This window comes from Silurus meridionalis, chromosome 1, assembly GCF_014805685.1.
Source record: "Silurus meridionalis isolate SWU-2019-XX chromosome 1, ASM1480568v1, whole genome shotgun sequence".
NCBI lineage: Eukaryota > Metazoa > Chordata > Actinopteri > Siluriformes > Siluridae > Silurus > Silurus meridionalis.
The window spans coordinates 9,319,729-9,426,387 of NC_060884.1; the positions used below are offsets into that span (position 1 = coordinate 9,319,729).

At 38.3% G+C, this 106,659-nt stretch overlaps 3 protein-coding genes across 3 annotated transcripts in view; 1 reads left to right on the plus strand and 2 right to left on the minus strand.

The window, feature by feature from the left end:
- dtd1 (D-aminoacyl-tRNA deacylase 1) overlaps window positions 1–3,038 on the minus strand; it is a 5,429-nt gene extending 2,391 nt beyond the window's left edge. Inside the window, exons 1-4 of the mRNA XM_046852858.1 lie at window positions 2,922–3,038; window positions 2,661–2,774; window positions 2,391–2,481; window positions 2,033–2,268 (exon numbers count right to left, since the gene is read on the minus strand). Coding sequence (XP_046708814.1) covers window positions 2,033–2,268; window positions 2,391–2,481; window positions 2,661–2,703 — 370 coding nt within the window. The 5' untranslated portion in view covers window positions 2,704–2,774; window positions 2,922–3,038. The remainder of the gene's footprint in view (window positions 1–2,032; window positions 2,269–2,390; window positions 2,482–2,660; window positions 2,775–2,921) is intronic.
- Window positions 3,039–26,247: 23,209 nt separating this feature from the next.
- Window positions 26,248–45,327, minus strand: ahcy (adenosylhomocysteinase). The gene is made up of 10 exons (XM_046860470.1): window positions 45,170–45,327; window positions 43,001–43,191; window positions 38,170–38,245; window positions 36,964–37,116; window positions 36,511–36,623; window positions 35,353–35,560; window positions 33,519–33,606; window positions 32,638–32,755; window positions 29,226–29,420; window positions 26,248–26,708 (listed from the first exon to the last, which is right to left on the minus strand). The coding sequence occupies exons 1-10, from the start codon at window positions 45,195–45,197 to the stop codon at window positions 26,577–26,579; spliced, it is 1,302 nt and encodes a 433-aa protein (XP_046716426.1). The 5' UTR covers window positions 45,198–45,327; the 3' UTR covers window positions 26,248–26,576.
- Window positions 45,328–47,541: 2,214 nt separating this feature from the next.
- LOC124393121 (charged multivesicular body protein 4b) lies at window positions 47,542–91,509 on the plus strand. The gene is made up of 5 exons (XM_046860486.1): window positions 47,542–47,901; window positions 79,423–79,600; window positions 85,077–85,191; window positions 85,298–85,424; window positions 90,029–91,509. The coding sequence occupies exons 1-5, from the start codon at window positions 47,718–47,720 to the stop codon at window positions 90,094–90,096; spliced, it is 672 nt and encodes a 223-aa protein (XP_046716442.1). The 5' UTR covers window positions 47,542–47,717; the 3' UTR covers window positions 90,097–91,509.
- Window positions 91,510–106,659: the final 15,150 nt, after the last annotated feature.

Sequence of the window (106,659 nt, forward strand, 5' to 3'; positions counted from 1 at the left end):
CCCCTGCTTAAAACAGCACATGTCCAGGCACGTCTTAAGTTTGCCAATGACCATTTGGATGATCCAGAGGAGTCATGGGAGAAAGTCATGTGGTCAGATGAGAGCAAAATAGAACTTTTGGGTCATAATTCCACTAAACGTGTTTGGAGGAAGAAGAATGATGAGTACCATCCCAAGAACACCATCCCTACTGTGAAGCATGGGGGTGGTAGCATCATGCTTTGGGGGTGTTTTTCTGCACATGGGACAGGGCGACTGCACTGTATTAAGGAGAGGATGACCAGGGCCATGTATTGTGAGATTTTGGGGAACAACCTCCTTCCCTCAGTTAGAGCATTGAAGATGGGTCGAGGCTAGGTCTTCCAACATGACAATGACCTGAAGCACACAGCCAGGATAACCAGGGAGTGGCTCTGTAAGAAGCATATCAAGGTTCTGGCGTGGCCTAGCCAGTCTCCAGACCTAAACCCAATAGAGAATCTTTGGAGGGAGCTCAAACTCCGTGTTTCTCACGACAGGCCAGAAACCTGACTGATCTAGAGAAGATCTGTGTGGAGGAGTGGGCCAAAATCCCTCCTGCATTGTGTGCAAACCTGGTGAAAAACTACAGGAAACGTTTGACCTCTGTAATTGCAAACAAAGGCTACTGTACCAAATATTAACATTGACTTTCTCAGGTGTTCCAATACTTATTTGCAGCTGTATCATACAAATAAATAGTTAAAAAATCATACATTGTGATTTCTGGATTTTTTTTTTTAGATTATGTCTCTCACAGTGGACATGCACCTACGATGACAATTTTAGACCCCTCCATGATTTCTAAGTGGGAGAACTTGCAAAATAGCAGGGTGTTCAAATACTTATTTTTCTCACTGTAAGTGTACTTAAAAAAAAATTCAAAAGCCACATATTGAGTTTAAATATCTTTCATTTTATAAGCTTATAGTGGCTGCTTGTTTAGGATTGCATGGTGGATTTCTTTCCATTCAAAAATATTCACTCATGCTGGGTTGTTTCTTTCTGTAAAAATAGCATTTGAGCATGCAAGGTAAAGCAATTTGTGTAAAATCAACATTTGTATCGCAAGTTCACAACCATGCTTAAAAAAAATCTACATAAAATATAATACAAGATTGTTTTGACATTTTTTGTAAAAAAAATTAAAAATTAAAAAAATTGATTAAAAAAATTAAATACACAAGTTCAGTTCAGTTGTGAAGTTATAAGCATCTAGAATATATAATTAATTTAAATTTCAAGTCAAGAGGCTTTTATTGTCATTCCTACTATACACAGTGGTACACAGTAAAAATGAGACAACATTCCTCCAGAACCCTGGTGCTACATTAAACAACATAGAGCTACAACACAACACAAAGCTACATAATTGTGCATCGATTGCAACCTAATTTTGTATAATAATTTAATGTATGCATAAAAATACAAACATTGAAAACAAGCATTTGAACCTAGTAAAGCCGCAGTAAGTCACATTTAAAAACCGATAAGTTAACTTTCGTAGTCGACAAATGCTATAAAAAGAGAATGGAATAGAGAAACGCAGCAAACTAACAGGCTTGATTTATAATAAAGGAAAAATATGCATTAGTTGCATAAGCATTCGCTGATAACCACAACAGTGACTAAAAATGTAATGCTGCTTTTAGATTTAGTGTTTTACTCTGTTTGCACCGTTTTAATTGAATCACTATGTTTAATTGAACCACACAAGCTTAGCTTTGCATAACTTGCAGATTACATTGTTGTTTGTTGAGTTTAATATAAAATGCTCCCATGCCTTGGATGACTTAGGACGCACACTTTTTCCTGCTGCCAGTTGACCTGTACTCTCTGCCAATTCACAAGCGACTATGTTATCTTGCCGTCACACTCACCCGTTACTTCAGCAGCCCAACTAATCGACAACAAATTTCATAATTGATTATTTCGATTAGTTATTGCAGCCCTTATTTGTTTATTTGCTTACTTACTTACAGCCATTGCAAGGGTTGATGTATTTATTTGTTACCTTTGATAAGCTCTGGTTTGTGTTTGATCCTCAACTGTTCCAGAACGCTGTTGTAGAAGGGTTGAGCAAAATCAGCATTCATTGCTAAATGGAAGTCTGGCTTGTTTCCTTTGAGTGTACACTGCAGTGTGAACTGACTCACACACAGCACCTCCAACCCCTTGTCCATGACACTGTGACACCATGCTCGGCCATTCTCATCCTCAAATAAACGCAGATTCAGGATCTTATGAACTCTGCAAATATATAGATAAACCATTTCTTTATCAATTACTGTGATATTTAAAATAGCTTGTAAAATATTTACAACTAGCTGCAAGTGGAAGACAAAAATAGTTAAATATATAATAACACTTACACATAATCTACATCCTTGTCTCTGTCATCGTTTGAAATCCCAAGCAAAACACAAATGCCTCGTCCGATAGAACTGATTTCCTTCTCCCCAGCTGTTTCACATATAAAATTCAAAAAGAAAAATGACCAATGACCTGTAGTTCAGAATACTACACACGGACTGTGTTGTCATCATTTTCTTATTATATTGTGACTCTATTTAGAGCAATTTAAATATATATATTTATATCTATCATTACTGCACACACGTTATAACAGTATTTTTTCTTACCCATTACGCTTGCTTTAGTGACTCTTTGAATGACCGCTTTCATTGTTTTGATCAAATTTCTGTCGAATGAACAGCTTAACAGTGACAACACGCTTCTTAAGGCGGAAGTAGTTTCTAATTTAAAAGTCAAACCAAAACAAATAAATTCAACATCGCATGCATCTTATTTAATTGTTAAAAGAAAACTAAAATAGGAAAAAAGTTAGAGTACATATGTGCATTTTAGTGTAATTGTATTTTACAAGGAAACAAACAAAATACCTTTCTCATAGTTCAGTGGCTCGTGGTGTTTGTGATTCCAGATCTGTGGCGCTCATTTCTTACCGGATCTGTACGCGGCATGTGGCTGATCGACCCGTACCGGAAACACGACTTGTTCTGCGCATGCGGGAAATTGCTGTCACTTCCTGTCATCTTCAATGTTAAAAGGACAGTCTAGTAAAAAGGATTATTTTGCGTTTTATGTAGAATATATCTTTAAAAACCTTAAGTTTAGAAACCCAAATGGGGTATTACAAATGTAATCTATTTAATAAAACTTTTCCATTTATTAAATTTAATCAATTTAATTCGTACAAATCCTGTTTCTGGTGTGTATCGAGTAGCCACAGGGTATTTGTGTACATTATAAATTAGTGTACATTTTGTGCCATTTTAAAACAAACAAACATATATTTTAAAAGTGAGAGCATGTTAAAAAGATGACAACAATAGATAGTTTTAAAAAAAAATAATTATAAGAGTATTATTTAACACTGTTTGAAGGAAACAAATTAGGATCATGTATGACCCTGGTCCACAGGTCCCTGGTGGTCTAGTGGTCCACAAATTCCTTTAAACACATTTAACTAAGAAACAAACAATTTAATAATAAAATACAGTAGTTATACAATAGTATAACTCTTGTTATACAATAGGTTACCTTGAAAATGACATTGTATCCAAAATAATGTCTTTTTTTATTTTTTTATCTTATTATCTTATTTTATCTTTATTTTTTTAATTTCAACACTTTACTAATTTGGCCTAGTCCCTAGCCAGGATTGCCACATTTCTCTGTTAATATATACCAGAATATATATATAATATATTGATTACCATATATTTCCAAATATCATTATCAAATTACTCAATTCAATATTTTATCAAAACAGATATACATTTTGCTTAACTTTGATGTATTTAAAGTGCATCATATGTTAGCCACAAAGCAGTGTTAGCAAAGATTATTAGCTAACATCTTTTCCCTCACAAAATAATGTTAAGAACACAAGTTAGATACATATTATTGTAAAATATAAATTTCTTATTTGATGTACTCTTTTTTTTTTTTTAATAAATAAATAAACTTTACTTCTAACTGGTTGAAAGAAAATATTCCACTACTCATTCAATAACTTCTTCAGTCTCCAAACTCTCCAGGTCTTCTTCTAACCATTAAATGATCAGGTATTTTTTCCAACTTTGCATGACTTCAGCCCTGCCTCCAGGAGCTTGTTTTAAACAATCCTCACTGTGCAATTCACACCAGCTGCCATTTCTCATTTTTTTAGGTCACTTGATTTCATTCTAAGATTGTTGAGTGATATTTGTATGAGTTGGCGTCCATCCCGGTTGGCGGAGAGTCATTTTTGCCTTCTGCTGGTCTGTAGCTTTGTTGTTGCTAATGTCTGCAGCTTGACCGTGTTCTTATGAGCAGCTTGCATAATACAGCTAGATTTTGGTGTGTGTGTGTGTGTGTATGTACAGGAGCATCTCAGGAGCATCTCATTTTTAGTAATTTAATACAAAAAGTGAAACATGTATATTATATACATTCATCACACACAGACTGATACATTTCAAGTGTTCATTTCTTTTAATTTTAATTATTTTGGCTCACATTTAACAAAAACCCACCAATCAAAAATCTTATCTCAAAATTCAAAACATTTATTGTGAATTGTTGGCCTTCTGGAAAGTATCTTCATTTACTGTATATGAACTAAATACTTGGTAGGGGCTCCTTTTGCTTTAATTTCTGCCTCAATTTGGTGTGGCATGGAGGTGATCAGTCTGTGGCACTGTTGAGGTGGTATGGAAGCCCAGGTTTCTTCAACAGTGGCCTTCAGCTCATTTGCATGTTTTGTTCTCTTGTTCCTCATTTTCCTCTTGACAATAGGAATAGAAAATCTATGGGGTTCAGGTCTGGTGAGTTTGCTGGCCAGTCAAGCAGACCAACACCATGGTCATTTAACCAACTTTTGGTGCTTTTGGCAGTGTGGGCAGGTGCCAAATCCTGCTGGAAAATGAAATCAGCATCTCCATAAAGCTGGTCAGCAGAGGGAGGTATGAAGTGCTCTTAACCTTCCTGGTAGATGGCTGTGCGGAGTAAGAACAGGAGCTTTGAGGATGGATTTGGACTGTAGTTAATGTCAACAGTCTGTTACACTGACTCAGGACAACAGTTTGCTCTGATCACCATCACTGCACATTGTTTATCTGTAATAATGGACATTTGGTGCAACCCAGATGAGGATGGGTTCCCTCTTGAGTCTGGTTCCTCTTAAGGTTTCTTCCTTATGCCATCTCGGGGAGTTTTTCCTTGCCACAGTCGGCACCGGCTTGCTCATCAGGCACAAACTTACTTATAAAGAACATATTCATTTTGTATCATCACATTATCTGTGTAAATCTGTTCATTGTTAAAAGCCCTATACTAATAAAAATGAATTGAATTGTGCTGACCTTGGACTTGATAAAACACAGTGGACCAACTGCAGCAGATGACATGACTCCCCAAACCACCACTAACTGTGCAAACTTTACAATGGACCTCAAGCTACTTTGATTCTGTGCCTCTCCTCTTCTTCCAGACTCTGGGACCTTGATTTCCAAATGAAATGCAACATTTTCTTTCCTTTCATCTGAAAAGACGACTTTGGCCCACTGAGCAACAGTCCAGTCCTTTTGTCCTTTGCCCAGGTAAGACAGCTCCGATGTTGTCTCTAGTTCAGGAGTGGCTTGGACAGAAGAAATGAGTCAGTTGTAGCCCATAGATATGTCTGTGTGTGGTGGCTCTTGAAGCACTGACTCCAGCTGCAAGTCCACTCTTTGTGAACCTCCCCAGATTCTTGAATGGGTTTCGTTTCAGCTTTTTCTACCACATTTTTCTTTCCATTTAACTTTCTATTAATGTGCTTGGATACAGTACTCTGTGAACAGCAGCTTCTTTAGCGATGTGTCTTACCCTCTATGTACAGGGTGTCAATGATCGTCTTCTAGACAAATTTCAATTCAATAAAGTAATTTGATATATTTACCTTCCTAATATACGGGAGCTCCTTATACGGTCAGTTGAGGTTGTGGAGGTTGTGGAACAAGGAGCTGCTGAGCAACTCATAAAATAGCTCACCATCTAAAATCAGAGGTTTATCCTTAAAGTCTAATGTCCAAACACTACATGAAGTGGAATCCAAATGGCACTGGTACATTTCTAGGTGTTCGGGATGTTTGTGGGCTCGGCATTTACTTCTTTAAAGGTCCACAATCTTCACGAGGAAACAACTGGAGCTGGCGCAAACTCAGGATGCCCAAGATGTGTACAGAAAGAGAAGCAGTGGAATTAGTGTAGCTGCTGTTCATAATATTAACAAGCACAAGTTGATAATGTGCATTTGATCAGATGTTTGTTTATTAATGATACAGGACATCCACCTAGTAATGCATTACAATAATCCAGTCAGTTTTTCTTTTGTCAGATGTTAATATGGTATACTGAATTATAATCAGAAGAATTTTATATATAGCTTTTTTATCGACAATTACATTAAGTTTATGCAAAGAGTTAATATTTACATTGTTTACCCCTCTATTTCAAGACCTCTGCAATTTACCCTGGCATGCTATCACTTCTGGTCCACATCCTGACTGGTGATTATGATCAATGCTTGAGGTTTGTCAGAAGTTGTGGGGTTTTGTTTGCCCACCCACCTCTTGAGGATTTTCCACAAGTTCTCAGTAGTATTAAGGTCTGGGGAGTTTCCTGTCCATGGACCCAAAATTTCGATGATTGATAACCTAATTATTACTTCTGCCTTGTGGCAAACAAAAAGCATTGTTCAACACTGTTCTTGGATGGTTGGGAGAAGTTGCTGTCGGGGGATGTTATTGTATCATTTTTTTTAATTCATGACTGTGTTCTTAGGCAAAATTGTAATAGAGCCCACTCCCTTGGCTGACAGGCAACCAGACACCTATGTTTTACCTATGGCATGACACAGGACTGATAGCGCTTACCTTTTCCTCTCCAGATGCTCCAAGTTTTTTTTCAGATGGCCCAAAAAATCTGAAAGGGGAATCCTCAGAGAAAATTACTTTACATTAATTGCTGTACCTTTTGCAGAATATCAGTCTGTCCCTGATGTTTTTCCTGGAGAGAAGTGTCTTCTATGCTGCCTTTCTTGACACCAGGCCATCCTCAGAAAGTTTTTACCTCACTATGCATGCAGATGCACTCTGCTGCCATTCCTGAGCAACCTCTGCACCCTTCTTGGGTGCCTTTTTCAGAGCAATTAAACCTCTCTTCTTGAAGATATTGATCTGATGATCCAATAAATAGTTGATTATGTGCAATCGTACTAGCAGCAATATCCTTGCCTGTGAATCCTTTTTTTTTTTTTTTTATACAAAGCAATGTTAACCTGCAAGGAAGCACGTGCAGTCATCATTTTAACAGAGGAAGTACAATGATTTCAAGCACCACTCTCCTTTTAAAGCTTTCAGTCTGTTATTCTATCTTAGGCCATGTCCACACTGATACATTTTGTTTTCATTTTGGCCTTCCATGCACACATGGTTTAGTTTAGTTTTAGTCAACGAAAATGTAGCTTTTTAAAAATGCTCTCCAAAGCGAATAAATTTAAAAACTCTGTTTTTGCGTCGCAGTGTGGACTATGAAAACGGAGGCCTGAGATTGAGACAGCAGACTTTATGATAATAATATCACAAAATAATATTTGTGTCATTTTGGCCACAGCTGTATACATCAAAAGTTCCCATTTTTTAAATGCTGAGTTTTGAGGGACTGACTTTTATTGGCATTGCCTTGGTGGTGTGGTGCAGTTTCTATTTCATGATTATTGATACTTGGTAGGATTTCCAACTATTTGGAAATGATTTTGTACCCTTTTCCTTATACAGTGAGGAAAATAAGTATTTGAACACCCTGCTATTTTGCAAGTTCTTCCACTTAGAAATCATGGAGGGGTCTGAAATTGTCATCGTAGGTGCAAGTCCACTGTGAGAGACATAATCTAAAAAAAAAAAAATCCAGAAATTACAATATATGATTTTTAAACTATTTATTTGTATGATACAGCTGCAAATAAGTATTTGAACACCTGTCTATCAGCTAGAATTCTGACCCTCAAAGACCTGTTAGTCTGCCTTTAAAATGTCCACCTCCACTACATTGATTATCCTAAATTAGATGCACCTGTTTGAGGTCGTTAGCTGCATAAAGACACCTGTCCACCCCATACAATCAGTAAGAATCCAACTACTAACATGGCCAGGACCAAAGAGCTGTCCAAAGACACTAGAGACAAAATTGTACACCTCCACAAGGCTGGAAAGGGCTACGGGGAAATTGCCAAGCAGCTTGGTGAAAAAAGGTCCACTGTTGGAGCAATCATTAGAAAATGGAAGAAGCTAAACATGACTGTCAATCTCCCTCGGATTGGGGCTCCAAACAAGATCTCACCTCGTGGGGTTTTAATGATCTTAAGAAAGGTGAGAAATCAGCCCAAAACTACACGGGAGGAGCTGGTCAATGACCTGAAAAGAGCTGGGACCACCGTTTCCAAGGTTACTGTTGGTAATACACTAAGACGTCATGGTTTGAAATCATGCATGGCACGGAAGGTTCCCCTGCTTAAAACAGCACATGTCCAGGCACGTCTTAAGTTTGCCAATGACCATTTGGATGATCCAGAGGAGTCATGGGAGAAAGTCATGTGGTCAGATGAGACCAGAATACAACTTTTGGGTCATATTTCCACTAAACGTGTTTGGAGGAAGAAGAATGATGAGTACCATCCCAAGAACACCATCCCTACTGTGAAGCATGGGGGTGGTAGCATCATGCTTTGGGGGTGTTTTTCTGCACATGGGACAGGAGAGGATGACCAGGGCCATGTTTTGCGAGATTTTGGGGAACAACCTCCTTCCCTCAGTTAGAGCATTGAAGATGGGTCGAGGCTGGGTCTTCCAACATGACAATGACCCGAATGCACACAGCCAGGATAACCAAGGAGTGGCTCTGTAAGAAGCATATCAAGGTTCTGGCGTGGCCTAGCCAGTCTCCAGACCTAAACCCAATAGAGAATCTTTGGAGGGAGCTCAAACTCTGTGTTTCTCAGCGACAGGCCAGAAACCTGACTGATCTAGAGAAGATCTGTGTGGAGGAGGCCAAAATCCTCCTGCAGTGTGTGCAAACCTGGTGAAAAACTACAGGAAACGTTTGACCTCTGTAATTGCAAACAAAGGCTACTGTACCAAATATTAACATTGACTTTCTCAGGTGTTCAAATACTTATTTGCAGCTGTATCATACAAATAAATAGTTAAAAAATAATACATTGTGATTTCTGGATTTTTTTTTTTAGATTATGTCTCTCACAGTGGACATGCACCTACGATAACAATTTCAGACCCCTCCATGATTTCTAAGTGGGAGAACTTGCAAAATAGCAGGGTGTTCAAATACTTATTTTCCTCACTGTATATGCATATTCTTATTCTAAAGATTTTATGCACAGGCATGAATAATATTTTTTTATCTACAGTTACCTTGAATAAAACAATTAAGTAAAATGAGATATATGGTAAATATAACACTTTGTGGCACAGAATAGTGCTATAGGTTTGTAGAAATTAAGATCCGTGTTCGAAATGTGCCTTTTGTTATTGTTATTAAAAAATATATATTTGTGAGGACAACACAAGTATGTAGGCCCTTTTTTGCATGATTGCGGAATGTAAATTTTATTAATTTTAAACAATTATATTAAATTCAATATTTATAGCATTTATAATAATCACATTTCAATGATATATATTTACACACACACACACACACACACACACACACACACACACACACACACACACTGCAATCAGAAATATTCAACTCCCTCACCTCAATAGACAATACAATGTTGATGAAAGATAATGAAAATAAATGAAAAAAAAAAAACTTGTGAAATAACAAACAATATTTATTGATACATATTTGAGTTATTTTGACAACAGAAGTTGACTTAACTTTGAAGTGCAAATGAAAATTGTAAGTCTTGTAAAACATGAGCATTTGCAGTAATATTCAACCCCCAGCTTCAGTACCTTGTGGAGCGCACTTTAGTTTTTATAACTTCTAACAAGCTTCTTACACCTCTCGATTGGAAACTTTACCCATTCTTCACGTGCAAAAGCCTCAACTGCAACTGCACGTGCTGCAACTGCCTTCTTCAAATCCCACCAAAGATTTTCAATTGGATTTAAATATGGTGACTGAGAAGGCCACTCCAGGACACTCCAGCATCTTTTCCCCAACCAAGCTTTGGTTGATTTGGAGGTGTGCTTGGGATCATTGTTTGTTGGAAGATCCAATGATTACCAAGGTTTAATTTGTCAACAGAAGGCATCACGTTCCTCTTTAAAATGACCTGGTATTTCTGGGAATCCATGATGCCATGTACACAAGTTATATATGCATCACAGCTGAAGCAAATGAAGGATCGTTATAGAGTTCTCAAAGGCTTAATGATGTTTCAGCTCTACTTCAGGCCATAAAAACTGTCAGAAAGCTTTAAAATCAACAATATTATATAGGGGTTAAATAATTGTGACATGGCAATCTTAACAAACTATACTGTTACACACAAATACTACATCATACATTTTCTGTGGTTATTTTATGTATCACTAAACTCATTAAGAAGCCATCCAAAGCAGAATCCTGCACTTTAAAAAGATTTTTTATTTATAAATCCTTAAATCTCTTTAGGGGTTGAATATTTCTGATTGCAAGTGTGTGTGTGTATATTATATATATATATATATAGAGCACCTTTTCCACAAATTAACTAAGGCATTTAAAAAAAAGCAAACATTATTTTGCAGAAAACACACTGATCAAAATTAGAGAACAACAGTGACTGTAGCATGGAAAAAGATTACAACAAAATTTTCTGAAGGTTACAACAGTCAGCAATTAGTAAGAAGTGTACAGGCCACTGCTCAGAATGACTTCAGCACATCACATTACTTCACATCACATCACATCACATCACATCACTTCCGCACATCACACCACAGGACAGCTCTAGTCTCTCACACTGCTCTGGTGTGATTTTGGTCCACTCTTCTTCCAGTCTCCTCCACAGTTCGATGACTGTAGTGGGTTTCATGGCCATAACTTTGTCGCCAAGGATTTTCCAGAGGTTCTTTATTGGGTTGAGATCAGGACTCTGGTCAGGCCATGTCATTATTTTAATGTTTACAGTTTCAAGGAACTGCTTTACCTGTTTTGCTGTGTGACATGGAGCGTTGTTCTGCATGAACACTGCGGACTGATTGGGTGATGAACGCAGGGAAGGAACCATATGTTGTTGAAGAAGGTTCTGATAAACATGCATTCACTCTGCCATGTAGCTGTATAAGAGGCCCAACTTCTGCTGCAGAAAAGTCTAGCCTTTTGATTCTTTCTGCTAATGAGAGGTTTGGTCACTGCAGAGTGGGCTTTCAGTCCAAATACTCTTATACGTCGAGACACTGTATGACGAGACAGATCCTTACCCTGTTCAGCGCTGAACTGGTGAGCAATTCCAGCTGCAGTGTGGAAACGATTGCCCATTGAGATCCTCTGCAGTATCCTGTCCTCTCTTGTATTTGTCTTCCGTGGACGACCAGCCTTCTTGGCGGACTTGAATGAGTTTGTGATGTTGTAAAGATTCAATATTCTTGAAATCACAGATTTGAAACGACCTAACTTGTCTTGCTATGGCTGATAGGGTCATCCCTTTGGCCTTCACCTGGACAGGCTTTCAGTCACTTTAGAACGGCCCACCATCTTGCAGAGTCAGAGAAACTGGAAGTTAGGCTGCCACTTAAATAGGGGTTGACAGATAATCAAGGAAATTAGCATCAGGTACCAGATTAACACCAATAACTGGGAGGTATCTAAAAATTTTCTCTAATTTTGATCAGAGTGTTTTCTGGAAAATAATGTTTTTTTTTTGGAAATGCCTTAGTTATTTTGTGGAAAAGGTGTTCTGGTAGCATGGTATAGACAGGACAAAAATTATTTTTTGTTCTCTAATTTTGATCTCCAGTGTGTGTATATATATATATATATATATATATATATATATATATATATATATATATATAAAATGCTGTACACTTAATGGCCATTGATTTGTGGACACCTGACCATCACATCAAAATGTCGGCCTTCCCACATTTTTTATGGCAGACACTAGCTATTATGAACAATTAGAAATTGTAGATTATTTTTTAATAAACTTTATAATAAATTTGATTGATGAATTTACTAAATTGTTGGCTTAGTATTAGATAACCTTAGTTTTCCCCCAAACAAGAGAACCCCAATTTTCACATTTGATATTAATATTTATAATGGAACAAAAAAAATATACAAAATATTACTTAATCACTCAAACATCTTTATTTGTTCCAGTCATTGGAGTTTAGTTGGTAATTTTTTACAATTAAGCTGTCTACCAATCATAATTAGACCATTGTCAGATCTTTATGCTTGCCCATTTTTCCTACTTCCAACACAAGTTTTATTAGCTGAAGTCACTTGCTAGTGGTTTTAATGTTATGACTGATTGGTGTATGTTAATTTTTATAAACGAATGGTTTGCTGGTTTTGTTCCCAGAGGTGGCAAAAGTACACACATCCTTTACTTAAGTAGAAGTACAGATACTCATGTTTTGAAATAGTACTGATTAAACTTTTTTACTAAAGTGAAAGTAAAGAAGTCTTGGCTCTGACATGTACTTAAGTAAAAAGTAGTTTGTGTCGCCATTATGAGGGAAAAACCCACAAAACGCCACCTAGAGGGTTAATTGTGTAAAACATGGCGGATTTTGTGTTTGATTTGAGACTTGGCGCATAAATAAAACAAAAGTTTACTGATTAAAAATATTTTTATCTGGAGTTTATTTTATATCTAAGTAAAGAAAGGAAGTCGTGGATAAATGTATTTTTTCCGAAGGTTTTAATCTCCCGTCTTTTATATTTAGATATTTATTTATGTATTTACATTTTTTATAAAAAATGGTAAAAACAGAAATGCGCGCTGAATTGATAGCGTGTTAATAAAATTTAGTGCCGTTTAAAATAATTTTAATTTTGACAGCCAAATATATATATATATATATATATATATATATATATATATATATATATATATATATATATTTTAATACAAAACGAATTAAAAATGTTGTTACCGAATGAATGTGTCCAGGCGGAACATCCACATATAGAACACAAGCAGAGAAAAGATGATGATGATCATGAATGTGTCTGTTCTCAGTCATGTTTCCATCACTGAGTCCCTCTGTCTCATCCACATTAACCCCAAACTTCTTACTGCCTTCTGCCCTGCTGATTCTTAGCTTCGTAAAGTAGTCTACATCTGTGGTGAGTGAGAGTCAGGACTTTATACACCAGCGGATTGAAAAAGACGCGCAGTAACAGGAAATCGGTTGTTCGGCTGAAATCAGCGTGCAGTGAAAATAAAAAAAATAAAAAAATTTCACCAAATCAATGGATTAAAACTAAAGTAACCAGCCGGTTTTGAAAATGTAAGAAGTAAAAAGTACAGATATTTGTGTAAAAATGTAATGAGTAAAAGTAAAAAGTTGTCTAAAAAATAAATAGTGGAGTAAAGTACTGATACCAGAAAAATCTTCTTAAGTACAGTAACAAAGTATTTGTACTCCGTTACTTCCCACCTCTGTTTGTTCCCCAAAAGAAAAGCCTGTTGAAATACAAATAGTTTAATAGTTAACATTTACATTTAAGGCAATTGACAAACAGTTTTGGGCAACGTTACTTTTTAAAGTAATGCATTACAATATTGAGTTAATCGCCAAAAAAGTAACTAATTACGTTACTTTTTATGGAAAGTAATGCGTTATATTACTTTTGCGTTACTTTTGCGTTACTTGTATCTCTTTCACGCCTTACAGGTGTAACAGGTGTAATATAGATAATTGCCATTAAGAAATAAGTTATATTAGGGCAAAAGACATTTCTTAAACATTTAAAATGCTTAATAACTTCTTAGAGAACAATAAGATGATCGACTAAATTTTGACCACAAGGCTGAACACTTTCCAGTCGCACTTCTGTACACTGCTTTGCAATCTGAATTCGCCGTCAGAAATGTAACTATCGTTCGTGTATATAAGGTTAAGGGTGTGGGCTGCACACCGGTGATGTGGAGGGAGAACATACCTTTCGCTGTCATCTCGTAAAACATCGTGCAATTCCGTAAATATGACCTCGTCCTCGTCTACATCATTCTCTGCTTCATCATCAGCTTGAAACATTCTGAACGCTTTTACAAAGTTCGCGCTATTATCAGTGACCGTGGCAGTTTATCTTCCCACAAAGAGCAAATGAACTGTGAATTTGCTCTCTATCTCTGCTGGCATCGTACATGTGTCTCCCACGGAAAACTTTTATTCTGAGCAGTCCATAGAGCTGCAGTGGTGGAAAGTCGGCAAAAGTTTTCTATATTTCTGTCTCCATTTCCATATATGCAACATTGCATAATGTTGCATATATTCAACATTACACACACACACACACACACACACACACACATCTGTAGTGCTGTGCTTTGCATGCAGATGTTTTTTTTTTTTAAGTGGTATTTTTTGCAGTTGACAAGAGCTTTTCACCAACACATAATCTACACTTAACCATTATTCCTTTCTCCTTTTTCTCGACTATTTCAAAATAATAAGAATACTTCCATCACAGTAATGTAATGCTCTGGTTTGCCATCTCCGCTTCTGACCAGCTTCTGTTCCCGCTGCTCGCACGTATGAGTGCGCGATTCTACGTGACTACGTTCATTTTAATTCAGTATTTATTTTTTTATGCAAAATAATTTAACTGAAAAGTAACTCGCATTACTTTTTTTTAAAAAGTAACTCAGATATTAATGTGTACATTTATAAAGTAAGATAAATATATTTATAAAGATACAATTATCCTATTTATACAATTGAGCACTTGAGGGTTAAGGGCCTTGCTCAAGGGCCCAACAGTGGCAACCTGGTGGTGTGGGGATTGAAACACAATATTTTTATATAAAAAAAACCTTTAGAAATATAGATATTTTTGTATAACATAAAAAAAAATAATAATAATTATAACAACTGAATTATTATGCAGCGCTTCAGCTGCCTTACCGAATGCTAGGCTACCTGGGAACATTCCAGCGTCAATCAAGTCAAGCTTTCTGTTGATGTATTTAACCCTATTGTACAGTTATTGTGAAGCCCCTCACAATGACAAAAAGAAAAGTTGATTCTAAAAACAGAGCCTTTCAAAACCGAAGGGATTCTGAGTATATGTTTACTGACACTGCCGGTAAACCCGTGTGTCTTATTTGTGGAGCAAATGTGACTGTAATTAAGTAATTCAATCGAAGACGGAACTACGAGACAAAACATCAGGATAAGCTGAAAAACCTAAATGCAGAGCAGAAGATACAGAAAGTAGAAGAGTTAAAGAAGAATCTGACATTTCAGCAGACGTTTTTTACCAGAGCAAAATCAAGTGAAGCTGGTGTGAAAGCAGAGGAGAAATCAGAGCTGGTTATTTACCCAGGGAGAGTTTCTGAAGAGCTGCATGATGCATCCAGCTCTGCCTCCTGCCTTTTACTCAATGCCACTGTCTCTAATCCATACACCATTGCAGGTCTCACCACAGTCCTATAAACATTCCCTTTCATTCTTGCATTCTTCTATCACAAAGCACTCCTGTCACTCTTCTCCACCCACTCCACCCTGCCTGCACTCTTTTCTTTACTTCCCTAACACACACTCCATTACTTTGCACTGTTGACCCCAGGTACCTGAACTCCACCACCTTCTCCACCTCTTCTCCTGCAACCGCACCACTCCACTGCCCTCCCTCTCATTTATCATCCAACCTTCTCTCTCTCTCATTTTCCTCCTTCATCAGCTGCTCAAAGTACTCCCTCCACCTTCTCAACACACTCTCCTTACTAGTCAACACATTTCCATCTCCATCCTTTATTGCTCTAACTTGCAGTACATCCTTCCCAGCTCGGTCCTTCTGCCTGGCCAATCGGTATAAATCCATTTCTCCTTCCTTAGTGTCCAACTTCCTTTCTATTTCCAGTTGTCACACCAAGTACTTTTCTAGCTGCCTCCCTCATCACTCCTGCAGTTGTTTCCCAATCATCCAGCACTTCTTCACCACCACTGAGCCCCTGTCTGACCTCTTCCCTGAACCTCACACTACACTCTTCCTCCTTCAGTTTTCACCAACTTATTTTTCTTTTAGTCCTCACTCTCCTCCTCTTCTTCTTCGCCTTCGCCTTACCATCTTACAGACCACCATCCGATGCTGTCTAGCTACACTGTCCCTTGCCAACACCTTACAGTCTCCAATCTTCATTAGGTTGCAAAGTGAACTGTGCACATCTCTGAACCCGTATTGAACTGAAGCAATCGATCAATCACTATCAATCAACGGCTCAATAGTCAGAGCCCTCGCCCAGACGAAACATTTACACCAGCTACTTAACACGATGTATTCTATGAATTAAATCAAAGTCTGCTAATATTACAAAATAGTTTGAATGATCACAATCATATCAATGAAATAACCCCAGACTTAGTCGAAGCAATAAAACAGTTGAACGAAAATTTACATTACACACATGCAACACCCCACGACATATTCTATTATCTAAATCAAAGTCTATTAGGGTTAAAAACAGTCTTAATGAACATAACATCCTACCTATTAAAATCTGCATTAATAGCCACTGTGAATCAGTTGAACTAGAGTTTATCCTCAACCACTGCAAACAGCTTTAATATTCCATCAAGTCCAGCACCGGTTCAATAACAACAACAACGACGACAACAACAACAACAACAACAACAACAACAAAGGTTGTTAACTCCTCAAGACATGTTTTGTAATCTTAATCAAAGCCTCTTTATAGTAAATTACAATCTGGTCAACTTAACTCACCCCTCTGCCAGTGTTTGTGGAATTGTTGATAGGCATCAGAACAGTCAACATATGTCAATCAGGGTTGGTGGTGTTGTTAAAGTTTAATCACCTTTAAGAAATATAAGATTTACTTAGCTTGCCCTCTTACCAGGTCAAGGCCTTATAACTAGCTTAAACTAGCTTAATTAGCTTGCTCTTAAAATAAACACAACAGGAGACCGGTTAGAAAAGACCACCATGTTTATTCATTAGACCCAGAAGGGCCCATGTGGGTACAGACACTCAAGGGAAAACACTCACAGACAGGGAGATAGGAGCCAGAAGACTCAAGAAACCTGTAAGGAAAGGGAGATTCAAAGGGAAGGACAACAGAAGGTACTTGATCAGGCTCAATCATGATGACACTGGCAGGAGAGGAAGGTGCAGGAGAAGGACTGCGAGGAGAAGTAGGAGAATAGGATGGAGAGCCAGAAGGATAAGGAGTTGGGGAACGAAGTGGGGAGTCAGGCGCAGTATCAGTGTCAGAATCGTCATGAGCAGGACCAGCAGGAAGAATCACCACAGGATCAGTCTGAGTGCCCACATCCATGGAAGAAGGAGGGGAAGGGGTAAAAGAGGAAGTGTCAGGAAGAACCGGGTCATCAATAGGATTGACCAAGTAGTTGTTCAAATCATCAAGCAGGCGACCAATCTGGAAGTGGCGGTAGGAAGTGGAAGAAACCCTAGGGTAGGGACTTCCAACGGAAGATTTACGCCTGGTAGTCTTAAAACGAGCTACAACACATAAGAAAAAGGAAGGTCAATGGATAGCCTGGTGGCAAATAAGTAGGAAGGAACCAGTTCAACACAGTAGGTGCTGAACTAGTGCATAAGCCAAGCATAAAAGCAACAGCAGTATAATCAATTATAATATTGGCAAAAGCGCATAAGGGCCTAAAGATAGAAGGTCTAAGGACTATAATAACCATAGAAATAAGAATAAAATGAGAAGAGACTTACGCATAATCAAAGAAGAAGAAAATAAGAAATAATCCAAGCAAACTGAAGAGCAAACCAAAACGAAGTTGCTTCAACGAGAGCTGAGACCAGAATGAGGTAGTTAGAGTGAGTTTTAAAAAATAAAGCCCTCAAAAAGGCCGGAAATAATGGGATATAAGGAAAGAAGGTCACGTGGGGAAATGACGACAGGAAAGGGAAGAACCAGGAAGAACCAGAAATAATGGGATCTGAAACAAACCACGTGATGACTAGTAATTAGTGGGAAGGGCCTAAAAACCAGGCAGTAGGAACATAATGGGATTTGACCCAAAAATTATGTAAATCAAGGAAGGAAGCGCCGACAGGCGCCTGCACATAAATAGGAGACGAGTTCAACAGTGGGTGCTCTTGCTCAGGCACTTGTTCCTTGGTGTGCAGTTCGTGCTACAGCTGAAGCAACTTCGAGACCGGTCTGAAGACTTCTATTACAGGATTTTAGTTGTTACTTTCATTTTTGGACGAGCTCTACTTTTTGGAAACTACCTAAGTCTTTTTGGAGGAGATCACCCTAGGTGATTCACCCATTGGGGTTGTTGGGACTTTCCTTTTGAAGCGCTTGCAAGCATCTATTATTCTGTGAAGAAGCTTTGTTTGGTGATTGATCTTCTCTGCAGAGAAAAGAAATAAACTTATATTTTGCTGTCCTTCTCATCCAAGCCTCTGGGCCTTTTATTGGGAGTTCTAACCGAGTTTTGTGGAAGCTAATTGGTAATAAGGGTAAACTTGGAGCACTCCTGAGGTGTTTGGTCTCAGAGGGGATTCTGAGATCCGACATTTTATTGGTGCCGAAACCCGGGAGCTTCTCCAAGGGATCGAACCAGGTAGCCTGAAAGCCTGATCCAGGGACCACTTACCCAGCAGTCGACAGAAGCCGGCCCTAAAACAGAACAAGGTAAGCAGACACCTTTTTGAAATATAAAGTCTGTGTGATTTGATATATCTGTGGCCTGCTGTGGTGGGGTGGCCCCGGAGAAGGGTGGACGGCGCCTGACCCAAAGCTAAGAACCTAGTTAGGGGAGAAGGCTTGGATTGTGGAAAACAGCAAATGAAAACTAGTTAAAGATAAGGTATAAAGAATACTGACGGTGAAACAGTCAGGGCTGACGGTATAGTCAGGCACTGCGGTATAGCAGTGGGATATAAAGAATACCAGCGGTGAAACAGCTGGGGCTGACGGAATAGTCAGGTACTGCACGGAACCAGTGGTTTGAATTACTGGCGGTGAAACAGCCAGGGGCTGCATGGAAGCAGTGGTTGGGGGGCCCCCGGTGTTATAACAAAGTGTGTATAATAATTGATTGAGCTCAATGTGGTAATGATATTAATGTGTTAATGTGATATGAAAATGCAAATGTGGTATTAATGTGTTGTTGAATGTTGGTAAGCTGTGGGGAGTTTGAAAGAATTCAGAAAAAGAAAAGTGGCGGGACGAGAGAGTGTGCTGGAAATAGAGACAAGGGGAATTAGGACACATTTCTTTGACGAGAGAACATATAAAGATATTAACGGAAGAGAAAAGTGGCAATCAGAAAAAGACATAGGAGAAAAATTGTGTGACCTGACAACGTTTTATGGATTACAAGAACTAGGAAGAGAGTTTCCGCAGGAAGATTGGATAAGAATAATCAGAAGTGTGTGGCAATCCCGAGTGTTAAGCCCAATACTCCGCACGTTGTTAGAACTACCCGAACCAGGCCAGGCAAAGATACCAATTCTAGAAGTAGTAAGAGGATTGTGGGACGAAGACGAAGTGCATACTGAAGAGGTAATAGTGGTAGCAGGAAACCAGGTAGACGAAGAGGGTGCGCCCATAATAGAGCTGGTAGTGGTGCGACCGGAACAACATAACCTGTGCTCAAGTTTGACTGCTACGGTAACCGTTGAACCGCGAGTGGTGCAGTGGGAAAGGGGGGCGGCAACTTCAATCCTAATAGACAAAATAAACTCATTAGGAAGACCAACAAGAAAAGACCCATATAGAAGTGGTGTAACAGTGAGAAAGATACAGGCAAAATTAAGTTGGAAAAATACCAATCTAGGGCCTAGGTCAGACGCAACAAGGGCGAGACAAGGGTGCATGATGGAGAAAAAGCAGTTCACTCCACTGGTTACACCAGTCTGCATAATTATAAATCAGCACAAGGATGCGGAGAAGGAGATAAAAAAGTACATGAAAAAGTGGCATGACCGGACAAAGGGAGGGTTGCAGTGGCCTGAAGAAGGATCATTTAATGGAGAAAAATGCATGAAGCTAAGCGCCTTAATTTCTGCCAATTGGGCTGAACATGGCTGTGGGACTTGCGCTTGTGCTATCGTCTTATACTCCTGTGTCTCTGGATCATACTCTACCACTGCATACCCTGATCTGTTTCCTTCTAGCGTTCGATAGCATGATCCATCTACAAAAAATGTCCACTGTGACTTCTCCAGTGGTTCTGGCTCTAGATCTGATCGCGCTTTCAGAAATTTTTCTGATTCTTCCGTGCAGCTGTGCGGTGTACCGTCACTGGGTAACACCATTCTCTCTGCTGGATTTACTGTGTTGCAGCGTTCTATTGTCAGTTCTGGTGATGACAGGATTACGTCATACCCTGTCCTCCTTGCGTTAGTTATTACAAATTTCTGACTGGTCAAAAGTGCAAATAGTGCATGTGACGTGTACAACGTGACTGGATGCCCCATTGTAATGGATGAGGCTTTTTGGTAGGCAAACGCTGCTGCACTTATAGCCCTATAGCATGGAGGCATGCCTTTCTCTACCGTGTCTAACGCGGTACTAAAATAGGCAATGGGTTGGTTCCCCATCCCTTCTTGGTGTTGCATCAACACTGCTGATGCGAACCCTTGCCTCTCTGAGACATATAGGTGAAATGGCTTGCTGTAATTTGGACATGCCAAGGCTGGAGCCGAAGCCATCGTATTTTTTATCAATTCGAATGCCGCTATTCCATCTGATGTCCACTCTAACTTTGCACTAGGTTTGTTCTGTCCTGCTGCCTTTATCATGTCTCTCAACGGTTGTGCTTTTAGTGCAAAGTCGCATATCCATGGCCTGCTAAACCCTGCCATGCCCAGGAATGACAACATTTGGCGCACGTTTTCCGGTCGTGGTGCATTCCTTATCGCTTCTACATGGGTAGGCGATATTTTTCGTGTTGTTCCCTCTAATACCCTTCCCAGGTATTCCACTTTTCTGCTACAAAATTGCAGTTTTTCCTTGCTTACTTTATGCCCATTTCCTGCCAATGCTTTTAGTACAGTTATTGAATCTTTCAGACATTGCTCTCTTGTTTATGAGCAAATGAGCAGATCATCTACGTACTGTAGGAGGCGGCTTGATATCTGCAGATTTTGTAGGTCCCGTGCTAATACCTGGTTGAAGACAGATGGGCTTTCGCAGTACCCTTGGGGTAAACGAGTATAAGTATACTGCCGACCTCCATACGTGAACGCAAACAAATGGCGTGAGTCCGGGTGCAGTGGGACACTAAAGAATGCTGAACATAAGTCTATCACCGTGTACCATTGGGTACTTTCGGGAATATTTGACAATAGTGTGTGCGGATCTGGGACCACTGGCGTCTCAGCAACCACAATTTGATTTATTGGTCTCAGATCGTGCACTAGTCTCCACTTATCCGAATTAGGCTTCCGTACCGGAAAAATAGGGGTGTTGCAGGGACTCTGAGTCGGGATCAATACCCCTGCTTCTACTAACCCTTTTATTGTTGAGCCTATTCCCTCTATAGCTTGTTGTGACAGAGGATATTGTCGTTGGTATGGTAAGATGGCTCCAGGTTTGATCTGAATCTGCACTTGCCCTGATGACTTAAAATAAATTATTTTGATTTTACCTCTCTTTACCCGATCAGTCACCCGATCATCATTTATCACGACTTTGAGCTTCAAGAGAATTATTTTGGCATAATTAGAGCAAAAGTATTACTGGTCTTTGGGTGCCTGTTCTCCCGTTCCGAGTCAATGTCAAGCTCATTTTCCCTCTATGTCGAACATGCTGTGAGCAACAAGAACAAAAGCTTTGGGAACACTGATCAGGAAAGAGTGTGTACATGTACTTGGTCTTCTATTAAAATAGCAAAATAAAAAAATAAAAAATCTTCTCCTAATTTCTGTGTTATTAAATCACTCACATTTAATTATTCTAATATTCGGATCTAATCCGATTCTATCTTGTACATTGTGAACATAAAGAGATCACGTTCTCCTTAACAATATCTATTTGATTATTTTGAACATGAAAAGATGGCATGTTCTCCTCAACAATATCCATTTGATCATCAAGTATTTGGGGTTTGTGCTCATTGTCACTGACAGATTTTAGGAACACTTGCAGAGGGGTGAGTTAAGTTAATCAGATTGTCATTTTAACATAATGACGCTTTGATTAAGATTATAAAACATGTCTTGAGGAGTTAACAGCCTTTGTAGGAGTAGTTGTTGTTGAGCTGGTGCTGGACTTGAGGGAATATTAAAGCTGTGTGCAGTGGTTGAGGACAAACTCTTGTTTAACTGATTCACAGCAGCTACTAATGCAGAATTTTAAAACGTAGAATGGTTATGTTCATTGACACTGTCCTGCAACCCTAACAGACTTTGATTTAGTTCATAGTTTAAGCCATGTGTGATTTTTGTATTCTGACTTGAATTTTGGCTGAAATTTTCATTATGAGTATTGATCAGGTCTGAAGTTCTTCAATTTTCGTTCAACTGATTTATTGACATGATTTTGATAATACTAACTATTTTGTAATATTATCAGACTTTGATTTAACTCCTAGAATACACCGTGTTAAGTAGCCTGTGTAAATTTTACGTCCGGGCGAGGGCTCTGACTATCGAGACGCTATTAAACTTTTTTTAAATAGTTGATTGCTTCAGTTGAATACGGGTTCAGAGATGTGCACGGTTCACTACCATTTAATTTTTTTCACTTCTGAAGCTGAAATTTTATTAGAACATTTTTGAGCCATGTCTAATATTGAGTATTGTCAAATAACATATATTCCATGTAACACTAGAGTTAGATTGATGCGCAGACCTTCAAAATAAAAGGCAGTCGATTTCTTTGGAACGATGGTGCGATCTGCTCGTACTTGTCAGGATGTCCAATGTACTATTCGTCTCCCTCCTTAGATATTGCATCGATTGTTCTAACAAATAAAATTAAATTACATACAAGGATAGGGATCAGTTGTTACATTATCTGAAACACTAGATAAACTTAGACTTCCTCTGGAATAAAGGTTTAAATTAAAGTTCAAAATCTAACTTAAGGTATAACTTTATATTTTAAATATGACCCATTAAGTACAATCATCTAAAAATTTCATTAATTAATATTATTCATTGGGTAATATATCTAAATATTGAACATTGTATTACATACATATAAAATATATATATATATACACAATTGAACAAATCTGAAATAATGTCATCTTCACTGCTCAACAGTTGAGGTTTTTGTCCTGTCTATACCATGCTACCAGAACACCTTTTCCACAAAATAACTAATAATAATAATAAAATTATTATTTTGCAGAAAACACACTGATCAAAATTAGAGAACAACAATGACTGTAGCATGGAAAAAGATTACAACAAAATTTTCTGAAGGTTACAACAGTAAGCAATTAGTAGGAAGTGTACAGGCCTCTGCTCTGAATGACTTCAGCACATCACACCACAGGACAGCACTAGTCTCTCACACTGCTCTGGTGTGATTTTGGTCCACTCTTCTTCCAGTCTCCTCCACAGTTCGGTGACTGTAGTGGGTTTCTTGGCCATAACTTTGTCGCCAAGGATTTTCCAGAGGTTCTCTATTGGGTTGAGATCAGGACTCTGGGCAGGCCATGTCATTATTTCAATGTTTTCAGTTATAAGGAACTGCTTTACCCATTTGCTGTGTGACATGGAGCGTTGTCCTGCACGAACACTGCGGACTGATTGGGTGATGAATTCAGGAAAGGAACCATATGTTGTTGAAGAAGGTTCTGATAAACATTTGCATTCACTCTGCCATGTAGCTGTATAAGAGGCCCAACTCCTGCTACAAAAAACATGCCCCAAACCATGACACTTCCTCCTTCACTTTTCACTGACTTCTTTACACACTTTGGGTTCAGTCTTTCTCATTTACATTTACATTTGCGGCATTTATCAGACGCCCTTATCCAGAGCGACGTACAAAAGTGCTTTAAATCTCTAGTAATGAATAAATCTACACTGGTACGCAAGATTACAAACTTAATATAAATATAACTCGAATTCTACAAACTTGGAAAGTGCTAATCTAGGTATTTAAGGAAGAGGTAGGTCTTCAGTCGTCGCTTGAAGATAATCAGGGACTCTGCTGTACGGACATCTAGGGGAAATTCATTCCACCACCTCGGTGCCAGAACAGAGAAGAGCCTTGAAGTGTACTTACCTCTCATTCTGAGAGAAGGTGGTACCAGTCAAGCAGTGCTGGAGGATCTCAGACAGCGTGGTGCAGTGCGAGATGTGATGAGGTCACTGAGACCTACCTTTACCAAGACTTACCTCTTCCTTAAATACCTAAATTGTTGCTGGTCCATTTTTGGCCTTGTAGGCAAGCATCAGTGTTTTGAATCTGATACGTGCAGCTACTGGAAGCCAGTGAAGGGAGTGCAGCAGTGGGGTGGTTCTCCAGTTTGTCGAAAATAATGTTTCCCATCGAACCCAAATAAATTAAACTTGCTCCTCAGCAAAGCTTAGTCTAGCCTTTTGATTCTTTCTGCTAATGAGAGGTTTGGTCACTGCAGAGTGGGCTTTCAGTCCAAATGCTCTTAACCGTTGAGACACTGTATGACGAGACAGATCCTTACCCTGTTCAGCACTGAAAAGATCCAATATTCTTGAAATCACAAATTTGGAACAACCAACTTGTCTTGCTATGGCTGATAGGGTCATCCCTTTGGCCTTCATCTGGACAACCTGCTGCCAGAGGCTTTCAGTCACTTTAGAACGGCCCACAATCTTTCAGAGTCAGTGAAACTGGAAGTTAGGCTGCCGGTTAAATAGGGGTTGACAGATAATCAAGGAAATTAGTAACAGGTACCAGATTAACACCAATAACTGGGAGGTATCTGAAAGTGTTCTCTAATTTTGATCAGTGTTTTCTGGAAAATAATGTTTTTTTTTGGAAATGCCTTAGTTATTTTGTGGAAAAGGTGTTCTGGTAGCATGGTATAGACAGGACAAAAACTCCCTCAACTGCTGAGCAGTGAAGATGACATTATTTCAGAATTGTTTAATTGTTTATAAATTGCTCTCTAATTTTGATCGCCATACACACACACACACACATTATATATACATATATACACATACACACACACACACACATACACACACACAGTGGAACCCGGTTATGTCGATGTCCTAGGGGGTTGCCAAAAAGCATCGAGACACCTGTCAATGATTAACAAGTAAATCCTATTTACATCCCAGTTCCTATGTTTTTGTGCACAGATCCTTGGTCCAGGTCAGATGCTGCAATTTTCCTACAAAGACCACTTCTGGCCAGACGACTTCATACAGTGAAGCATATACCTGGGTCCCATTGGTTTCTGCAAATTCTGATGGCCTTGCTGGACATTTTCCAATGTCAAATTGAAGTAAGCATGTTGTATCTTTCATCTGCTGCATTAAGTTTCTTGGCTGACCATTGTGTCTAAAGGTCCTCAATATATTCAAGATATCAAAATATCTTAAACAGCATCTTGAAACCCTTTGAAATAATTACCTGGAAAAACTTTGCTGTTGCAGTGTAGCGATCTTGTGTCTTATTACTATGCTCAGTCTTGCCATGGTGCTGGGTCTGTGACAAGGAACTGTTGTAAACAACCTCACCTTTAGGAGGACTGTTTCCATCAGTTAATGACTGTTTCAGTTTGCATATGAAATTGATTATTAGCACCTGCTTGGTTTTAGAGGGTAATTATACATCTGACTCTGATCCCACAAAATCCCTAACTTGTGCAAGTGTAAGGAAGCCAAAGAATTAAAAGGGTAGTCATACCAAACATTGAGTTCATTTAGATTTTTCTTCAGTTCACTCACTTTGCATTTAAAATTTCTAATTTTATAGCATTTCTTCACACCTGCCTAAAACTTTTGTACAGCAGTATATGTTGGATAATGTTTAAATAGTAAACAGAGTAAAGCCCTCATATTAAAAAGAAAAAAACCCTAACAATTAAATTGAGGCATGTTCTTTATTTCATCACTTAAACTTATCCTGAAACATGACGGGCAATATTTAATGTTAAAACCTTGAGTATACTCAAACAGAATTCACAAAATGATGGCTAGAAAGAAAATTTCTACTGAAGCAAAATGATAGTAAACCAAATGGTATAGTAACACATGAAGAGCTTGAAAGTCACCACTTCACTTCCTGGCATCTGAGAGAGAGAGAGACATTGTTTTGACTTTGCAGGTATGAGCCTGAATTATTTTATTGAAAATGTCATTTCTTATCCACTACTACTTTGACTGTCCATGAATGTTGACCAGCTGGCAGAGGCTCCTCAGTAACGATAATGGTCTGGTTTGAAAGGACCCTCACAAGGTATACCCAGGTATTTAGCTTGACTATCCGTTAGCTTCGTCAGTTTGACACCAAGTTTGTCTAAATGGGCAGCAGCTACCTCCTCGTCCAGCTGCATTTATCAGGAGAAAGAGAAAAAAAGATGGGTTAGAAATGAGGCAAAAGCTAGTAGATATCCCCATGAATGGGCTTTGACTATGAAACTATTTTCTTATATTTAATATAGTACTAAAACATATGGTCTACTAATTAAGCATTTATACATCTTGTCAAATAAAGTACATAGTCAGATCCATAAGTGATTGAACAGTGAGAATTTTCATATTTTTAGGATTCCAAAGAAAGCAAATCTGGAGGTGATTGAAGCATATACTTTCAGCTTATATTCAGAGGTTCAACAAAATTTTGTATGAAATTCTTTTAGGAATTGGTGATATTTTAAAAATAAAATAAAACCTTAAATACCTAAACCTAATTATTTGAACAAACTACTATAAACAAGACTAATTGTTAAATACGTTGATGATAATAATTACTACCCAGTGATATCACAAAATGCTGAGTTTCCTTCCATGAGATGCTCTGCCATGACTACTTCCTCAGGTCATTTAAACACATTTATTGCTTAATGCAAAGAAAACCAGAGTACCTATCAGTTTTGCAGCATATAATTGGAACTGGGCAGAAATTATGGCTTTAAACACTTAAATATTAACATATAATAAACATGTTTTCATCACAAATCAGAGCTGCAGATTGAACCATGCACCCTGGAGATGCGAGGTTGCAATGCCATGCCTCTATTTAAGCAAACTTATGAGAGTGGGAAAATGCTATTGTGAAACCTATTGTTATATTTAACCTACTAATGCAGGTTGAAGCTTTATCATAAAAAGAAGCAGCCCTATATGAACATGAGCCAGAAAAGTGGCCATATTCGCTGGGCCAAAGCTTATTTAAATCGTCTGTGGCAAAGTGTGAAACCGTTCTATGGTCTGATTAATCAAAATTTTATTATTTTTGGACTCCATGGGCACCACATACACATTCACTAAAGAGGAAGGGGAATCATTTAGCTTGTCATCAGCATTCAGTTCAAAAGCTTGCTTCTCTGATTGTATGGGCATGCATGAGTGCTTATGCAATGGACAGCTTTCACATCTGAAAATGCATTAATCTGAAGTCTTTCCAGCAATGTATATTTAACTGAAGAAATTTGATAGTCCCTGTCTTAAGTTTCACAACATTACTCAATACAAGATGTGGGAAAAAAAATTGTTTCTTGTTAACATCAAATCCATGTAATTAGGTGCTACCCATGGCAAAAAGTTTTCCAACTGAATTCACAATGTTGTCCCATTTAACATCCATTTGCATGGACAGTTTTGTGCATAAAATTGCATTTTAATGCCTTTACATGTATGAAAACATTTTAATGTATTGAATGTCAAAACCCTTCTTGTATCTGATGGGTTGTATATACAGCAATCAGCTATATTATAACGATATTGACAAAATCAGTCCTGCTGAGGTACAGACACCAAAACTCACTGAAAATGTGCTGTAGAATCTGGCATAAAGATAATAGCAGAAGGTCCTTCAAGTCCTGTAAGTTGTGAGATAAGGCTAGCATTTATGGGATTGTTGGTCAATACATTCAGTAGCCACTCGATTAGATTCAGATCTTGGCCAAGTCAACACTTTGAACTCATGTCATGTTCTCATGAATACCAATGCCATAAAAGTGGTGTACTTAGTCTGCAACACTGTTTTGGTGGGTTGTATGGGTACAAGTAACATCTATGTGAATTCCCCAACCCTGGGGAATGCATCTTGGTGCCATCTGTTCCCCAGACCTGCTAAACTTCACTTTCCACATATCAATAGGGCTTGGGGGACACTCTACTTATCAGTTGTTCATTGAACCACTTTTGATAGATACTAGCCACATCATACCTGGAACACTCCAGAAGTTCTGGGGATGCGCCAATATGGCAGTCTATCAATCCCAATTTAAGCTGGCTCAAAGTTATTTAAATCCTTACACTTGCCCATTTTTATGTTTCCAACATTACATTTGAGAAATGAGCATTCACTTGCTGCCTAATGTATCCTACCTCTTGACAGGTGGCATTGTAAGGCAATAATAAAAATTGTTAAATCAACTGTTTGTCGTTTAGTGCCACTGCTTTTATTTATTTATATATATATATATATATATATATATATATATATATATATATATATATATATATATATATATATATATACACACACACACACACACACACACACACACACACACATACACACACACAAATTTCTACATTTATATATTTGTTTGGCCAAGTAAAACTTTATTACTTAAATATTTATATTTGCATATAAAAACCAAAACAAAAAACATGCATGTGTCTCTCAAAAGCACTAAAAGACTAGGTTATTTCCAAACTAGAATATATTCATATTGTATTTATTGATACAGTTCATACACACATATACATTGTGTATATAATGTATATGTATGTATGTGTGTGTGTATGAACACACACACGCCAATCTGTGTGCGCTTACATATGGCTTTTATTTGAACTTTTATAATAAATATAAATAAATAAAAATAAATTACCTTTTTGGGCAGGAAGTATACACCAACTGTGTATTTGCTAGTATTGGTCCAAAGCTCAATCTGGGCAAGGACTTGATTGGAAAAGGAGTTGCTCATTACAAAGCTCGGATGACCCATGGCACATCCCAGATTTACAAGTCGCCCTTCAGCCAAAACAATAACATGGCGTCCATTCTTCAAAAGGTAACGGTCAACCTGGTGTCAGAAAAGAGAATAATTAGATCCAAAGTCATCCTGGAACAAGCATTTAACCACAATCAAGGACACTTTAGTCCAGAACTTTTTTCAATAAATAATTTCCCACAATGAAAATACTCGAAAATGTGTAAAATTTTTGGTAAAAATTCTTTAACCATATGGTCTTGTCTCTCTAGCAAAAGTGTTTATAACCAATTATAATGCACAGTCAAGGATAATGGGTTAAATGCTATGAGGAGTTTACATATAAGTTATCATTTATAGATAAGATCACAATAGAGCTGAGGCCACAATCTTCGATTAACATTCTACTGTTATTGTGATTCTCAGTAACTTCATTTGTGCATACTGTAAGCACTTTCTACATGTCCAACTGTCAAGATTCCCTTGCTATAACTGGCTAAAAGGTATGACCCTTTTATCTTTTTTTTTTATATGGTTAGACTCATCTATATGCAACACAATTTCACATAAAGAAAAATAACACACGCACCCTGACCAGGCATAACATTATGACCCCTGACAGGTGAAGTGAATAACATTGATTATCTCTTCATCATAGCACCTGTTTAAGGACAAAATATTCATATGCTGTCTAATATATCCCACTCTCTAACTTGATGTCTTAGAAGAAACAAGGGTAAGCATAAGGATTTAAACGAGTTTGACAAATTGTGATGGATCAGAGCCTCTCCAAAACTGCAGGTTGGGTGTTCCCATCTGCAATAGTCATCAAAAGTGGTCTAAGGAGGGAACAATTGTGAACCGGTGACAGGGTCATGGGCCGGCAAAGCGCCTCGATGCACTTTGAGGAGCGACGAATGGGCCATGTGGTCCAATCCAATAGATGCTCAAGAAGTTAAAGCTGGTTCAGAATACACAGAGCAACGCATTTTGTTGCGTATGGGGCTTTGAACCCACAGACAGGGTACCCAAGCTGACCCGTTTACGACCGAAAGCATAAACAATAGGCATGCGAGTATCAGAACTGGACCACGGCGCAATGGTCTGATAAATCAGGTTTTCTTTTACATCATGTGGATGGCCAGGTGCGCGTGCGTCGCTTGCCCGGAGGAACACACGGCACCAGAATTTACTACGGGAAGAAGGCAAACCAACGGAGGCAGTGTGATGCTTTGTCCTGCTGGGAAACCGGCCACCCATGTGGATGATACTTTGACACATACCACTTACATAACCATTGTATCAGGCCATGTACACCCTTTCATGCAAATAGTATTCCCTGATGACTGTGGCCTCTTTCAGCAGGATAATGCACCCTTCCACAAAGCAGAAATGGTCCAGGAATGGTTTAAGGAGAACAATAACCAGTTTGAGGTGGTGACTTAGCACCCAAATTACCCAGATCTCAATCCACTCGAGAATCTGTAGGATGGGCCAACACCTTGGTGCCAGGGACCACAGCACACTTTCAGGGGTCTAGTGCATTCCATGCCTTGACAGGACAGGGCTGTTTTGGCAGCAAAAGGGGAACCAACACAATATTAGGCAAGTGGTCACAATGATATGCCTGATGGGTATATATTATTGGATTTAAAAATTGCAATAAACAAACATGTATATACAGCGGGGAAAATAAGTATTTGACACATCAGCATTTTTATCAGTAAGGGGATTTCTAAGTGGGCTATTGACAAAATTTCCACCAGATGTAGCCATCAAGCCAAATATTGAATTAATAAAAAAAAATCAGAACATTTAAGTATACAAGTTATAATAAATAAAGTGAAATTTCACAGGGAATAAGTATTGAACACATGAAGATAAGGTGCAAAATGGCATAGAATGCCAGGAGATCACCTGAAATCTGAGAGAAACCCTGCCCCCTATCAGTACTAATTGATGGCCTATAAAGGCTTCTCATCACCCAGGAGGCACACAGGAAAGACTTCATGCTGGGTAAAAGCAAAGAACTCGCTCAAGATCTTCGTAATCTTATCGTTGAAAAGCATATTGATGGGAATGGTTAAAGGCGCATTTCCAGAATGCTGAATGTTCCTGTGAGCACTGTGGGGGGCCATTATCCGGAAATGGAAAGAGCATCAGTTCACCATAAACCGGCTGCGATCAGGTGCTCTACGCAAGATCCCTGTCCGAGAAGTCTAAAGAATAATCAGGAGAGTTCGCCAAGAGCCAAGAACCACTCGGGCAGAACTTGCATCAGCAGGTACTGTTGTTTTAAAGAAAACTATAAGCAATGCACTGAACCGCCATGACATCCATGCACGCTCACCACGCAAGACTCCATTGCTGAAAAAGAAAAAAAAAAAAAAAAAAAGCATGTTGAGGCTCGGTTAAAGTTTGCGAAAGAGCATTTGGAGAAGCCTGTGGAGTATTGGGAGACTGTAGTATGGTCAGATAAAAGCAAAATTTAACTTTTTGGCAGTCATTCTACACACTATGTTTGGAGAAGAAATGGCACTGCCCGCCACCCCAAAAACACCATACCAACAGTTAAGTTTGGGGGTGGAAGCATCATGGTTTGGGGCTGCTTTTCAGCAAGGGGTACTGGCAGACTATATATTATTGAAGGCAGGATGAATGGAGAAATGTACCAGGACATTCTAGATAAAAATCTGCTGCCATCTACCAGAAAGCTGAAAATGAAAAGAGGGTGGACATTTCAGCAAGACAATGATCCCAAATACAAGGCCAAGAAAACAATGAAGTGGTTTCAAAGAAAGAAAACCAAGTTGCTTGAATGGCCCAGTCAATCACCTGACCTAAATCTCATAGAAAATCTATGGAGAGAACTGAAGATCAAAGTTCATAAAAGAGGCCAAAGGAACCTTCAAGATTTAAAGACCATTTGTGTGGAAGAATGGGCCAGAATCACTCCTGAGCAATGTAGACGACTGGTCTCTCCATACAAGAGGCGTATAGAAGCTGTAATCACCAACAAAGGCTTTTCTACAAAGTATTAAAAAAAGTGTTTAATACTTATTCCCTGTGTCATTTTACTTTATTTATTATGACTCAACTTGTATACTTAAATGTTCTGATTTCTTTGTATGAATTCAATATTTGGCTTGATGGCTACATCTGGTGGAAATTCTGTGTCAATAGCCCACTTAGAAATCCCCTTACTGATAAAAATGCTGATGTATCAAATACTTATTTTCCCCGCTGTAAGTAATGTGCAAATTGGAGTTTTTTTCTTTGTTTCATACTCATGATCACTTAAACACTCTACCTGTGGTTTAACATTGATTTTCTTTGCAGCATTTTCATTGAGCCACTTCATGTCAATCTCACAATCAAAATGACCAATATTGCAAACAATGGCATCATCCTTCATCTCCTCAAAGTGCCTGTGGTTTGGAAAGAGAAACAGCATGAACAAATAATAAAAATATTACTAAATTAATAAATATTAAAAATTATTACAAGTTATTTAAAACAGAACATTAAATGGTATCCAAAACTGTTAACGTATTTTATTGTAAACAATTTCATACACTGCACAGTACTTACATAAATTTATATTTTTTTACATTCTAATGAATGACAAAAGTCACTTCTATAGTTTTCAATGTTGTAATTAAATTATAATGTTTAATTACAAAATAATGTACAGCAAATATTCATCAGAACTTTTACAATTTTATTTATTTATTTATTATTCCTCCAATGCCATGCCAAGGGCTAATCTACACTAAAACAATGTATATTGATAAATGCATTTATATTGTATTTTATGATTGGCCAGAAAATGATTACAATAAGTGTGACATGTGTTAATTTTATTTAATTCAAATACTGTATATTTTGACAAAGCCCACCTCAGTTGTTAACACTAGCTAGTAGTATTTGCTTACCATCATTCACTATCACCATCATTCACTGTACATGCACTGCATTTATAGCAGTGGTAATTAGTTTGGTGATTTTAGATCAAGATTTTAACTTTAAATAACTTTTCATGAACAAATGTTAGTAAAAAATAAAAATAAAATGTATAAGTGCACAAAACATTACCAGCCTTTTCAGGAAATTCTGAACACTTTCATAATGCTGCATACACAACAATGTAAATATGAAAGTACATGCTCATAGTTTTGCCTAATCACATACCTGCCCAGAATGATATCCTTACAGCCAGTAGTGGTCACAAAAATGTTTCCCTCCTTGCAAGCCTCATCCATTGTTGTCACCTCATAGCCTGTAAAGGCATTCAAGTATATTTGACCAAAAACAGCATCTGTTCATGTCCCTTGGCAGTTAAAATTACACTTACACACTTACACACTTACACACTTACACACTTACACACTTACACACTTACACACACACACACACACACACTTACACACACACACACACACACACACACACACACACTTACACACACACACACACACACACTTACACACACACACACACACACACACACACACACACACTTACACACACACACACACACTTACACACACACACACACACACACACACACACTTTACATAGTGATGAGGGCAAGCATTTATACCAGGGGCAAGACTATTAATCCAGATGAACACGTTACATAATTTCTTAATTTACACTTTAATTAATGCAATGAGAGAATTGTGCAGTTATGCTCATTCAAATTGCCAACTTTGTTGAGATATGTACATTTGCTTGTGATTTAACAAATACCCTATTTTTTATTAGTAGCTATGAGAACTCAACCTACCCTTAGAGAACAGTTAAAAGTTCTATATAAATTTAGCAGTTATTAAATGGTACTGTTTACACAACCACCCCCTAAGAAATTCTATCATCATTCACTCACACTTGGTTGTTCCAAACTTGTACAAGGTTCTTTCTTCTATTTGAAAGAAAATGGAAGAAACTCAAACAGATTTGGAACCAGATACAGGTGAGTGAATGATTACAATTTACATTTTGGGGTGAACTATCCCTAAAAAAAAAAAAAAAGAAATTATAATAGTAATATAATAGTGACTATAAGAACAATTCAGTGCATAGATTTCCCCAAACACATTCATTTGTAGACACATTCCTACTGCCAAATAATCTCAAATAGAAACATGTGGCTTTTTCTGCTGGTGCACAATTGAATCAATGTTAAGATACAAAAGATAATCTTTCGCCAATCTTGCCTGAAAAACATGGTTTTCACTGTCAATTTCCATTTGGTTTTTACTCATTTTAGTGAACGTTCAATAGTGTGCATACACTACTGTGGTCACCAGGGGGGAATTAACATCCTATGGTTATGTATGTGCGAGATTATATTATCTATCTATCTAATATATATATATATATATATCTCTCTCACTCACTCACACACACACACACACACACACATTACAGTGCCCTCCACAATTATTGGCACCCCTGTTTAAGATGTGGTCGTGGACTTCTAAAAATTCTCCTTTTTTTTTTTTTAAAAACAACATAGAACCCAAATGCAAAAAAAGAGAAAAAAAAAGGAGAATTTTTTAGAAGTCCACGACCACATCTTAAACAGGGTGCCAATAATTGTGGAGGGCACTAATATATTATATATATATATATATATATATATATATATATATATATATATATATATATATATATATATATATATATATATATATATATATATATATTTTTTTATATATACACACACACACACACACACACACACACACACACACACACACACACACACACACACACACACACACACACACATCTCTCTCTCTCTCACACACACACAACACACTTTGGAGTAGCCAATGTGCAGCTTATATAGCAGCACAGATTTACTGTCCTCTAAAAATAACTTGTGTAACATGCAGCCATTAACATTTTTAAAATCTGTACTGCTATATAAGCTGCACAGTGACTATACTAAAATGAAAATTTTATATACTTTGAAGTAGCAATTTTTTTTTGTATGACAAAGAAGCTAAACTCATACCTTCCATTGCAGCCTGTAGGGCATTGATAGGGTCAATCTCTGTGACTATGACTCTGGCACCAAAGCCTCGAAGAGCCTGAACACATCCCTTGCCAACATCACCATATCCAGCTACCACAGCCACCTTACCAGCAATCATTACGTCAGTCGCCCGCTTGATTCCATCAATCAAGGATTCACGGCAGCCATAAAGATTATCAAATTTACTCTGTGAGAAAAAAATCAAAATTAAAGCTAAAAATCACCTGATACTCACACTGAAATTTCTCAAGACTTTTTCCAATGAGACATCTTGAACCTTAATATGAAAATTGTGTTGTTTATATAAGGTCACATTAGTGTGAAGAAAGTTACCATAAGCAGTCATTCATACACACAGTGTATACAGTGATACCAAAACTAAATTCTTTTAGTAATTTATCTACATTGAGAAAATACAGAATACACACATGGAATAAACGTATACTTTTTGTTTATAATTTACTTTATTTTTAACCTTATATTCTATTTTTCATGTTTACCAGTCGTAAAAAAGAATTCCACTACATGTCGTACTCTGTATGAAAGTGTATGTGGCAAAATTTGAATTTGAACATTCTACAAGTCATGTACGTTGACTTCACTAAATTTTAAGATAAATAAATAAGATAAAAATTCATAAGGGATCACAGCTGGAGATCAAACATTTAATTAACAGCGGATAACAGATTTTTGAAAGGATGCACTTGCATAACCATCAAGATACAAAATAGAGCTGCTGGGCCTCCTAAAGTTCTAACTCATTTCATTGGTCATAAATGTAAGTCTCATACATTTAGTCTAAGAATGATTACTGTATTACAGCTAAAGAAATACAGAAAAGAAAGGAAATAGTGGCAAAATGACTAGGGTACAGTTTTGCAATGCATCTTTACTAACTAATCAAGACCTCACCACAGTTACTCATTATATATACACTTATCATCGTGAATGATTAGTTTTGGAAATGCATGATATGATGTACTTTTATATATGTACCATTATTTCCATGTATAGGGAACGTTCATCTGTATTTCTTGCCATGAACGATTTTTCATTTGTGATAAGGTTTGGTTAATTTAGACATTTTCTGCAAACAAATTAGCACTATTGACTTTATATACTAAAACTTGCAAATACCTTGGTAACAGAGTCATTGACATTAATAGCAGGAACTTTGAGTTCACCCTTCTTCAGCATTTTGTAGAGGTTATGAACTCCAGTGGTGGTCTCCTCAGAAAGACCCTTAATACCTGGGGGGGAAAAAAAAGAAAAAAAAAAGAAAAAAAAAACATTTATGAACGCAAACCAGCCTAATGCAATCATCATCATAACAGATGTATAATTGCAGGTAGGTATTATTTGCTTTTAATAAATAATTTTTAGTACAGGCCTAACAGTCTGCAATTTCAGACTCTGAACTGAACAGCTGGCCTGGACAAGTTTGTGAGCCAATTTGCAACTAAAATTTGAGTTAAAACAAGGTTGTCAGATGCAAATATGTGGTGATTGACATTCGAAAAATAAGCAGAACAATCATGGATTGTTATGTTTACAATAAACTGCAGTTTCTTCACCTATACTCAACTATACCTTCTAACAGCTTTGGATATTTCTGGTGCACAAGGTTGGTTAGATCACCACCATCATCCAGAATCATGTTGAGAGGCTGGCCATCTTTGAAGTAGATAGTCTGCTCAATGCACCACACATACTCCTCATCTGTCTCCCCTTTCCATGCATACACTTTATTTAAAAAAACAAAACAAAACAAAAAAAAAAAAAAAAAGCGCATCAGTGCTTGTACAATGAATGAAAAAAAGTTGTGCGAAATAATGCATAGTACATTTAGTGTACAAACACTAGCAGAAACCTGTTACTAGCATTAGTGGGTAAGAAATCGATTTGATAGCTTTGATTGCAAGTTCAATTGTCTTTTTTACTTTGGAACTTTATTGGAATCCCAAAGTCAGTGGGGATGCTATGTAAAATGTAAATAAAATCAGAATGCAATGACTTGCCAATCTCAAACACATTTAATTCAAAATAGAATATAAAACAAATGTTTAATCTAAGGAAATGTCCCATTTAAGTGGGAAAAAAAATTAATATTGAACTTGATGGCTGGACTCTTCTATAAAGCCATGCTATTATAGACACAGGATGCAGTTTAACATTCTCTTGATGAAGTAAGCAAGGGAGGAAAAAAATTAATAAATTGAATCTGGAAAGAAGCATTTGTTGTGCTAAAAAAGCTGCATCCCTATACCATCACATTTGCAAATATTTGAACTGAGGGCTGATGACAAGCCAAATGGTCCCACACCTCTTTAGTGGGAGACCATCTGACCACAGAACAGTTCATCTGACTTTGCCCCAGTCCTTTTAAAATTAGCTTCAACCCAGAGAAGATGGTGGTATTTCTGGATCATATTCACATTTGGATTCTTCTTTACATGATAAAGCTTAACCTGAATTTGTGGATGGTATGCAGAATTATGATACTGCATTGGCTTGGATGCACTGTCAAAAGTCAGTGATTTCCTTTACAGAATAATGACTGTTTTAAATGCAGTGTCACCTGAGGGCCCAAAGATCACAGCTGTTGCTACAGTTTAGTTATGTGACTCCACATTTCAAAAATAAGCTTTTACAATTTATAAACTCAAATCTTATGGATTCTGGAATACTTTTGGTAGGGTTAATAGTAAAGGATTTAGTCTACAACTAGTTGTTTTAGTCTATAACAAATTGAACATTAAACTGTGGCAAGGCATATGTACAGGCACACAGACATACCTGGAACACCGGTTTTGGCAATGGCAGCAGCAGCATGGTCCTGAGTGGAAAAAATGTTACAGCTAGACCACTGAACCTAGTGGGGGGGGGAATATAAGATTAAAACATTGCTATCTATAGAATCCATAGGAATGCACCGAAATGAAAATTATGGGCTAAAACCAAAAATTCTAAATGCACTTGGTTGAAAACTGAAACCTAAAATAGCTTATTATTAATTATTTTAAAATACTTTTTGTATAATTCATTGTATTAGACCTTTTCATTTTGTGAAATTGTATTATCTGAACTGAAAAACTACAAATTCCATAAAATAATCCCACTGAATTCTTCTTCTTCAAAAAAAAAAAAGGGAATAAAATATTTTAAAATAAAATTCTAAGATTATTTTCCATTGAGTTCTTTTCAACATAAAAATGTAAATTATTGTGCAAAACAGGAGTAAAACAAACAAGAATAAGTTTCTTTTATTGCCAAACAAATACATTATTATTTATGCACATAGCAAATTTGACTGCTTTCCAGTCCAATAAAAGTGTCAGGTTTCTCAAGAACAACCGTTGTTTAGCTTGTCTGGCACAAGAAGTGAGAAGAGTAACCGAGAACATGCTGCACTGAATAATCTCTCACTCTCTGTGCTGGTGCTTGGGGCAGATAAATACCTGCGTGCAAGCGATGGAAAGTGCTCTTGGTTCATGCGCCAGTAGTAAAGTGGATCATCCAAAGAAGTGAATCAAGCCATTATCGCAGCACTTCCTAGGTGTAAGGAATGATTGTTTTTTGTTGTTTTTTTTTTTTTTAAGAAAAGGCTTCCTTACACCATTGCACAGACATGAGGATGTCAAAAGATAGTCACATGCAGGCAGTTGCTAATACTTAACAGACGGTCCTTCAGTTCCTTTATTGTTGTGCGTCTTAATCAGCCCAGACACGTTTTTGTCAAATTTGTAGGGATATCCTGTTTTTGCCCCATTTTCTCCAAATAATGGTTTTACTCCTTCTTTCTCTCTGCTAAACATGCTCCTGAGGTACCAGTGACCAGTGTTCCTGTTGCTCTTCTCTCCCCAGATCTGCCCGCTTCGATTGGAAGCCACTCTGTGCAACTTGGGATGGTTTCGCATAAACAGCCTAAAGATCCATGAAATTATGGAGCAACACTGGAGCTTTAAGGATGGATTTGAACTGTACTTAATGTCAACAGTCTACTACTTATAGCTCAGGACTACGGGTTGCATTTTATCAAATATCACATTACTGCACACCTCAACAACGTTCAACTGTACTAAACAAATGAGAATGAGTGCCCTCCCGAGTCTGGTTCCTCTCAAGGTTTTTTCCCATATGCCATCTCAAGAAGTTTTTCCTTGCCACAGTCACCACCAGCTTATTAGGGACAAACTAACAATTATAAAGATTAATCTTTTTGATTCTTTATTTCCGAATTAGCTCTAACCCAGACATTAGGGTTGCGAAAGCCGGTCCCAAGCCCGGATAAATGGGGAGGGTTGCGTTAGGAAGGACATCCAGCAGAAAACATTCGTAAAATCAAATACGCGGATCACGAATCAGAAATTCATACCGGATCGGTCGAGGCCCAGGCTACCAACGACCGCCACAGGTATTGTTAACCAACAGGGTTCCAGTGGAAAAACTACTACTACAGAGACAGCAGAAAAAGGAGGAGAAGTGTGGAAGAGTGGCGGTTAGAGTTTGTACTTTAAATGTTGGTACTATGACTGGTAAAGGGAGAGAGTTAACTGATATAATGGGGCATAGAAAGGTAAATAGGTTGTGTTCAGGAGACCAAGTAGAAAGGGAGATAAGACCAGGAACAGTGGAGGGGGGCTTAAACTGTTCTACTATAGTGTGGATGAAAAGAGAAATGGTGTAGTGGTGATCCTGTAGGAAGAGTACAGTAAGAGTGTAGTGGAGGTGAAGCGAGTTTCTGATAGAGTGATGAACATGAAGGTGGAAGTTGAAGGGAGTGATGTTAAAGGTCATCGGTGCTTATGCTCCACAAGTGGGTTGTGAGATGAAGGAGAACGAAAAATTCTGGAATGAGTTAAATGAAATGATAGGTGTACCTGGGAATGAATGCTTGGTGACTGGGGCAGACTTTAATGGGCATGTAGGTGAAGGGAACAGAGGTGATTATGAGGTGATGGGTAGGTATGGCCTAAAGGAGAGGAATGTGGAATGGCAGATGTTGGTATATTTTGCTAAACGGATGGAAAATCAGTGGTAAATACTTATTTTAAGAAGGAGGAGCATGGGTGATGTATAAAAGTGGAAGAAGGTGCACACAGGTGTACTTGTTCTATGTAGTAGATGCAACCTGAAGGAGAATGAGACTGTAAGGTGTTGGCAGATGGCAGTGTAGCTAGACAGCTTCTGATGGTGGTCTGTAGGATGGCTTTGGAGGTAAAGAAGGAGAGAGAGGACTGAAAGAAAAATACGATGGTGAGAAATGAATAGGGAAGACTGTAATGTAAGGTTCAGGGAAGAGGTCAGACAGGGGTTTGGAGGTGGTGAAGAGGTGCCAGATGATTGGGCAACTACTGCAGAATTGAAAAGGGAGACTGCTAGAAAGGTACTTGGTGTGACTTCTGGAAATAGAAAGGAAGACAAAGAGACGTGGTGGTGAAATGAGGAAGTGCAGGAGAGCATAAGGAGAAAGAGGTTGGCAAAACAGAATTGGGATCGACAGAGTGATGAGAAAAGTAGGCAAAAGTACAAGATGCGGCAGCAGGTGAAGTGGAATGTGGCGAAAGCCAAAGATAAGGCATATGAGCAGCTGTATGAGAAGTTGCTAGAAGTACACTAAAGAAGGAGAAAAGGATTTATACCGATTGGCCAGGCAGAGGGACCGAGCTGGGAAGGATGTGCTGCAAGTTAGAGCAATAAAGGATTGAGATGGAGATGTGTTGACTAGTGAGGAGAGTGTGTTGAGGATGGAGGGAGTATTTTAAGTAGCTGATGAATGAAAAAGAGAGAAGGCTGGATGGTGTGGAGTTGGTGAAGCAGGAAGTGGATAGGATTAGTAAGGAGGAAGTGGGAGCAGCGATTAAGAGGATGAAGAGTGGAAAGTCGGTTGGACCAGATGACATACCGCTAGATGCATGAAGACGTTTAGGAGAGATGGCAGTGGAGTTTTTAACCAGATTGTTCAACAAGTTTTTGAAAGGTGAGAGGATGCCTGAGGAATGGAGAAGGAGTGTGCTGGTACCGATCTTTAAGAACAAGCGAGATGTGCAGACCTGCAGTAAATACAGGGGAATAAAGTGGATCAGTCACACCATGAAGTTATAGGAAAGAGTAGTGGAAGCCAGGCTGAGCGAAGAGGTGACCATCTGTGAGCAACAGTATGGTTTCATGCCGAGGAAGAGCACCACAGACACATTATTTGCTTTGAGAATGTTGATGGAGAAGTAAAGAGAAGGTCAGGAGGAGTTGCATTGTGTGTTGTTGGATTTAGAGAAAGCGTACAACAGGGTGCCAAGAGAGGAGTTGTTGTATTTTATGAGGAAGTCAGGTGTGTCAGAGAAGCATGTGAGGGTGGTACAGGACATGTATGAGGACAGTGTGACCGCAGTGAAGTGTGCAGTAGGAACAATAGAGTGGTTTAAGGTGGAGGTAGGATTGCACCAAGGCTCTAAGCCCTTTCCTGTTTGCAGTGGTGAGGAACAGTTTGACGGACGAGGTCAGACAGGAGTCTCCGTGGACTATGATGTTTGCGGATGAGATTTGTGATTTGTGGTAGGGAGCAGGTTGAGAAGAGCCTGGAAAGGTGGAGGTATATGCACTGGAAAGAAAGGGAATCAAAGTCAGTAGGAGTAAGACAGAGTACATGTGTGTGAATGAGAGGGAGGACAGTGGAGTGGTGCGGTTGCAGGGAAAAGAGTTCGGGTACCTGGGGTCAACAGCACAGAGTAATAGAGAGTGTTAGAAAAGAGAAGAATAGTGCAGGCAGGATGGAGTGGGTGGAGAAGAGTGGTAGGAGTGATTTGTGATAGAGGGGTATCTGCGAAAGTGAAAGGGAAAGTTTATAGGACTGTGGTGAGACCTGCGATGATGTATGGTTTAGAGACAGTGGCATTGAGTAAAAGACAGGAGGTGGAGCTGGAGGTAGCAGAGTTGAAGATGTTGAGGTTTTCGTTGGGAGTGACGAGGATGGACAGGATTAGAAACCTGTTTATTAGAGGGACTGTGCATGTAGGACATTTTTGGGACAAACTGAGGGAGGCTCGATTGAGATAGTTTGGACATGTGCAGAAGAGGGACATGGGGTATATGGGTAGGAGAATTCTGAGGATGGAGCCGCCAAAAAGGAGGAAAAGAGGAAGGCCAAGGAGGCGGTTCATGGATGTTGTGAAGGAAGACATGCGGATAGTTGGTGTGAAAGAGGCAGATGTAGAGGACAGGGGAGTGTGGAGACGGATAATCCGCTGTGGTGACCCCTAATGGGAGCAGCCGAAAGAAGCAGATTTCTGTATTTTCTGTGTAAAGCTGCTTTGAGACAATGTCCATTGTTAAAAGCACTATACAAATAAAAATGAACTGAATGAATTTAATTCAAAGTTGATGGCTTCACAGTATTCCATGATACCTTTAATTTTTTGCATGTTTATTGTACTATTTTTTACTGATTTAAAAGTTTATTTAAAAGACGTCCTACAAATACAGCTGAAACAGCTTTTGTTAACTACATCATAGCAAATGTTGAAAAGCATCTGGAAGATTAATGTTTTCAATTTTATTTTTACATCAATAATCTTTGCTTTTTACAAAAGAAAAAAAAAAAAAAAATGTTGAAAAATAATGTTTCCCTTACCTCAGCTCCAAGGGCCTTGAGGGTCTCAATGAGCACGGCTGTCTGGACAGTCATATGCAAGCAACCGGCAATTCGGGCATTTTTCAGAGGTTGGGTTGGCCCATAGATCTCTCTTAACTTCATCAGCCCAGGCATCTCATTCTCAGCAATGTCAATTGCCTTACGCCCCCACTCAGCCAGGCTGATATCAGCTGGGAACAAAAACACATGAGCACACGTTAACTACATTAAGCCTTCAATATTAAGAAAAAAAAAAAAATTTGATGTACATTTCATGTTCTTTTGATCTTCAAAAAACTTGCTACAATGTTTAACTTGAACTATTACATAAAAAGTAATGCAAAGACCTACTACAAAAACATTAAGATGAAAATGCTGGTTTGTGAACAGATAAAAGGCTTACTGTCAATTAACAAAGGGTGTGCATACAGGATTTTCCTTGCACGTTAGAGCATGTATTGTGCGTAGAACAAATATCTTTAGTAAAGTGTTTTTGAAGTAAGAACAGAATACAAAATACCAACATTTAGAAATCAGTTGTAAAAAAAAAATAATAATAATAGCAATAATAATAATAATAATAATAATCTCAGTGGATTTGAGGTCTGGACTTTGGATTTTGTCTTGGCTGTTCAAACACATTTTTTTTTTATTGATTCTCAACAATATTCTGGTAACAGTAGAAGCCAGGGTTCCCAATGACTGCAAGTTTCCCCTAGATCTGTTGCTGCAAATGAAGCCCAAATGACCCCTTCATCACCATGTTTGACCAATGGCATGAGGTGTCGTGTTTGGTGTTCACCAAACATGGTTCTGTACACAATGTTTAAATGTCTGTCTCACCAGTCCAAAGGAAATTGTTCCCAAAATGTTGCGTCTTGTTCAGATGAAATATTGAAAACCCGTGGTCCTGTACTGTGTTTAATAAAAACTAATGTTTTAAACTTGATTGTGTAATTTGCACATTAATTGCCTGAATTCATTACAAATTCACAGTTTCAAAGTCAATTAAGTGAGGTTTACATTTGTTTGACTACCTATGTGAAACTTTGCAAACAGTTTGGAGCACAAAGCTCCAATCTTAAGAAATGTTTACTAAAATGTACAGACATGTCATGAATGTGAATGGAATATAAAGATAATAAATAAACCACAATGCCAGGAACAGGTAAAACAATAAAATGCTAGATCATTATGATAGCTATCTGTTTCTTTAGGCACATTTAGGAAGGAGCTGGGGAATTGAACTCCTTTCTCTAAATCATACCTAAAATCTACCTAAAACCTAAAGTTCAAATTACCTACAAACAGTTCTTAGCAGATTGCATTATTCCTTCTATTAATTGATAACTTTTTGCTCACTTTGCGTTTGGAAACTGATCTCTGGACTCTGATATCAGCAGAACAAAGTCCACATATTTAAGCCTACAGTAATGTTGATAAGCCTTACTGAATGTAGCGCGTGTACAAGTCGAAAAGATTTACAAAAAAATAAAAATGTACAAGCAATACAGCTGGGCTTTTCTATGCTTTGAGAATTTCAGTCACCGAGTCATTGAATTACAATAGCAATAGAGGAAGGGGGGAAATAAAAGAGAGCCAGGTAAAAGTCTGGTTCCGTTTGGACACAACCCCGTGCTTGTGCTCGCTTTAACTATCCGTTATCTTCAGCTACCCACAGCAGTGCGTTACGGTTATGAGGCTTACGGGTGCCGAGCAGCTGCACGCGCGGCATACAAAGACTACAACTTACAACATGGCTGTCGCCATTCTGTAAGCGCGTCAGGAACAGAAAAGTGTCCGGGTAATACGGATATGTCTCTGTCCGGTTCTTGTCCGTTTTCAAAAAGGCATACCAGCAAAAAATTAATCGTTAACTTGATGCAGCTCAATGAAAACTGCAAGCCTAGTCGTAGGTCAGTTTTCTCAGCGTTGTCAGTTCCATATTGAAAACTGTTCCATATCGAAAAGTGTCGGAACAATAAACAAACCTGTACTTCCATCTAGAGTAAACTAAATATACAACCGGAAATGCATATGGTGTCTTTTTGCAGCTGAAATGATTGCACTGGCTAACAGTGAAATACACTATAAAGCAAGCTCCGGAAGTAAAACGGAAAGTGAGCATTTCTGTGCAGGTATTATTAAAATAATAATAATAATACTGACCGATTTTGAAGGGTAGCTTGTCACACATTGTCGTTTGTACTGAAGTTGGTCGTTATATGATTCTAAGCTCCAACGCGGAAGTGAAGATGATCGAAGAGAGAAAACACTAAACCGGGAACTAGTATATAAGTAGCTAGAACCGCCTTGTTACAATATTCATGAACTCATGCGGCCAATCTCAGCTGCAACCTCAAACAAAAAAAAACCTTTCCACGCCCCTTTCACCGGGAACCAAAGAGAGGAGCAATGCTTATAATTTTACGTTCCAAAACGTTCGAAATAGGCGGGGCCACTTTTTACTAAAATGGCTATAACTCATGAACGGAATGAGATATCTTCACCAAACTCGGTCCACGTGTGAGTTAAAAATGTTGGTTAAAGTAAACCACTTGGCGGCGCTATAAGAAGGACAAAACTTAAAAACTGCAATAACTATGCTACCGTCCAATCGACCTGAATGCACGCTTCTGTCACAGTACCATGCTTATGAATTAATTGTGCAATTCAGAACACCACTTTTTTTTCCCTTTTATATTTTTACAGTGGGGAAAATAAGTATTTTAACACCATGCTATTTTGCAAGTTCTCCCATTTAGAAATCATGGAGGGGTCTGAAATTATCTTCGTAGGTGCATGTCCACTGTGAGAGACATAATCTAAAAAAAAACAATCCATAAATCACAATATATGATTTTTAAACTATTTATTTGTATGATACAGCTGCAAATAAGTATTTGAACACCTGTCTATCAGCTAGAATTCTGACCCTCAAAGACCTGTTAGTCTGCCTTTAAAATGTCCACCTCCACTACATTTATTATCCTAAATTAGATGCACCTGTTTGAGGTCGTTAGCTGCATAAAGACACCTGTCCACCCCATACAATCAGTAAGAATCCAACTACTAACATGGCCAAGACCAAAGAGCTGTCCAAAGACACTAGAGACAAAATTGTACACCTCCACAAGGCTGGAAAGGGCTACGGGGAAATTGCCAAGCAGCTTGGTGAAAAAAGGGCCACAGTTGGAGCAATCATTAGAAAATGGAAGAAGCTAAACATGACTGTCAATCTCCCTCGGACTGGGGCTCCATGCAAGATCTCACCTCATGGGGTCTCAATGATCCTAAGGAAGGTGAGAAATCAGCCCAGAACTACATGGGAGGAGCTGGTCAATGACCTGAAAAGAGCTGGGATCACCATTTCCAAGGTTACTGTTGGTAATACACTAAGACGTCATGGTTTGAAATCATGCATGGCACGGAAGGTTCCCCTGCTTAAACCAGCACATGTACAGTCACGTCTTAAGTTTGCCAATGACCATTTGGATGATCCAGAGGAGTCATGGGAGAAAGTCATGTGGTCAGATGAGACCAAAATAGAACTTTTGGGTCATAATTCCACTAAACGTGTTTGGAGGAAGAAGAATGATGAGTACCATCCCAAGAACACCATCCCTACTGTGAAGCATGGGGGTGGTAGCATCATGCTTTGGGGGTGTTTTTCTGCACATGAGACAGGGCGACTGCACTGTATTAAGGAGAGGATGACCAGGGCCATGTATTGCGAGATTTTGGGGAACAACCTCCTTCCCTCAGTTAGAGCATTGAAGATGGGTCGAGGCTGGGTCTTCCAACATGACAATGACCAAGCACACAGCCAGGATAACCAAGGAGTGGCTCTGTAAGAAGCATATCAAGGTTCTGGCGTGGCCTAGCCAGTCTCCAGTCCTAAACCCAATAGAGAATCTTTGGAGGGAGCTCAAACTCTGTGTTTCTCAGCGACAGGCCAGAAACCTGACTGATCTAGAGAAGATCTGTGTGGAGGAGTGGGCCAAAATCCCTCCTGCAGTGTGTGCAAACCTGGTGAAAAACTACAGGAAACATTTGACCTCTGTAAATGCAAACAAAGGCTACTGTACTAAATATTAACATTGACTTTCTCAGGTGTTCAAATACTTATTTGCAGCTGTATCATACAAATAAATAGTAAAAAAATCATACATTGTGATTTCTGGAATTTTTTTTTATTTTTAGATTATGTCTCTCACAGTGGACATGCACCTACGATGACAATTTCAGACCCCTCCATGATTTCTAAGTGGGAGAACTAGCAAAAGAAAAGAAAAAAGAAAATAGCAGGGTGTTTAGATACTCATTTTCCTCACTATATATATATATATATATATATATATATATATATATTATATATTATATTATATTATATATATATATATATATATATATATATATATATATATATATATATATATATATATATATATATATATATATAAAATATGTGATTTATGGTTCAAACCGGGGAGGCAGATCGCTTAGTTGCAGCGACCCTGACGAAAAGCTCGGCCCCATTCAGTTACGTCATTCCACGTGACCTTGTGTTTTCACAGGGCCTGTGGGTGCTTGTTTTCACGGGGCCTGGGGTGCTTGTTTAACTTGATTGCGTTTTTTTTATATACTGGCCAGGAGATTTTTTTTTATCACACGAGTATTTTACACATTGTTTTTCTGTCTGTCGTTAAAAGCCAAGATGTCTTTGTTTGGGAAATTGTTTGGTAGCAGTGGCAAAGGAGGGAAAGCTCCTAGTCCTCAAGAAGCTATACAGCGACTTCGAGATACAGAGGAGATGTTGACGAAGAAACAAGAATTTTTGGAAAAAAAGATCGAACAAGAACTACTTACGGCAAAGCGAAATGGCACAAAGAACAAAAGAGGTGAGGTTTCAGTTTAACCTTTCAGTTTAAAGGTCTACTACAGTATGAGCTACACAAGCTAGCCTACTAATATTGGATGGCTAGATATGTGAATGTGAACGATACATTAACTTAACATTATGTCATACACCTGTAAAAGCTATCGTTTTAGTATATTATTTATTAGTAAGTTTATTTATGACGGGATGACTAGATACGAAATTAGCTAGGTTAGTTACTCATGGTCAATTCAAATGTGTTATCAGTCTTCCCTTAAATTCTTTTGTCACGCGAGAGCATTTTATTTTACTTAATTCTTCCCCATTTATGAACCGAGATCCCCTGTATGGAAAACACATTAAAACCCAATTATTCCATTCCAAATTTTTGGTCAGTTTCCAAACTTCTGGCAGACCAGTAAATTTTAGGTACGCACAAATTAAGTCTTAATCCAAATAACAGTTAGTTGAGCATTTCTTGTTTGCATTCTACATGAAAATTTACCGATTTTCCTGCCTTTGTTGTTTTTTTCCATTTTTTTCTTTCCAAAAAAGTTTGACAATTTTCCCACTTTTTTGTTGGTTGTGTCTAGGGCTGCTACTAATGTTTATTTTGATAATCGATTAATCAGAGGATTATTTTTCAAAGATTAATCGGTTTTTAAAAATGAAATGTTTTTCTTATTATAAATATATCAAACCCTAATTCTGGGCAATCATGTATAAAAGTGTACTTTAAAATGCAAACGCCAAATATTTAGTTTAACGATCTTTAATTTTGAAGCTTAAAGTGATTGCTTGTTGAGGAGTGCATGGGCGATTTCTCATGCTGGGTTGTTTCTTTCCTGGAACAAAAAGTATTTGAGTATGTGTAAAGTGTAAATTGTGTTTACAACCATGCTTTATAAATCATACACACATTTTTGCTTGAAATATAAGCATCTAAAATTTAATTAATTTAATTTTGTATAATAATGACATGAAATATGCATACATTAATTATAGAAACATTTAAAACAGGCATTTGAATGTAGTAAATCACATTTGAAAACAGATACGTTAACTGTTGTAGTAGCCAAATGCTATAAAAAGAGAATAGGAGAATGGAGAAATGCAGCAAGCTAACTGTCTTAAAAAGAAATAAAAAATATGCATTGGTGTACAAATGCATACGCATTCTCTATCACAACAATGACTAAAATATTATCTTTTACTGCTGCTGTTATTTGCTGATTTTTTTTTTTCTTGGCACTTAATTAAACTATGGCATTTTCACATAATGAGGATAAATAGTTTTTGCTTGTTGTGCTGATGTTTTGTCTTCATCCATGACAACAATGTGTTTTAAAGTGGCTGTTATCTTGCCGTCACGCTAAGTCGTAATTTGAGCAGCCCAACTAATCGATAACAACATTCGTCCTCTACATCTGCCTCTTTCAAACCTTCCCTCACCACATCCATAAACCTCCTACATGGCCTTCCTTTTTTCCTCCTTCCGGGTGGCTCCATCCTCAGCATTCTCCTACCGATATACCCCATGTCCCTCCTCTGCACATGTCCAAACCATCTCAATCGAGCCTCCCTCACCTTGACTCCAAAACGTCCTACATGCGCTGTCCCTCTAATAAACTCATTTCCCTCTTCTCCCTTTTCTCCTCCTCTTCTTCCTCCCCTCCAAAGCCATCCTACAGACCACCATCTGATGCTGTCTAGCTATCTGTTGCATCTTCTACATAAACATAGGTTGCATCTTCTACATATCATAGGTTGCATCTCCTACATAAAACATAGTCCACCTGTGTGCACCTTCCTCCACTCTTGTACGTCACCCTATGATCCTCCTTCTTAAATAATTATTTACCACTGACTTTCCATCTTTAGCAAAATCTACCACTATCTGCCCTTCCACATTCCTCTCCTTAGAGCCATACCTACCCATCACCTCCTCATCACCTACATGCCCATTAAAGTCTGCCCGATCACCAAGCGTTCATTGCTACACTGTAAAAAAAAAAAAAAAAAAGTTGAGTTAACTTAAAATTATAAAGCAACCTATCACAAGCACTTTTATGAGTTAACTGAACAAACAGGGTCTGAAGACCATGCGACTCAAAGAATTTTGTTAAGATCCTTAGTTCTCACAACATATTGTCAAGTTTACCTAACAAATAACAAAACAAAATATTTTTTGTTTGCTGAATGCAATTAGGACAGATTGATCCATTATGTATTCATAATTATTTTCATATTTAAAATTTAATAAACCACAACAAATTTCTCTCCCTCTCCATTTTTTTAAATAGTTTTCCAAAACACAACATTACAAAGTCTGCCATATGACATACATGTCTTCTGCATTAGGCATGTTTGTACAAAACTACAAATGTTATCAAACATCATTGAAATACTTTGTAAACTGTAAAAAAAACTACAACATTGTTTGTTTTAACACAAAATGAAAGATGAGCTTCCAAAAACCAAGTAATATTTTGTCTAAAAACCCAAAACAGACAAAAGTAAAAGCATCTGAGCAAAATCTCTAACCACACTCCAGTCAAACAGTGTATAAAGTATTTTTATTCAACTGATTACTAAAGTACATAAAAATCTAAAACAGACATTAATAAAAGCATCAGAGTAAACCTCAAAGGTTCAAGGTTCAAGTGTTGTATATAGCATTTTGTATTATTTTGGCAAATCAACATTGAGAATACATTAACACTGCATCTGAATAAACCTAAACACTTGATAAAGTACAGTATGATATGTAACAGTGTATCAGAAAAAAATAGTTAGCTTGTACCAGTACAGCCAGATAAAAAAAAAAAAACCTCAACTCAAAACTTATTCCAGTATTCCTCAAGGCTGCAAAGTTTGAATCGAATGATACATTGTTATAAAGAAGAATGTTTTTTTTAAATACTTAATTACTAAAGTATAATTGCAACAATCATTGGCCCATTTGCCATAGCTTCAGTGACATCTGCAAAATTGTCAACTACAACAGTTTTAATTTTAGTGACTGGACTCTCGCAGAGCAGGTACCGCCAAGATCCATGAAGATTTTCTGAATGAATTCAAAAGTATATTTCAGTTCTTTTGGGTATTCCATATTGAGTGCATACAAGAGAACAAGTAAGCAAAGCTTTCTGGCAGATCTGGAATATCCTGTAGAACAATGGCCTCTTCCAGGATTATTGCACGGTTTATCACAGTGGCCAGTGAAACAGGAGTGCCAACATCATCTTCAACCACAGTGAGGACTCCGATCTTTACCCCTCTGGTGCTGTGTTCTTCAGGGTCAGTGTCCTAGGAGATTAAATGATAGGAGGGGGCATTAATTGACATGTAAACGTAATTATTAATTGTTATTAGTGCCCGTGCAATGGTGGTGCTTGCAGATTTATTATTTTTATAATGTGCAAACAAAATGAATGCTAAGCGTGCTACCAAATTAGAAATAAAGTTTGAAAAGGGCAACTTGCCAGACACATCTTGAGCAAGAAAGCCGGATTTTCACGCAGAACAAGTGGCAGTCCCTCAAGAGCTGCTCTTTTTCGTTAAGTGACAATATCACTGACCTCAAAAGAACAAAAGAAGAAAGTTGCCAAAGGGTGCAGTTGCTTTACGACCTCATAAGTCTTATGGATTAAACACAGGAATCTCAAATTGAGAGTAAAAAGGATAATTTTTGATTAATTGCACAATGCCTTTACAGTGGGGAACAAATGCAATTACAGTGCCCTCCACAATTATTGGCACCCCTGTTTAAGATGTGGTCGTGGACTTCTAAAAATTCTCCTTTTTTTTTAAAACAACATAGAACCCAAATGCAAAAAAAGAGAAAAATCCAACCTTTCATTTAAGTACATAACTTTGGTGGTAAAAAAAAAATCACATTTAGAAAAAAAAAAAAAAACTTGAAATCATGTGTGCCACAATTATTGGCACCCCTGATGTTAATACTTTGTACAACCTCCTTTTGCCAACAAGACAGCACTTAATCTCCTCCTATAACATTTCACAAGAAGAGGGATTTTTGACCATTCTTCTTTGCACAATCTTTCTAGATCATCCAGTGTCCTGGGTCCTCTCTTATGCACTCTTCTCTTTAGCTGGACTTGCTATGATTTTTCATCAATCATAGCAAGTCTCTCCTTTTCAAGTGAATCTTCTGTCTGGCCTTCAGGATGGCTAGGCAAAAAATTTACCTTTACTTTTAGGCTTTTTCATGAAGGCCCGTTCTGTCATACCCTCACAAGATTTTCTTTTACGGTTAACACTAACTTCAGAACAACCAGCTTCCCTTAGTTTGGACCGATAATTACCAAGCTTAAACTTTATACCCATCACCCATCCATCCCAACCTGTGCGTTTGCCAGGTTCTGTAAGGCAAGGGTGTTTCTCTACTAGAGCAGAGGTAACCGAGTGGATCTCATAGGCATCAGGGTAGGCTTTGATTTCAAAAATGGCCTGCGCAATCTTGTCCAGAATCTGAGACTTCATATCTCTTGGGACATTCAGTGGCTTCTTTGTCTTCTGGTAAACCTCATTGGCTTTACGCAGCCTGAGTTCGACATCGAGAGGTAAAGTAGGTATGTTAAAAGTGGATAGCCACTGTTCAGCGCTTCTTAGGTTTCTTAACACAGACGATTCAGGGCTTCGATCACTACTTTGACAGCTTGACAGGCTTGCTGTATCAAGAGAAGACACTGAATTAAAATCTTCAGTGTGCTGTGGAGGAGATACCTCTTCCCACAGAAGACGTAATGTTGCCTTCTCTGTTGGTAGCTCTTTGATATTATTCAAGTTACAATGTTCATTGTTAAAGTCTGTGTCTTCAAATTGTAGTGAGAACTTTTCATGTTATATTTGTATCTTTTGAAGGAGAAAAAGACTTCAATTGGTCCACTGACTAGGGCTTTTGAGGAAGCTCAACCCTCCTGATGTTGGTAGGGGAAATGTGAACACGCAACAACATACTCTGTTCAGAACACCCAACCCAAAATAAAAAAAGAAGTAATCATTGATGTACAAGAATACATTCATTATCATAACATCTGTGGATTGACATTAGAAAAGATAATCTATTGAGAGGAAAACATTTCACGTCTGAACAAGAATACAGACAAAATTGTTTACTGTTATCAACCCCTAATGAGTTAAAAACACTTTTGGAGTCACAAGCCCTTTCAGACCAACGTTTTATGCTGTTAATGGATGAAAGTTATTCAGCATGTCAGGATCAAGAACATAAATGTTACTAAAACTGCTTTCCTTTATCTCAAATGATCTGAAATGCTCAAGATACCAGGCTGACAGTTTTGTGCAAAGGAATGACACTTTTCGGGAGGTCACCACATAGTTTAATATTTAGAAAAATTCTGGCAAGCCACTACATTGTCCTGCAGAGATAATAATGGCAGCTCTATATCGAACACCATGCAAATGAATATCACAGGATAGAGACACTTGACTTGTGTTTGGATAACTTCTCTCAGTCACGGTTCTAATTGATGCTTCCAGGGAAGCAACTGTGAAAACCTTTGCTTTCTCTACAAATACCGTTTGTTTAAAAAGGTCCTCACCATCCATATAGTAAGCCATCATTTGTTCATGCTTTGTAGAAAGTGTCAGTAGAACATTCTTGAAGTTTTGAGTGTCATGGACTACTTTTTTTTTAAAGTAACTGTGCTTCAACTCGAAGCGCATTGTCCATAGTGACACCAATGGTCCAAAACAACGAATCAAATGTGGGTAATGGTTAATGAAATGATGTTTTGGACGTAAAGAAAAGTTTGGAAAAGTTTCAGTGAGTAAGTTTTGGTGATGTATTATTTTGCTCTCCATGGTGCACAAAGACTCCTTTTGAAGGCTTTGAAGATAGAACCATCTCAGTTATGACTTTCAGGTCCATTAGAATCTCCCAAGATTTTCAGGGATTTTCTGACCAATTATCAGAGGTAACAAATGTAAAAATGTCCAGTTTTCCTGTGCGTTTCCACCTACAGTACCCTTGAAGAAACATAACTTAGTTAATACCTTTGGCTTGTTAACCCTGTCTGAATCTTTGTACGGGAATGAGTTAATGTGGTTATTGAGCTCATCAAATGAAATGTTTCCTTTTGAAATAAAATCTTTCAGGCACAAAGACAACTCAATAGGTACAACACCTTCCAAAAAGTCATGTAATGCATCAGGTGGGAAACCTGTGACAGGATGAAAAAAAAAAGTGTTTGCTTAGTGCACATTCCCCTTTCACACCACTTACATGTGGCACACTTATATCTGTCTGCACTTTCTGCACAAAGGAATCGTGTTCTTCTACAATTCTTAACTTGAAATCACTCATCTCAGTCTGACCAGACTTGACTTCATGTTTTCTGATCATGCAAAATCTACAAAAATTGTCTGAATTAAAGCTTTCTTGAAAACCTGCCAAGCTATGGGTGCCTAGATTATCAGCACATACGCAAAAGATTGTTCATTTTATGTATTGACAAAAACTCCTGTTTGCTCCAAACACTTTACATCTTTTAGCAATGGATTAAGAAATGTATCATATCAAAAGTGCCGCACATCATCACTCTTACCAAGGACAGCAAGCTGAATGTAATGAAGACTAGAACGAAATTTGGGAGGCAAGTTTAGAATGACCCAATAAACGGCAACCATCTTGTGAATTTTTCTTGAAGTGCCCAAGGGATTGCAAACTTTAAATTCATCCACATACAGTCCCAGAGATATTGCAAGGTCTTTGTCACATAGAAGTCTGTTCTGTTTGAAGTAAGAACCATCTTGGAAAGACTCAAAATGTCCAGGAGTAGACTCTCCACTGAACACAATCTTATCCAAAATATCTTTATGACCAAGTAGGCATTCCAAGACATGATATAAAGACATATATAAAGTGATTTTTGTGTGTTTGTCATAGAGATACTCTGTTGGCTCAATTATAGAGAAGTGCTCTTTGAAATACAAGTTCCTTCTGTGTTCTGTAGATAAACGACCTTTTTCTTTTGTAGTCAGGAGAAGAGGATTGGTCTCAAAAATAGCACTGCTAATTTCCTGGAGGATACAAGCATCTGTCAATTTTGTGTTTGACAAAAATATTTTTGATGCTTTCAACAGCAAGAGACTTGTACAATATATTGTATTTACAACAGGAAAATCATGAATTTCTTCAATAATGCTATGAATGGCACTCTTAGATACATGCAAGACTGTTTGCATTTTCAAAAACAGAGAGGCCAGTTTGTGCTGTAGAGTTTCAATATCCACACACTCACAACCAAATTTAGTTGCCTGCAGAACAGATTGTGAGGGCTGCTCAACATCATCATGACTGTCATCAAAGTCTGTAACAGTATAAAGGTTCTTAGTTACAGTACTGACTGAATTTCTTATCTTTTGTTGTGTTAGTTTTGTGATTCCTACTCTTGTGAGAGTTAAAATTTGTCAGCTTTTTGGTTGTATACTCAGCCAGAAAAAGGACACTGTACAATTTCATGACTCTGTAGATGTCCTCGAAGATGTGTAAAAAAACTCGCTTTCACTGCAAACAGTTTCAAACTTACACAGCTCACATTTGAATTTTACATTGACTTGCCTAATAGTTCTGGAGGTGTGGCTGCGTGATAAATGTGATTTAAAGCACCCGATGTCCTTAATGAGCAGACACAATCTGAGTATAGGCAGGGCCAGTTTGCCCCTTTGTGACCTCGTCCATGATGAAGCCTGTAATGCTTTACCAAGACCTCTATATCAGAATTTGAAAATTTACAATATTTGCATTGCATTACTTTACATATTACCATATTTTTCTTTCATTAGTCAACTACTAATTTGCAAAAACATTTGTTTCAGCAATTTCACACTTTTTCAATGTAATAACTGTCTTGAGCTATGTTGGTCTGGATAGCCAACGAAACAATCCAATTTATTAGCCGTTTAGTCGAGGTAACTGATTAAAAAACGTCTCAATTAATGAAAATTGTCTGAATATCACGCGATGTTCTTGTTATTCAAATGACAACTCAAGCATCAAGTTCAAGCGTGTCACAGTTTTTTCCACTGTCAAAAACTATTTAGAATATGATGTGCGCAACGTTTAAACAGTGCTGACAGGCATCCGGATAGACAGTACCCAAAGTTATATTCCTTGTGTTGCAAATGCATATGACTAGCAAACGTCACGTTGAACTCTCATTGCATTACTTGTGGATTTTTTTTTCCAATAAACAAATGACTCGTTTGAATTCGCTATTTGTTTCAAATCCAAGCATTCAAAACTCTAAATGAGGTACAAAGCTAACCTAACCGCACCGAATCAGTAACAAGCAGCTAAATTAAAATAGATAAAACACCCACATCAAAGCTTACACATCAAAAATTATGACGTTAATTAGATGATAATTAAAAAATGATTAATACATATCTTACGTATGATTCGGCAGAAATGCTGGACTGCTTTGAACCGGCACGCTTCTTCACATCAACAATACACTGGTAAAAGAGATTAGGGAGTTAGCTTAGTAGCACATCACATATTAAATAAAAAATATAAGTTATTCGATTATGAAAATGATTGACACTTACCTGTGACAGAAACAAGTGGATTGATATGGCGCGATGCTGCCCTTTTAGGAACCCCCGCAGTTGAAGTCTCAAATTTTTAGTATTGTACAGTTTAACATTGAAGCAACATATTTGTTGAATAAACTAAGTATTATTTTTGAGCATTTCAAATAAAAATATTTTAGTTCAGTTTACTTTTTAAATTTTATTTAGATAACTTTTAGTAAGTTGGCTTTTTTACAGTATAGGTACACCTTTTATCACTTAATCTAATTCACTCCAGAATTTTTCCTTCTCCTCCATCTCACAACCCACTTGTGGAGCATAAGCACTGGTAACATTTATCATCACCCCTTCAACTTCCTGCTTCATGTTCATCACTCTGTCAGAAACTCTTTTCACCTCCACTACACTCTTACTGTACTCTTCCTTCAGAATCACCCCTACACCATTTCTCTTTCCTTCTACACCATGATAGATCAGTTTAAACCCCCCTCCACTGTTCCTGGCCTTACTCCCTTTCCACTTGGTCTCCTGTACACACAACACATCTACCTTTCTCCTCTCCATCATATCAGCTATCTCTCTCTCTTTACCAGTCATAGTACCAACATTTAAAGTAACCACTCTAACCTCCACTCTCCTCCACTTCTCCTTTTCCTGCTGTCTCTGTAGATGTCTTCCTCCTCTTTCTTTTCTTCGGCCAACAGGAGCCCAATTTCCACCGGTACCCTGTTGGCTAACGATACCTGTGGCGGTCGTTGGTAACCCGGGTCTCGACCAATCCAGAATGAATTTCTGATTTGTGATCCACCTATTTGAATTGGCAAATGTTTTACGCTGGATGCCCTTCCTAACACAACACTCCCCATTTATCCGGGCTTGGAAAGCATATTCCTGAAGCAATGCTAGCAGCACTCTTGCGTCTGTTTTTTTTTAAGCCATCTTCCGCACTTGACGCACAGCACGAGGCCTTACTTACAAGGCCTTTTCCGAGTGGAACCTGTCTTAGTAAACCTCTGTTTGGCCACTGTACTGTTACTCAGTTTTGGGGTGTTACAGTTCTTCTTATATTCAGGCCGTCTTTGTTAAGAGTAACAATTCTAAATTTTAAATCCTCAGTTTTCTTTGCCATGAGGTGCCATGTTGAACATTCTGTGGTCAGAATGAGAGAATTGTTCTCAAAGCACCAAATTTTAACTGCTCTAATACAAGATTCCAAGATTGGTTTTGCCAAGCAGACAAAACCATGAAAATTATGAATAGGACTTGTGGCTTTGCATGGTTAAACGACATACAGCTGTTATCACTTAGTGTTTACATTTACATTTGTGGCATTTAGCAGATGCCCTTGTCCAGAGCAACGTCCAAAAGCGCTTTGAGTCTCTATTAATGAATAAATCTACACTGGTAAGATAGATTACAACTTAAATCAGCCTACAATTCAGTTGAGAAATGTTTTTTTTTTTTTTTTTTAACAACGCAAATTTGAAAACTGTTAGTTGAAGTGTTTCAGGAAGAGAGGCCTTCATCTGTCGCTTGAAGATAGCCTTTTAGAAGACAGTGAATCTGTACTGCTATACAAGCTGCACATTAACTACTCTAAAATATATCCAATTTTCATTTCTATAATATTGTCCCTTGATAACATATTCTAAAATGGTTGCTGAAATGTGAGGGGTGTACTTGTGAGATGTTGTATATTAGGGGTGTAACAGTAAACGTCATGTATTGTACTTTTTTAAAAATGTTCTGTACCGTTACACCACTTATTTTTTCATTTATGTATTTATTTATTCGTGTGTGTGTGTATATATACTCCGCTTATCGACCGGCTTGGACATCGACCTTTTCGCTTAGCGAAAGTTTTTCGACCGAAATTTGCGCCCGCTGAATGACCAAATGCCCACTTATTTTTACCCCGACCCACGTGGAGCATTTTTTTTTGTTAGTTTTGTAATGTTTTTAATTCATACTTTTTACTGTATTATTCTCAGAAATCCACCTGCCACGTCCCCTTCGGCGGCTGTCAAAACCTCCACTTTCTCTGAAGCCCCCGGCTTCAATAATGCACACCTGGGGCTCATTATTCACTCATCCCCAGCTCCTATATAAACCCCTCATTCATCCACACTCCTTGTCGGTTATTGTTGGTATGTGAAGGTGTTTGGTGCATGTTTGTCTGTGTTTTCCCTGTCACACGTATTCCTATGCATTTCTTCCTTTCCGGACTCCACGCGCTCTCCACGGCTGTGCTTTCTCTCCAAAGCGCACCCCAGATTACCTTTTTCCTCCCGTGCGTTCGGATATCTCTCTCTCGTTTGTCGGGATTCTATGGACTGCCGTGTGTGTGTGTGTTTTTGTGTTAAACTCTCCATGTTTTTGTTAAACCAAAGCGAACTGTGCTCCGGCTTTGCCTCCGCTCATTACGCTGCATAACAATTATATACGTTATTATTTATGTACCTGTATTAATACTGCTAAAAACAGGGCAAAAAATGTTAATAAATGGGTATCGGTGGAGGTGTGTGTGTGTGTGTGTGTGTGTGTGTGTGTGTGTATACAGTGAGGAAAAAAGGAATTTGAACACCCTGCTATTTTGCAAGTTCTCCCACTTAGAAATCATGGAGGGGTCTGAAATTGTCTTTGTAGGTGCATGTCCACTGTGAGAGACATAATCTAAAAAAAAAAATCCAGAAATCACAATATATGATTTTTTAACTATTTATTTGTATGATACAGCTGCAAATAAGTATTTGAACACCTGTCTATCAGCTAGAATTCTGACCCTCAAAGACCTGTTAGTCTGCCTTTAAAATGTCCACCTCCACTACATTTATTATCCTAAATTAGATGCACCTGTTTGAGGTCATTAGCTGCATAAAGACACCTGTCAACCCTATACAATCAGTAAGAATCCAACTACTAACATGGCCAAGACCAAAGAGCTGTCAAAAGACACTAGAGACAAAATTGTACACCTCCGCAAGGCTGGAAAGGGCTACGGGGAAATTGCCAAGCAGCTTGGTAAAAAAAGGTCCACTGTTGGAGCAATCATTAGAAAATGGAAGAAGCTAAACATGACTGTCAATCTCCCTCGGACTGGGGCTCAATGCAAGATCTCACCTCGTGGGGTCTCAATGATCCTAAGGAAGGAGAAATCAGCCCAGAACTACACGGGAGGAGCTGGTCAATGACCTGAAAAGAGCTGGGACCACCGTTTCCAAGGTTACTGTTGGTAATACACTAAGACGTCATGGTTTGAAATCATAGATGGCACGGAAGGTTCCCCTGCTTAAACCAGCACATGTACAGTCACGTCTTAAGTTTGCCAATGACCATTTGGATGATCCAGAGGAGTCATGGGAGAAAGTCATGTGGTCTGATGAGACCAAAATAGAACTTTTGGGTCATAATTCCACTTAACGTGTTTGGAGGAAGAAGAAAGATGAGTACCATCCCAAGAACACTATCCCTACTGTGAAGCATGGGGGTGGTAGCATCATGCTTTGGGGGTGCTTTTCTGCACATGGGACAGGGCAACTGCACTGTATTAAGGAGAGGGTGACCGGGGCCATGTATTGTGAGATTTTGGGGAACAACCTCCTTCCCTCATTTAGAGCATTGAAGATGGGTCGAGGCTGGGTCTTCCAACATGACAATGACCTGAAGCACACAGCCAGGATAACCAAGGAGTGGCTCTGTAAGAAGCATATCAAGGTTCTGGTGTGGCCTAGCCAGTCTCCAGACCTAAACCCAATAGAGAATCTTTAGGGGGGGGAGCTCAAACTCCGTGTTTCTGAGCGACAGGCCAGAAACCTGACTGATCTAGAGAAGATCTGTGTGGAGGAGTGGGCCAAAATACCTCCTGCAGTGTGTGCAAACCTGGTGAAAAACTACAGGAAATGTTTGACCTCTGTAATTGCAAACAAAGGCTACTGTACCAAATATTTTTTAGATTATGTCTCTCACAGTGGACATGCACCTACGATGACAATTTCAGACCCCTCCATGATTTCTAAGTGGGAGAACTTGCAAAATAGCATGGTGTTCAAATACTTATTTTCCTCACTGTGTATATATACACACACACACACACACACACACATATATATATATATATATATATATATATATATATATATATATATATATATATATATATATAAAATGCAAACTTATTTTAACGGCACAAATTTTATTAATTGCGCAATTTGGCTCCTTTTGATGTGAATTGTACATGTACAGTGGAACCCGGTTATGTTGCCTAGGGGACGCCAAAAAGCGTCAAGATAACCGATGATCTAGATAAACGAAAACCAATATGGCAGCAATATATTAACGTGCTTGAAATTTCTTTATGTACATCATGTGCGTTAATAAATGAGAATGTACATGCATGTGTTTTTGGAGGTTTTTTTACACAACAGCGTTGCCGCGATTTGTTTGATGAAGGCATGCTATAAAAATGTACATGCGTTTGTTAACAACAAAAGGCATATGTACACCAACTAACAGCAGAGATTTACCAGTATACAATACAAACCACCGTCGATTCTCAAAACAAACCTTTATTATATTCTCCAACATTGCAAACACAAAGATCACTCACAAAATCACACACAATGTGCGGGGTGTAGTTCGTTGTAGTTTTTACAAAAAGCTAACCAGTGTCAAAATTAAATTCTCGAGTAATTTCACTCTGACACAGCTCTGAAAAGTATCCTACATCTGTAAGGCTTGATTTTTCCGCCACTTCCGCAAGTTTTTCTGCAGCTGCACAGTGGCGTCTCACTACCGTATTTTTGCGTAAATAAGATGCACCCTGGGCGAGGGGTATGTAAAACTTTCTATAAGACGCGTCTTATATGCGAAAATACGGTAGTAAGATGGTGACGTGGCAAAAGCGGCGATTGGTCATGCGGATCGAGATATTAGGGTCCGTCGACATAAAAGAATCGACATAACCGATTAAAAAAATGTTTAGACAAAGCGAGAATTTGCCGGTTCCACTTCAAAAATGTCGACTTAATAGGGTTGGCGAGTTAACCGAGGTCGAGATAAGTTGGTTTGACTGTACTGTAGTGTAAACTCAACAAAAATTTTTATTTACCTGTCATAAATGTTTTATTTACTACTTTAAACGAATAACAAAATAATTAAAGGTTTTCAAACATTTGTATGTAATTTATTAGTACAAACTCTGTTTTGAAATGTTACCCCAAACTTTCAAGTCACTTGCGGCTTCTCGCAAACTATCAGATTTTTTGCGTTACCCTTATTATTATACCTTTATTTAACCAGGAGGTCCCATTGAGATTCAGAATCTCTTTTACAAGAGAGACCTGGCCAAGGTAGCAGCCAAATCACAACAAATGCATACATAACAAACACCAAAGTACATTTTCACAATAAAAGAAATACAAAATATTAAAAATAAAAATATAAAACACAATGAGACTCTTAAGAAAAACAAGAACATGTCTCCATCACAACACTCTTTATAGTAGTTTTAAATTCATTTAAGGACATAAGGGTTTCTAACTTTAGCTCTTTTTGTAGATTATTCCACCCCCAAGGTGCTAAATAAGAAAAGGCAGTTTTTCCCAATTCGGTTGTAACTCGTGGCACATTAAAAAGCAACCACTTTGAGGAGCGTAGCTGATAGGTACCAGAGCAAACAGAGAGGAGGTTACAGAGGTACACTGGAAATTTGCCAAGTATAGCTTTATAAATAAAGATATACCAGTGCTGTTGTCTACGAATTTTAAGTGATGTCCAACCAACTAAATCATAAAGAATGCAGTGATGGGTAAGGGACTTTGTATTTGTTATGAATCGTAGTGATGCATGGTAAACTGAATCTACATGACGCAGGATGGAAAATGCAGCATGCATGTACAATATATCTCCATAATCAATTACAGGCAGAAAAGTAGCTTCCACAAGTTTCTTCCTAGCACTAAAAGTAAAGCAAGATTTGTTTCTGTAATAGAAGCCGAGCTTGACTTTAAGTTTCTTAACTAAAGCAGTAATATGTTCATTGAAGGAAAGCTTATCATCTATCCATATCCCCAAGTACTTGTATGAAGACACTCTTTCAATTGATTTCCCATCTAATGACAAAATGCCACAATTGTCGAGTAGCTGTGCTCGAGCTTTTGAGAAGACCATAAACTTTGTTTTCTGTGTATTTAAAACCAATTTTAGACTCAATAATGTGTATTGCAATGCCTGAAATGCAGTCTGAAGTTCCTGCACTGCTACTGAAATGGTGGAAGCCTGGGTGTAAACCACTGTATCATCAGCATATAAATGTAATTTGGCTTGAACATCTCTATCCAAATCATTTATAAAAATTGAAAACAGAATGGGTCCTAAGATTGATCCTTGAGGGACACCTTTAGTTATCTCAAGAAAATCAGATTTATAACCCTCAGCATAAACACATTGAATACGATCTACCAAATAATTCTGGAACCATGCAACAGCCTTCTCACTTAAACCAATTGAACGTAGTTTGGTCAATAACAATCCATGATCAACGAATCAAATGCCTTAGAAAGATCAACAAATAATGCAGCAGAAAGTTGCTTCTTATCTAAGGCCCCAATAATATCATTTGTCACTAATGTAGCAGCAGTGATAGTGCTATGGCCACTTCTGAACCCTGACTGAAAATTATTTAAAATATTTTTGTCAGTCAAATACTGTTTTAACTGTACATTCACAAATGATTCCAAGATCTTTGACAAAACAGAAAGTTTTGATATTGGACGGTAATTATTCAATTCTGATGGGTCTCCACCTTTATGTAAAGGGAGAACATAGGCTGCCTTCCAACTTTTAGGAATGGAATTAGAAAGAAGACTCAAATTAAAAATATGCGCTATGGGCTCAGCAATAATATCAGCTGCCACTTTTAACAGAAAGGGATCCAGATTATCTGTACCTGCTGACGTTTTGTGATCAATGTCTTTGAGGGCTTTATGAACTTCTGAAACTGAAATCGGTTTAAAATTAAACAATTCCCGATTTACATTTTCAGATGCTGACATGGCTGGACATGGGACAGATTTATTACGGTTTGATTAAATATGAATCCAGCCTGAATAAAGTGTTTATTAAACTGATTGACTATGACTGCTTTATCTTTTATTTCATCTGAACCAATAAGAATCTGATCTGGGAGGTTTGAGGTCACACGGCACCGACAAAGATTTAATTGATTTCCAAAACTTTAAATGATTGTTTAAGTTTTCTGTGGTTGACTTAAAAAAAAAACTCAGATTTGGACTTTCTAATCATCAAAGTACACTTGTTTCTTACAGTTCTAAATGCAGTCCAATCAGCAGAAGAGTCGGAAAATCTGGCTTGTGCCCACATTTTATTTCTCAAACAGATTAGCTCTGATAGGCTGTCTGAAAACCAATGATTGTCCTTACCACTGATCCTAAACTTTTTGATTGGTACATATTTATTTACAATGGAAATAAAATTTGAATGAAAAAAATCCCATGCCATTTCAGCATCCGAAAACAAAGACACCCTGCTGAGTTCACTATGATACAGATCATGCAGAAAAGCTTGTTGTTCAAAACTTTTGAAATGTCTTTTTAGGATCATGCGTGGTTTTACCTTAGGGATTTTTGTATTTCTTACACAAGCGACTGCACAATGGTCACTGACGTCATTACAAAATACGGCAGTTGAGGTATATTTATGAACTGAGTTTGTTACGATTAGATCTAGGAGAGTAGATTTTATTTCTGCTTTGGGATTTATTCTTGTCAGTTCATTAATAAGTTGCACTAAATTTAAGTCATTACATAAGTCTTTAAAACAATCAGAGTTCCCAGACAGCCAGTCCCAATTCATATCACCCATAAGAATAAATTCAGAGTCATTAATTTTATGTAATATTTCGGATATAGATTGGAAAGCATCCTTTGAAGCAGATGGAGGTCTATAGCACCCAACTACTGTAATATCAGCGTCTTTTGAAATATTCACTTTCACTGTCAGAATTTCAAACTGTTTAGCTTTAGTTAGTGACAGGGTTAACGAGCTTAAAAACTTGGATTTCACATATATGGCAACCCCACCTCCTTTGCCAACCCGATCAGTTCTATAAACTTTAAAACCTTCAATAGAAATAAATTCATCAGATACAGATTTTTTAAGCCAGGTTTCAGAGATAATAATGATATCAGCATTGGTTGTATTAGCCCAGATCCTAATCATATCCATTTTAGGGACTAGGCTTCTAACGTTTAAATGTATAAACCCAAGGCCATGTCTGCTTTTGAAATCTAAAGGAGTGGCTAAGGATTGCAAAGTATTAAGAAGACCAAGAACAGGACCAGGATTGGGCTGAACATTGCCAGATAACATCAATAAAAGCATAATCAAACAACGTAGTTTTTGTTTAGCTGGGTAATATTTATCATTACCACTGTCCTCTATGAACTGAGAAAAAGAGTAATCTGAGACAGTAAAATGATCATTTAACAACAATAAGTTCTGGAGATACAGGGTGTTATTAATTTGTGAACAATTTTTTTGGTTACACAGGTTGATTTTCTGGCGGTATATCTCATAATAACTTGTAAATGAAATTGAGAAATGACCGTAAATTAACTGTATCAGTATACTACTCATTTTGGGCATATTTAATTCATCTAGTATAGGGCTGGACTGTAAAGGTATGAAGAGTATAAACAAATGCATGATGTCAAGTTACCAGGTTTAGTTGAAGACAGCCTTAACAGGGGTGAACAGTAGCTTGGAGTCAAAAAGTCAGGGCTATAGGATGGAGGCTAGCAGGGAAGCTTCCAGGTGATAGCTTGCAAGCAAGGCTAATAGTAGCAGGCTAGGAGTAGGGTTATCAGCAACAAAGCTAGCAGCAGGGCATCCAGGTGGTGGCTAGCTAGTGGGGCTAAACAGCAGAGCATCCAGGTAGTGGCTAGCAAGTGGGGCCAGTAACAAGGCATCCAGAAGGTGGCTAGCAAGTGGAGCTAGTAGTAGAATCCTGGTGGTAGCTAGCAAGGGCAGCTAGCAGCAAGGCATCCAGGTAGTAGCTCCAGCAACAGGCTAACAACAGAACATCCAGGTGATGGCTAGCAGACAAAGCCACCAGCAGCAGGCTATGAAGCAAGGCTACCAACAGCAGGCTAGCAGCAGAGCTACCAGTAGCAGGGTAGCAGCAGGGCATCCAAGAAGCGGCTAGCAAGCAAGCAGGACTACTGACAGCAAGCTAGCAGCAGTAATTCCAGCAGCAAGCTAGCAATAGATCATGCAGGTGGTAACTAGCTGCAGGGCTAGTTGCAGCAGGCTGCTAGCAGGGCATCCAGGTGGTGGCTAGCAAACAGGGCTACAAGGTGGTCAATGTCCAGGTTTTAAGTTCAAAATTCAGCCTTATCCGCTATTAAAATAATCCCAGTATGGAAGAGAATGTCCTGTTTCTCAAGAGTATACTCATTTGAGTTTAAAAGACATAAAAAAGACATAAAACATCACAAAAAAAAAAAAAAAAAAAAAAAACTAAACTAAAAAACTAAAATCTTGAGATCTCAAACACTGAGGTCAACACATAGGTGTGGCTCGGCTGCCATCTTGGATTAGTCCTGTTCTAAATGAAATGTTGTGAATTTTCGAGGTTGTGAGTGTTAAGGTTGCCAGTATCGAGGTTACACTGTATTTGTATTCACTTATAATGACAACAAAACGCTGTACTTCTGAAAGTTAAAGAAAACAGACGGGGTGCTCTTTGCCGTCTCTGTCTCTCTTCACAGACATATAACACATAAATAAAACAACATGAATCTCAGTAAATAGTTGCCTCACAGACATAATAAATATATGTATATAAAGCTTAAAATGTCTATAACTAAATTCACACCGAAAACAAATATTCTCTGTTTTTGTAATCTTTATCCAGTATCACCTCAGTGACCGTTTGTGTGGAAACAGCAAAGGTTCTGTCTGTTGTCCTGATGATTTATCTAATTTAAAACACCATAACAGTCAAAACATAATTTCACTAATAATAAACATACATTTGCATAAAGCATCTATATTAGTCCATGGCAATTTTGATGAGAGTATTTAAAACGTAAAAAATATTAATTGAATGTACATTTAGTACTGTGAGATTAATTTGTGATAAATTGCGATTAAATATTTTAATCGAATGACAGCCCATATATATATATATATATATATATATATATATATATATATATATATATATATATATATATATAATGTATATATGTACATATACATATACATATACACACAGTGGTCCCCCGGTTATCGAATGGCTCAGCTATCGAACATTCTGGGTAGCAAACGGTTTTCCGAACGAAATTTCGGCCCGGTGAACGAGCAAAGTTCCAGTTATCGAACGCCACCCACGCTGCCCAACCCAGCACGAGGGGAAGAAACTGCTTCCGCTTCAACCATCGCTGAGTAAGCATCTATCGCAACTTCTGTTTGTGAATAATATTAGTGATATTTAGCGGTAAGTACAGTAATCATTTTGTTTCTTACTCTTGTAAAGTTGTTAATTTATACTTTTACCGAGCCAACACAAAATACCCGCAGAGATCGGGATAATCCGGCAAAAGGCAGTCCATAAATAATATCCACGGTGCTTTACGGTGGAAGCCCGATTGCAATGAACTCAATGTGGGCGGGGCACGCATGAGCGAAGGAACAGGGCATTCCCTGAAGCACCATGACAGCCACCGTAGGGGGCGAAAACCGAAACACCGAAAGAAATTATGCCAATTATTATTACTATTGCATTTATGGCTATGACTGTGTACTAACCTTAACCTTGTGTACTAATCAAGGCATTTCAATTGCATAAATTAATATTAAAGTTTTGAAGAATAAATCAATTTCAAATTCTAAAAATATTTATTTATAGCACATTGCAACAATGCACAGGATAAAATTAATTAAAATTCAAACTTAAATGTTTAACTTAAATGCACTTGTGTACATTAAATAATAATGTACAGGCCCTCTGGCCTGCTGAAAGGTTGTAAAATTAAATATGTTCTTTCATAAAAACAAAGTGCATTCAGAACAAGTGCAACTGCTTAAAGATACAACAATAAAACACTATCACTGGGAAACTTCCTGCCTTTTCAAAAACGTCCCCCACAGACGGAGTGCGCATGCTCGGAGGGGTTTTGCTTTTCTGTGCGTTTGCGTTCCTCTCATATTCAGCATAGCGATCGGGATGTTTGGATTTCAGGTGATAAATTAAACCCGACGTGGAGACGCACAACTTCTTAAAATTTCGGCATTACATGTTTTGTAAATCGCTATCCGTGGGTCTTTCTCAGATATACTGAAATACGTCCACACCGCAGACATGTTGTTTTAGACATGCACGTGCAGGACGCGGTTTCTGTTTGCGTCATCACAACAAACTGTTTCGGACGTGTTTTTTCGGTGATCAAAGTCTTTCGGACGAAAACCGAAAATGCACTTTTTGGCCTAAGATTTTCGGTGGCCCAATATTTGGTGCATCCTAATATATATATATATATATATATATATATATATATATATATATATATATATATATATATATATATATATATATATATATATATATATATATAATGGGCTGTCATTCGATTAAAATATTTAATCACAATTTATCACAAATGTCTAACCTATAAATATTAAATTTTATAGAGTTCTCTCCAGAGATCAGAGGCTTAGTTTGATACTATGCACTTCTATTGATTGTAGCCCATTTTATTTTCAATGTGTAAAGCTTTCTGGCACAACAAAGGGAGTATGCTGACCAATTGGCAAAAAAAAAAAAACCCTCGCAATTCTGACTTTTTTGTATCGCAATTCCAAAAATTGTTGCTCATAATTCTGAGGTTTTTAAGCAAATTGGGCAGCATCACCCCCTCTGTAGTGCCAGAAAGGCTTTTCACATTGAAAATGAAATGGGATACAGTCAAAAGAATCAAGAACAAGACAGACGAAGTCTTACAGATGTTTACAAGATAACAAAAAGGTCAGAATTTAGAAAAAAAAAGTCAGAATTAAGTCGAATGAACTCGGAATTGCGAGCAAAAAAGTCATCATTAGGCAAACCTTTTTTTATGTGGTGGAAACGGGCTTCCATAGGATTCAGGCTAAAGAAAGAGACAAAGTTTCGAAAGTTTGGAATCATTTCAAACTAAAACATAAAGAAAGCACAGTGCGTTTGCTTATTTTATTTTATCTTTTTGAGTAATCGGAAATAAATTTTTCAGACTTTTTAAACATTTATAAATATGTATTTATATTTTGATGAAATATGGCAATTCAATGCACTAAATGGATTTAGTTTTTACAGATATTTTTGTAGGCAATTTCAGCAATAAAAATTGTAATTATTCTTAAAAATCTTTGCCATTTGTGTCGTAGCTGGAGATTGGGTAAGTAGTGTCTCACAAAGCTTGCCCAAAAATGATCAGTGAGAACTTGACTTTGTCTCCATCTACATGGAATCCTATGGATTAATCGGCAGAGTTTATCACGAGGTAAATTTGGGATAATTGGGTCTAAGTTTGCTACATTGGAGGAGACATAACCTAGAGGTTTTCTATTGAGAATTCCCTCTATCTTGATGAGTACTGTTTGAAGATCTACTTCTGTTACTGTTTGTGCACCTACTACTGTACGGAGGGCATTTTTAAGAGCTCGGATCTCCCTTTCCCACCTGCTACCAAAGTGAGGGGCATTAGGAGGGTTGAACCGAAATTCAATCTTTTGTTTGGCGAGATTTTGTTGAAGTTCCTGGTTGCAATTCCTTAAGGCATCTCTAAACTCTCTCTCCACCCTGGAAATTAGTGCCCTGGTCTGATAACAGTTCTGAGAGGTTGCCTCTTCGTGCTATAAATCTCCTTAGAGCCATGAGGAAGGAATCAGTGTCTATAGCTGTGAGAAGTTAATTGTGTACACATCGAGTTGTGAGACACTTAAAAATTATTCCCTATCCTTTCTCCAGGCTTCTGCCTATTTTGAATTGGGAAGGACCAAAACAGTCCATACCAGTACTGTAAAAGGGTGGTTTGTGGAGTCTCAAGCATGCTGGAGGAAGATCAGCCATTTTAGGGGTCTCAGGTTTAGCCTTCCACTTACGACATTCCATGCCGTTATGTTGGGATTTTAAAATTACTTCATGACTGGTCCTGGGTGACACAGTTTACTGTCATAGTCCTGAATGAGTAGTTTGATTGCTCGATGATGAGGATCTAGGATAATGGGGTGAACTGTCTGCAGTTCGGCACAGCGTAGACGCCCTCCAATCCACATAAGCGGACTGGCTTTGTCAAACTTTGGGGCTAAAGTGAGTAATCTGCTTGTAGTGGATACAGGCTTACCAGACTTTAGTTGTTCGTATTCCTCTTGTTGGATGTTATGGAACAGATGTTCTGCTGTCACGTAGTCCTTAGCTGTAGATGAACTAGATTGATTTAATCTCTTAGGCTTCTGTGTTGCGTGAGCGCAACTAATAGCCAATTGTTCTCAGGTGTTAATGTTTAGCAATAGATTAAATAAAAAGGGAGAAGAGTAACCATGACTAACTCTACATCATTCTAAAGCTCTAAGTCTCAAGCAGTGATTTCAGATCTCTGTTTTTCAATGAAAATGAAAAAACGTAAATGTGTGTAAGCAGTACACAACAACAACATGCATAAAAAAACCACACTACTTACATTATTATTTTAATAATGAGTCACAAACATCCACTGCTGCTAATCCCGGTTTATTAGGAAAGATAAGGGTCCAGTGAACAACATGCCGTGTAAGCATTTCTGCTCCAAACAAACAACAGTGTTGTAATTTAGATGTTTATTCCTTTGTTTACGTCACAGAACTTCGGCTGGTGTTTGTGTTTATATATTTCCGAATAACTTTCACATAAAAAACGACATCTTGGTGACAAAAACCTAATATGGCTGGTAGAATATAGTGTTACAAAATGGTTGAGACCACAAAAAAAGTAAAATAATAATATTAAAAAAGTAAAAGAGGTGAAATCTTTGGTTGAGTCTCTACTCTCTCTGCAGGTGTCATGTTTTTTTATGCGCCGCCTCTCATTTCAAACCTTTTCTTTCCAGCCAGTAGCATTATGGAAACAAAATGACTGATGGAAAATGTAGCCAATAAGTGCAGGATTCTAACGATATATGGGAGGATTTTATTCTCCATGTGTGTGAATCTTAGTTTTATTACTCTTTACAAACTCTAAGTGGCTGAAGCAGCACACGTGCACACAAACCAGGAAGTGATGCAGCTCTCAGGTCAACACAAACAGCTGTTTATAGCTCATGCTAACTGGACTTTGTTTACAAAAAAAACTAAGAAAACAAGGAAAAAAATAGACAAACAAAAAAGTTGTTTTATCAGAGATTTGCAAAAAAAGCAGCGATGTGGAAAATATTTTTGGGGCGGAGTAACAGAGACTTGGAAATCTGCATCTGTAAGTTACCATAAATCCCCCTTTATAGCTTTATACGATTTTATTGGTTTTATTAACTGTTTGTTTTTATAGGAAAAAAGCTTGAAAAGTAAGTTTGTGTGTGTGTATTGTTGAGATTGGAATGGCCAGACATCAATATGAATGGCCATGGCTGTAAAACAATAGCTTGTCTGGCTTCCTGGCCATCAATATGAATGCCAACTCAACATCAATATCCCTAAACATGTAGAACAAAAGCCTTTAATGGTCAGCAATTCATTAATATGCAGACTGTATGAATAGAGTATGAAAGATCACCCGAGTTTAGCAGGTGTCTCTCAAACAGGGGGAGGGAGAAAAGGATCAGACATAATCTCAGATAAATGTTTGTAGGATTTTTTATGATCTCTTTATTCAATTTAAAATATAAACCCATGAGACATGTGGCTTTTTACCCATTACTTTTCTGGATTGCTCCAGGACTGATTTCATGTATTTATATATGAAGGAAAAAAAATTATTTAAGGATTCTTTTTTCTACAGTATTTAATCATCTATAACTTATTTTTTTTTGAACAATATTAACAGTGAATAATGGACAGTAAAGCTCAAAGTGTCTTCTTCTTAGAGATATTTAAATTTTGTATGTAGTCCACTTTTATCAGGAACTGTGAACATTTTAAAGTTAGGTAGCGCATTTCAGCCTTGGTGGGCCTTGACTCCATCTGTTTGGTGTAACAAGCTCTAGTTTCCTAATCTCTTTGTTATATGTAACTGCCTTCGCGGAATCCTTCGCTAACCGCCGCTTTATGCTTTTTAAGTTGGGCATAAGAGAGTCCATAGAAGTACAGAGTTGTGGTATGTTAGCGTTTCTTAACAGCGGGGGTTGCGATTCATTCCATCTACCATCACCCTGGTTGTTCTGGTTTGTAGTAAATCCACTGCCACTCGATCCTGCTTTGACTAATTTCTCGTTCCTATGTGGAATAGTATCACCTTGCCAAAGTCTCTCTATGTTCCGGGGAAGCTTTTCCATTTGAGGAGTGATGGAGATATGTAAACATTGCTTAGGCTGTAGCTGCAGAAAGCGTGTCGGGCCTTGTAATGTCCAACCAAGTTTAGTTCTGATAGCTGCTGGACCTCCAGGGGGCCCTAGGCATACAGGCTCAATAGCTGTTATAAGGTGAGTATGGTCTATCTGGATGTAGGTTAACATCCGAATGCGGAGCGCTAGTAGCTCCAGCAATTGCGTCAATGTCATCAGCATGTGAACTTAAAGGAAGAGATTCACTATAATCGGGGGGTAACACACTAGATTAATCTCGTATTGTGTTTTGCTGTGTCTCCTCTTCTTGTCCATGTGAACGCTGTGTAGGGTATTGCACCTCATAGTCTTTAAGATGGGATGGGGGCTGAGTTCTGCGTTGTGGGCGCAGGCATTTAGGAAGGTTGCTCTGACATCCTAATTCTGTGGTAAGCACACTTTTCCTACTCGAAGGACAAAATGTTAGGAAGGTTTCCTATCTAGCTGGAAGGACCAATTGTAAGGGATTTCACTATCTGGTGTGCGCTGATCAGGAGATTGTACTCACCACAGCATGTCAGTAAAAACACGGTACAGGATTCAGAACACTCAAACTTTACTGGGTTTAGAATTGATCGTGTGTGATTCTTGCTGCCAATTGCTAGCTGCTGTTCGGTAGATTGTGTGATGTCAAATGACAACTGATGCTCAGTGTTCTGGCCTTTTATACTCTTGATGGAGAACGGTGCACTGTGATGTCAGAGGTATTCTACAGATTATTATACTATTGTATCTATAATTATTATTATCATTAATACAGTATATTGTTACAATAAAGATTTGCATAAATATATTCTATATTGAATTCTGGATATAAGTTATAAGACAATGTCAAGAAACCTTATAGGAATCTTCTCTACAGGTATATTGAATAGTCAAAAACTGCAGGTCTGTAAACAGGAACATAAGTTTGTAAATCAGAGTTCATTTCTGAATGCATTATAGTTTTAACTTAAAGTCTATTGTGAAGTTGTCAACTGTACATTAATGGAGCATGGAATGCAAAACTTTCTTTGCCATTTGCAGTTCCCAAGAATGTCCTATCCTAGTCTTTAGGCTATAAGAAGAACATCTACAGCTATCTTTTTTTTCCTCTTTAAAAAAAAAACCATCATGTGTATTTTATCCCTAACCTGCATATCGATAATACCAAAAGCAGTCAAAGGTTTGTCTATTTTCCATACATCCTGGAAACAGTTATTAGTTATCAAACCTCTAATTAAAAGAACCTGACCTTGACCAATTTTAGCTGTCTATCTGTAGCCCAATATTAAACTTCTCTTAACTTCAAGATCCAAGAAAGTTTGTGGTTATGTTTATGCTCAAACCTACATAGGGGTAATTTTCATGAAATGTGTTAATGATGATTTAGGTCTCATCACAGCACAAGGCAGCACTGATCAAAGAGGTAAATAATCTTCTACTGCAATCTGACTAGTATTGTGTATTCTTGTATCTGTTGCATTATCTTAATGCAGCTTTGAATACCAGTGATTATACTCTTCTCATTAATCGACTAGGACATGATGTTACGGGAGTTGCGGGAACTGCCAACTCCAGGCTCATGCCTTGTTTGAATGATTGTAGTCTGAATGAAAGTTTTGTTTTAGGGCCATCTCATAGTTGTATATGGTGCTTCTGGTTAACAGTTTTTATAAGCGTATAAATTAGCTTAAACTGTTATGTTAATTACACCAAGTTGTAATTTTTAGCAAAGCCAGATGTGAGATGCCAGCTTAGATAGTGGAAGCTTATGTTCTTATGTAACTCTAATAAGATATACTTACTTCTAGATACTTGTACTAGGATCAAGCAAGCTTAATGGTTACATAGTAATTCCAACATTTTCTATCAAGTCTATCAAGCCGAATTGTAGACCATCTACCACTTTAACCAGTGCTGTCTCTGTGATCATTTGAGAAGTGATCAACTTTACTGTTATTCTATGCAGGTATGAGCATACCTGTTGTGCTACAACCTTTTTTTTGGAACTTAGAATATAAAGTGGACTAAGCACATTTAAAGCACATTTAAAATGTTATTATGTAATGATTTGACATTGATTTAGACTGAGCAAGTGTGACTAGATTTTCTACATTTATTCTGAAACTTTGTATTAGATCCAGATTGTGGCAGTTGTTATGAGTGGGTCCCACAAGGTGGTATCAAAATGTTTCCAGACTAAAAGTGTTATTGTGACCAGGTGTGCTATTTAATCATGGACAGCAAGTTAGAACAAAGAGCAAACATCAAATTCTGTGTAAAACTGGGCAAATCTGCCACAGAGACATTTGACATACAGCGATGCTGCAATGACCCATTTGAGATGTTTTGAGTGTCATGCATGCTTCAAGAGTGGAAGAACATCAACTTGTGCATGATGATCGTCGGAGAACAGTCCACATGATCTCACTTCCGCACCACCCTGCTCGCCAGATTTGGCTTCTGCCGACTTGGCTCTATTCTTGAAGATGAAGATCCAGCACAAAGGTTGCGATTTTTAACTCCATTTTGGAGACCCAGCAAGAATCCAGAAGATGCTTGACACTCTTTGAAAAGAAGACTTCCAGGACACGCTGGGAGCACTGCATTGCTGTGCAAGGGGACTATTATGAACGTGATCGTGTGTTAATATAGATAAATGAAAAACTTTTTTGTAAACCGTGCTTGTATCGAAACCTTTTTGATACCTTCTCATTTTAAGTTCTGTTTAACCCCTACTGAATCTAGAATAGACACAACCACTATAAAGAGAGCTTTGAGAGGCTTGTCAAGCAAAATCGTTTCAAGAATCTGGGTGAACTTCAAAAGGAATGGACTGAGGCTGGGGTCAAGGCATCAAGAGCCACCACACACAGATGTGTCAAGGAATTTGGCTACAGTTGTTATATACCTCTTGTTAAGCCACTACTGAACCACAGACAATCTCAGAGGTGTCTTACCTTGGCTAAAGAGAAGAACTGGACTGTTGCCCTGTGGTCCAAAGTCCTCTTTTCAGATGAGAGAGAGAGTTTTGTATTTCATTTGGAAACCAAGGTCCTAGAGTCTGGAGAAAGGGTGGAGAAGCTCATAGCCCAAGTTGCTTAAAGTCCAGTGTTAAGTTTCCACAGGCTGTCATGATTTGGGTGGAATGTTATCTGCTGGTGTTGGTCCACTGTGTTTTTTGAAAACCAAAGTCACTGCATCCTTTTATTAAGAAATATAAAGCACTTCATGATTCCTTCTGCTGACAAGCTTTTTGAAGATGCTGATTTCATTTTCCAGCAGGATTTGGCACCTGCCCACACTGCCAAAAGCACCAAAAGTTGGTTAAATGACCATGGTGGTGTTGTGCTTGACTGGCTATCAAACTCACCAGACCTGAACACCATAGAGAATCCATTGGGTATTGTCAACAGGGAATTGAGAAACAAGAGACCAAAAAATGCAGATGAGCTGAAGGCCACTGTCAAAGAAACCCGGGCTTCCATACCACCTCAGCAGTGCCAGAGACTGATCACCTCTATTCCATGCCAAATTGAGGCAGTAATTCAAGTAAAAGGAGCCCCTACCAAGATTTAAGTACATATACAGTACATGAACATACTTTCTAGAAGGCCAGCAAGTCACTAAAAATGTTTTTTTGTTATTGGTCTTCTGAAGTATTCGAATTTGTTAAGATTAATTGTGAATTGGTAGGTTTTTGTTAAATGTGAGCCAAACTCATCACAATTTAAAGAACCAAAGACTTTAAGGCATTGAGTTTATTTAATGAGTTTCACAATTTGAATTGAATTACTGAAATAAATGAACTTTTCCACAACTTTCTAATTTATTGAGATGCACCTGTAATTCCTATCTCTAGATTGCAATTTATACATTGGTCAGGAATGTTGGGGTTAAATTTGTGTACTAATTCCAGAGTAATGTATACTCTCATAATCCACTTATATTGCAGAAGTTTAAACCTCATATTAATTGTCTGGGTTTGGGCCTTTAGGCAGATAATATGCCACTCATCTTCTGTTATATTTTCATTTATATCTCGACACCATGCCAAATGTTTATCTTGTGTATTTTCCCTGCAGTTAGTCGAGATTAGTCTTTAAAATAAAGAAACTTGCCTACCCAATTGAAGTGGCTTAAAGTTTTTCTAAAGGGGATAGATCCAGCAATAAAGGAGAATGGTGATGCATCTCAATTTAATTAAATATATGTAGATTATATAATATTAATAAAATATTAATTGACTCAGTGATTAATTTAGTTGTGTAATTATAATTACTGGTGGCCAAATTATATGTCTGGGGTAATTTTAATGCCAAGACACTGAAAACCTTCATGAGCATTTTTAAATGGAGTTTGGCTGGGGGGTGTAAGACATTCCGATTCTTTAAGAAATAAAATCATAGATTTGGACTTATTTATTTTATTCCCTGAAAAAGATCCAAATGTTTTAATTAAACTCAATAAACATGGTATTAATGTACATAAATTGGATAGGAACAATATAATGTAATCAGCATATAAAGCTCATTTATTTTTAAAACCATTTATTGTAATCTCTGATATATTTATTTCTTTGTACTGCACTAACTAAATGTTTAATAGCCAATGTAAAAAGGAGCGGTGACGGGGGGGCATCCCTGGCGTGTGCCTTGAGAAAGTTAAATGATTTAAAGATTATCTTATTAGTCAATCTCTGCCATCAGGTTTGAATATGACATTTTTAAATCTTTTCGGCTTCTGGGGAGAGTAAAGAAGTATCAGGGGCCTCTTTTTTTTTTTTTATAAATAAGTGTATGACCTTTAACATATAGTGTATATTTTGAAAAGCTTGTCTACCTTTTACAAAGCCGTTTTTATCAGGTTCGATCAATGATGGTAAATATTTATCATGTCTACTAGCTAAGACTAGCAATTATCTTAGTGTCTGCATTTCATTTAATTTAACATATCAATCATTGGCGTTATCAGTTTGTTGTAGAAGATTTTATATATATCTATAGGCAGACCAAAGGGGCTCAGCGCTTTCCCACCACTCACAATTAATAGCTGCAGTCAGGTCTGCTTCGTCAATTGGTTGGTCCAATGCTTTGGAGTCTTACTCACATAGTGAGATATTGTGACCGTTCTGTTAGCGCATATGTGAAAAATCTTTGAAGTCTTTGAAATCTTTGCTTCTCATGGGGTCTCCTGGGGCCCCTTCTTCGTACAACCCCAATTACAGGATGCTGTATAATGTGTAAATAAAAACAATGCAGTGACCTGCAAATTTCATAAATCAATATTTTATTGTTATTTGCAAATAAATCAATAAATAATCATATAAAAAATTCCATCCTTTTGTTGTCCCATCCTTATTTTTTAAATGACCATCAAAAACAATGGCAGTACACAAAGTAGAGGAAGTTGGCAACATTTGTGAGTCATTGTGAATAGTGTGAATCCTTGGACATAGTTGGTCTTTAGTGATACTTGGTATATAACTATAAGCAGCTGCTTGTGACAAGAATGGAAGCTGAGTAAGCTGACTGGAGAAAATCTTTTACTATCTCTTACTATCTCTTAAAATTAGGCTGTTAAACAGATTATGCACTATCAATGTAACTTTATTCACGAACACTTGTGTTAATATATAATTGGAAATCTATTGTGCAAAGAAAAAGTACATATATAATATAAAAAAAAGAAAGAGAAAAAAAAAAAAAAAAAAAAAAATATATATATATATATATATATATATATATATATATATATATATATATATATATATATATATAATTTTTTCATATATAAAATTCAGACACGTAAAAGTTCCTTCAAACTTAATCTACACACAAAAGGTATTGTGTAGGTACCTATTTATTTGTTGCTGGAGTATCAGTTTTTTGCATTGTTTTGGAGAATGTTTGCACCACTTTTTTTTATTATATTGAGTTTATAAATATTTAAGGCAATTTATTTTTGCACAACTTTCTTAAGATCCTGCTACAGCATTGAAATATGGTTGAGGTCTAGCCCATTATGGCTTCTTGATTTTTTTCCCCCCTTCTTTAGCAGTTTATTATTTAACCTTTATTTGTTCGTTTACAGGCATATCATTGAAGGGGTACTTTTACGATAAAAAGGTCCATCGCTAAATGACAACCTTTTTCAATGTTGCGATCATTTTCTATGTGTGGGTGTGTGTTGCAAGCTCCACCAGTTCTGTCAGTTTCTTTCACTAGGTCCTGGTGGTCACTAAAAACGTTTCATGTTTAGTTTTTTGCATATTACAGTTTATAATTTTTCAGAATTTATATATTTATTAGTCAGTTTCACACAGAAGATACTGAATTATGAGCCATACATAAATTGTAAATCATTTGTACTGTTTATTGAAGTGCCTAATTATAATTTTATTGATCTATGAAAAATACTTTAATTACCCTCCAATATGTATTCATTACAATAAGGTATTGCCACTTAATATATAATTTTGTGTTTTTCAGATTTAAACAAAAGGTTTGAGTAAAAAGGCAGTGAGAAATCTGTAAAATGTATGCTTTTAGTTTCTTTCAGTGAAGCTGTTGAGTAAAAGATGGGTAATTGGTGGTGATTCATTCCTGTGACTGATTCCATACACCAAAAACATGTGTTCAGATTTTTTTATTGATTTGTTCAGTGGCCTAGAAACACACCCCATAACCACCAGCTTGTCTTAGTGCTATACACTTTTCAAATGTAGGTCTACCCTGTTTTTCTCTTTTTTCTTTTTCTTTTTTTTTTTTACTTTTTTTTTTTTAAATAAACAGTGTTATATTCTATATAATATTCTATTGAATGCAACTTAAAAAAAAAAATCTACTTTACCTACAGATTTTGCACTAGATTTTATTGATTCAGTTTACTTTTAGTAGTTGGCTGCCAGCCTTGTGGCCAGTATTTACATTACTCTTACCATATGTTGTGCTAATTCTAGATCTTATTTCTTTTTTGCTAACCGGTAATTAATATTAATCAAAAACACAATGCTGACGTTAGCTCGCTTGTAACCATTTTGAATGAGGCTGTAATTGCCTAATATATACACACATGCATTGTGTATATTTGGCTGTTGTTCTTCAGTGTAGTGACAGTGGTGGCAACTTTGACAGTTTACATGGTCACTCAAGCCTATTAGACTGTCCTGTTTTTATTGTTGTTTTGTCAAAATACCCAAGCATTAAACCTGATGTGAGTAGCACCATTAAGCATTACATTCCATTTCTGCACATCTAACTGAATGGATAATGGGCTATTCAAAGAAGCTTTATGACGTGTTTTGATTTAGCGTAAAAAAATGGAATAGAATGAAACTGCCTCATTCAAGTGCCACACAGAGAGGTACCTTAACTGTAATGCTAACAGTTGCGCTCTTTTGTTTAAAACAGCTGCACTACAAGCATTGAAGCGGAAGAAGAGATATGAGAAGCAGTTGGCTCAAATTGATGGAACGTTGTCCACCATTGAGTTCCAGAGGGAGGCGCTGGAGAATGCCAACACTAACACTGAGGTCATCAAGAACATGGGCTTTGCTGCTAAGGCCATGAAAGCTGCTCATGATAACATGTGCGTGATTGACCTTCTACTGTTCTGTTTTAAATGTTACTTTGTAAATTGTATTACAGCATTTTCGTACCTGTTAGGTTTCTATCTTTGTTGAGGTGCATTTTCTGATACATCGTGAAACAAATACAGGACCAAATCTACTTTATATGATATTGTTATAATAAATTAGAACCCTGTTCTTATATACAGTGGAACCCACTTATCTCGACCTCGGTTAACTCGACAACCCTATTAAGTCGACGTTTTTGAAGTGGAACCGCCAAATTCTACCATTACATTTTTTAATGGTTATGTCGACTTTTTTATGTCGCCGAACCCTAATATCTCGGGCACAAGGGGGGAAAAATTTGCCACTTAACGTCAGGTATGTCGATCGGCACTGTGCAGCCGCAGAAGAACTCGCGAACGTGGCGGAAAAATCAAGCCTTACAGCTGCTACAGGTGTTGTATTTTATACTGGTGAATCTCTGCTGTTAGTTAGTGCACATATGCCTTTTGTTGTTAAATGTTATGCAATGAACAGGAGGCGAAAGCCGCGCTTGGTAGGAGCGTAGCGCGGAACGTGGGATGAGCAGCAAAAGCATAGAATTAACAACGGCAGGATCGGGGGGGGAATCCGCGGTGCGCTTTGGGAAGAAAAGCGCAGCCGTTGAGAGAGTGCCGGTGGGAAGGCACGTACCGGGATACGCATGAGCGATAACAACGACCACCGTGAACCAACATATACCAACAATAACGGACGGTGAGAGTGTGGAAGTTTAAATAGGAGCTGGTGATAAGTGCTAAACGAGCACCATATGTGCGCGATTGAAGCCGGGAGCATCAGAGAAAGCAGCCGAGAAAGCACCTGACACGCTGAAGGGGGCACGTTAATATATTGCCGCCATATTGATTTTCGTTTATCTCGATCATCGGTTATCTCTATGCTTTTTGGCAACCCCCTAGGACATCGACATAACCGGGTTCCAATGTATAATTATATCTTTTATTGGATGAACATTGTGACTGAAAAAGATAACCAGCACTAATGAGCACTTTCAAATATTGTCATGTAATCTATGTTATGTTAATGTACATTGTATTGTGTTTTTGACCACCTTATCATCATCACACACAGATGTGGTTCTTCCTCAAATGGATCCACACATTTGAATAGGATGTCTTTGTATGCTGTAGCCTTCCTGGAACTAAAGGGCCTATTCCAGCTGTGCCCTTTATGCACATAGCAAGGTCCTATAAAGACTTTTTTTGCCAAGGGTAAAAGAACATAAGTGGTCTGCACAGAGCACTGACCTCTATACAATAAACAGCTTTGAAAATAATTGGGATTCCTACTGGCCTTCCCACCTGTCCTCTAAGATGCTCTTGTAACTGGATGGGAAAAAAACTACGTTATTCTAACAGCAAATCTACTAAATCTTGCATTACATATATAAAAAGCAAATATTTGACACTCCCTTGTCTTAAGAAGATAACGAGGATATGTGAGGCATGTTTTTTCCTTTCAGGGACTGCTCATCATCTGTTTTATAATCTGTCAATGTATATATTTATTTTGGTCTTTATAATCTTAGAAGTTCTCATTTTATTTTATATACACTGGCGATCAAAATTAGAGAACAATTTATAAACAATTGAACAATTCTGTAATAATGTAATCTTCACTGCTCAACAGTTGAAGGAGTTTTTGTCGCGTCTATACCATGCTACCAGAACACCTTTTCCACAAATTAACTAAGGCATAAAAAAAAAAATTATTTTGCAGAAAACACACTGATCAAAATTAGAGAACAACAATGACTGTAGCATGGAAAAAGATTACAACAAAATTTTCTGAAGGTTACAATAGTCAGCAATTAGTAGGAAGTGTACAGGCCTCTGCTCTGAATGACTTCAGCACATCTGCGGCCACAGGACAGCACTAGTCTCTCACACTGCTCTGGTGTGATTTTGGTCCACTCTTCTTCCAGTCTCCTCCACAGTTCGGTGACAGTAGTGGGTTTCTTTGTCGCCAAGGATTTTCCAGAGGTTCTTTATTGGGTTGAGATCAGGACTCTGGGCAGGCCATGTCATTATTTCAATGTTTTCAGTTTCAAGGAACTGCTTTACCCATTTTGCTGTGTGACATGGAGCGTTGTCCTGCACGAACGCTGCGGACTGATTGGGTGGTGAACGCATGGAAGGACCCATCTGTTGTTGAAGAAGAAACCATGACACTTCCTCCTCCACTTTTCACTGACTTCTTTACACACTTTGGTTTCAGTCTTTCTCCAGTTGGTCGCGGAACATAATGTTTCCCATTGGACCCAAATAAATTAAACTTGCTTTTATCACTGAAGTGAACTTTGTACCAGTTCTCCTCTAACCACACAACATGCTTAGTCTAGCCTTTTGATTCTTTCTGCTAATGAGAGGTTTGGTCACTGCAGAGTGGGCTTTCAGTCCAAATGCTCTTAAACATCGAGACACTGTATGACTAGACAGATCCTTACCCTGTTCAGTGCTGAATTGGTGAGCAATTCCAGCTGCAGTGTGGAAATGATTGCCCATTGAGATCCTCTGCAGTATCCTGTCCTCTCTTGTATTTGTCTTCCGTGGACGAGCAGCCTTCTTGGCGGACTTGAATAAGTTTGTGATGTTGTAAAGATTCAATATTCTTGAAATCACAGATTTGGATCGACCAACTTGTCTTGCTATGGCTGATAGGGTCATCCCTTTGGCCTTCATCTGGACAACCTGCTGCTGGCGGCTTTCAGTCACTTTAGAACGGCCCACCATCTTGCAGAGTCAGTGTGTGTGTGTGTGTGTGTGTGTGTGTGTGTGTGTGTGTGTGTGTGTGTATATATATATATATATATATATATATATATATATATATATATATATATATATATATATAATGGGTTATTCTATTTTATTTGTATATATATTATTTAACCAAGCAGGCACTTTATTGCAAACTGTTGTTCACAAATGTTAATTCTAGTAATAAACTGCATGAATAAAACATGGCAAGCAATTTTATGTTTTGCATTTCTTCCCCCTAACTATACAGAAATTGAACCGAACTGTGAATTTTATGTATCGTTACGCCCCATACATAATATATACAGCTCTGGGGGGAAAAAAAGAGACCACTGCAAAATAATCAGTTTCTTATGTTTTTTCTTACAGGTACATGCATTGGTGAGATAAACAGTTTCGTTTGATTTTTTTGTGAACTGCTGACAATGTTTCTCCTAAATTCAAAATATAACTATTGTTATTTAGAGTGTATATTTAAAGGAAATGACAACACATCAAATTAACACACGATCATGCAGTATTTGCAGAGCTTTAATAACTCAACTAAAACAAAATGCTAATAATTTGTAAACAAATTGTTTTAATGCTTTGTCTAAATAACATTAAGAAATCGGTATTTGGTGGAATAACCCTGATTTGCAGTTACAGCTTTCATGTGTTTTTGCATGCTCTCCACCAGTTTTTCCACATTGTTTTTGGTAACTTTATGCCACTCTTTTTGCTAAAAAGCAAACAGCTCAGCTTTTCTTGATGGTTTGTGACCATCCGGCTTCCTCTTGATGACATTCCAGAGGTTTTTAATAGGGTTCAAATCTGGAGATTGGGCTGGCCATGACAGGGTCTTGATCTGGTGATCCTCTATCCAGACTCCAAATGCTCTGGCTGTATGGCATTGTGCATTGTCCTGTTGGAAATTCCAATCCTCTGAGTTGGGGAACATTGTCTTAGCAGAAGGAAGCAAAGTTCTAATAGAACAACCCTGAACTTGGCTTGATTCATGTGCCCTTGACAAAGACAAAGACAAATCTGTTCAATTCCAGCTTTGCTGAAGCACCCCCAGACCATCACTGACCCACCTCCATATTTTACAGTTGGTGTAAGACACTGTGGGTTGTGGGCTTCTAACCACAGTCCGCTAAGGTCCAATTCCTGTGATCTTTTACAAACTTTAGCCTGGCTCTTTGCTTTTTACTGATGAAGGGCTTTTTACAGTTACAAGATTTCAGCCTTGCTTGTAGGAGCCAGTTTCGAACTGTTCTTGCCGTGCACTTCACCCCAGTCTGCCACTGTTGTTGAAGGTGACTTGAGGTCAGCCTACGGTTCTTGATTGACATTCAAATAAGTTTGGGGTCATCTCGCTTGTTACTGACCTGTTTTCGGCCTTTTCCAGGCTGTAGCTTTGTTTTTCCTAGTGTCTGTTGCTTGATCTTGTTTTTGTGAACTGCTGTCTTTTGAAAAATGAAGGATAGAAGCAACTTGATGCTCACTGAATCCTTGTGCCAGTAAAGCTAGGATTTGAGCCTTTTCTTCTTCACACAAAACCTTTCTTTTTACTGTTTTTGGCATGTTCAGTGGATATTTTTTAATTTCAAATTACCTTTTTGGTAATTTTGGTAATTGGTCACATTGCAGAGTGTTGATTACAACAGTGGTTTATATTTTTATGGAGTATATATATATATATATATATATATATATATATATATATATATATATATATACAGTACAGACCAAAAGTTTGGACACACCTTCTCATTCAAAGAGTTTTCTTTATTTTCATGACTATGAAAATTGTAGATTCACACTGAAGGCATCAAAACTATGAATTAACACATGTGGAATTATATATGGAATTATATACATAACAAAAAAGTGTGAAACCACTGAAAAATGTCAAATTCTAGGTTCTTCAAAGTAGCCACCTTTTGCTTTGATTACTGCTTTGCACACTCTTGGCATTCTCTTGATGAGCTTCAAGAGGTAGTCACCTGAAATGGTCTTCCAACAGTCTTGAAGGAGTTCCCCGAGAGATGCTTGGCACTTGTTGGCCCTTTTGCCTTCACTCTGCGGTCCAGCTCACCCCTAAACCATCTCGATTGGGTTCAGGTCCGGTGACTGTGGAGGCCAGGTCATCTGGCGCAGCACCCCATCACTCTCCTTCTTGGTCAAATAGCCCTTGATGCCTTCAGTGTGACTCTACAATTTTCATATTCATGAAAATAAAGAAAACTCTTTGAATGAGAAGGTGTGTCCAAACTTTTGGTCTGTATATATATATATCCCATTAAATAGGATTGGATTGAGGTGATCACCAAATCAGTACCTCATTAAGCAGAATGAGTTGTGCTTAAGTAGAAATTAAAGACTGGCATGGAATTCTTGTCATACTCAGAGAGATTTAGGAGTAAATTGCAGTGGTCTCTTATTTTATTTCCAGAGGGGTGTGTATATGTGTGTATATATATAATTAGTTTATTTATAAATTAAAATATATTATGCAGTTGGTCAAATAGTGTATGTTTTTCATTATCATAACAGACTTGGAGCTAATTCACACTTATGTAATCAACTTGAATGGACAAGGAAAGCCTTCGGCTTCTGACAGAAATACTAATATTAAATTAAAATTATGCCTGTTATTAAAAACTGTGGTGTGTTTCTTGTCCCTTAGGGACATAGACAAAGTTGACGATCTCATGCAGGATATCACAGAGCAGCAGGAGTTGGCACAAGAAATCTCTGATGCAATTTCAAAACCTGTTGGGTTTAGTGAGGATTTTGATGAGGTAAGAACAAGACAAATTTTGCATACTTTCTGCTGTCATGTTTAATTGAGATGAGCTTTAAGGTATTTGTTGTTGTTAGTTCTAACTTTGTTTCTTATTGGTCTAGGATGAACTGCTGGCTGAATTGGAGGAGCTAGAGCAGGAAGAGCTAGATAAGAACCTGCTGGAGATTAGGGACACAGAGAATGTACTGCTGCCAAACGTACCTTCCACATCCTTACCTTCTAGACCAGGTAGTTTTTATTCAAATTTCATATTGATGTTTAAAATCTTTTGTTTAATTTTAAAGCTGGTTGGAAATATTAGTATATCATCATTCTAACCATTCCTTATTAAGCAGCAGTATTCAAATCAATTGGGCATTGTCACAAAGCAGTTTTACACAGATAAATCGGTTATAAGGTTGTATAAAAATGTGTACGTTTATTGCTTATAAGTTTGTTCCTTATAATTGTTTATCACTGATGAGCAAGTCACTGGCGACAGTGGCAAGGAAAAACTCACTGAGATGGCATCATCTGGGTGGCACTAAATGTCCATTCATTGCCGTTCTATTGAGGTGTGTATTAACAGGTGTTTAAAACTGTTCATGCAGCCTGTGGTCCTGAGCCATTGTACCGACATATAAGAGTGGAAGAAGGTGCACACAGGTGGACTATGGTTCTATGCAGGAGATGCAACCTGAGAGAGATTGGAGACTGAAAGATGTTGGCAGGGCCAGTGTAGCCAGACAACACCAGATGGAGCCCTCCATCTGGTGTTGTCTGGCTACACTGGCCCTGCCAACATCTTTCAGTACCTGTGTACCTGTTAATACACACCTCAATAGAACGGCAATGAATGGACATTTAGTGCCACCCAGATGATGCCATCTCAGTGAGTTTTTCCTTGCCACTGTCGCCAGTGACTTGCTCATCAGTGATAAACAATTATAAGGAACAAACTTATAAGCAATAAACGTACACATTTTTATACAACCTTATAACCGTAGGATGGTGTTGGAGGTGTAGAGGAGGAGGAGAGGACTAAAATAAGAATAAGATGGTGGAAACTGAAGGAGGAAGACTGTAGTGTAATTTTCAGGGAAGAGGTCAGACAGGGACTTGGAGGTGGTGAAGATGTGCTGGAGCAACTACTGCAGAAGTGATAAGGGAGACTGCTAGAAGGGTACTTGGTGTGACATCTGGAAATATAAAGAAAGACAAAGAGGTGGTGGAATGAGGAAGTGCAGGAAAGCATAAGGAGAAAGAGGTTGGTGAAACAGAATTGGGATCGACAGAGTGATGAGAAAAGTAGGCTGGAGTACAAGGAGATGCTGCAGCAGGTAAAGAGGGATGTGGCAAAAGCTAAAGAAAAGGCATATGAGGAGCTGTATAGAAAGTTGGACACTAAGGAAGGAGAAAAGGATTTATACAGATTGGCCAGGCAGGGGAACCGAGCTCGGAAGTATGTGCTGCAAGTTAGAGCAATAAGGGATGGATATGGAAATGTATTGACTAATAAGGAGAGTGTGTTGAAAAGATGGAGGGAGTATTTTGAGCAGCTGAAAATGAGAGAGAAGGTTGAATGAAGTGGAGATAGTGAAGCAGGAAGTGGATAGGATTAGTAAGGAGGAAGTGGGAGCAGCGATTAAGAGGATGAAGAGGTGAAACTCGGTTGGCCAGATGACATACTGGTAGAAGCATGGAAATGTTTAGGAGAGATGGCAGTGGAGTTTTTAACCAGATTGTTCAACAAAATTTTGGAAGGTGAGAGGATGCCTGTAGAATGGAGAAGGTGTGTGCTGGTCCTGATTTCTAAGAATAAGGGAGATGTGCACACCTGCAGTAACTACAGGGGAATAAAATTGATCAGTCACACCATGAAGTTATGGAAAAGAGTAGTGGAAGCCAGGCTGAGAGAAGAGGTGACTATCTGTAAGCAGCAGTATGGGTTCATGCCAAGGAAGCGCACCACAGATGCATTATTTGCTTAGAGAATGTTGATGGAGAAGTATAGAGAAGGTCAGAAGGAGTTGCATTGTGTTTGTGGATTTAGAGAAAGCGTACGACAGGGTGCCAAGAGAGGAGTTGTAGTATTGTATTAGTAAGTCAGGTGTGGCAGAGAAATATGTGAGGGTGGTGCAGAACATGTATGAGGACAGTGTGACAGCAGTAAAGTGTGCAGTAGGAACAACAGACTGGTTCAATGTGGAGGTTGGACTGCATCAAGGATTAGCTCTGAGCCCTTTCCTTTTTGCAGTGGTGATTGATGGGTTGATGGACGAGGTCAGACAGGAGTCTCTATGGACTATGATGTTTGCGGATAGTTATTTGTTCTGAGAGTAGGGAACAGGTGGAGAAGAGCCTGGAGAGGTGAAGATAGGTGCTGGAAAGAAAGGGAATGAAGGTCAGTTGTACATGTGTGTGAATAAGAGAGAGTGGAGTGGTGTGGTTGCAGGAAAAAGCACCTGGGATCAACAGTGCCAAGTAATTGAGAGTGTGATAGAGAAGTGAAGTAAAGAGTGCAGGCAGGGTGGAGTGGGTGAAAAGTGATAGCAGGAGTGATTTGTGATAGAGGGGTATCTGCAAGATTGTAAGGGAAAGTTTATAGGACAGTGGTTGAGACCTGCGATGTTGTATGGTTTAGAGACAGTGGCATTGACTAAAAGACAGGAGGTGGAGGTAGCAGAGCTGAAGATGTTGAGGTTTTCGTTGGGAGTGACGAGGATGGACAGGATTAGAAACAAATTTATTAGAGGGACTGTGCATGTAGGACGTTTTGGGGACAAAGTGAGAGAAGCTCGATTTGAGATGGATTGGAAATGTGCAGAGGAGGGACATGGGGTATATTGGTAGGAGACTGCTGAGTATGGAGTCACCAGGAAGGAGGAAAAGGCTAAGGAAGAGGTTTATGGCTGTGGCAAGGAAAGACATGCAGGTAGTTGGTTTGAAAGAGGCAGATGTAGAGGACAGAGAGTTATTGAGAAGGATGGTTCCGCTGTGGCGACCCCTAATGGGAGCAGCTGAAAGAAGAAGAACTGCTAATTATTATAATTCTCTAACAATTGACGACTTTACAACTAAGAGACGATAACTTGGAAAGATATCACTACCAGTCAAACATTTTAAAACACAACTTTTGCAGGTTTTTTTTTTTTTATGTACACAGTTTAATGTCTATGTATTCTGAAATTACAACATGGAACAATAATTTTTTTAAAAATGTACAAAAAATTATAGAATCATTTCATTTAACAAAATTTGATCTAAAATGTTTACTCGTCAAAGTGGCCAACCTTTTCAGATATAATAACTGAACGCAAGTGTGGCATTATTGGCTTTTAAATTCTTGTACCCTAGCCTGAAGAAAAAGATAAAATACTATTTGGGTGCTTACATACCTTCAGAACTTCAGAACAGAGTTTTTGTTTCATCTCTCCTGTTCTGGGAATATGTTCCATTGGTGGAAATTTCTGATTAATCAGTCATAAGGGCTTTAGTAAAGTCAGCTGCTGATGTAGGGTCAAGCCTGGGGTTCAGTCAGCAATCCAGTTGACCCCAAAGGTGTTCAGTATGGTTAACCACAGCGCTTTTTACCAATGCACAAACACATGGGTCTCCTAGTTGAAGTGAATAGAAAATGTAATGCCCGAATATATATTTTGTACTAAAAGTTTAGGGAAAAAGTACAAATAAAAGTCAGGTGTCCCAAATCCTTTGTCCATATAGTGTATTTAAAAAAAAATCTAAATTAAAATTTTATTCATCACATACACATACATACATAGTACGACATGCAGTGAAATGCTTTATATGACTATCCAGCATTCAAGTACAAAAGGAATAGAATTTAAGGATATAATTTTTTTTTTTTTACATATACATTTACATATATATATATATATATATATATATATATATATATATATATATATATATATAAAATAGAAAAAATAAAATGAAGTAGATAAATGAAAATATAGAAATATGTGTGTATATATGTGTATGTGTGTGTGTGTGTGAATATATATATAGATATATAAAGCAGTATGGCAGATATTGACAATACAAATGAAAGTGATTTAGTGTGATTGTCTAAAGTGTCCATGTGCAGTATGGTGTGATATAAAGTGATACTGTGCTGTGCAAGTCCAGAGTTAAGGTGTCATAATAGTGCAGAAAACATACTACAGTGGAACCCGGTTATGTCGATGTCCTAGGGGGTCACCAAAAAGCATCGAGGTAACCGATGATCGAGATAAACGAAAATCAAAATGGCGGCAATATATTAACGTGCTTGAAATTTCTTTATGTACATGATGTGCGTTAATAAATGAGAATGTGCATGCACGCCCGCCACCCCCGCCGGTGTTCATTCTATGATTTTGGATGGTCATCACACATTCCGCGCCGCCAATCGCGGCTTTTGCCTCCCATTCATCGCATACCATTTAACAACAAAGGGCATATGTGCACTAACTAACAGCAGAGATTCACCAGTATATAATACAACACCTGTAGCAGCTGTAAGCCTTGATTTTTCCGCCACTTTCGCGAGTTCTTCTGCGGCTGCACCGAGATAACCGATGTTAAATGGCAAATTTCTCCCCCCTTGTGCTCGAGATATTAGGGTTCGGCAACATAAAAAAAGGCGACATAAAAAAATGCTTAGAAAAAGCGAGAATTTGGCGGTTCCACTTCAAAAACGTCGACTTAATAGGGTTGTCGAGGTAACCGAGGGCGAGATAAGCGGGTTCCACTGTATCATGTTAACAGTTTCACAACCCAGTTCTACTCACCTAATTGCAGTGTAGTTTCTACAAAGCAAATAACATGTTTTAAATGTGTTCTTATAGCAGGAAAGAAAAGAGAAGAGGAGGAGGATGATGACATGAAAGACCTGGAGGCTTGGGCCGCCAATTAACCGGCTGCTGTTCAAAAAAGAATACACACAAACAGTTGGTGGTTTAGTGCAAAGTCATTTGGACTAATGAATATAAAGAACTATATAAAATACTACTATTCCAAATACATCCTGCCACACTTTATAGAATTTCATCACAAGTTATCAAGCATGATAATGTACTGGTTTGTCCAGTATGTGCACATAGTGAAGAGCTTGTAGCAACTTGATGACTGTGTCTGTAATGATGCAGACTGATTTGTACAGGATGAAAACACATTTGTATGTTTTCATTAACTTATTGAATTAGTTTCTGTTAAAATGTATTGAATTATACTGTTTTTTTCTTTCTTGTAGAGATAATACAGTGATGTAATGGTGGTTAATAAAGGTTAGGCTTTATGGGTTGTGAACTGCTGGGGGTAGTTAATGTTTTGTTTTTTTGTTTTTTTAAATATTGTTCACGTAAGAAAATTTTCCTCTACTGCAGTGAGACGGCATGTTTATATAATGTTTAAAGTCAGAGAAGCTCAAAAACGATTTGATAACCAAGCAGAGAGGAACTAGTAGCCCCCCTTTTAATTTTTTTGTTTGTTTTGTCTATATTTTATGATGTTTCTTTTTATTTCACAGTACATTCACACATGAAATATGCTGTATGGCTACATGTAATATAATACTGCAGTAGAACATGTACGCCAACCAGGCATAACATTTATGAATGGTGAAGTAAATAACACTGATTATCTCGTCATCATGGTATTTGTTAGTGGGTGGGCACGATTAGGCATGAAGTGAACATTTTGTCCTCAAATTTGATGTGTGATGTGAAGCAGGAAAAATGGGGAAGTGTAAGGATTTGAGTGAGTTTGACAAGGGCCAAAATTGTGAGGGCTAAACAACTAAATCAGAGCATCTCCAAAACTACAGTGGTCAGTATTAACCAAAATTGGTCCAAGGAAGGAACAGTGGTGAACTGGCGACAGGGTCATGGGCTGCTAAGATGCACATGGAGAGTGAAGGCTGGCCTGTGTGGTCTAACCCAACAGACAAGCTACTTGTTGACAAGTTAATGCTGTTAATGCCTGACGAGTCAGGACTGTTTTGGCAGCAAAAGAAGGACCAACACAGTATTAGGCAGGTGGTCATAATGTTATGCCAGTTTGGTGTATATACAGTTCTATGCAAGAGTTTTAGGCAGTTGTGGAACAATTCTGTAAAGTGAGAATGCTTTCAAAAAAGTGTTAATTTATTTTCCATCAATTAACAAAAAGAAGAGAGTTTAAATCAATATTTGGGTTGTGGAACACACCGAAAAAACTAAAAAAACACCCGACCCAGCTGTAGTTTTGTCTACAGGTTACAAAACTTGGTAACAAGTGCACTGATTGAAGAGGCTTGTGTTCAATAAATAAACAATAAATGTTTAATTTATTTTCTGTATCACTTCTTATTAATTAACTGTTCGATTTAATGAGATAAATGGGGAAAAAAGGAAATCGGCCAAACATATCTGCAAAAAAATAAAAAATCTGCATCATATATTTGCCATCAGCTGCCCTGATTTCCAAATACTGGCATAGGCCAGAGAAAAACCAAAATCGGTCGACACTTTGGCTTTCAGTTCTTACTTTTTCACAAGTTGTATACTTGCCTAAAGTCAAGATCAGAGTCAGGAGCACAGAAATGAGACGCCAAGGTAGTTATACTGCAACAGCAAAGTCTCCCAGGCAAAGATTTAAATGCAGACTGGGGATTCAAGATTTGCTGGTAAAGCTATTTTGAAAAGCATAAAGAAACTGGCAATGTTGAGTACCATAGATGCATTGGTTGACCAAGGAAATTTAATGTAGTGAGTGAATGACACATCATGCTTACTTTCCAGCAGTGGCATCAGCAAAGAACTAGCGGAAAGTAGTTGGACCCAGGTTCAACCATTTACTGTCTGGAGAAGTCTTGCCATAAATGGCAGTCATGGACAAATTGCAAATAGCCATACCTCTGACATGGAAACAAGGCTAAGTGACTCAACAATGCTGAAAAACATAGGAACTGGGGTGCAGCAGGTGCTCTGGACTGATGAGTCAAAATCTGTAATATTTGACTGTAGAATAAAAAAGGTTTGACAAAAGGGCTGGAGAGTGGGTCAGTACCTGCAGGCAACAGAGAAGCATAGTTGAGGTTTCCTGCAGGTTTGGGGCTGCATTTCTGCAAATGGTGTTGAAGATTTGGTCAGGTTTAATGTTGTCATCAATGCTGAGAAATACAGGCAGATTTCACCAGGGAGGCAACTATTTGGCCCCAAATTTATTCTGCTGCAGGACAATTACCCCAAGCATACAGCTGATGTCATCTTCAGTTTAGAGAACAATAATGAGTCCTAGAGGTAATAGTTTTGGCCCCCACATTTTTCTTATCTCAACATCATTGAGTCCGTCTGGGATTATATCCCAGGCTTAGACCTAGAAGTTTGTAAAGGTGGTCACACTGAATATTAATGCGATTTGGCTTCCATTTGGCTGTTCATTTACTTTCCATTTTGTTAACTGATAAAAAAAAAACTAAAAGAAAAATACACTTCTATTTTTGAAAGCATTCTTACTTTCCAACATTTTCTCACCAGCACCTAAAACTTTTGCACTGTATATTTTAGAGTTGCAACAACTAATCGATAATAATCCATAATTAAATTCGTTGTAAATAAATGGCGTTACCGATTAGATGGGCTGCTCAAGTTACAGGTGAGCGTGACGGCAGGATAATACAGCCGCCCGCATAAATGGCGGACAGTACAGGGTCAACCAGCAGCAGGAAAAAGTGTGCGCCTCAAGGCATCGGAACATTTTATATTAAACGCAACAAGGAAAACTGTACCTGCGAGTTATTGCAAAGCGGAGATTGTGAGATGGAAGTACCACGGTGATGCACGAGCATGCGGAAATAAAACAGTGATGTCACAGATGAAGGCAAAACATCAGCACGGTAAGCAGAAACTGCATGACCTTCATGTGAAATAGTGTAGTTTAACGAAGTGCTGCTGTGTAAACGGTTTGTTTGTAACTTCGCACTGGATCTGTTCTGTCGTGACTCGCGAGCATCAGGATGCGCAATGACCTCGCTCGCGTTAGTGATGGATTCAATTTAAACGGTGCCAACATTTTTAGTCACTGTTTTGGTTTTCAGAGAATGCTTATGCATTTGTACACCAATGCATATATAATTTCCTTTTTAAAGATGCCTGTTAGCTTGCTGCGTTTCTCCGTTCCATTCTCTTTTTTTAGCGTTTGTCTACTACAACAGTAACTGTTGTGAATGTTTTCAAACGTGATTTACTGCGGTTCTACTACGTTCAAATGCTTGTTTTTAATGTTTGTATATTTAATTTATGCATATATAATTTAATTATTATACACAATTATATTAATTATATATTCTAGATGCTTATATCTTCAGAAATAAAACATTTTTTTAAATAATGATGTATTATATTTTATATAAAATTTTCGTTGTCAACTTGCCATCTGCAAAATACAATAAAAATGTTGATATACACAAAGTGCTTCACCTTGCACACTCAAATGCTGTTTGTTTGTTTGTTTGTTTTTACAGAAAGAAACCACTTAGCGGGGCAGAATTTGTTCAAAGGAGCAATCCCCCATGCACTCCTCAACAAACTGTCGCTATAAGCTTTAAAATGTCTAAATTAAAGATAGTTAATTACTAATATCACTGTGTCTTTTGCTTTTTTAAGTACACTTTTATACATGAATATTTATATATAGTAATAATAAGCAAAATATCTAATTAGAAAAATGTTTTATCTGATTAATCGATTTATCGAAGAAATAATCGTCCGACTAATTGTTTATCAAAACAATCATTAGTTGCAACCGTAGTATATATACATAAACCCATATTTTATTTACAATCGAATATGGAAAACATATAAAATGTTTAAACTTGAGGAAAAATGTTTTTAAAATGTTGGGCTATGGCAATGTTTACCACTGTGTAGCATCCCCTTTTCTTTTACAAGTCCTTATTTATTTGTGACCAGTAAAATAGGTGCTAGATTTTTGGTAGAGGAATGTTGTCCAATTTGTTTCTGATAGAAGGTTCTAGCTGTGTCTCATTTGAAGACAGACTGTTCTACTATGAAGCCTTTCTGATGTAATAGATGCAGTATGCAGTTTGGCACTGTCTTGCTGAAATATGCAAGGCCCAAAAAAAAGCTCCTTCCTCATAATTTTTCTACCTATATACTTTTTGTCCCTCCTCTGCACATGTCCAAACCATCTCAATCTAGGCTCCCCCACCTTGTCTTACATGAGTGGCCACCCTTGTCACTCCCAATGAAAATCTCAGCATCTTTAACTCTGCCACCTCCAGCTCTGCCTCCTGTCCTTTTGCCAATGCCACGGTCTCTAAACAATACAACATAGCAGGTCTCACCACAGTCCTACCAACTTTCCCCTTCACCCTTGCAGATACCCTACTGTCACAAATCTCTCTGGCCACTCTTCTTCACTCACTTCACCCTGCCTGCACTCTTTTCTTCACTTCTCTAACACACCCTCCATTACTTTGCACTGTTGACCCCAGGTACTTAAACTCATCCACCTTCACTACCTCTACCCCTTGCAACTGCATCACTCCACTGCCCTCCCTCTCATTCACACACATGTACTCTGTCTTACGGTTACTGACTTTGTTTCTCCTTCTTTCCAGCATGTACCTCCACATCTCCAGGCTCTTTTCAACCTGCTCCCTACTGTCGCCACAAATCATAATATCAGACTAAAACATCAGAGTCCATGGAGACTCCTGTCTTACCTCGTCCATCTTACCAGTCTATCACCACTACGGGTTAGGGCTCAGAACCAATCCCTGATGCAAACCCACGTTCACCTTCCTCTTATCTCCAAATCTCCCTTATTCTTAAAAATCGGTACCAGCACACTCCTCCATTTTCCGGCATCCTTTAACCTTTCTAAATCTTGTTAAACACTACTAAAAACTACACTACTATCTCTCCTAAACGTAAATGCTTCTACTGTTATGTCATCAGGACCAACCGTCTTTCCACTCCTCATCCTCTTAATCGATGCTCACACTGCCCACTTCCTGGTTCACCAGCTCCACATCATCCACACTTCTATCTCTCTTATTTTACTCATTTATCTGCTGCTCAAAATACTCCCTTCACTTTTTCAACACACACTCCTCACTAGTCAACACATTTATATCTGCATCCTTAATTGCTCTAACTTGTAGCACATCCTTCCGGTCTGTCCCTCTGCCCCGCTAATCAGTACAATTAATTATTTTCTCCCTCCTTAGTGTCCAACTAATAATACAGCTCCTCATATGCCTTTTCCTTAGATTTTGCCACATCCATCTTTACCTGCTGCCACATCTCTATGTACTCCTGTCAATTTTTTTTTTTTATCTCTCCCGAGCCCATGTCCATTTATTGTAGCTATACAATGTTGCGGGGTACAGTGATGGTGATCAGAAGCAAACTGTAGTTCTGAGTCAATGTAGCAGACTGTTTGGAATTTATAATCAATGCGAGATTTGATTGGGAGCCAGTGTAGACTGATTAAAGCAGGGGTGATGTGGTCATATTTTCTAGATCTAGTGAGGACTCTTGCTGATGCATTCTGAACTAACTGAAGCTTATTTATGCACTTACTCAAACACCCAGAGATGTAAACCATTACAGTAGTCTAATCTAGATTTAACAAAAGCATGAACTAGTTTTTCTGCTTCCTGTAACATCATCATATTTCAAATTTTAGCAATATTTCTAAGGTGAAAGAAGGTGATCCTGGTAATAATATTCATGTGAGCCTCAAAGGAAAGACTAGGGTCAATAATTACACCAAGGTCTTTGACTGCTGTACACGCTGAAACAGAAACACCATCCAGAGATGCTACGTAATCGGAAAGTTTGCTTCTAGCTGCATGTGGTCCTAGTAAAAGTACTTCCGTCTTATCTGAGATGAGCAGAAGAAAGTTATCAAGCATCCACTGTCTAATGTCCTTTACACACTACTCAACATTGTTAAGCTGATCTCTCTCATCTGGCTTTGCTGAAATATACAGCTGTGTATCATCAGCATAGCAATGGAAGCGAATTCCATATTTATGTATAATTTTAACCAGAGGCAGCATATATAAAGAGAAAAGCAGTGGGCCTAAGACAGATCCTTGCGGAACACCAAACTTTACCTCAGAGAGTGTGGAGAACACACCATTTACATCAACAAACTGATAGCGATCAGTCAAATAAGATCTAAGCCAGGAGAGAGCTGTTTCCTTTATTCCAACAACGTTCTCAAGTCTAGCAAGCAGTATAGTGTGATCAATGGTGTCAAAAGCTGCACTAAGGTCGAGCAAAACAAGTAAAGAGAGAAAACCCTGATCAGAGGCCAATAACAGGTCATTTACCATCTTAACGTGTTTGTGCTATGATGAGGCCTAAATCCTGACTGATACATTTCAAAAATGTTATTCATAAGTAGATGTAAGCATAACTGCTGTGCTACAACCTCTTCTAAAATTTTGGATATAAAGGGGAGGTTTGGTATTTGGCCTGTAGTTGGACAACTGACATGGGTCAAGGTCAGGTTTATTAATTAGGGGGTTGATAACTGCCAGTTTGAAGGATTTCGGTACATAACCAGTGCTAATGGTTTTATTATTAGGGCCCGAGCACCGAGGAGCAGGCCAGAATGGCCTGCACCAAAGGTGCGAAGCCCTATTGTTTTCCTTAGAATTTTTTTTAAATTTTTTTTTTTTTTTTTTTTTTTTAACACACATTGGCCAATTGGGGTCCCTTACCATGCTAGAAAACTCTTGAAATTTGGCACACACATCAGAGTCATTTGTCACTAGGCCCAGGCAAAGGCTGGAACACGGGTGTGGCAGGGGGGCTCTGTAGCGCCCCCTGTAATGCAAAAACAAACATTGGTGCACAGATCAGGCAATTATACACGCATATGCACGAGAGTTGGTACGCATATAGATCTCATCGACCCGAACAACTTTCGCCCTCAAAAATATGAGCTCCGCCCAACAGGAAGTCGGCCATTTTGGTTTGTTTTATAAGTGCATGCGGTGAACTTTTAAATACTCCTCCTAGGTAATTCATGCGATTGACATCAAACGTGGTGAACATGATGCCGAGACATTGGACTTGCTAAATTGCGAAGGGATTTTTGATATCTGCCATGGTGGGGCGACAAATTTATGGCGAATTCGGAGAACAGGAAGTGTCTAATATCTAAAGCAAAAAATGTCTTATTGGGATGACACGCTGTGTGTATGTTCAGCCAAGGATTCCGATCGCATCGATGTGCCTATTGTGAATCTCAGACATAGTGCCACCAATAGGCGCCAGGAAGTGTGTCAGTCACAAAAGGTGGATTTTTTGACAGTTGCATGTGGTGAACTTTTAAATACTCCTCCTAGGATATTCACGCGATTGACACCAAACGTGGTCAACATGATGCCGAGACATTGTAGATGATAAATTGTGAAGAGATTTTTGATATCTCGAACGCTGTTCCCATGGCATCGTGTCAAAATGTACTTTTATTTCAGACATATTTAAGGCTTTTGGCGTGATTAGATTAACTTGAAATTTGACACATACATCACATTTGTCGGCTGTTAAGTGTGGACAAAAAGGTCGGACAAAGGTGTGTCTCTTAAGTGGCTCACTAGCGCCCCCGTTTGTCTAAAATGTGGGGTTTCTTTTACCTACAGTCCCCAAATGGTTCAGTAACAACATAAAATAGTCCACTGATATTTACCCACTTGATGCACTTGCCCACCGTGCATTGTTTGCTGGGAGGCACCGTATAGCGATACACAAATGTGCAAGGGCCCGCCATCGCTGCTTGCAGCTATATTTTATTTTATTATTTATAGTTTATTATTTTTTAAAACAGGTTCAAATACCTGGAATTATCTGTTTAAGGAAACTAGTAGGCAAGGGATCGAGAATGCAGGTTGATGATTTTGATGAGGAAATAAATTAAATTAAGTCATTCTCTTGGATAGGAGTAATACTTTGTAATTGATTGTCTGTTATAATTACACTGCTGTCTACATGGTTATTTGTAAAATAGTTTGGATTTATATGAATTGTCTGGATTTCTTGCCTGATGTTTTCAACTTTTATTAAAAAAGTTCATGAAATTATTACTACCTATTGATGGTGTGCATCTGAGTGCAGTGCTTTTATTTCCTGTTAATTTTGCTACCATGCTGAATAAAAATCTAGGATTATGCTTGTTAATTTCTATGAGGGTGGAGAAATATGCTGATCTAGCAGCACTAAGAGATTTTCTATAATTTAGGAGGCTCTCCTTCCATGCCATTTAAAATAATGTTAATTTTGTTTGATGCAATTTACGTTCTAATTTCCGAGTGGTCTGTTTTAGGGTGCGCGTATGATCATTCTACCACTGTGCTAATTTTTTCTCCCTGATCATTTTGGTTTTAAGGGGAGCTACATCATCTAGAGTGTAACAGAACGTATTCAGTGGCCCAGTCAAGCTCTGCGGGGTCAGACGGAGATCTATTTAATATCATCATTTCCGGAAGATTATTGATAAACCTCGCTGTTGTAGCTGACATGAATGTATGCTTAACATGGTAAAGTGGCGAGGTACTAATGCAATGACTGAGGCAGATTTTAAAAGAGATGAGGTAATAATCTGAAATAGCTTCAGACTGTGGACTATTTTATTTTTAAATTATTACTAATTTTTTTTTTTTTTTAATCCAAATGTTAACAACAAATCAAGAGTTTGTCCACCACTATTAATGGGTCTTATAACATTCTGATTCATTCCAACTGAATCTAGAATGGACAAAACTGCTGCTCTTAAGGAGTCTTCCTGATTATCAAAATGAATATTAAAGTCACCAACAATGAATGCTTTGTATAAAGAAGTAGCTACATTTGTGATGAAATCTGCAAATTCTTTGAGAAACTCAGAGTAGGGCCCTGGGGGTCTATAAATAATAATTAATGGAATTGACTGACTAAACCTACTTTTATATTTTATGTTGGTGTAAAGAACTTTTTTTTTTACATTTGTGTTTAGTCTTTTGTGTGACGCTTAGATTATTATTATAAATAGCTGCGACTCCACCTCCTCTGCCATTTAGATGGGGATGGTGTATGTAACTATACCCAGGAGGACTCGCTTAATTTAATGCTACATATTTATTTGGTTTAATCCACGTTTCTGTCAAACACATTATTTTAAACTCCTGGTCGGTAATAATTTCGTTTATAGTAAGCGCTTTTGACATACTATCAGTGATGCAGGCTTTTGAACTAAGCACTAATAATAAGCTGGATGGTCCCTCTCCTCTTTAGTCTGAAGGAAAAAGGTGTCCATGTTTTCCAAAAGGAATTTCAAATTTCGATTCCCCAGACCACACAAGATTTTTCCACTTTGCCTCAGTCCATTTCAAGTAGGCTTTGGCCAAAAGAAGACAGCAAGCTTTCTGAATCAAGTTTATAAATGTCAAAATCCTGAATCTTGTTCTTTGCTTAATAAAGTTCTAACCTGTCAGGGGTTGTGGGTGCCAGAGCCAACAGTGTTCACAGATAACGATTTCTTTGAAATTTGCAGAGCAGTGATTGCAGTGATTTCCATGTCAGAATCATGCCTGATTTTAACGCACACCTGAGGGCCTCAAGAACACAGGCATCCAATATTGTATTTTGTCTTTGTTCCTGGAGCACAGAGCTTTGTCTAGATTCTCAGAATCTTTTGATTATATTATGTATTGTTAATGATGAGATAAAGTTTGCACAATTTTATATTGAAGATATTTTAGAACATAAGTCTAAAATACTTATAAAATATCACAATTTGTAGACAGTTTTTTTTGCAAATTGGTCAACCTCTGCCTCTCTAAGATACAATTTTTTATAGAAAATCATGTTGAAATTCCAACTTTTGTGGCCATCAAATTTTAAAATTAAAAAGTATAAATGGTTCACAAAAAGGATTACCGTATTTTTCGGACTATAAGCCGATACTTTTTCCCCACGTTTTGAACCCCGCGGCTTAAACAACAAAGCGGCTTGTTTATGAATTTTTCCTGGGTTTTTCCCAGCCCCATAACATTAGACCAATTAAATTCTGAACGGGGAAAAAAATAAAAAAAACGCACCTCACCAGTGTTCTAAGCTGCACGGCATCGGCATTGGGAGCTGCAGGCTGTTCCCAAAATGCCACTCTGCTCTTAAAGGAGCCACAACATATTTCACCCGTTACACCGTGTAACAGACACTGTCTTTCATTAAAGCCTGTGTAAAGTTAATTAGTTTCAATGTAGACATAGACTTATAGACAGGTGCGGCTTATTTATGTTTAAAATAAAATCTTTGTCAAATTCAGTGGGTGCGGCTTATATATGGGTGCGCTTTAGAGTCCGGAAATTACGGTAATTGTTTTGAACTGCCCAACTATTCTTGAAAAGCAGGCCTTGTAAAGGTCCTTGTACAGTGCACCTGGAATGTATTCACAGCGCTTTACTTTTTCCACATTTTGTTATGTTATAGCCTTATTCCAAAATGGATAATCAAAAATGGATTCCTCAAAATTCTACAAACAATACCCCATAATGACAACATGAAAAAAGTGTGTAAATAAAAAGTGAAAAATATTACATGTATATAAGTATTGACACTCAAAATTGAGCTCAGGTGCATCCTGTGTCCATTGATCACCCTTGAGATGTTTCTACAACTCGATTGGGGTCCACCTTTGGTAAATTCACTTGATTGGACACGATTTTGACAGGCACACACCTGTCTATAAGAGGTCCCACAGTTAACAGTGCATGTCAGAGCACAAACCAAGCCATGAAGTTCATGAAATTGTCTATAGACCTCAGAGACAGGATTGCATAGAGGCAGAGGTCTGAGAGAAGGGTACAGAAAATTTTCTGCAGCATTGAAGGTCCCAATGAGCACAGTGACTTCTATTATTAATGGAAGAAGTTTGGAACCACACGGACTCTACCTAGAGTGGGCCATCAGGGACCACCAAACTGAGCAATCAGGGAGAAGGGTCTTAGTCAGGGAGGTGACCAAGAACCCGATGGTGACTCTGAAAGAGCTCCACCGTTTCTCTGTGGAGAGAGTAGAACCTTTCAGAAGAACAACCATCTCTACAGCACCAATCAGGCCTGTGTGGTAGAGTGGCCAGACAGAAGCCACTGAATTGATTCTAATTTGAATTTGAGCATCATGTCTGGAGGAAACAAGGCACTGCTCATCACCTGGTCAATACTGTCCATACAGTAAAACATGGTGGTGGCAGCATCATGCTGTGGGGATGATGCTCCTGTTTCCTGTTTATTTTTACAGTTTGTTTTTTTCTCTCTTTCATCACTATAAAATCTCAAAATATCGTTTTGATTTTCCTGTTTCCTCCTTTATTTTCCGTTGGCTCCGTTTCATCTCTTTTTGCTTTTGGAAGAGCGTTTTATTCCCTGTTTGTTTGAAAGCAGTGAGTGGAGACCATTCCCATAAGAACTATGAACACACACTACAGTAACTACATTAAGGTACGTAATTTCTCTGCAATGGCGAACATCCAGTTCTTTTAGTGTGTAAAGTGTGACATGTTTAGTCAGTCTTTCTCCGTTGTTAGTGATAATTTTTTTTGTGAGAATTGTAACCTAGTTTTCTCTTTGACAGAGAAGATCTTAGCATTAGAGGAGCGCATCCAGAGTCTAGAGAGAAGTAATGAGTGCGAGAGCAGTCCAGGTTCTGCAAGGGAAAGTCTGTATGCCCTAGGTGGAGTTAGCAATTCACCCGACTCCGGCATTAGAGCCTTCGCAGCGGGGCGAGTGGGTGACGGCTCGGCGGCATACTCGCAAAGCCAAAGCTAACGCTAAGGCTCGCCCACAGGAGCACCATTCCTCTTCGCTTCACGTGTCCAACAGGTTTGCTCTCCTCAGTGAAGCACCTGCTGAGAAACCTGAAAGAGCTCTGGTTATAGGAGACTCTATTCTGAGACATGTGAAATTACATCGCCAATTACAATGTGAAATTAGCTAGACCTTTAGGGGTACCAGCAGGACAGGTTATGTGTATACCAGGAGCCAGGGCGCCGGACATAGCAGGTCAAGTCAAGTCAAGAGGCTTTTATTGTCATTTTTACTATACACAGTAGTACACAGTAAAAACGAAACAACGTTCCTCCCGAACCCTGGTGCTACACTAAACAACAACAGCATAGAGCTACAACACAAACAAAGTGCATCGAGTGCAACCTGGTGCAAACAAAAAAACAGTGCAGACAGACAACACAAGACAAGACAAAAAACAAAAAAACAAGTATAGCGCCGACTAGTAAACCTCCTGTATACTTGATAATACAGGTTTTTAGGAAAGAACAGGAACAGGAAAGAACAGGTTCTCTAAAATAGGTTTTCACACAGGAGCTAATAATATATGCATTTGACAGTCAGAGGTTACTAATAGTAATATTATAGAGGTGTGTAAATTAGCGAAGGCAATGTTCGATGCAATAACATGCTCTGGCCCTATCCCAATGCCACGTGGCGATATAGCCTGCAGCAGGTTATGGTCACTGAACTGCTGGATGTCCGAGTGGTGTCCCCTGTTTGAGGGTTTGAAAGCAGTGAGCGGAGACCATTCCCATAAGAACTACGAACACACACTACAGTAACTACATTAAGGTACGTAATTTCTCTGCAATGGCGAACATCCAGTTCTTTTAGTGTGTAAAGTGTGACATGTTTAGTCAGTCTTTCTCCGTTGTTAGTGATAATTTTTTCTGTGAGAATTGTAACCTAGTTTTCTCTTTGACAGAGAAGATCTTAGCATTAAAGGAGCGCATCCAGAGTCTAGAGAGAAGTAATGAGTGCGAGAGCAGTCCAGGTTCTGCAAGGGAAAGTCTGGATGCCCTAGGTGGAATTAGCAATTCACCCGACTCCGGCATTAGAGCCTTCGCAGCGGGGCGAGTGGGTGACGGCTCGCGGCATACTCGCAAAGCCAAAGCTAACGCTAAGGCTCGCCCACAGGAGCACCATTCCTCTTCGCTTCACGTGTCCAACAGGTTTGCTCTCTTCAGTGAAGCACCTGCTGAGAAACCTGAAAGAGCTCTGGTTATAGGAGACTCTATTCTGAGACATGTGAAATTACATCGCCAATTACAATGTGAAATTAGCTAGACCTTTAGGGGTACCAGCAGGACAGGTTATGTGTATACCAGGAGCCAGGGTGCCGGACATAGCAGGTCAAGTCAAGTCAAGAGGCTTTTATTGTCATTTTTACTATACACAGTAGTACACAGTAAAAACGAAACAACGTTCCTCCCGAACCCTGGTGCTACACTAAACAACAACAGCATAGAGCTACAACACAAACAAAGTGCATCGAGTGCAACCTGGTGCAAACAAAAAACAGTGCAGACAGACAACACAAGACAAGACAAAAAACAAAAAAACAAGTATAGCGCCGACTAGTAAACCTCCTGTATACTTGATAATACAGGTTTTTAGGAAAGAACAGGAACAGGAAAGAACAGGTTCTCTAAAATAGGTTTTCACACAGGAGCTAATAATATATGCATTTGACAGTCAGAGGTTACTAATAGTAATATTATAGAGGTGTGTAAATTAGCGAAGGCAATGTTCGATGCAATAACATGCTCTGGCCCTATCCCAATGCCACGTGGCGATATAGCCTGCAGCAGGTTATGGTCACTGAACTGCTGGATGTCCAGTGGTGTCCCTGTTTGAGGGTTTGAAAGCAGTGAGCGGAGACCATTCCCATAAGAACTACGAACACACACTACAGTAACTACATTAAGGTACGTAATTTCTCTGCAATGGCGAACATCCAGTTCTTTTAGTGTGTAAAGTGTGACATGTTTAGTCAGTCTTTCTCCGTTGTTAGTGATAATTTTTTCTGTGAGAATTGTAACCTAGTTTTCTCTTTGACAGAGAAGATCTTAGCATTAAAGGAGCGCATCCAGAGTCTAGAGAGAAGTAATGAGTGCGAGCAGTCCAGGTTCTGCAAGGGAAAGTCTGGATGCCCTAGGTGGAATTAGCAATTCACCCGACTCCGGCATTAGAGCCTTCGCAGCGGGGCGAGTGGGTGACGGCTCGCGGCATACTCGCAAAGCCAAAGCTAACGCTAAGGCTCGCCCACAGGAGCACCATTCCTCTTCGCTCACGTGTCCAACAGGTTTGCTCTCTTCAGTGAAGCACCTGCTGAGAAACCTGAAAGAGCTCTGGTTATAGGAGACTCTATTCTGAGACATGTGAAATTACATCGCCAATTACAATGTGAAATTAGCTAGACCTTTAGGGGTACCAGCAGGACAGGTTATGTGTATACCAGGAGCCAGGGTGCCGGACATAGCAGGTCAAGTCAAGTCAAGAGGCTTTTATTGTCATTTTTACTATACACAGTAGTACACAGTAAAACGAAACAACGTTCCTCCGAACCCTGGTGCTACACTAAACAACAACAGCATAGAGCTACAACACAAACAAAGTGCATCGAGTGCAACCTGGTGCAAACAAAAAACAGTGCAGACAGACAACACAAGACAAGACAAAAAACAAAAAACCAAGTATAGCGCCGACTAGTAAACCTCCTGTATACTTGATAATACAGGTTTTTAGGAAAGAACAGGAACAGGAAAGAACAGGTTCTCTAAAATAGGTTTTCCCACAGGAGCTAATAATATATGCATTTGACAGTCAGAGGTTACTAATAGTAATATTATAGAGGTGTGTAAATTAGCGAAGGCAATGTTCGATGCAATAACATGCTCTGGCCCTATCCCAATGCAACGTGGCGATATAGCCTGCAGCAGGTTATGGTCACTGAACTGCTGGATGTCCGAGTGGTGTCCCCTGTTTGAGGGTTTGAAAGCAGTGAGCGGAGGACATTTCCACCAGAACTACGAACACACACTACAGTAATCCCATTAAGGTACGTAATTTCTCTGCTATGGCGAACATCCAGTTCATTCAGTGTGTGAAGTGTGACATGTTTAGTCAGTCTTTCTCCGTTGTTAGCGATAATTTTATCTGTGAAAAGTGTAAGCTAGTTTGCTCTTTGACGGAGAAGATCTTAGCATTAGAGGAGCGCATCCAGAGTCTAGAGAGAAGTAGTGAGTGTGAGAGCAGTCCAGGGTCTGCAGGGGAAAGTCTGGATGCAATAGGTGAAGTTAATATTCCCCCGACTACGGCATTAGAGCCCTCGCAGCGGGGCGAATGGGTGATGGATCCAAAGCTATCGCTTCACGTGTCCAAAAGGTTTTCTCTCCTCAGTGAAGCACCCGCTGAGAAACCTGAAAGACCTCTGGTTTTAGGAGACTCCATTCTGAGGCACGTGAAATTAGCTAGACCTTTAGGGGCACCAGCAGCACAGGTTATGTGTATACCGGGAGCCAGGGCACCGGACATACCAGGTCAGCTTAGATTCTTAGGAAAGCACAGGTTCTCAAATAGTTTTTCACACAGGAGCTAATGATATACGCCTTCAACAGTCTGAGGTTACTAAGAGTAATATTATAGAGGTGTGTAAATTAGCGAAGGCAATGTCAGATGCAGTAACATGCTCTGGCCCCATCCCAATGCGACGTGGCGATGTAGCCTACAGCAGGTTATGGTCGCTAAACTGCTGGATGTCTGAGTGGTGCTCCAAAAACAATGTGGGCTTCATTAATAATTGGAGCAATTTTGAGGGCAAGGCTGGCCTGTTAGGGTGGGACGGTATCTATCACACTCGGGAAGGTGCTGCTCTCATTTCTTGTAGTATAGGTCATAGTCTCAGAACAGCACTAGTTAACAAGTGACTGTCCAGAGCCAAGGCCAGGGAGCAGACAGACAGGCTGAACCTACCGTCTGCTAGCTCCACAGAGTCGTCACTCAGGATCCACCAAAATGAGACTGTGTCTGTCCCCCAAGCGAAACCAAAATGTAAGAATTCTCCGAAAGTCTGTTTAAGTAACCTGATTAACATTAAATTAAATAGGACTGAACGCACAGCCAGCACCTCTGATCTAAAGATAGGATTGTTGAATATTAGATCTCTCACATCAAAAGTGCTTACTATAATCTAATTATTACCGAACAGGAGTTTAAAATAATGTGTTTGACAGAAACGTGGATTAAACCGAATGAATATGTAGCATTAAATGAAGCGAGTCCTCCTGGGTATAGTTGCATACACCAGCCCCGTTTAACCAGCCCTCGCTCTTCTGTACACTGCTTTGCAATCTGCCTTCGCCGTCAGAAATGTAACTATCGTTCTTGTATATAAGGTTAAGGGTGTGGGCTGCACACCGGTTATGTGGAGGGAGATGATACCTTTCGCTGTCATCTCGTAAAACATCGTGCAATTCTGTAAATATGACCTCGTCCTCGTCTATATCATTCTCTGCTTCATCATCAGCTTGAAACATTATGAACGCTTTTACAAAGTTATTAGTGACCGTGGCAGTTTATCTTCCCACAAAGAGCAAATGAGCTGTGAATTTGCTCTCTCTCTCCGCT

Bases quoted from the DNA above. Each gene is read 5' to 3' on its own strand.
- ahcy (XM_046860470.1), bottom strand. From the start codon at position 45,197: ATGTGTGACAAGCTACCCTTCAAAATCG. The intron at 43,192-45,169 runs GTCAGTATTATT...TTTTGTTCCCAG, and splicing joins CAAGCTACCCTTCAAAATCG to CTGATATCAGCCTGGCTGAG. The intron at 35,561-36,510 runs GTATTTGCAAGT...TTTTTCTCACAG, and splicing joins TCAATGACTCTGTTACCAAG to AGTAAATTTGATAATCTTTA.
- LOC124393121 (XM_046860486.1), top strand. From the start codon at position 47,718: ATGTCTTTGTTTGGGAAATTGTTTGGTAGCAGTGGCAAAGGAGGGAAA. The intron at 85,192-85,297 runs GTAAGAACAAGA...TTATTGGTCTAG, and splicing joins TTAGTGAGGATTTTGATGAG to GATGAACTGCTGGCTGAATT. The intron at 85,425-90,028 runs GTAGTTTTTATT...GTGTTCTTATAG, and splicing joins ATCCTTACCTTCTAGACCAG to CAGGAAAGAAAAGAGAAGAG.